Source organism: Polypterus senegalus, chromosome 10 (assembly GCF_016835505.1).
Source record: "Polypterus senegalus isolate Bchr_013 chromosome 10, ASM1683550v1, whole genome shotgun sequence".
NCBI classification, from domain to species: domain Eukaryota; kingdom Metazoa; phylum Chordata; class Cladistia; order Polypteriformes; family Polypteridae; genus Polypterus; species Polypterus senegalus.
Window position 1 is genome coordinate 76,997,860 of NC_053163.1, and position 144,179 is coordinate 77,142,038.

Genomic DNA, 144,179 nt, shown 5'->3' on the forward strand with positions numbered 1-144,179 from the left:
TTTCTCAAACTCCCCTTATCCACCTTATAGATTGGTTTGAGGATTTTTAGTTTCTTGAGCAGTCTGAAAAAGGGGGAGACACAAGAAGGGTGGCAATCTTTGTGTCTTTGTCTGCTTTGGAAATTTGTTCTTTAAAGCATTTTATTAATTCAGGCACATGGAAACTGTGATTTGATGGACCTGTTTGTGTGATAATGAACTGAACTTCAACTTTTGCTATTTTAATAAATATTTGATATTTTTGATGTTATTTAATAAAGAAGTGTCTAGTTTTGACCATCATCTCTGTGTCTGTCTCACTCACCACAGTTTACCTTGGTACAACTACTAAATGCCCCCTTTTTAGACTGCTGTGAGGTATGTGGTGGTTACGGGGCATCACAGTTACATTTATTTAAAAAATGTAAATGTCTTTCATTTGTTTAAAAAAAAAATACATATATTTTTCTTACATCTCCCTTCATAAGCTAGCACCATGCTTTCTAGGTTTATCCAAAAGAGAAAGAGAGAAAATAATTTTTACTTGGTGCTTTAATGTTCATATTTGCCTTATTATATGTTATTTCAATTTTCATAAATGCTGCTATATTGTTGATAGCAATGGCTAATGGTTATCACAAGAGCCTAAAGCCCCAAAAATGGGAAATTGCACAAAATGTGCTGCTGAGCACTTTTACTAGCAACAAATCAATAACATGCAGAAAAGAGCAAATGTTTGTTAAAGTACTGACATGCTCAGTGATCACCTTCAAAACAGAGAGCTAAATGGTTGATTTGCATAGACCATACGGGAGCTTGTTTTATCATGTGACTCTGATATCGGAACCTGTCTGCATTAACAAGTGCCAAAGTGAACATTAAACACCACAGTATTGAAAAAGCAAAAGTCAAGAGAGGCAAACTAAACAGTAGTAATAAATAAAAGGTTCTCAGAATACACGGAAAAATTATTGTGCTAAAGTGTATACACAGTCGGAGGAAACACTTCAAAAATACTATGGCAACTGAGCTTGAACTTATTGAATTCTGACTTCTACAACTAAGCATCCCAAAAAAGCTGTTGCAACCACGTAACTACCCTCCAAGTGTCACCTGTCAGTTCGTCTTGGTCATTAACTACTTCTCAGCATTGTTCACATCCCTTAAAACAAAGATACAGGAGTCTGCCTTTATTCATTAGTTGTTGAATAGTGTACTGTGTATCAACACACTGTGGAATTAGACAAGTACTAAAGGAAATAGTAATTACTAGAGTGCTAGAGAACATTCTAATTCCTGAACTTGAGAGTAATCAATTGACATATGCATGTTCCTTTTTTCCTGCAAATAGCCCTTTGAGCTTTTGCATATTAACTTTACATGAGTTCTTTTTTGGGTTTTTCAACCAGTATTTTTAGGAACTGAGAGCATAACTTAGCAAGAATAAGACTGATAAATATACATATTTTGCTTAGATCAATAAAATCATATTCACATGGTATAACCTCCAAAAATGTATGGTTCTCATTGCCCAAAACTCATACGAAAAACCCTGTATATAGTTCTTCAATATTTATAGCATTGCATTAGTCAGCTTTTATTAAAATAATACAGGCATCCTAGGTGGGACATGCACTTGTCTTGCTGCTTCCCAGGTTAAGTCAACTTCTGTAATTCTACATTGAATTAAGCAAGTGTGTAGTTTGTTACAGTTTATACATTTGAAGAAGTAAATGTAAATCATGCAACACACTTAGTCCATATAGTATTATAATGAAATGTCAGTGAACTGAAATGGCAAAATGAGATGACAGAGGTTTTATATACAGTGCTAAATATTCATTTAACTTGAAATAACTGCTAAGATTTTCAAAGCAAACTCTATGAAGAAGTCCATCTTATTTATGTAATTTACATAATACTGCCTTCAGCAAGTCAGCAGAATGTTGCATAAGATAATTCTGTACTGTTCCAAGTGATGAGGCACACTAACAAATGTTAAAGCAATATTTGGAAGATTAACTGTATGGCTTCTCTTTTTCTCTGTGTCTGTGTGTGTGTGTGTGTGTATAAATACAGTGCATCCGGAAAATATTCACAGCGCATCACTTTTTCCACATTTGTTATGTTACAGCCTTATTCCAAAATGGATTAAATTCATATTTTTCCTCAGAATTCTACACGCAACACCCCATAATGACAACATGAAACAAGTTTACTTGAGGTTTTTGCAAATTTATTAAAAATAAAAAAACTGAAAAATCACATGTACATAAGTATTCTCAGCCTTTGCTCAATACTTTGTCGATGCACCTTTGGCAGCAATTACAGCCTCAAGTCTTTTTGAATATGATGCCACAAGCTTGGCACACCTATCCTTGGCCAGTTTCGCCCATTCCTCTTTGCAGCACCTCTCAAACTCCATCAGGTTGGATGGGAAGCGTCGGTGCACAGCCATTTTAAAATCTCTCCAGAGATGATCAATCATAGATTCAAGTCTGAGCTCTGGCTGGGCCACTCAAGGACATTCACAGAGTTGTCCTGAAGCCACTCCTTTGATATCTTGGCTGTGTGCTTAGGGTAGTTGTCCTGCTGAAAGATGAACCGTCGCCCCAGTCTGAGGCCAAGAGCGCTATGGAGCAGGTTTTCATCCAGGATGTCTCTGTTCATTGCTGCAGTCATCTTTCCCTTTATCCTGACTAGTCTCCCAGTTCCTACCGCTGAAAAACATCCCCACAGCATGATGCTGCCACCACCATGCTTCACTGCAGGGATGGTATTGGCCTGGTGATGAGCGGTGCCTGGTTTCCTCCAAACGTGATGCCTGGCATTCACACCAAAGAGTTAAACTTTTGTCTCATCAGACCACAGAATTTTGTTTCTCATGGTCTAAGGCCCTTCAGGTGCCTTTTGACAAACTCCAGTCGGGCTGCCATGTGCCTTTTACTAAGGAGTGGCTTCTGTCTGGCCACTCTACCATACAGGCCTGATTGGTGGATTGCTGCAGAGATGGTTGTCCTTCTGGAAGGTTCTCCTCTCTCCAGTCTTGGAGGTGTACAGATAATTCCTTAGAACTACATGCTTGGTTTGTGCTCTGACATGGACTGTCAACTGTGGGACCTTATATAGACAGGTGTGTGCCTTTCCAAATCATGTCCAGTCAACTGAGTTTACCACAGGTGGACTCCAATTAAGCTATAGAAACATCTCAAGGATGATCAGGGGAAACAAGATGCACCTGAGCTCAATTTTGAGCTTCATGGCAAAGGCTGTGAATACTTATGTACATGTGCTTTCTCAATTTTTTTATTTTTAATAAATTTGCAAAAAATCTCAAGTAAACTTTTTTCACATTGTCATTATGGGGTGTCAATTCTGAGGAAAAAAATGAATTTAATCAATTTTGGAATAAGGCTGTAACATAACAAAATGTGTAAAAAGTGATGCGCTGGGGATACTTTCCGGATGAACTCTATATATATATATATATATATATATATATATATATATATATATATATGTATATGTATATTTGTATATATATATATATATATATACTGTGCTATGTATACACTATACACTGCATATTAATTAAAGAATAAGTGTTCATCCATTTACTATGTCTCTGTCATTCAATATGATTTAACACTGCTTTTACGAATTCCATGCCAAACTTTAAATAACAGAGACACATGCCTTGCATGGCGCAATGGAAAAAACATTGTGATTTACATCGATTACTTAGATATCAAACCATCTGAGACAGGCAGCACAACTAGTTTATATATATATATATATATATACAGTATATATGTATATACTTTGTGGCGGAAGTCTGCTGCCATTCTTTGGGCGTGCTAATTGATAATGTTCTTGACATACTAAATTCATCATTAGATACAGGGGTCTTCTCAGACTGTCTTAAGACTGTTGTAGTTAAACCCCTACTTAAGAAACATAATCTCGACCCCTCGGCTCTTGATACTTTTAGACCCATCTCTAACCTGCCTTTCTTAGGTAAAATTCTGGAGAAGGCAGTCATTATGCAGTTTAAATGACCACCTAAATAAACATGCTATTCTTAATAAATTTCAGTCGGGTTTTAAAACAAATCATAGCACAGAAACTGCACTATTTAAAGTAGTAAATGATTAGCGGGTGAATGCAGACAGAGGCCATTTATCTGTTCTCATCCTCTTAGATCTGAGTGCTGCATTTGACACCATTGATCATAATATTCTTAGAAATCGCCTTAGTCAATGGGTGGGCCTCTCTGGCAGTGTCTTAAATTGGCTTGATTCCTACCTGGCAGGGAGAAAATTCTTTGTTAGTTGTGGTAATTACAACTCAAAGACACATGATCTCCAATATGGTGTTCCACAAGGCTCTATCCTGGGTCCGCTGTTATTCTCAATCTACATGCTTCCGTTAGGTCAGATTATCTCAGAGCACGATGTGAGCTACCACAGCTATGCTGATGACACACAGCTGTACTTTTCAATAGCACCTGATGACCCTGATTCTATTGATTCACTAACACAATGTCTGACTTGTATCTCAGAATGGATGAATAGTAACTTTCTCAAGTTAAATAAAGAGAAAACTGAAATCTTAGTGATTGGCAATAATGGATACAATGAGGCTATTAGAAATAAACTGGATACATTAGGATTAAAAGTCAAGACAGAGGTAAAAAGCTTGTAGCAACCGCCAGATAAATGCATGCGATTCCTACACTTCACAACCCAAAGGGAAGTGGACGATAATAGAAGGGTAAAGCAGCATTACCATATTCGGTCCTCGGCCCCTCTTGTCTCCTATGCACGTCCTTATATAACTGGAAAAAAAAATCTCACGCAAAGGAAAGTGGGAATGAAAATATATTAACATTTACTATTTACATTTACGTGCCCGGTGCTTGAGTGCTCATTAGTGAATCCCTTTCCCAGACGCCCTCCCCAGCGCCCAAATCCGAATCCCCGGTTCGACGTAGACAATAAACAAAAGAAAATAATAATAATAATAATAATAATAAAAAAAAATGTTCTCCGAAAATCCCAAAAAAGAAAAATGTACTTAATCCACATATAAGGAAAATAAATCCTGCAGTTCAGTTCCTTCCGTAGGGCAGGAGGAAAACACAATAGTCCTCCGGTGGAAACGGCTTCTCCTCAGACTATCACGAAGAAAATGCAAATTCCGAATCTGACTCACCAGACGGGAGCACCCGGAGAACACCAACCTGGCCTCTTCTCGGGGATTCGTCACTGGATTATTTCTTCGGGGTGGCCACCCACAAATAGCAGACGTCCCTGGGTAAAGAAAGATCCAGAATGATCCTTTAAGCGTGGATAGTCTCTCCTTGCCTTCAGGCTTTTCCTTCCTTCTTGATTCTTTTTTTCCTCCTGCCTTGATCCGCCATTCCCCTTAAATAGAAAAAATTTCCCGCCGAAACATCCTTGCCCCTCTCAGTTGTTATGGTAACCTCACGCCGGCAACAGGCAGCTGGAATACTTACCGGGCGGGGTCCACCCAGACTGGAATGTCACCAAAGGTGCCTGAAGGGCTATTTACAAGCACCCTTCCCGCCAACATAATAAAGTGACAAACAGTCCAGGAGGCCAACTCGACTGTCAAGTTATGTAGCTTTGCTACAAGCTTAGGGGTAATTGTTGACTGTAATCTGAATTTTAAATCGCATATTAATCAGATCACTAGGACAGCATTTTTTCACTTAAGAAACATAGCTAAAGTTAGACTTCTTACATCACTGAAAGATGCTGAGAAATTAGTTCACGCGTTTGTTTTCAGTCGACTAGATTACTGTAACGCACTCCTCTCAGGACTACCCAAAAAAGACATAAATTGTTTGCAACTAGTGCAGAATGCAGGTGCTAGAATCCTAACTAGGAAAAGAAAATCCGAGCACATTTCTCCAATTCTGATGTCACTACACTGGTTGCCTGTGTCATTCAGAATTGACTTTAAAATACTGCTTATGGTTTATAAAGCCTTAAATAATCTCGCTCCATCTTATTTATCGGAATGCCTGACACGTTATATTCCAAATGGTAACCTAAGATCCTCAAATGAGTGTCTCCTTAGAATTCCAAGAACAAAACTTAAAAGTGGTGAGGCGGCCTTCTGCTGTTATGCACCTAAAATCTGGAATATCCTGCCAATGGGAATTCGCCGGGCTGATACGGTGGAGCACTTTAAAAAACTGCTGAAAACACATTATTTTAACATGGCCTTTTCATAACTTCACTGTAACCAAAATCCTGATACTCTGTATATCCAACTCATTATAATAACTATTCATGGTGGCTCTAAAATCTGTGCTAACCTCTACTCTCTCTTCTGTTTCGTTTTCCGGTATCCTTTTGGTGGTGGCGCATCTACTCAAAGTACCATGATGTTCCAACAATGATGGATGGATTAAAAGCCAGAAGTCTGTATGACCATCAACATCAAGTGACTCCGTGAGATCCCTAACTACAAAGAGGACTATTTCATTTATGTTAGGTAGAATGCCCAGAGGGGACTGGGCGGTATCATGGTCTGGAATCCCTACAGATGTTATTTTTTTTCTCCAGCTGTCTGGAGTTTTTTTTTCTGTTTTTTCTGTCCACCCTGGCCATCGGACCTTACTCCTTTTCTATGTTAACTAATGTTGTCTTATTTTAATTTCTTATTTTGTCTTTTATTTTTCTTTTCTTCATTATGTAAAGCACTTTGAGCTACTTTTTGTATGAAAATGTGCTATATAAATACATGTTGCTGTTGTTGTTGTTCTTATCACCCCTCTTTATGGACCCTAATGTCCCTAAAATATCCCTTTGGAATGGACACCAAGCTACATAAAGAGAGGGAGATTCAAATTATTTCACAAAGCCATGGGAGAACTCAAGTAGACCAAATAGGTAATTCTGGCATGCTGTATATACAGATTTTCTTCCAGCAAACTTACAGTATATTCTACATTTGGAAGATGATTTGGAATGTGACTAAAATGGCCAGAACAGTGTAGACCATGAGTCTTACATGGTTAAAAGTAATACTGTTTAGTGCTGTGTAAGCTAACCTACAGATTAATGAAAACTAACCTAGGGATGGGTGCAGGTCAAGGATTTTTTGAACATTTTCTTTATTTGTTCACATGTGTTTATTCCTCCCAATTGTGTCTCTTTCTTAATATACATTTTTCATATGTCAGGCAGGTAGTGTGGTGTAGTGATTAAGGCTTTAGGCTTCAAACCCTGAGGCTGTGGGTTCAAATGCTGCTATTGACACTGTGTGACCCTGAGTAGGTTACATGACCTGCCTGTGCTGCAACTGAAAAACAAAAAGAAATGTAACCAATTGTATCACAAATGTTGTAAGTTGCCTTGGATTAAGGTGTCAGCCAAATAGATAGAAGTAAATTTTCTGAGCTTTTATTATAGATTGGAATATTGTGTATGCAGTGGTATATTATGATTAAGTACTGTATGTACAATTATGTAGTATATAAATGCATACTACCTCATAATTATTAAATAATTTATTGTGTAGGATATTCACCATTTGTTCTCATTTAGTCTGATTTTATCTACAAGACTAGAAGAATACATTAATTTTAGAGTCCATACCTTACATTTAGGTCCATGATTATCCTATGACCCATTTAGAAATAACAGCCATTTTTTTACATGGTCCCCCCAATTTCAGGAGCTCAAAAGTACTTGGAAAATTGACTTACAAGCTGTTCCATAGGCAGGTGTGAGCAGGTCACTCATTATTTCATTAACTATTAAGCACTTAGAAGGCTTGGAGTTAATTCTATGTGTTGAATTTGCATTTGGAAGCTGTTGCTGTTAATTCTCAATATGAGGTCCAAAGAGCTGTCCATGCAAGTCAAAATAGTCCATCATTAGGATGAGAAAACAAAACAAATACATCTGAAAGACAGCTGAAACACAAACAGTGGTTGAATCAACCATATGGTACATTCTTAAATAGAAGGAACACACTGGTGAACTCCGCAACACCAAAAGGCCTGGGCAACCATAGAAAACAACTGTGCTGGATGATCATTGAATTCTTTCCTTGGTGAAGAAAAACACATTAACGACATTTAGCCAAACCAAGAGCACTCTCTGAAAGGAAGACCTTTCATTGCCAAAGTGTACAATCAAGAGAAGACTTCACTAAAGTAAACACAGAGGGTTTACCACAAGGTGCAAACTACTGGTAATCCTCAAGCAAAAGAAGGAAAAATGAACTTTGCCAGCAAATATTTTTTAAAAAAACTGTCCAGTTTTACACAGACAAATTCAATTGCAATATGTACCAGAATGATGGTTAGAGAAAAGTTTGGAGAAGAGAAGGAACAGTTGTGATCTGTAGCATACCACATCATCTTTAAAACATGATGGAGGCAGTGTTATGGCATGGACATGCGTGATTGCCAATGGAAGTGGGTCAAAGGTATTTTTTGATGATATGACTGCAGACAAAAGTTGTAGGATTATTTCTGTAGTATACAGGGCAATACGATCTGCTCTAATTCAGACAAATGCTGCAAAACTGATAGGGGGATGCTTTACAGTACAAATGGACAATGAGCCAAAACATACTGTCACAGCAAACCAAATGCTTTTCTAAGCAAAGAAGGGGAATATTCTTCAATGACCAAGTCAATCAACTGACCTCACTCCAATTGGACATGCATTTCACGTGCTGAAGACAAAACTGAAGGCAGAAATTCCAATGAACAAGCATCACCAGAAGACACATGCAGCAAAGGCTTGACAAAGCATCAGTAAGGTGAAATCCCAGCACTCGGAGAAGGCCATGGGTTCCAAACTTCAGGCAGTTATTGACGGCAAAGAATTTTTAACCAAGAATTGAAAATGATCGTTATATTCATGATTATGTTAGTTCGTCCAAATATGTTTGGGTCCCTGAAAATTGGGGGTGGGGGGGTCGGGGTGGGTTAGGATATGTATGTCCAGCCATCCATCCATCCTCTTCTGCTTATCTGAGATCGGGTCTCGGGGGCAGCAGCTTGAACAGAGATGCCCAGACTTTCCTCTCCCCGGCCACTTCTTCTAGCTCTTCCAGGAGAATCCCAAGGTGTTCCCAGGCCAGCCACGACATATAGTCCCTCCAACATGTCCTGGGTCTTTCCCGGGGCCTCCTCCCGGTTAGACGTGCTCAGAACACCTCACCAGGGAGATGTCCAGGAGGCATCCTGATCAGATGCCCAAGCCACCTCATCTGACTCCTCTTGATGCGGAGGAGCAGCGGCTCTACTCTGAATCCCTCCTGGATGACTGAGCTTCTCACCGTATCTTTAAGGGAAAGCCCAGACACCCTACGGAGGAAACCCATTTCAGCCGCTTGTATTTGCAATCTCGTTCTTTCGGTCACTACCCATAGCTCATGACCCTAGGTGAGGGTAGGAACGTATATCGACTGGTAAATTGAGAGCTTTGCCTTGCAGCTCAGCTCCTTTTTCACCACGACAGACCAATGCAGAGCCCGCATCACTGCGGATGCCGCACCGATCCGCCTGTTAATCTCACACTCCACTCTTCCCACACTCGTGAACAAGATCCTGAGATACTTGAACTCCTCCACTTGGGGCAGGATCTCACTCCCAACCCTGAGAGGGCATTCCACCCTTTTCCAGCTGAGGACCATGGTCTCGGATTTGGAGGTGCTGATTTCCATCCCAGCCGCTTCACACTCAGGTGCAAACCGATCCAGAGAGAGCTGAAGATCACGGCCTGATGAAGCAAACAGGACAACATCATCTGCAAAAAGCAGTGACCCAATCCTGAGTCCACCAAACCGGAACCCCTCAACACCCTGGCTGTGCCTAGAAATTCTGTCCATAAAAGTTATGAACAGAATCGATGACAAAGGGCAGCCCTGGCGGAGTCCAACTCTCACTGGAAATGGGTTCGACTTACTGCCAGCAATGCAGACCAAGCTCTGACACTGATCATACAGGGACCGAACAGCCCTTACCAGGGGGTCCGGTACCCCATACTCTCGGAGTACCCCCCACAGGATTCCCCAAGGGCCACGGTCAAACGCCTTTTCCAAGTCCACAAAACACATGTAGACTGGTTGGGCAAACTCCCATGCACCCTCCAGGACCCTGCTAAGGGTGTAGAGCTGGTACGCTGTTCCACGACCAGGATGAAAACCACACTGTTCCTCCTGAATCCGAGGTTCGACTCTCATCTCCAGGAACCCCAAATACAGTGTTGACACTGACTGCTTCCCCCTACTGAGACGCCGGATGGTGGACCAGAATCTCCTCAAAGCCATCCGAAAGTCGTTCTCCATGGCATCCCCAAACTCCTCCCATGCCCGAGTTTGTGCCTCAGCAACCACCAAAGCCGCATTCCACTTGGCCTGCCGGTACCTATCAGCTGCCTCCAGAGTCCCACAGGACAAAAAGGTCCTGTAGTACTCCTTCTTCAGCTTGACAGCATCCCTCACCGCCGGTGTCCACCAACGGGTTCGGGGATTGCCACCATGACAGGCACCAACCACCTTACGGCCACAGCTCTGGTCAGCCGCCTCAACAATAGAGGCACGGAACATGGCCCATTCGGACTCAATGTCCCAGAACTCCCTCGGGATGTGGTCGAAGTTCTCCCGGAGGTGGGAGTTGAAGCTACTTCTGACAGGGGACTCTGCCTGACGTTCCCAGCAGACCCTCACAACACGTTTGGGCCTACCAGGTCTGACTGGCATCCTCCCCACTATCAAAGCCTACTCACCACCAGGTGGTGATCAGTTGACAGCTCCGCCCCTCTCTTCACCCGAGTGTCCAAGACATGTGGCCACAGGTCCGACGACACAACCACAAAGTCGATCATCGAACTGAGGCCTAGGGTGTCCTGGTGCTAAGTGTATATATGAACACCCCTATGCTTGAACATGGTGTTCGTTATGGACAATCCGTGACGAGCACAGAAGTCCAATAACAAAACACCGCTCGGGTTCAGATCGGAGGGGCCATTCCTCCCAATCACGCCCTTCCAGGTCTCACTGTTGTTGCCCACGTGAGCATTGAAGTCTCCCAGCAGAACGAGGGAGTCCCCAGAAGGTATGCCCTGTAGCACCCCCTCCAGGGACTCCAAAAAGGGTGGATACTCCAAACTGCTGTTTGGCGCATATGCACAAACAAAAGTTATGACCCATCCCCCCACCCGAAGGCGGAGGGAGGCTACCCTCTTGTCCACCGGGGTAAACCCCAATGAACAGGCTCCAAGTCGGGGGGCAATAAGTATGCCCACACCCGCTCAGCACCTTTCACCGGGGGCAACTCCAGAGTGGTACAGAGTCCAGCCCCTCTCAAGGAGATTGGTTCAAGAGTCCAAGCTGTGCGTCGAGGTGAGTCCGACTATATCTAGCTGGAACCTCTCGACCTCACGCACTAGCTCAGGCTCCTTCCCCTTCAGAGAGGTGACATTCCACATCCCAAGAGCCAGTTTCTGTAGCCGAGGATCAGACTGCCAAGGTCCCCGCCTTCGGCTGCCACCCAACTCACACTGCACCCGACCTCCTTGGCCCCTAGGTGATGAGCACATGGGAAGGGGGACCCATGTTACCTCATTGGACTTTGCCTGGCCAAGCCCCATGGGTGCAGGCCCGGCAACCAGCCCCACCTCTAGGCTAGGCCCCGCTGAGGGGGGGAGGGCCGGTGACCCACGTCCGGGCAAGGGAAAACGTTGTCCAAAGTTTTGATTCATCATTAGAGGTTTGTTGAACCGCTCTTTGTCTCATCCCTCACCAAGGACCAGTTTGCCTTGGGTGGCCCTACCAGGGGCATAAAGCCCCGGACAACATAGCTCCTAGGATCATTGGGACACGCAAACCCCTCCACCATGATAAGGTGACGGTCCAAGGAGGGTTGATATGTATGTCTTTTGTTAAATTCCTTAAATTAAAACTGCAAGTCTACACTTCAATCACATCTTGAATTGCTTCATTTCAAATCCATAGTGGTGGCGCACAGAGCTAAAATTATGAAAACTGTTCCAAACCTTATAGACCTAACTGTATATACTTTATTTAGCCTGCAGAATGATAGTATAGCTTTCAGACATGGATTGGTTTCTCACTGCTGTTCACATGTTTAACAAATTAAGACTAAAATTGTCTAAAATGTATTATAAATGATTTCTGTTTTGAATTTAAATTAGCTCTGTTTTGAATTGCATCACTTATTAATCATGTGTGAAAATTCTTTTTGTCTTAATTAACTTTTAAGTAAAAGAGTGCAAAGAAATTTCTAAATGCATTGGTTAGTAAATAAAATCACCTTGATTAAAATCTAATAACGCATTTCAGTTCATTTTAATTCAGTTCAAGTTATACATATAATAACATTACAATACTGAATGGAGAACTGACATGTAAAAATTATGTATGTATACCACATTAGGTTTTAAAAGCTCCTAATAAAGTCAAGGAACGATAAAGTTTATAGAAAACACACCATCTTCTACTACACTAGGCTCCAGTCTTACGGCTGACATAGGTGTATAATCAAAACTAAAATCTGTTTTACATAAAAATTTGGTATTCACTTATAATTTTGGTAATCAGACAGATAATTGAATGCAGGTGGCACACAAATGACCTTCTCTCAAGTGACATTATTCAGTGTACGTTTAATTTGAGAAGAATTATTCAGCATAGGTTTAATTGGAGAAGACTTCTCTAGTCATTATTTATATATATATATATATATATATATATATATATATATATATATATATATATATATATAGCAAAATACCCACGCGCAGCGGAGAAGTAGTGTGTTAAAGAAGTTATGAAAAGAAAAGGAAACAACTTAAAAATAACGTAACATGATTGTCAATGTAATTGTTTTGTCACTGTTATGAGTGTTGCTGTCATATATATATATATATATATATATATATATATATAGCAAAATACCTGCGCTTCGCAGCGGCAAAGTACTGTATTAAAATTTTTATCAAGAAGAAAATTAAACCTTTTTAAACTGAGAGAAAATATGCCAATAATTATTTGTTGAGGATCTCTTTGTATACCATGTTGTCAGTTCGGCCCTCCGGTTGTAACATGACCAAGCTGTGCGCTGAGCTTACTCTTGAGCATGCAACTTACAGTTGGCCATGTGAACAGTAATCTTGTCTCAAATCTGACAGCTTGGATTGCTGCTGTCATAATCGGTTTGAGTTTCATGGTTTGTTTCAATTACGACAGTATTTGCAGGATTTGTTGTGTTGAAGTGACATTCGGCATCTGTCAAGCATTGTAAGCACACAACCGATTTCATCGATAAAATCACTTCCAGCTTTTGGGAGTTTAAACATTCATAAACATCAAAGTGTCCACTACTTAAATCGTCACCTGTGAGTCTAAGATGTTTAAGAGGCACTGGCGGTTGTCGAAAGGTGTAAAATATTTGGCCATTTCGGTACACTTGAAAGCGACAACCGAACAATTCAGTGGCAGCCATCAACTCACATGCAGAACCATAGGTGAAGGGCTTAAGCATTTCACTCTTCTAGTGCTGCTGTGTAGTATAATTATCTCCTGTACCGTCATCAGTCCACACCTTGACCCTGTCCCAGTCATTCAATACATAAGACACAATGTTCCTCCGGATATCAAGAGTGAGCCTGATATGGCCGTGCAATATGTAACAAAGAGAATGGAAAAGGTAGGTGCCATCTTCGGGCATCGAAACCACTCGGTAAGTGACAGTTTTTTGATCGATGGTGATCACCTCGATAGACATGGTAATGGGGGTTGTAATGATAAAGGAAATGTAAAGTAAGTCTAAAATACCTATACAATAACTATAATTGTAATAAACATACAATAAAACAGCGGAGAAGCAGTGGATTAAACAAAAAGGCTGTAGTTATCAGTAGGGAGACGTGAATCCCGTGACGAAGCAAGGAAGGGAATGTAGAGACCAGAGCGACGGACGGCCTTATATAGGCAGGCATCCAACAACATGGGAGGCGTTGGGATGGGAGACCCAACGCCACCTCACCCAGTGACCGAGCTGCAGGCTATGGACGTATATATGTACGTAAGCAGTATTCAGTTAGCGTTGGGAACCTGTGTACCAAGTTTCTTGAAGATGGGCCCATAGGTAACAAAGACTGTTGAAAAGTTCAATATGGCGGCCAACAGTGGCATCATACCACCGAAATAAGTACGTACATTGGTTTCGGTTAGTGCAGGGAAGCCGCCTACCAAATTTCAAGAAGATGGGGCCATAAATAAGAAAGTTCAACATGGCAGATGTTGTTGACCGTTATGACCATTACGTGTAGAATTTCGAAATGAAACCTGCATAACTTTTGTAAGTAAGCTGTAAGGAATGAGCCTGCCAAATTTCAGCCTTCTACCTACACGGGAAGTTGGAGAATTAGTGATGTTGGAAAGTTCAATATGGCAGCTGACAGTGGCATCATACCACCGAAATAAGTACGTACATTGGTTTCGGTTAGCTCAGGGAAGCCACCTACCAAATTTCGTGAAGATGGGGCCGTATATAAGAAAGTTCAACATGGCGGACGTTGTTGACCGTTATGACTGTTACGCGTAGAATTTCGAAATGAAACCTGCTAAACTTTTGTAAGTAAGCTGTAAGAAATGAGCCTGCCAAATTTCAGCCTTCTACCTACACGGGAAGTTGGAGAATTAGTGACGTTGGAAAGTTCAATATGGCGGCTGACAGTGGCATCATACCAACGAAATAAGTATGTACATTGGTTTCGGTTAGCGCAGGGAAGCCGCCTACCAAATTTCATGAAGATGAGGCCATGAATAAGAAAGTTCAATATGGCGGACGTTGTTGACCGTTATGACCGTTACGCGTAGAATTTCAAAATGAAACCTGCTTAACTTTTGTAAGTAAGCTGTAAGGAATGGGCCTCCCAAATTTCAGCCTTCTACCTACACAGGAGGTTGGAGAATTAGTGATGTTTGGAAAATTCAATATGGCATACCTCCGAAATAGGTATGTACATCGGTTTTGGTTAGCGCAGGGAAGCCACCTACCAAATTTCGTGAAGATGGGGTCAGCCTTCAACCTACACGGGAAGTTGGAAAATTGGTGACGTTGGAAAGTTCAATATAGCGGCCGACAGTGGCGCCATACCACGAAATAAGTATGTACATTGGTTTCGGTTAGCGCAGGGAAGCCGCCTACCAAATTTCATGAAGATGAGGCCATGAATAAGAAAGTTCAATATGGCGGACGTTGTTGACCGTTATGACCGTTACGCGTAGAATTTCAAAATGAAACCTGCTTAACTTTTGTAAGTAAGCTGTAAGGAATGGGCCTCCCAAATTTCAGCCTTCTACCTACACGGGAAGTTGGAGAATTAGTGACGTTGGAAAGTTCAATATGGCGGCTGACAGTGGCATCATACCACGAAATAAGTATGTACATTGGTTTGGTTAGCGCAGGGAAGCCGCCTACCAAATTTCATGAAGATGAGGCCATGAATAAGAAAGTTCAATATGGCGGACGTTGTTGACCGTTATGACCGTTACGCGTAGAATTTCAAAATGAAACCTGCTTAACTTTTGTAAGTAAGCTGTAAGGAATGGGCCTCCCAAATTTCAGCCTTCTACCTACACAGGAGGTTGGAGAATTAGTGATGTTTGGAAAATTCAATATGGCATACCTCCGAAATAGGTATGTACATCGGTTTCGGTTAGCGCAGGGAAGCCGTCTACCAAATTTCGTGAAGATGTGGCCATAAATAAGAAAGTTCAGCATGGAGGACATTGTCGACCGTTATCGAACGTTATGACCGTTACGTGTAGAATTTCTAAATGAAACCTGCTTAACTTTTGTAAGTAAGCTGTAAGGAATAAGCCTGCCAAATTTCAGCTTTCTACCTACATGGGAAGTTGGAGAATTAGTGATGAGTCAGTGAGTGAGTGAGTCAGTCAGTGAGTCCTTTGCCTTTTATTAGAATACTAGCAAAATACCCGCGCTTCGCAGCGGAGAAGTAGTGTGTTAAAGAAGTTATGAAAAAGAAAAGGAAATATTTTAAAAATAACATAACCTGATTGTGAATGTAATTGTTTTGTCACTGTTATGAGTGTTGCTATCACCAAGGATTTGATTATCATTATTTCTTTCAATCAGGTTTGTATTTGGAGGACGTGTTGTCTTGAAGTTACATTCCATGTTTGTCAACCGTTGTAAAGCTAACAGGTTTCATTCATCGAAGTGTTCACTACCCAAATCGCTACTCGTGAATGTAAGCTGTTTAACAGGCATTCCCGGTATTAACTTGTGGATTTTCCAGCGAATATTTAGCGGCAGCGTGTCTATGAACTTGTGGAATCTCTTGCGAATTTTTTGCGACAGCGCCTTGTAACGGTTGTCACAAAATTTTTTTACTGTGTGCCTTTAACTGTTTCTGCTGTGTGCTTCCTTTTAGAGATTATGTCCCAGTAATTAACCATCTATGAGATATCTGTTTAAGAAGAATTGGGGGCAAACTACGCCTGTGGGTCCTTGCTAAATGTACCATGGTGTGACGTAAGGGGAACTGACTGTAAAAAGGCAAGGAGCCGCATATTTTGAATGAAAAAGGGAGAAGACAGCGAAGGAACGGAAAAGTTAGAAGGAAAACTGTTTAAATAAAGAGCTAGGAAGGTGAATGGAAAGAAGCAGCCAGCGGTAAGGCAAGGAAGATTCCGTAATAAGGACAGTTGGGTGCACATAGAAGGTTTAACAATAAGATTGTTAAGCCTTATGATAATGTTCCCGCACGGAGGGTTTAGAGAGATGCACTGGGAGAAGTATAGAATAGGGAAGCCCGTGTGACTGTTCTGCTGTTCTCCTTCGACAGTTCTGTGGCTCTGCATATTTGTATTTACCTCTCTAAAGTCAGTCGGTCTTCTCTCAGTAATCTTTGTTGCAAACTTGCATCACTGGTCACTTATAAGGGAACTTTTAATCTCCCCGAAATTGCATGTGCCTGCTAACACTCTCAGATCTGTGATGTAGTTGTCTGTATTTTCACCCCTTGCCTGCTTTCTTGAAAAAAATCTGAACCTCTCTACAGTTTTGTTTATTTTTGGGTTGTAAGGTTCATCAAATTTACGTATCATCAAGCTCATAGTTAACTCATCAGGTCTTACATCACCGGTCAGCGCCTGACACAATTCTCTGCCGCTCTCTCCAATAAGATAACGGAATAATCTGACCTTAGTGTTTTTCTCTGCCTCCGGCATTGCAAGTTCTGTGTATAATCTGAACTCGTCCTTCCATGTTCTCCATGAGTTCGCCTGGACTTTATTATCGAGGCTTTATACCCTGCGTCTTCTCATTAAACTTGTATCTCACGAATATCTCGTACGATCTTGCGATGTCCACGGCTTTATTTAATTTTAGCTCAGACCCGGCACTTAAAAGTTTCTCTCGCACTTTCGCTGAGTTTGTGCCAAACACTATTCTATCCCTGACCATTTCATCTTCGTTTGCATAAGCACAGCCCTTCACCAGCAATTTTAACTCCGTTAGAAAGTGATCAAAAGTCTCGATTATACCCTGTGTCCTCTCAGTAAACTTGTATCTCGCGAATGTCGTATTCGTCTTAGGCATGACAAACGCCAGTGGCAGCGTGTCTATGAACTTAATTTAAACTTAAGGTTTACACCATGCTTTGTTTCCGCAGTAGCTGCACTTATGAATATGCTTGTATGTGTCACTCACTTCATATTCTTTTGCTGCCTTCTCAATTGTGTAATGCGTTTTTTGAACAGGTTTCATTCATTGAAGTGATCACTACCCAAATCGGTACTCGTGAATCTAAGATGTTTAATAGGCATTCCCGGTATTAAGCTGTGGATTTGCCTGCGAATATTTAGCGGCAGCGTGTCTATGAACGTAATTTAAACTTAAGCTTTACACCTTGCTTTCCTATTGATATATGTACAAAGGCTTGTTCAGCATACAGAGGGTTTCCGCAGTAGCTGCACTTATGAATATGCTAAGCACAGTCCTTCACCTGCGAATATTTACCTTATATGGGCAGGCACTCAATTACGTGGGAGGCGTGATGATGCGGGAAGCAACTCCGCCTCACACAGCGACCGAGCTGCAGGCTATGGCTGTATATATGGACGAAGTTAGGTTCCAGTTATGACCGTTACACGTAGAATTTCAAAATGAAACCTGCTTAACTTTTGTAAGTAAGCTGTAAGGAAAAAGCCTGCCAAATTTCAGCTTTCCACCTACATGAGAAGTTGGAGAATTAGTGATGAATCAGTGAGTGAGTGAGTCAGTGAGGGCTTTGCCTTTTATTAGTATAGATATATATTTCAGTCCAATTAAAAACTCAACAAACAGAAACTCATTAAACATTTGAATCTTATGGAATTATTACTACAATATACACACTTAAAAATAAATTAAAATTTACACACCAAGTTTTATTTTTTATTTTAAATTATGATAGGTGGAATACATGTACAGTACACAGTATTAGTGTCAATGTGTGTGTGGATTTTGCATGTCGTAATTTTTGCACAGCTTTTATACCATGGTAAAGTTGCACAGGCTAGATTGACTAATCATTGAACCTTTATCCTGTATAAATAACTTGCATGTTTTTTTTAATGCAATCCACTAGCAACTCATTCATGATAGATTCCTGCCTTTTGCCCAGTGCTGTCAGGATATTTTCTGGCTCTTCACAACCTTATAATGAACTAAGCACTTTCAAATTGTATGGAATGACACATGCATTAGATTTCTTCTTATCCAACACAGTGGAAACTCTGAATTAAGGGTCTCTACCACGTATCTCTTATGTCATTTTTTTATCCTGTCACTCTCAGGGCAGATTGTTTCATGTATTTTGGTTAAATCATTTGTTTGTTGTAATCTCTCACAAAGTCTTCTAAGCATTACTGGTGTGGTCTATCATCAGCGTCTTCATCTAAGTATTTGATTGCATCAGTAAAGGCACAAATAGAAATTCTAGCCTCTAGGCTCAAGCACCTTGACTGTATATCAATTTCTTTAACACATGTAAAACATAGAGCAACTATAAGTAACCAAGTTGCTCTTTCTATGAACTAAACAAAATACTTCATTATTTAATATTCAATACATTTTTATTATCAGATATTAAGGTAGCACATATAGAATTCTTTTGTCCAGACTCTTAAAAAGACTGGTTCTTTAATGGAATTTTAGGGTTCATTATTGGGTTATATGGGTTCCTCATAGAACTATTGTTTGATCAAGCACCATTTCATTCTGGAAGGGGTTCTTTGTATATGCAGTTGGCTCTTTCTGCTTTAATAAACTTCTTAATCTGCAGATAAAACACTGACATCTTTAATGTATGATAGGCTACCTAGCAGGATACTAACAGATTAATAAAATCTGAACTCAGCCTGAGTTACTATACGCATCCAGGAACAGTCCTTTTAAAATCATACCTTATTAGCATTTCACAAATTTGTTATCATCTATTCATGATCATTAACTATATGGAACCTGTTAAGGATCTAAATAAATAAAGTTTATTTTTTCCAGAACCTTCATGTGGATGGGTCTTTTGGGTACCAAAAATGGTTCCCCCTAGGGCATCGCTCTGAAGAGCCACTCTGAAACTTTATTTTTAAGAGTGCATGTTTCTGACTAGGAGATGTACATTTTGGAAATAGATGTAATAAAATAAAAAAATGCAAAGAAAAGTTACAATCAAATTAAAGTCAATAGAATGTGGCAGGATATAATCTAAGAATAAAAATATAAAGACTATTAAATTCAAAACAAAACTGTCCATTAGACGCTGTTTTTGTAAAAACAGAGATTACAAAAAAGGGACAATTAAACTATAAAGTCATCACTTTTAGGTGAGAGATGTTGATTCTAAGCAGCAGCTAACACTTTGGAAATATTAATTGATTTGGTTTACATAAATATAAAAATACAGAACATAGTGTACATACTGTTTCAAAAGTAGTTCAAAAGTGATTGTTATTATCTAAGAGTGGTATGGTTTGTAAGAAATTCAACCTGCTGCCTTACATATGAAATCCGAATTGGAGGCAGATCCTGAAGGAATAGTATTAGGTCTTAAGGAGCCCAATGGCATAGCAGCAGAGCTGGCTCCAGCTAACAAACAGTAAGCCCTGCAAGTGATCCTGCTTCACTGCCAGTGATTATTGTCTTGTCTATGCCCTCTGCTCCAACAGAATGCAATACAGAATGTAATACAAAGACTGCTTAGTTACCTATTTAGGTTTAGAGTGGAAATGAAGAGACATGACTAATTAAAGCTGAGTCCGCAACAAATAAAAATTGCATATTAAAAAGATGCATGGAAATAAAAGGACCAGGAGTAGGCAAGAGATTACAGAGTACACAGAGACTATACGGATAAATAGAATAAGTTAAATTAATAACAAATCAGATGTAAGAAATATATTAACATTTTGTATTAATCTACTGTATTCTAAAAAACCAGCAACTGAGACAAGCTACATAATCACAGGATAAAAATACAGATCTTAAAAGCTAAACCCAAAGAAAGAATTTCAAAATTATTAAGAGAGAATAGGAGATGGACATTTCACAAGATTCAGGTCAAGATTCTTTACCAAAGTCCAAGGTCATGCTAGTAAAACCTTGCAACCTGTCAGAAACGTTTCAATATTTAAAATGATAATTTAATTACTAATCAATGGTATTTTTATTTTGATTTGATGCCATAGTGTTGTTTAAAGTGGCCAAGGTTATTGGCAGTCATATAACTGACATCTTACAATATATGAAGTGTAAATGGACTGGTTTTAAACACATCCTAGTTTTGTTATAATCCTAAACATTCAAAGTTTCCTAACTTTTTGTTTAATTTTTCGTACTTCTATGCTTTTAATATTTTACTTTAATATTTACAACTCGTTATGACATTGATGCTGCTATTGCTGTTTTCACGGTTTTGACAAGCACTTTATTTCCAGGTCATTTTTTTCCGTCAGGACACAATGTTAACTGGAAACGCTTTCTGAGTATTTTCATCACTATGTTTTTTTGGTTCTAAGATAATTAAAATTGACTTCTCTGCACCAATAAGAATGCTATATAAGCTAATCAAATCAGTATTTTCCTGATTATACTGTAACTATGAAATCAAAGGGAAAAAATAGCATCCTGTAATGGGATTGAGTCATTAATAATTAAGTTAAGAATATGTTACAGTATTATGCATTCAAATGAACTGAAACATGATGGTTGGAAACTAAGCATGTCTATCTTATAAACTGTACCTATGAAAGCAATTTAAGAAGATCATGATAAGGTACCTTTAAGGATGCAAAAATAAAATATCAATAGGATAAGTCCTGGATATTATTTTCATGGCAGAGGATACATGGAAGATAAATTTAAATAAATTGTTTTTGTGTGCATGTATGTAAGTGTCTTGCTTTAATTGATTTTCTTTTTTTTATTACTATGATTAATAAAATAAAAAATTATGCTATTATAATTAATCCATCAATTCATTATCCAACCCGCTATATCCTAACTACAGGGTCATGGGGATCTGCTGGAGCCAATTCCAGCCAACACAGGGCGCAAGACAGGAAATAAACCCCGGGAAGGGTGCCAGCCCACCGCAGTATAATTAATCCTGTAGCTTTAATAAAATTACAGGTAATCATCCATATATAATAATTAAAAATATGATTTTATTGCTTCTATATTATTTGTTACTTTTAGCACCATATTATATTAAATTAATTGTCCTGTGTTATAAAGTTGGAAATATAGTACTGTTCCCACGGTCTGCTAAGGATATTATTAATAGCATTAATTTATAGATGGAAATTATAGAATTTAATTAGTTCAGTACTATTATGGCTAATAGTCTGACTGATATTATAAATTATATTATTACTCATGGCTACTATAATACACTTTTAATATTATTATATTTAATTACCCCTGTTACTATGGATTGGGAGTTAAGTGATAAGGAAGTTAATATTACTAGTAATAATGAACTGTACCAAGCTGCCATTTATCAAGAAACAGTAACCTGACTATTAGCATTTATGATTTAACCCCTTTTATTTTAAGATATTAACTAAATATGCACAAAAAAAAATATTGTTGTAAGAGAATCTCAAAGCATGCAACTGAAAGAAATAGTCAATATTTTTAGTACTGATAACTATGAAATGTAGAGAAATAAACTGGGTACCTGAGATGATTTATTAAACCCCATTAGTTGTATAACAATCAAGGTTGTGAAACAAATTGAAAAGAAAAAAGTACTGTCACATCTCAGTTCATGAAACACAGACACTGGATTTCGGTATAAGACAGATTTGAATGATGAGAATCAATTAAAATGAACAAAAGAATGGAAAGGGGCACATATTTAATTGTGATCATGACAGTAAAACTACAGAAATAGGAATAGATCCATAAAGCTATCCCCTATGTCACCTCTCAGGTCATCTCTGACAAAGGACACCATCGTCTTATTGTAGTAGGAAACCAGACTGAAAGTAGACTAATATTTATGTACCTTAGCATTATGAGAATGATTTTTTCTTTAGTTATGAATATTTAAAATTCCAAACTTTTATTCTCAAATGTGTATTATATCCTGTCTTAACAATTTAACCATCTTAACAATTTTACATTTCCTAAAGCAACATATTTCATCAGAACCATGGGTTTCTTCACCCATATTCATGACATTATTGTATTTTTTATTCACAGCATCATAGTTATCAACAGATTGACTATCATTTCGATAATAACTTGTTTATTACAATCGTATTTTGCAGTTATGTCTCCAAAATTAGTTCATAATATCAAACTTTATTAGTTCAATGCACAATTGGCAATTTAATCCACTAATATAACTGGATGAGCACTTTGTCATACTTACCAGTACAATATTTTTGTCAAAATTAATTTAACTCCTGAGACATTTGCAAGAAGTGTCTGGAACAATCTGAAAGCCTACTTGTGTGGCAAAATAACTTTTTCCTAAACCAGAAGACTAACAGAATTAATAGATAATATTTTGAAACTTGATAATGAATGTGCAAGATTTTTTACTGCTGATTTATACTAAAAAGGATTGCCTTTGCAAAGAGAGTTCAGTTTATTAAGCACAGGAGAAATGCGTTGGGAAGGATGAACAGGAGGACACTGGAAACAAATTTTGCTGTATGGCAGTAGAGGCTTTTTAAGGTCTTCCTTTCAGAAGTTGGCAAAGGAATAGCTGGCAAGGCTGGTATGAGGGTTTTTGATGAGGCAATGAGACAATCACCTCAGGTAGCACTTTGGAAAGTTGGACATTTTCATGTACCTATTTTTTATTATTATTATTATCAATGCAAAATAACAATACAGAAATTTAAGCATGGACCTTAAGAATTACATACATTTGTTGCCATATTTATATATTTCCATTTTAAAAGTTAAAATTTCACATAATACAGTTCACAATGTCTCAACACACTGTAAGCATCCAAAAAAGTGCATGTGCATTTCAAAAACCATCATTTTTGTAATGGCAGGAATAAGCTTTTATATAGTGAAGGACTGTGAGTGACTGTGTGAATTTTTTCAATGATTAGTGCTTTATTGCGCTAAACCAATAAAACACAAAATAAGCAATAAAAACAATACAAATGTATATTTTGTGTTTTATTGGTTTAGCGCAATAAAGCACTAATCATTGAAAAAATTCACACAGTCACTCACAGTCCTTCACTATATAAAAGCTTATTCCTGCCATTACAAAAATGATTGCATTATTTCACAAAGATTGTCTGCTGTCATCTGTATCATGATGTATGCATGTGCTTTGGTTGTCCAGTGATAGAAAGGTTTAGCACGCGTGTAGTGTGCAATGCAGTCACAAAACTGAGCAGACTTCTAGGTATACACTTAGTTTTAGTCAGGCTGAAGGTTAGTAAGTTTAGAACAGACATTTTAACATAAGCAGAGTGGTAGCACAGACCGGTCATTCCAGCCTCAAAGTGCCAGATTCTGCATGGAGTTTGCATGTTATTCCTGTGTATTTATAGGTTGATTGGTATTAGTGAGCGTCAGTGAGTTTACACACTCAAAAGCACTGTCCTCCATTCTTTTATTACCATATCGTCAGCAAGAGCAAGTTAGCATGCAGTTGCCAGTTTTCACATAGTTAAGTTGTATTATATACTTTCACAGTATTTTTATCATGCATCCATAGGACACATTGTGGAAGGTATATAATGTTGAATGATTAGCATTATGAATTTAGTACTGATGTGCAAGTGACTTGGCTTTTATAAAAATCCAATGCAGTGTAATCAGATCATATTTTTGTTCATATCATCATATCATTATTATGTTTACAAAGAACAATTAAACTCTTTTGTGCGGTCTTTATCACATGTGGCCACTCGGTGTGAATCTCCCTCTGTGGTCTGAACCAGAGTATTTGATGTCTGCTGCAACAGGCTGTCCATCTGCTACAAGGTTACAAGGGGAAGATCAGTCATTAACTAAGCAAGTGACATGGAAAAAGGGATTGTTAGGGGCTCCTTCTAAAAATAAGCTACACTGTGAAGGAGAGGCATTCTGTACAGCTAAAATCCAAGACCTTAATACCCACTGATCACAGGATAAAGTACGAACAGTGTAGGCTTCTCTGGGTGAGCCAAGACTTCCAAATAGCTGCTGCTTCTGTTTTGCTGGCCAATAACTTAAGTTTATGGGTGTTAGGCCCTTCTATACAAAACAAAACTTGAAACATGCCTTGTATTGAGGATTTACAATAAAGTAATGTAAAGTATGATGAGACTTTATATGGTAAACATGGGCACAGATAATGCAAGTATGTTATTTCCCTCACTAGGTTTTATATGACCAAGAATCAGGAGCTGGGTTGAACTTTTTTCTTCAGTTTTTGGATAACCAAGGCAGTGGTTAGAAGGAATTTATTATTTTTGTCTGTTTAGTTACTTTTGTCACATTTCAGTCACAATATCCATCTTGTTTCAAAATTTACACATATTTTTATTTAACAACTGGTTAAAATATGATCCATCACATACGTCATTCAACTGCTTCAGTAAGAAATTTTCAAGAATTTATAAAATAACCATGTAACACTTACTAAAATGGAAGCATCTCACTAAAACTTTGCTAGCAAATTACTGTAAACTCCATGCACAAACGTGAACACAGAACTTACATAAGCATTCTAAGGGCAGTATTTAGCATTACACTTAAGATTGATATGTTCTTGATTTGAGAGATCCTGTGCTGACTTTGTTGTCCTTTTTTATTTTGTTTTGCTGCTCAGCAGTTGCAATTTTGGAAATGTGCTGTGGTGTAGACTTTCAAGTTTTTATCTAAGGAATATTAGTAAAGATATGTTATACAAAAAGGACCTCACCAACATGCAGATGATAAATACCTAATAACCTGGATATTAGCCAGCCAGAGTGTGAAAAACAACTTTCATTTGAAAGTGATTGACTGATGGAGTTTGTATAAAACAGACTGACATACTTCTGGCAAGTTGAGACTTCCCTATGGCCAACTCAGGACTGTGCAGCCATTCTCTTCTCTGACCATATTAAATATCACTTTTATCATTTTTCTGTTTGGAATCGGTTTAGCTTTTTGAAACATTGTCAACTCACGTCTAGGTTTAGTAGCAACTTTTAAGCAAGAATTTTAAGCAACTAACAACATTCCAAACTTTAAAAACTTAAAATTCTAAAACGTTGATTCATTGTCATATTATAATTAATATAAAGGGTGTAGTTTAAAAAAAAGGAGTTACTTTAGAAAGACATTGTGGTTACAGGTTATGTGCATATGGGGATATGGATAGCTGTTTGCTCTAATTAAGGGTGAAAGAGAAGGAAGTAAATATTAGCTAAAATAGCACTTAGCTTCTTGTAAATTGTGTACATCTTCACAGGACACACATGATCTATTCAAACTTTGACGCTCATGCATTGCCAATGGTTAATTGTACAACTGCCAGGCCTATAAAAATGACTCAAATTCTTTTCTAGAGTATAGTTCTTGTTAATTGAGTTATAAACTGACAAGCTTGCTAAGCATTTCTTATCTTTTGTACCTTTTGTTATCTCTCTCTATGCTATTGGTATAGGAGAAGGAAGAAAAGAGATTTGTTGTTTCCTTCAGAAATGGGAGCCTTACTATAACATGTTCCAGGTTGTATGTATATTTACCCCTTAACAGATACACAAGATGATTAGGGAAATTAAATATATACATAAAGTATACATTGTGGGTGATACAATGATTATTACTGCTGCCGCACATCTCCAGGAGACTGTGTTTGAATCAATTTCCCAGGTACTCAAATTTTCTTTCTACATCCTAAAGGTGCAGTGCTTAGTGTTGTGTAAGGCTGGGTTTGTATCCTAGTTTCTGTCTGTATGGAGTATGCTCTTCCTATTTACATGTGGATTTTTCCTCAGGGTATACATGTTGTCATCCCAAAACCTTAATTAGGTTAACTGATCTTTCATGAGTGAGCGTGCCTATGTGGGGGACTGGTTCCTGCCTTGGGCCAAGTATAGCTGAGATAAATTATAACTAGACATAACTCTGAATTGATTTAGATATCTTTGAAAATTGAAGAGGTCCATATTGTCTGTTTCACTGCTCTGGTGACAACATTATGTATACAAATAATATAATCATATTTTGTATTTTGCTGACATTAAATTTGTTCAACAAAAATTTTTAAAATGAAGTAGAATCCTAACCAATATTAATTCATGTTAAAATTCCTTGGGATTATTTGTTAGTTCATTACCATTTCATAAATATTTTTCACACTCCCTGCCTTGACATTAGAATTTGTGAACAGTCATGGGTTTTAGTAACCAAGGAAAGCAGTATTTCACCCCGAAATACTTTCTTCTGGAAACCAATTTTTCCAATAAAATTGAAAAATAGCAAAGAGCCTAGTGAAATATGACAGACATGAAAAAATTGGAAATGAAGCTTAACTATTCAAATAAATTATGCTTTTGATGACAAAAACCACTGGGCTTATGGCGTTCAGTATAATTAACATGTGATTAAACTTTATGATCTATTCAATGGTGACATGTAGAAAGATTGCACAAGCTGTTGCATACTTCAGACTCTCATCAAGGCCTGTCAGTTTTAAAATGTTTTTCTGGGCTCCAGATGAGAGGAACTGTGTGCAATCTATTTGTCAGCTTTATAGCCAAGGATAATAAAGTTACTATAGTGAAATTTCAAACATATAAAATCAGACTGTAAGGTCAGTTTTCATCCTGGTCTAATTAAGTTGTGTATTCCCATTTCAAAATTCTCTTTTACTTGTGGGCTAGATCTTCAGAAAATATAAAAAAAATGCCATCGCTTGTGTTTTAAGACTTTTGATTTGATATAACCATGAAAGCATGGCTAAACTTTGCAACTAGACTATAAGTGTGTGTCAGTTTCTGCAGGTTTATCTTGGTGGGTTGTCTTTTTTAGAGAGGTCACTTGCTTACAATGAAATTTAATAAGAGGATTGGCCTACATGGAACAGACCACACAATGCATTGTTCAAGGGTGCATATAATTATTCTGCATATTATAAATGGAGAATGAAGAAAATAGCCTTTCCCCCATGAGGGCTGTCTCATTTTAATACTTTAATTTCTTGCAATTTCTTTCAAGACTGAAATGTTTGATCTTCTATGGCCTTACCCAATAAACTATTCTGCCATTAATATTTTGTTAAAGAACTGCAAAGAAAGAGAGACAGTTCTCATACATTTTCTTTAATTTTTGTTGAAGCAGAATTTAAGTGGATAATTTTGCAAGCTGCTGTATGTGTTGTAAATTGCTTTATATGCATTAAAAGTGCCATGTGAATAATTGAGTCAACCTTTAATGTGGATTTTATGGCAGGGGCAAATATGTAGTGTTCCTGCAATTACTCAATGACTTTCACTACTACAACAACTTTAATGTATTAAAGAATATTGTACAGACACTGATAATATTATCTACTGTGTATTATTGGTATGTGGTGGCAAGGAGACAGTATAATGATCTGTCAAAATTTTACACCGGATACCTTTCCTGGCATAACCCTCCCTTATTTATCCAGGTGTGGGACCAGTACGAAGAAACACACAATAATACTAATTTCCGTACTAGATCGGTCGAGGCCTGGATTAACAATGGCCACCACCAGTGCTGTTAGCCAAGAGGGTGCTGTCGGAAATTGGGCTACTGTTAGCTGATGTGATGGATAGAAGGAAGGTTGATATATTGTGCGTGCAACATACTAAATGGAGGTGGATTCAAATTATTGTATCAAGTTTGTTGATGGAGGAGAAATAGGGTAGGGGTTATCCTGAAGGAATAGTATGTCAAGAGTGTTTTGGAGGTGAAAGGAGTGTCAGACAGAGTAATGATTATGAAGCTTGAAATTAAAGGTGTGATGATGAATGTGGTTGCATAAGCCCTGCAAGTTGGGTGTGAATTGTATGAGAAAGAAGATTTCTGGAGTGAGCTGGATGAAGTGGTGGAGAGTGTACCCAAGGAAGAGAGAGTGGTGATTGGAGCAGATTTCAATGGACATGTTGGTGACGGGAACAGAGGAGATGAGGAGGTGATGGGTAGGTATGGTGTCAAGGAGAGGAATGCAGAAGTTCAGATGGTAGTGGATTTTGCACAAAGGATGGGCAGAACTGTGGTGAATGTGCATTTTAAGAAGAGGGAGGAACATATGGTGACATACAAGAGTGGAGGAAGATGCACACAGGTACATTATAAATTATGCAGGAGTCTAAAGGGGACTGTAGACTGCAAAGTGGTGGCAGGGGAAAGTGTAGTTAGGCTGCATAGGAAAGTGGTCTCTAAGGTGACTTTGGAGATCAAGAAGAGGAGGATGAGAGTGAAGGCAGTGCCAAGAATCCAATGGTGGAAATTCAAAAAGGAAGATTGCAGATTGAGTTCAGGGAGGAAATAAGACGAGCACTGGGTGGCAATGAAGAGTTACCAAACAGCTGAGCAACTACAGCACAAGTAGTAATAGTAACAGCAAGAAGGGTGCGTGGCATGACAGAGGAAGGAGGACAAGGGAACCTGGTGGTGGAATGGGGAAGAATAGGAGAGGTTGAACACTAAGGAGGGAGAAAAGGACCTGTAATGATTGGCTAAACAAAGGGACTGAGCTGGGAAAGATGAGCAGCTGGTTAGGGTGATAAAGGATAAAGATGGAAATGTACTCGCAAGCACGAAGAGTGTGTTGAACAGATGGAAAGAGTACTTTGAGAGGCTGATGAATGAAGAGAATGAGAGAGAGAGAAGGCTGGATGATGTGGAGATAGTGAATCAGGAAGTGCAACGGATTAGCAAGGAAGAAGTAAGGACAAAAATGAACAGGATGATGAATGGAAAGACCGTTGGTCCAGATGACATACCTATGGAAGCATGGAGGTGTTTAGGAGAGATGGCACTGGAGGTTTTTAACCAGATTGTTTAATGCAATCTTTGACAATGAGAGGTAGCCTGAGGAGTGGAGGAGAAGTGAACTGATACCAAATTTTAAGGGGGCAACACGGTGGCGCAGTGGTAGAACTGCTGCCTCGCAGTAAATTTTAAGAATAATGTGCAGAACTATAGTAATTACAGACCTCAGCATGAAGTTATGGGAAAGAGCAGTGGAAACTAGGTTTAGAAAGGAGGTGATGATTAGTGAGCAGCAGTATGGTTTCATGTCAGGAAACAGCACTACAGATGTGATGTTTTGCTCTGAGGGTGTTGATGGAGAAGTATAGAGAAGGCCAGAAGGAGTTGCATTGTGTGTTTGTGAACCTGGAGAAAGAATATGACAGGGTGCCTCGAGAGGAGTTGTGGTATTGTATGAGGAAGTTGGGAGTGGCAGAGAAGTATGTAAGAGTTGTACAGGTGAGGTCTGTTGTAGGAGTGATGGATTCATTCACGATGGAGGTAGGATTACATCAGGGATCGGCTCAGAGCCCTTTCTTGTTTGCAATGGTGATAGACAGGTTGACAGGTGAGATTAGACAGGAGTCGCTATGGACCATGGTGTTTGCTGAAGACTTTGTGATCTGTAGTGAGAATAGGAAGCAGGTTGAGGAGACCTTGGAGAGGTGAAAATATGCTCTATGAGGAGAGGAATGGAGGTCAGTAGGCCTCATTTTGATAGTCTTTTTTAAGAGCAACATACAGTACAAAAGGTAATTTTGAGTGTGGTTAGGAATAATTGGTAAAGAAGCAAGTGGTGACAAATCAAACAGTGGTTTCTGCATTCCCAAAAATGTAAAGATAGACTATAGCCTATCAGCCAGAATTCAGCAGGGAACAGAAAGTTAAAGTTAAATCATGATTTTAAGTTATGGAAATATGCAAGTCTAACTATGGCAAACTTTTAAAGCAGGGAAAATCCTAGAGCACAAGCATGAATATTTATCTTAAAATTAACATTACCTTTAATAGGTGATAAGGAAGAAAAAAATATGACTTATCAATTGGCTGCACAGAAACAAGGCAGCCTCCAACTTCACTGAACAGCCAACAAAATCACAACTTATGTGCTTTAGCTAGGCAGGAACTGGGCATGTGCATATTGTTGGATATCAGAACTGAACAAGACCAAAAACCAAAATAGCAAGCAGTTCACTGAACAAAGTTAATTGTTATTTTTAATTTACCACAAGATCATTTTGTGGCTTCATTACTAAGTACAACAAAAAGTCGCTAGGGGTGTTAGCCTGAAAGTAGCGAGTACTGTCCCCTTTCCTGCGACAGTAAAAAATGATTGCCATTTTGAGTGAAGCACTGAACAAGTTTGTGGATAATTTATAGAAAATTATAAAGCCTGGTTTAAAAATTTGCATGTCTTGCTACTTTGATTTGTCTTCTCCCTTTATTTTAGATGCTATCAACTTGCCTGTATTTTGTTGTGAGTATTCTGTTTATCATTGATTCCTAGACCTTCTCTTCTTTTCTCTGTGCACCTTGTGGTGTTATATTAAAATGCTAGACCTGAAAATGTATAACCCAGAAGCAAGCGGGATACCTAAAGTTGTCAGGGATGTGGAAAGGCAGCTAATTGACTTCATCATTGCCTTCAGTGATTTAGTTGATCAATTTAATAGAATTCACATGAAAGACAAGTTATATGTGCCAGACAAGAGTATGACTTCCAGGTGCTACAGGTGTTGATCTGGCCATTCGAGAGGGACCATAGGAAGTGTTGTCTGTTTTTAAATCAGTGTTAAATATGGCTCAAGCAGCAGCCACAATTGTACACTAGTGACTGCATTAAGACAGTCTATATCATATCCTTATTTGATGATAGGCCATAAGAATGGACTTTTACTTAGTATGGCACAGATTATCCTGCGTGTATTACCACAGGAAGAGTTCCATGGAATACTGAATGTTCAGAGCATGAAAATATCCATAAAAAGTTACTTACGTAACAGCAAAGGAATGCATCTGTGAGTGATTATGTTGTCTCCTTCAAAACCTGTGCAATGGATATAGCATGGTGTCCTTAATTAAAAACGATTGTCACTGGATGTTGAAGATAAGCTAACCTGCCAAAGGCCTTAGACAAGGCTATTAGGTGTAGTGCTTAGATTTGAAAAAAGTTTCTAGATGGCTTTATGAGGAAGAAATAGGTCTTATGACATCAATAAACAAGTCTGAAATCATACAGCAGGGAAATAAAAATGTTAAAACAAGATAAAAACAAAGAAGAACACAAGAACATTGTATTATTGTTGTCAAGAATGTGGATATCAGGAAGCTAATTGTCCCAAGCTACCAGACAACTAAAACATCCATTCTGTTTCAGGAATGGAAGGGTAGGTGTTTATAGTAAAACCCCAAATGATACACTATTAGTAGCAATGACTTCAAAGAATGACTTATTCTGTATTAATTGATTCCAGAGCAGCAGAAAATATTCAAAGTACTCAACTTCTTCGTGAAATAAAAGTGTGTACCGTTTCTCTATCCATTAAAACTAAACTTACATCAATTGACAGTACCTACATTAGTTTGGGTGTGTTAGAATCTTCCATATTTTTAGTAACAATTCTTTATTTGGAACAATTCCACTTTTTTGTTATGAGTGTAACAGTCCTATGACACAATATCATAATTGGTAATCTAATCATATAATAAAACAAAAATCAAAGTGTTCAGATCAATGCATTAAGATACACACTCTCCCTACTATTATATGTAATTCTGTTAATCTAGTTTTAACAAACAATTCCAGGATGTTTTTAACAAAAGTAAAAGCCTTGGACAGTAGTGAGACCAGCTGTTATATGGGTTGAGACAGAGCTGGAGGTGGCAGAGTTAAAGATGTTAAGATTTTCATTGTATATGATGAGGATGGATAGGATTAGAGGGTCAGCTCAGGTTGGACATTTGGGAGACAAAGTCAAAGAGGCAAGATTGCGTTGGTTTGAACATGTGCAGAGTAGAAGTTTTGAGTACAGGGTGGGCCATTTATATGGATACACCTTAATAAAATGGGAATGGTTGGTGATATTAACTTCCTGTTTGTGGCACATTAGTATATGTGAGGAGGGAAACTTTTCAAGATGGGTGGTGACCATGGTGGCCATTTTGAAGTTGGCCATTTTGGATCCAACTTTTGTTTTTTCAATAGGAAGAGGGTCATGTAAAACATCAAACTTATTGGGAAATTCACAAGAAAAACAATGGTGTGTTTGGTTTTAACATAACTATTCTTTCATTAGTTATTTACAAGTTTCTCTTTGTTTACAACCATTGACATGTCGCAGAGGTTAACACGTGAGGAGCAGATAGAAATTGTGTTGATGTCTGGTGACGCAGTAACCGGGTCATTGCAGCAGATTTCAATGCAAGACACCCTACGAGACCACCCATCTCCCATGCTACAGTTAGCAAACTGCTTGCTAAGTTTCGTGAAACTGGTTCAGTGTTGGATTTGCCAAAATGTGGACGCATGAAAACTGTCACTAATGAAGAAACATCAGTGGCTGTCCTAGCTTCATTCAGCAAGAGCCCACAGCGTAGCACTCGCCGCATGTCACTGGAGAGTGGCATTAGTCGAACATCCCTTCGGCGGATATTAGCTACTCACAAATGGCACCCTTACAAACTCCAGCTACTGCAGCATCTCAACGAGGATGACCCAGATCATCGCACTGAATTTGCAGAATGGGCAAAACAAAAATTGGAACAGGACCCTCAGTTTACGAAGAAGATTTTGTTCAGTGATGAGGCAAACTTTTATGTGAATGGTGAAGTTAACAAACAAAACTACCGCTATTGGTCTGACACTAACCCACATTGGATAGATCCTCCAAGACTGTTGGAACAAAAAAATTGATGGTATGGTGTGGTATATGGGGTACAAAGATAGTGGGGCCATTCTTCATCAATGGAAACCTCAAGGCCACTGGATATGCGAAATTGCTACATGATGATGTGTTTCCCTCTTTATGCACTGAAGCTGGCACGTTCCCTGAGTTTTTCCAGCAAGATGGTGCACCACCACATTATGGGTGTCAGGTCCGAGCATTCCTAGATGAACAGTTTCCTGGAAAGTGGATTGGTGGTCGTGGGCCAGTTGAATGGCCCCCAAGGTCTCCCGATCTGACCCCCTTAGACTTTTATCTTTGGGGTCATCTGAAGGCAATTGTCTATGCTGTGAAGATCCGAGATGTGCAGCACCTGAAACTACGAATACTGGAAGCCTGTGCTAGCATGTCTCCTGCGGTGTTGCTATCAGTGTGTGAAGAGTGAGAGAAGAGGGTTGCATTGACAATCCAACACAATGGGCAGCACATTGAACACATTTTATAAGTGGTCAGAAACTTGTAAATAACTCATGAAAGAATAAAGTTACGTTAAAACCAAGCACACCATTGTTTTTCTTGTGAAATTCCCAATAAGTTTGATGTGTCACATGACCCTCTTCCTATTGAAAAAACAAAAGTTGAATCCAAAATGGCTGACTTCCAAATGGCCACCATGGTCACCACCCATCTTGAAAAGTTTCCCCCCTCACATATACTAATGTGCCACAAACAGGAAGTTAATATCACCAACCATTCCCATTTTATTAAGGTGTATCCATATAAATGGCCCACCCTGTATATTGGGAGAAGGATGTTAAAGATAGAGCTGCCAGTCAAAAGGAAAAGTGAAAGGCCTAAGAGAAGGTTTATGGATGTGGTGAGAGAAGACATGCAGGTGATGGGTGTAACAGAGCAAGATGCAGAGGACAAGAAGATATGGAAGAAGATGATCCGCTGTGGCAACCCCTAATTGGAGCAGCCGAAAGAAGAACTACCACCTCATAGGTCATTTGACTATTGCTTCTTTACCTAAGGGTAAATTCTATGTGTTATTGAGAGCCATGACTTAAGCTCTAGCTGAACATATACAGGGTGTAACTACTGGCACTACATAAACACACTTTCAAATAGCAAAAGAAACTCACTTTCCAACAATTTTAAAGTCTACCCATGCGGGATTAACTGCAGACAGTTGTGTGTAAGCAAGGATTTAGTCAGCTTACTTAATGCAGTATTTTGCTCTCTGTCCTGTGTAGACCGTCTGCAGCTTGGCTCCTGACTTCCTTCAGCTGAACACTTCCAAGGAAGACACCCTCAATTTCTTTTAATCCAAAAGTGGAGCAAAACAACAAAAAAGCTATCAAGCTTTCTGTGTGTTTGAAAGCTTCAATACGGTTTCTTCATGTACAAGAATAAAATGTCTGTTAGCCAAGTTCTGTCCTTGCTGTTTTTTGTGCAACTCAAAAGCCCAAATGCAACAAGAAAGATTTAAAGAATGACTTCATAAAACCAGCCCGATTGGGCAAGTATTTTTTTCTCCAAAAGAAGGATGGGAGTCTCCACCACTGTATTAATTATAAGGAACTTACTATAAAACTACTATTAAGAACACTTACCCCTTGCCTTTGATGTTACTAATACTTAACCAGGTACTGAAGACCTCTATTTTTGTTAAACTCAGCCTGCACAGTGCATATAACCTTTTTTGGCCTCCACGACTGGAAAAAGTGGAAAACTGCTTTTAATACAACCTCTTAACATTATGTTTATTTAGTGATGCCATATGGATAGGCACCCTGGCCATTTTTCACAAAATCTTTTGTTATATTCTAGGCACCTATATCTTAGTTTATATCAACCATATATTGATATTTTCTAAAAGTAGGGCTGACCATGAGAAACATGTGAAGAAAGTCCTAGCTAGGCTTTAGAATAATCATCTTTATGCCAAATTAGAGAAGCTTGAGTTACATTAGACCACTGTGTTGTTTTTGGGGTATGAAATTTCTAAATTTGGGATATGCTTGGATTATAGCATTGTAGAATGAAAAACTCCAGAAAATTTAAAACAGGTGCAATGGCCTGTTGGGTCTTCATACTATTACAGACAGTTTACTAAATATTTCAGCATCGTGATCTATCCTTTAACATTATTAAAAATTAAATCTAATAAAAAATTTGTAGGAACCCTTGAAGCGCAGTTGGCATTTGAAAGCCTTAAAGTACCTATTTTGTGATACTTGGATCCCAATCTATAGTTTTTCATTGAGGTTGGCACATCTATCTATCTATTTATCACAGAAATTCCTTGATACAGGTAAAAACACCCATCTGCCCATTACTCTAAGAAAATATCACCTAAGAAAAAGGAGAAAAGATGTAGAGAGACATGAATTGTTTGTTATTAAACTGGCATTGGAAGAATGGTTGCACATTTACTTTCAAATTATTTGTGGATCATAACAATAAAATTTATTTAAAAACTGCTCATAGGTTTAATGCAATTAAGGGTCACTCAGCGGGTTAGGAAATGGATGGATGGATGGATGGTAGCTGTTCATAAGTTGGTTTAACTTTGTCATTTCTTATCAGCCAGAGCTTAAGAATAGAAAGGCTGACCCCCTCTCCTGTATTCAAGAACACAGGAAGACGTTGCTATGCCAGAGTCCATCTTTCCTTATGGAATTTTCTAGGAGCTATTGTACAAATGTAATCTATCTGGAATCTTTGTATGACATGATCAAAACTATTTCAGATCCTGCAAAAATAGATTCTCAGTGCAGGATTTTTTGTGCCCCTTCCCATTTTCTCAAAGGTATTCAGTCATTCGATTACTGCACAGACTACAAAGTTATTTTCCCACCAAAAATATCTATGAACTATTCACAGGGACATTTACAATTTTAATTTGGCATATCCTGTGTGTGAACTGTTTAAAGTCCCTAAAGTTTCTCCAGCAGGGTTGTTACAACCATTACTAGTCCCTTTGAGACCTTAGGAGTCACTGACTTTAGATTTCATTACTGATCTTCTTCCTTCTCAGGGATTTTCAGCTGTTTTGATAATAGGTTTTCGAAATATGAGCACTTCATTCCTCATGAGCTGGCCATGCTTCTAGGTAATTTTTATACTGGGCAAACAAGACTGTCAGGGTGTCACATAATTCCAGTGCCATCATACAGAAAAAATGCCTCAACATCCCACCTGTCTATGACATTATGGGATAATATCCACCTTGGACAAATGAAATAAGGGTACTTGTTCAATTATGCAAAATAATGTCTAAAATAAAATAATGTGTAGTGTTTTAAATCTAATAAATACATTTTAAAAATTACAAAAAACATGCACTCTAGGATACAAAAACTGACACTAACAATACTATTTAAAACGAGAAGAAAATCTCATTGCCCTGTCCAGGGTTTTGTTGTTGCCTTTCACACTTTGCATATTGGGATGGGTTCCAGCTTCCTTATGACGCTGTTCAAGATTAAGTGGGTTTGGAGGATGAATGGCTAGATGGACGGGCAAGGTCTCATTATTTTATCATAGATTAATCTGTTTACAGTTTCTTTACATATTATTCCAGCTGATGCAAGGTGAAGACATGAAGAGGTACACCATGAGAAGAACTTGGAGAAGATGAGTCCCAGAGGGAGGCCTAAGAAGATGTGTTTGATGGTGCTGCCTAGGTCCACAGAAAGTTGAGAGAAAAGGTTTGGGAACAACCAGCTAACTGGAGCAAACAGAGAAAATGACAAGTAATCCTGTGATAATGATGATCAGGCCACTAAAATGAAATCTGGACAAATCCTTAAATTGTTGTGTAAAAATAAGCCATATGCATGGTGAATGCCATAAGACAGTTCTACAAAACTGATCATATTCAAGCTGAGGTGTAAGATTAGTCATGGGAAATTAGATGTGCCTATTCACAATAATTTTGAAATCCAAGATGTTTTCAAAATCCTTCAATAAATTCGTACATTTGGAATTGATTAAGGTGAGTTAGCAGTATACTGTCAAACACAGAGAAATCACCACACAGCAACCTTTTTTGTTCTGTCCAATCCATTATAAATACCAGGGTCTTTGGGTATTTCATGCTAGTGAATATACAGAGTTTCAATGGTGATAACAGATAGAATTGGTGACAAAGGACAACTTTTTCTCATTCTGTATGCTAAAACAAAATGCTCAAAATTTATATTATTTACACATACTGAATTATTATATTTTAATGAATGTACCTACGTATATTGGGTTCAAACCTAAATTTGCGTTAATGAGAAGAATAAATAACACAATTTCACCACGGGGCATATTTAATATATATGTTGAAGCTTTATTACTAATTGCTTGACTTCGAAAAATCCACTGTGATATTTAAAAATAATATATAAAGTACAAATTTAATCTAAACCTGTAGCTTTTTTGCACTGTAGAGATTTAACAGCGTCAGGAGAATGTTAAAGGTTTACACAGCTCAATAATATTGTACAGTATCTCAGGAGCTGTGGCATTTCTGCCATAGTAAAAAAAGCTATTGTTAAAGTAAAACATTCAGTAAAATGTATACTATTCCTTAAATACAATGCTTAATGTTTAATGTTAAATTGCTCTGGTTTCATCTTTATTGTTTATTTCCATAATGATGTTTTGTAGTTCTTATGTTTTTGATGGGCTATTATCCTAATAGACTTTTCTCGATGTTAATTCTAAGAATGACATGATTTAAGTATTAGTTGCTCTATTTTTCTAGTGGCTAGTAAATCGAATTCTTTATTCAATGCCAACAGAGCTTAACAATGGGTGATCTTGCATGTTCATTATTGATTTCAGAGATGTTACTGATTAATTTTCTTGGCCTTTTGTTTTGCAATATTTTTTGTTTGTGAATGATTTGACCCCTTTATGTGCTTCATAGTGTATTGTGTCAATATCTTTGGGGATGCATTAGTATCAATGGAATTATGCGTTTTTGTGGAGATAAAGTTAATAAAGTCTTTATCTAATAATGATGAGTTAGGCTGCCTATTACATTAACTGTGACTGATATTCTTAAATTCTAAGATGAGAAGATCATGGTCAAAAATAAATGACTAGACAAAAGTTGGCAAATTACGCTTGATAAAAAATGATGAATAACTTTCACAGACTGGAGGGAAGAAAGAATAGTGGACCTCCATTGGAACTTTTTGAGGTAGTTTTAAAAAGTGTTACTGCATCTGAAATAGAATCATGTAAAGCAGGGTGTACTGTAAAGCTGAAATATGTTAATATTATCAGAATGTAAATGGACATGCTGGGGTTTGAAGAAAACAACATTAAATATAAGTTGATTATCAAATCCAGTTGGTTGCTCATGTGATATGAATTAATAAATTATTGATTTGAAGAATTTGTTTAGTTTCATTCACTTTTCCAGTGACTATAATATAGCATCATTCAGAGTGTTAAATTATTTACAAAGTTGAATGGGGGTTGCTTTGTGAATCACTGCTCCCGCCTGCCTAGTCTTATTGCAGATTCCCGTGTAACATAATCTTTTTTAACCTACAGCAAGTTGATCTTTAAATGGGTCTGCTATTTGAAGGCAATATCTGATATTATTGAACTAAGACATAATACTTTCTATTTTCAGTTTGTGGTCAAGGCCTTTGATATTTCAGCATATAAAGTTTAATAAATGGTCAAAGTCATCTACTTTTTCAGTACACATTCTGTGGTGCTTAAAACACTAAAGATGGGAGTTTTTTTAATATTAATAATCTTATTTGAAATTCAAAATTGGAAGGGGAGACATCTGGAAAAGCATCAATGCATAATTACACAGCAAACATTGCATTGGCTACTTACAACACAAAGCACTCTTGTCAAGCATCCAGGGCTCAGCAGAATTCAATGACGTCATCTGCAGAACCAGATTCAAGGATTCCCAGCAGCTGCTTTCACAGAGACTGCATTATCAGGAGTTTGGCTGTCTGGTGAGCAGCCTTGTGTTGCTTTGTTCAGCCTGTCCAGGCAAACCAAGCAAAAAGATCACCTTTTTGGTCACAGAGATCTGTCATCTTTTTTAGTTCTGTTGGGGTTTTCTAAGAAATGTGTATGATCTGTATTTGTATTAAACTATTCAAAACTTTCACAAGCCAAATTCTGCAACCAGTGATATCTTAAAATATGTACATAATAAATAAATTAAGAAACGACTGCCTCCCCAAACAGATCTAAGATCTAACACTTCAAGATCAAAACATCTCTCACATGTCACATAGCAAGGCACAGCAGAAACAAACAACTCTCCCTTCATTAATGTATTAATGCAAAGTTATTAGTATAACAATTGTAAATGATTTTTTCTGACAAACAAGGAAATGAGGAACAATTTTAGCTATAATATTAATAAAATGTAAGACAAACTAGTAAAAGTTATTTTTTATAGTGTGGCACTCATTATGTAGCTCCTTGAACAACACTAGTATGCAACTGCAGGTTTCTTCCTTTTGCTTTATTTTACTTTTGCCCTCTCAAAATAGGTTACTTTTTATCTCTGAGTGAAACAACCTTTTATTTTGACCTTTTTTTCAAAACAGAAATGCATTTTTAGCATAAGGGACCTATGTCTAAAGGCTGAAACCCCAGCATAATGTAATACATGACTTTTTATTTGTGATATTATTGTATCCTGTTACTGTAATGTCATTCCCTCCATGTTATGCTATCCGTCTCTCACCAATACTGGCTTTAACCCATTTCTGTTAACTCAGTCTTCCAAGAGGTAGTAGCTTTTGTTGTATTAGACCAGCTATAGTCCATTTTAGTGGCAGTGGTCTTGGCTGTGTTTCTGCATTCTTTGTAATATCTGGGCAGCTGCCAGACTCACAACCATAATTCCTGAGAGTATACCTCTGTCTGATCTGCGCCACCATCCAAATTCACTTTTAGCTAATTTACCGATCTGGAAGACTGTCTCATTTTCTATCCTGATTGCCTATTGGGCAGCAGGTGTTTGTTTACAGTATGTGGCCTACTGGCCAATTCTGATGGCTACACCAACCATGAATAATCATCTTTGACTTTCACACATCCTTCAATTGAGATGTAGGTTTCTTTTCTTTCTTCAAGATGGACTCATTTTTAATGTATATATTCCTGATTCTGACACTGGCCAGACCTTCTTTTGATAGAAAGCTTTTATCACACCCATTTAATTGTCTTCTTTTATGATTAAGTACACATTTCTGGTTATACTATCTTGATTAGTTTCTAACTGTGATATTGTATAGCGCTTAAGTGTTTCATTTCTACAGCACAAATATAACACTCCAACAGGCATAAAATCAAATACACTTTTATTTTTCATTGTTCAAGCTCAATCATGACAGATATGTTATTACCTGTCAGTTCTTTGGGCTTTTATATAGAAACAAATTTGTCATCTTACCAAAAACTATCATTGTTCTGCCACAGATGTAAACATTGATAAAGGAATGGGTAATGAAATTTTGGTCTTAAGAGAAGCAATGGTCAACGCCAGGAATTAAATTATTGTAAATCAAAGCCAAATACACAAAACAAAATCAAAATTTTTAGAGAACCTACTCTGGAATTCCTCAAACCAGAAAGAACAAACAAAAAAATGGACCACTAAAGGTTTTGCTTGTTTTTGGGGTTATTAAATATTATACAGAGTTAAAACATTTTTAAAACTATCAATCTTATTCTATTATGTTACTAATTTGTACCTAGACAAAAAAAAAACTGCTGGCACTACTCCATTGTGTGTGTTATAGAACATGTGTGTATTTTTTTACCCTAGTCTCAAGGTTCTTTTCCTATTATTTATTTCTTTTGTTGTTTTCTTACTGGTATTCTGTAAAATTTGTAATTAAGCATAATTCTTTTATACTATACCATACCATAAAACACCATTTGCAAAGCCTGGTTAATCCTGATCCAAAGCTAGGCAGAGGCTTGAATCTATCTTAGCAAGCATAGGGTGCAAAGAAAGAATAATCCCTCGGCCTGATGCCAGTCCATCGCAGAGGTGTTTTATATTGTATGTTAATTCTGTTAATTACTGTTTTTAGGATATTCCTTGTTTTTTGTATGTTGCTCTTAAAGGATCAGGCCCACTGATGCTGTAGCTATGTGACTACTCCTACTTTTATTTTAGGGACAAGCAGGTCATTAGCTGGCCACTGGGGCATTAGATTTCTTTTTCTTTTTTATCTTTCTCCTATTTTGATTTTAGTTTTAAATTTGTAAGTAATAGTTTTTAATTTTCCTGCTCTAAGATTTCTTGTTGTATAAAAGGGTTTTTAGATTGTGAAGTGAGTTTGATTTCCTTTGGTTTTCCTTTTCAAACAAATTCTTATCAAAAATAAAAGTTTGTATTATTCTCGTTTTGTTTTTGAATATTTGTGTTAATAAAATATTTAAATACTGAGAATCAATATTTCTGATATTTGAGGCCAGTGGTTTTAAGGTTCCCCTCTCCCTTCTGAGATGTATAACGTTTGGATACCTTTGCAGATGTGCAGACCTGAAAAAGCTTTTCTTCTTCAGTTTGGGAGCCAGGGTTATTTAAAGTTTTGTTACATACTTTTTGAAGTTAAGCTAGTTTGGTGTTTTCAATGGTATCTCAATGTGGTAATGTGTCTTACTGGCATTACCTGTAATTAAATAAAATTAGTTAAGTGTCCTCTGCATGGTGTTTAGAGAGGCATTTGTTTGAAAAAAAAAAGGTTAAAAAAGTATAAAGAAAGGAAACTTGTCGATTTTCCTTTTTATTTAATGCAGACAGACGTCTTCACTGACCATTTTAGCTCCTTTTTGGGAGTGTTGCGGTGGGTCTCATGTAGACTGGACAGACAGCCATGCCATTGACCGGCCGGGATGGCATTGTTGGTCCTCCACTCCTACACGTCTCCCGCGACCTCATAACACTAAAGGAATAAAAGAAAGTGTCGTAGTATTTGTTAACCGCGGTTTAGAAAAGGGATCCCGTGTTTGTAGTTGTCTGAGCTGTAGCTCAGGGAAGGAGGAAAAAATTAAAAAATGCTTGCTTTCACTCTTGGGAGAAGAGAAGTTCGCGTCTCAAAAGCCGGCACAGCTACGCACGTGTGCGCTGGCTGCTTGAACTTTTATAGTATTTTTGCAGGGCAGGAGACGGCACTTTTCGCAGACGCATTCACGTCATTGTGTGCTTGCAGAGGGATGACGTAGAGCAGTTTAATTGGTCAGTGCAGGGGCGCCGAATACAAAAGGGAATTATGGCCTCTAGAGGGGGTTCTTCTGACTAAATCTTGCTAGAGAAAGGTACTTGGTAGAACTCTGTTTTGAATTACCAAGCATTACAGCTTGTGCCTTGCTTATTGTAAATATTTTTTTCTTCTATATATATATATATATATTTGGATAAATATCTCTGGATTAACTTTGGTGGATGTATTTATTGGGTTGTGATTATTGGTGCACTGTTTATTTTTGTATATACATTTTTTCTGTATTTTGAATATTTTTGTTTTGGTAAATCCTGTATACACTGTTTGAAGGAGCAGCTTCCTGACTTGGAGCACTGTGGAGGATGACAGCTTCATTTTGGTTTGTGTATATATTGTTTTCACTAGTTTGTGTGTATTTTACTTTCCATTTGGGACTTTCTGGCAGCACTGTAAATACTGTATATAGTCATTTTTGGGTTCCATTTGATTACTGTTTTTGTGTGTCCTTTGCGTAATTGGACTGTGTATCAATATATAAATTCCGCAGGACATTATCTTTGTTTTCTTTAAGTGCACCTTTAAATAAAATCTCACTTTATTTTTCAAAAAACCCAACCCTTTTTGTGTCCATGTCTCCCTGTCTTACACCATCATCATGGTCACGTTCGGTCTTGCATACTAGACACCTAGAGTGTAGGCTGGTGAACTTATTCCCACTACATGGGGTGTCACATTTTGGTGGCAGTGGTGGGATCCGATCAGGTGTGGTAAAAGTGAGACAGTATTTTTGATTTTGGAGTACAGCCGAAGTTTTTGGAAGAATGGCTCCAAAGAAACCTCAAGGAGTTGGTACTCTAGACCGCAATACAGGAATGGCCTCAGGAGCAGCACAGGCAGGGGAAGAAATCCAAGTCACTGAGGATATTCGTGCAGTAGAGGCGCTTTTGCGACAATTCATCGCTGTGCAGGAAGACAAAGATCAACGGTTGGAACAGCGATTCAAAGGTTTGCAGCACCAGTTCAACCAGCTACAGGGAGAGGTGAATTTGGTGCAACAGTCGCAGTCCTCCAACCTGGATGAATCTGTAGGAAGAAGTAGAGAAGCCACAGCAAGAATATGGGAATACCCTCGTCTGATGTCCCTCCAGGAGCCCGAGGACATAGAACATTACATTTCAATCTTTGAAAGGGTGGCTACCATGTGTGACTAACCAAGAGCAGATTGGGCAATCCGTCTTGTTCCTTTACTTACAGGAGAGGCCAGGGTGGTATTTTTGGCCATGCCAGTAGAGGAGTCCCTGATATACGACTCATTAAAAGCTGCCATCCTTGAGAAGTACGAGATCAGCACCGAAACGTACAGGGTGAAGTTCCGTTCTCTCGAATGGGAGGAAGGTCAGTCTCCTAAAGAACTTCTGACACTGTTGAAAGAATTGTGCACTAAATGGTTACAACCCCAGAAACACTCAATAGACCAGATAATTGAATTAATTTTGTTAGAACAACTTTTGCAGGTATTTGATATTAAAATCCATACATGGGTAGAGGAGCATCAGCCAAAGACTTTCAAAGAAGCAGCGGAGCTGGCTGAGGATGTTCCTGGCTGCCCATCGTCCAAGGAACCTGCGGAAGGAAGATAAAGTCAGTCAGAGGCCCAGAACCACAGCTAAGCCCACAGGTATGTCTCAGGGTGAAATGGGCCGTGGTCCTACAAGGTTAGTCAACCCACCTGCAAAGCCAGATTATAGGGGAGGTTGGTTGTGTCATGGTTGTGGACAGAAAGGCCATCTAATTAAGTTTTGTCCAAACAAACGTAAGGAGGCAAAACTTTGTTTTGTTCCATGCCCCCTTACCTGAAAAGAAGACACCTTTTAAGAATAGGGAGAAGATTCTTATGGTTTCTATGGCAGATAAACTGTACCCTGTATTAATAGACACAGGAAGCACCCAGTCTCTGGTGAGGAAAGACTGTTTGGTCGACCAAGTGTTACAGTCAGGACAGCAGGTAGTACTGAGGTATGTCCATAGTGAAGAAGTCACCTATCCTCTGGACCGGGTGAGCCTGGAGATTCAAGGTTTGGGTTATGAGTTGCCCATGGGCGTATTAGACAACATGCCTTACCCGATTCTACTAGGGCTGGACATGCCAGGGATCAAAGATCTCTTACAGGGTACACTGCTGGCAGAGACTTTGATGGTCACAAGGGCCCAAGTGGAAAGGCAAAAACAAAATGCCCAGGATGGTTGGGATGCACTGCTGTTTGGGTAAGCTGACAAGAGAGGCACATTCCCTAAACCCAGTAGTCAGAGAAGGTGTGAGAAGCTGTGGGGCGTTCCCCAGAAGCAGGGCGAGCTCATATTGCCTTTGGATCTCACAGAAAACAGTAGCGACTTACCAAGTGATGTGGCTTCCGCTCAGCGGGACAACCACAGTCTGCGTGTCTGCTTTGACAAGGCCACAAAGGGTTCGCAGTCTAAGACGGGAGAGAAATTTATTATTAAAGACGACCTCTTGTATCATCAAGATGATTATGGGCAGAGACTGGTGTTGCCATCTAGTCTGAGCGAGAGCAGTCTTTTAGCCAAGTGGCAAGGGCCATACACTGTAGTGGCTCAAAAAGGTCCTGTCACTTATGAGATTGATATGCCTGACCACTCTAGGAAATGAATGCAAACTTTTCATATTAATATGCTGAAACCATGGCAGGAATATACTAACCCTTCCAGTCGGTTATTAATTCGTAGCGTTCCGGAGGAAGAGGAATCAGAGAAGCAGTACTTGCCATCATGCAGAGAAGTCCAAGAAGGACCATTATTGGAACATCTAGAAGAGACAAAAAGAGTAGAAGTACAACAGTTGATTCCAGAGGGTCTGTTTGGATCTTTGCCTGGTAAGACTCCTCTAATACATCATGATATTCACCTTACCTCCCCAGGTCCTGTGAGAACATCACACTGTAGGATTCCTGCATGCCTACAAGAGGTTTTCTGGGAGGAGTTGGAACAGATGAAAGGTTTAGGCATCATTGAACCTTCAGTGAGTGACAGGTGTAGTCCTGTGGTACTTGTTCCTGAAAAGAATGGAGAGATGAGGTTCTGTGTGGACTTTCGATACCTACCCAATGCCTAGAGTGGACGAGCTGGTACAGCAGCTAGGTCCTGCAAAATATTTAACAAAAATTGATCTTTGCAAAGGATATTGACAGGTCTCACTCACAGAAGAGGCAAAGCCACTTACTGCTTTCAGGGCTCTAGGAGGTTTGTACCAGTTCATGGTCATGCCATTTGGGTTTCATGGAACTGCAGCAAACTTCCAGCGCCTCATGGACAAAGTGCTGCAAGGAAAAAAGATGTACGCTACAGCGTACATAGATGAGGTTGTTGTGTACAGCAAGACCTGGGAGGAACATCTGCAACACCTGGCGGATGTGTTTGATAGGTTAAAAGCAGCTGGGCTTGTGATTAACCCTGAAAAAACAGTCATTGCCAAAGAGGACGTGCAATACCTCGGGTACACCACAGGGGGCGGTTTGATCCAACCCCGAATTGACAAAATGGCCGCTATAAAGGATCGTCCGTGTCCTGGAATAAAGAAGCAGGTCCAGTCGTTTTTTGGCTTGGTGGGGTGGTACAGAAGATTTATCCCAAATTTTTCTAAGATTGCAGTACCACTCACTGACCTGCTTAACCCTCAATGGGTCCTTGTTAGAAAGTTACGTTCCAGGTCCTTGGGGTTCAAATTGCACCCCTATTCGTTGGTATATATAATTCAATGGTACCAAGCTCAAATTCAATGAACTAAAGTTAAGATGCGTTTATTAGGTAAGTGCATGATGCATACACAGCTTATGCAGTGAAATAGTGCAGTTAATGGGGTTGCGGCAGTGGGGGGGGCAGCGGAGGGGACTGGTCATATAATGCACATTCCGTCTAGCCGACCCCTTCGCAATGTAAGTGCCATTTTAATTCCATGTTCTAATAAGATTGTAAAATATATATTATCACACCTTTTAGATGCAAACGTTTAAGATTTCTGCAAATGACATGTCTAAAGTTATATGCATTTGTCACAAAGTACATTTGATTTATTGACAGAATGTGCTGGACAAGCAGGCCTAGAGCACTTATCACAGAATTTGCGTGTCATCCTGTCAAACTCACGCGGGCAGAGGTGACAACGTCCCTGTGTCTTCTTCATTTTAGCTGGACTCTCAGTTCCTGCTTCTAGTTCTCCAGAGTCCAGCTCTAGAAGTTGGATTGCATCCATGATCGGTCTTCTGAGCTGGGCTGCATTGTCCAAACGTCTTTTAATCAGTGGCTCGACAAGAGACTCCCTGAGACTCACGATGAACTGGCGACGACGTATTGCTTTGGATGACTTGTTCCAATCAGGATTATTGCACATCCAGATCACGAAACTGGCAATGGCAGCTGTGTCAAGCATGTTGAAGAACAGGACCATGCAGGCCAAATGATCCATGTTATCTACGCCGCTCTTAGTAGCATTATAATGAAGGATGATCTCTGGTTTTTGTTTCATACCATCAACAGCCTTGTCGTGATGCATTGTCGACAAAAGGATGACCGACTTTCCTTTTTTGGGGACATATGATACCTAAGTTTTGTTGCCATCAAATGCAAAGATCGAAGAAAATTCGTCTCTGTTTTTTGCTATCATGCTCAGAGGAATGTCTCGTTTATTCTTGCATCGTTCCTACATAGGTCATACCCTGTGTAAGCAATTCTTCTGTCAGTGCAACGCTTGTAAACAGGTTATCTCCCACTACATTACGACCACTTTTGTACCAAGGTGATACCATTGCTTTCACAACACGTGCACCCTGATCATGATCTCTGACTTCATTCGGTTGCCGCTCAAGATAGACCTCTGCATTCAGTGGATAAGATGTGGCACTGTCACAGCACCACCACACCTTTATCCCATATTTGGCAGGCTTACTGGGAATGTACTGCCTAAATGGTCATCGTCCTCTGAATGGGACTAGTTGTTCAACTCTGTTCAACGACGGTCATTTATTTGAACCAGTCATCCTCCCAGCGTGAACGACTGTGGAACCGTCTGGGTAAAGCTGAAAGAACTGCATTGTAGGTCAGTGATAGATTATGTATAAGGCCACCGCCTCTGTTCAACGACAGTCGTTCATTTGAATCAGTTATCCTCCCAATCCACCTACAATACAGTTCTTTTAACTTTGCCAACCAATCAGTTAGAATTGAGAAAGCACTCTGGATGGAAACAAAGTCCAGCATAACTCTTTTTCAGGATAACCATGACCTGGATAGCTGAGAATCTCCACAGACTTCGGTCAAAAATTAAGTTTTTTGGGGGTGCATATTGCACCCCCGATGAAAATATGCCAGCGATAATTGACGTTAACACTTTTTCTATCATTTTATGCATGACCGTATGAAAAACTAGTGCACTTACAATGTCCTAGAGGATAACTGCTGAAATTTTAATAATAACATGGTAGTAGCCATAGAAATGGGCATGGGGTGCAGAACGCACCCCAAGGAACCATTGAGGGTTAAACACATGGCAATACAGCAAAAGAAAAATGTATCTACTCCAGTCAGTCAAAGCTGGGCCAGGAATTGAATTCAGATGTGTGAAATACAGTAGCGTTGGTAACTACCAAATCATGCTGCCAAGAATCTAGGTGAATATATTGTTTATTGAACTTTTTATATATTTATGTACTGTATTTTCAACTCACTGTAGCAAAGCAACAATAAACTGAAATGTGATTTTGTAGTGGCTCTGAAAATGAGAGATCTTATTTACAGGTATACAGGAACTGGGTAAAGATAAATTTAAAATGAATTTTCTCTGATTTTATGCACTTAAAATAATCTAAAAAGAAGTGACAACTCATTGGCAGATAAAATTATTCTATTAGTAGTTATGAAGGCTATATATAAAAAATGAATGCAATAATGTACTATTTTTTAAATGTTTTTCCCTTCTAAATTCACAGCAATTATTTTATAAATCTAAAAAATTGAAATTATTTACTTTTTTTAAACTCCCTTGGCATTACACATAAATGATAAATATTGAACTAGCCTCAGTTATCCGGCCAGCAGTTTGTTCAGTATAAGTAAGTTAGTTTCCTTCAGTTTCTATAATTTGTTGTTTATCTGTTTGGTCACTGTATAAGCAAATAAAATCTTTTTCGCAAATTTCTGTATAATTTAGTCTATGACTTTAATTTGTATAATTCTGTAATTCTTTACAATTGCTTACTTGCTCAAGTTACTACACATGACCTTGCAAAATAAAAAATAACTTAATTGCTCACATTTCATTGACTGCTTTCCTTGTAGCCCCAAAATGCAATTTGTTACTATTGTGGAAGCAGGTTTAAAATATTCAATCAGTAAAATTAAATTGACTTATTTACCATTTCTAATTATCTAAACAAAACTAACAGATGCTATGTATTTTTAATAGATAACAATAATTGAAAAGACTTTAACCAAATCAATATCTGTCTCTCAGGTAGACTTTTAAATAAAAAAAATATATATATCAGTAGTAATGTCTACTTCTCTAGAAAATGTACTCAGTCTTGCCAGCTTTATTTTTTTCATTTTATTTGAAGAAAATAATATTCTATACAATCACATCTAACGTATACTACAAAGAAAACAGCATTACATTCAGTGAAGTCAAACTTAACAAAAACATTTGACTGGACCAATCCACACCACACGTCTTAAATCCTGCCTTCATGACATAACCCTTACTGTTTCAACAATACTAAAGGCATCCCTTGACACTGACTTTGTGCCAACCACTTCTAAAATTCCTTCTGTAACCCCAATGTTGAAAAAGATTGGTCTTGATGCTGAGTGTCTTGACAATTGTCAGCCTACCACAATTACCTTTTTTCTTAAAAGTTCTTTGAGTGTGTGGTACCCTCCCAATTCACCAGTTACTTAACTTCTAATGAACTGATGGAACACTTTCAGTGTTGTTTCAGAGCACAGCACAGCTCCGCCTCCCACGTAATTTAGTACCTGCCCATATAAGGCTGTCCGTCAGCGGTAATCCAATAGAAACACTGCTGCTAAATATTCACGGGTGAAGGACTGTGCTTATGCAGAGGAAGATGAGATGGTCAGGGTGGTGTTTGGCACAAACTCAGCGAAACTGCGAGAGAAACTTTTAAGTGCCGGGTCTTAGCTAACATTAAATACAGCCGTGGGGTGGAAAAAGTCAATGTCCCGCTAAAGGAAGACAGTATAAAATAACCCGTGCATGCAGTGTGTCACGTCTCAGATAAAGAGGAAGACGAGCTGTTTATTGATGCAGTAAGAAACAAATCGATGAATGAAACCTGTTATCTTTACAACGATTGACAAACACAAAATGTAACTTGAACACAACACATCCTACAAATACGAACCCGATTGAAAGAAATAATGATAATCAAATCCTTGATGACAGCAACACTCATAACACTCACAAAACAATTACTGTATATTGACAATCATGTTACGTTATTTTTAAAATGTTCCCTTTTCTTTTTCATAACTTCTTTAACACACTACTTCTCCGCTACGAAACGCGGGTATATATATATATATGTATATATATACCCCGATCTACATACTCTCAAATAGACAAATCACCCGCCGTGGTGCAATGGTAGAGGCATCGCCTCTAGCGCCGAGGTTCGATTCCCGAGAGGGGGTGCACTGGTTATGTACGCGCACTTCCCGATTTATGTTACCCTCGCATCCGATTGGTTTGAGACGTATGAAAAAATATGCGGTTAACGCAGAAAGACAGATCACCAATTGAAGCTTTATGAATAATGGATACTTTATTCGCCATCAATGATTGTTTTGGTAAAGCCATACTCAGTGTATTCATTAGATAAACGGTAAAAAAGTAAGAGCGAGGGGAGGGTGACTTATTGAGGCACGCAGGCGAAACCACAATAGCATGCGGGCTCGATGAGTCGGTGCACGTCAACTTGATCTGAATTGCGCGATCACATTCGAAAAAATATATCTTTTCAGGTTCTATTTAGTCGACACAAATATCTTTGGTTGGAATGTAAGGCGAATTTACTCTTTACATTTCTATGGTGAAGAAAAATTTATGCAATGATGCCTACATTTAACTTACATTCCTACCAAAGATATTTCTGTCGATTAAATAAAAATTCCTTCTATTTAAAATTTAAATAGAACTTGAACAGATACGATAGTTCATAATATCCACGCAGACTTGCTAGTAAGAGCGGGAGGCATCCGTTTTAACAAGCAGCGTATTGCACTGATACGAAATAGCCTGCCCATTTAATTATTTAGGAATGGATAAATAAATTAAGATTTTCTACAAACAATGTTTTTCATTTTTCTTCCTTGATGGATTCTGGCACCCCCAGCAACAGTTGCTCGCACCCCAAAGAGTGTATATATATATATATATATATATGTATATATATATATATATGTGAGTGTGTATATGTATATATGTAGATATGTATGTATATGTATATATATGTTTATATATGTGTGTATATATATATATATGTATTTGTGTGTATATATGTGTGTGTGTATGTATATGTATGTGTGTATATGTAGATATGTATATATATGTGTGGATGTATGTTTATATATGTATATATATTGTCAGGGATGCCAGGGGCAACGACCCGGCCGGGACGCCGTGAGGGACCGGATGTGGGTCTGCGCCCACCCTGGATCACGTGGGGGCCGCCTTCCTGGTTGCTTTGGGGGCCCGAGTTGCGGGCAAGGAAGGCCCACCCTGCAGGGGCTCGTTGTCATTGCCAGTAGGTGCCCCAATGCCTTGGGGACCTGTTGCCTCAGCACTTCCGTCACACCAGGAAATGCTGGGAGGAAGAATTAGAAGGATACCCAGAGAGCTGCCGGGAGGACAGCCGGCACTTCCGCCACGCTGGGGCGTGGCCAAGAGGGAAATTCTGGGAACCACCTGGAGCTCATCCGGGAGAGAATAAAAGGGGCCGTGTCCCTTCATTCATGGCTGGAGTCGGGTGGAAGAAGGACGAGGCACAAGAGGAGTGTGGAGGCGGCCGGAGAAGAAGACATTGTGTGGCCAGGACTGTGTGTTGGGGTTTTGTGGTGCACGGAACTGAGTCTAAGTGACGAAACATTGTGAATATTTGTACATAATAAACGTGTGGTGGGGACAAACAACGTCCGCCTGTCTGTGTCCGGGTCGGCTCCACAATATATATATATATATATATATACATACATACATATATATATATATATATATATGTATATATGTGTGTGTATATATATATATATATGTATATATATATATATACTAGCAAAATACCCGCGCTTTGCAGCGAAGTACAGCATTAAAATTTTTATTAAGAAGAAAATTAAACCTTTTTAAACTGAGGGAAAATATGCCAATAATTATTTGTTAAGGATCTCTTTGTATACCATGTTGTCAGTTCAGCCCTCCGGTTGTAACATGACCAAGCTGTGCGCTGAGCTTACTCTTGAGCATGTAACTTACAGTTGGCCATGTGAACAGCAATCTTGTCTCAAATCTCACAGCTTGGATTGCTGCTGTCATAATCGGTTTGAGTTTCATGGTTTGTTTCAATTACGACAGTATTTGTAGGACTTGTGTTGAAGAGACATTTGGCATCTGTCAAGCGTAGTAAGCACACAACCGGTTTCATCGATAAAATCACATCCAGCGTTTGAGAGTTTAAACATTCACAAACATCAAAGTGTCCACTACTGAAATTGTCACCTGTCAATCTAAGATGTTTAAGAGGCATTGGCGGTTTCGAAAGGTGTAAAATATTTGGCCATTTCGGTACACTTGAAAGTGACAACCGAACAATTCAGCAGCAGCCATCAACTCACATGCAGAACCATAGGTGAAGGGCTTAAGCATTTTACTCTTCTAGTGCTCCTGTGTAGTATAATTATCTCCTGTACTGTCATCAGTCCACACCTTGAACCTGTCCCAGTCATTCAATACATAAGACAGACTGTTCCTCCGGATATCAAGAGTGAGCCTGATATGGCCGTGCAATATGTAACAAAGAAAATGGAAAAGGTAGGTGCCATCTCCGGGCATGTAAACCACTCTGTGACAGTTCTTTGATCGATAGTGATCATCTCGATAGACATGGTAATGGGGTTGGAACGATAAAGGAAATGGGTACCTGAGCAATGTAAAGTAAGTCTAAAATACCTACACAATAACTATAATTGTAATAAACAAACAATAAAACAGTGGAGAAGTTGTGGATTAAACAAAAAGGCTGTAGTTATCCCGTGGCGAATCAAGGAAGGAAATGTACAGACCGGAGCGACAGACGGCCTTATATAGGCAGGCAACCAACAACATTGGAGGCGTTGGGATGGGGGACCTAATGCCACCTCACACGGTGACCGAGGTGCAGACTATGGACGTATATATGTACGTAAGTAGGATTCAGTTAGCGTTGGGAACCTGTGTACCAAATTTCTTGAAGATGGGCCCATAAGTAACAAAGACTGTTGAAAAGTTCAATATGGCGGCCGACAGTGGCATCATACCACCGAAACAAGTACGTATATTGATTTTGGTTAGTTCAGGGAAGCCGCCTACCAAATTTCGAGAAGATGGGGCCATAAATAAGAAAGTTTAACATGGCGGATGTTGTTGACCGTTATGACCATTACGCGCAGAATTTCTAAATGAAACCTGCTTAACTTTTGTAAGTAAGCTGTAAGGAATGAGCCTGCCAAATTTCAGCCTTCTACCTACACGGGAAGTTGGAGAATTAGTGATGTTGGAAAGTTCAATATGGCGGCTGACAGTGGCGTCATACCACCGAAATAAGTACGTACATTGGTTTCGGTTAGCGCAGGGAAGCCACATTCCAAATTTCGTGAAGATGGGGCCGTAAATAAGAAAGTTCAACATGGCAGACGTTGTTGACCGTTATGACCGTTACGCGTAGAATTTCAAATTGAAACCTGCTTACCTGTTGTAAGTAAGATGTAAGGAATGAGCCTGCCAAATTTCAGCCTTCTACCTACACGGGAAGTTGGAGAATTAGTGACGTTGGAAAGTTCAATATGGCGGCCAACAGTGGCATCATACCACCCAAATAAGTACAAAATTTCAGCCTTCTACCTACACAGAAAGTTGGAGAATTAGTGACGTTGGAAAGTTCAATATGGCGGCTGACAGTGGCGTCATACCATCGAAATAAGTAAATATATCGGTTTCGGTTAGCGCAAGGAAGCCGCCTACCAAATTTCGTGAAGATGGGGCCATAAATAAGAAAGTTCAACATGGCGGACGTTGTTGACCGTTATGACCGTTACGTGTAGAATTTCGAAATGAAACCTGCTTAACTTTTGTTAGTAAGCTGTAAGGAATAAGCCTGCCAAATTTCAGCCTTCTACCTACATGGGAAGTTGGAGAATTAGTGATGAGTCAGTGTGTGAGTGAGTGAGTCAGTCAGTCAGTCAGTGAGGGCTTTGCCTTTTATTATTATATATATATATATATATATATATATATATATATATATATATATATATATATATATATATATATATATGACAGCATCACTCACAACAGTGACAAAACAATTACATTGACAATCATGTTATGTTATTTTCAAAATGTTTCCTTTTCTTTTTCATTACTTCTTTAACACACTACTTCTCCGCTGCGAAGCACAGGTATTTTGCTAGTATAATATATATACTTTACTGCATTTTATCTTAAAAATGATACCAAGAGCTCCAAGAAGATAGCGTCTAGAAATCTAAATCAGCTTAGAAGCCAGTTGTCATCATCTGTAAATATGCGCTCTCTTCTGTTGAATCAAATTCCTTTATTGTTATTGTATGGTACAATGTAATTCAAAATGCAAATCCTCCATAAACTTATTTTTCTACAAAATGGTAAAATTACAACAACAACAATACAGCTAATAATAATACGATAAAAAAATGAAAAATATACAATATGAAAGCATAAGTGGCTCAGGTTGTGCAATATTACATTTGTAATGCAAGTTTACAGTGAAGTAATTGTACTTAAAAGTACAAACAGTTCTGCTGGGAGCACTTGATTTACTGATTGAGTGTGTTTAGAGCTCTTGGGTTGAAACAGTTTCTGAACCGCAAGGTTCGAGCAGGAAATGCTCTGAAGCGTCTGCTGAATGGGAGAGGTTCAAATAGACTGTGTCCATGGCTGACGCAGTGTGCTAGATGCTGTACCCTGATAAGTCTTCCCACACTTGACACAATCTGCCATAGAGCTTTCCGATCAGCTGCTGTATAGCACCACTCAGATACAATGGGTTAAAATACTGGTGCACTGAGCTGCTAAAACAGCTATGGTATTTGGAATAGTTCAGCCATTCCATTTATCATTATATTGTTACTAGTTAATTTCAGTGTATTTGATAAAGCTGTGACAGGGAAGTAAAACTAATAAATAAAGGGAAACCACACATGAACACTGCTTTGATGCTGGGTGCTACCAGTTTGCAAAACTGAGCCAAAAACATGCATACACAACGGCTTGACCTGGCGTGAGAATGTGTGTGGCTTTACAGCAAGTTTAGTTTTTATACATCGCGATGTGAACGTGAAAACGGGTGTATGCAACATTTTTGTGCGTATGCACCATTTATACATGAGGCCCCAGGTCCTGACCTGGATTTAAAACACAAAATCTTCAGCCATTTTAATTTTATAAATGTTCATATTGGGAATAGATGCAAATACATTTTGGATAAAATCTCTTTGAATAAATTACCCATCTCCATGACATATCGCCCTTTAGGATAAGATTCTAATTCTGATACTACAAATGAGATTGTTTTATGTATTAAGATTCCCACACCTCTAGTTTTCTTTGTCTGTAAACAGGTCCTTGCTTGTTAAATGTCTCCTGTAAAAATACTATCTTAGCATTTAGGCCTTTTAGGTGGGAGAATACTTTTTTTCTCTTTAGATTGTGAGTGACACCTTTGACATTTCAGCTTAGAAGGTTCACCGTTTGGTCAGAAAGACGCTACTTCTGAGCTTTTCAGAATATTTTGTAATCTTCAGTAAAAGCAGTGTGTTGTTTCATAAATTAGGTTTAACCATGATTTCATATTATTGCTAGGTATTATGCTCAATGAGTTTATTATTATGTTGGCACTTAACAGTTGTAGGGGAAGAAAAGATAGATAAGAAGCAACCTACTCTCTTTGTCTTATGCCCTCACCCATTTTGCCTCCTCAAGTGAGGCTAGACCACAGCTCACAGAGTCCTCTGACATGTCAATAGACAGGGCACATCCAAAATAATACAAACCCCCAGCAGCAGTGCGGTAAGGATTAAAACTGAGACATCAGCTTGATTTTTTTTACTGCACGGATGTTTAGAAAATTAAGAGACACCTAATACCTTTACTACTCAAACATAATGTGATGACCTGGAAGATGCTGGGTTACAGGACCCAAAAGAGCAGAGTGTTGCTGTGCCATGGGCTTGTATGGAATGCAGAGCAGACTGAGCGAAACTGGGATGAGATGCTGGGACACAGGGCATCCAATCAGGTTTTAGAACACGGTTGGGATAGGAGCTACTCCTTGCTTGCTGAGAGGGTTTGCACCTCAGAGCAGCTGGAGTCACAATCCTGCAAGCTCAGAGGAGCTGTGGAGTTAGCTGAAGCAGTTTTGTGCCAGAGGAACAGTCAAATTGCTTAGAACTATTGGTTGGCATAATCCAGAACCACTAAAATCATTGGAGGTACAAGTACTGGAACACATGTTCTGGAGCACAACCCATGAATATACAGGTATATAGTTTCAAAGCATTTGTTAAGAGTTTATGTTGACAGGACTGCAGCTTAAATACAACTCAAAACAAGGTTGTGGAGGATGCAACAGCAACACTTCTGAATTTTCTGTATGAGCACTTGGAAGGATCAAAAAACCATGCAAGATTGCTGTTTATAGATTTTTTGTCAGCTTCTAACATGATACAGTCCCACATTTGAGTTGACAAACTGAGGATTAATTCTGTTTGGATCATAACAAACAGAACATCAGTGTTAATGGCTGTTTCTCTAGTAGCCTAATTATATCTGTTGTTCTCCGCAATGGTGATGCTTATCTCCTATTTTGCTTATCTTATATAGAAATGACTGCAGGATTTTATATGATAGATATACCCAGAAATTTGCAGAAAACTGTCATTGCGAGTCTTTTATAAGATGAGAAAGATAGCCATAGACCTATTAATGATGAGTTTCTACAATGGTGTTTTCGCTCCTATTTACAATTGAAAATTTCTCAGACAAAAAATATGGTTGTAGATTTCAGGTGTTCCCCACCATCCACTTTCTCAACTTTAATTAAAAAGGAGAGAGACAGTGGAGATGGTGGAACAAAATAAAAATATCTTACTAACTAAAGTTTGATTTTAACAGATCAAATTTGTAAAAAGGGGCAGTCCTGACTCTTCTTTCTCTGGAAACTCAACTTTTTTAAAGTGGATGAAACAATAATGTCATTTTTTATAAGTCCTTTATTGAATCCATTGTTACATTTGCATTTATCTGTTGGTTTGGCAACCTCAGCAATAAGAATACAAACCATCTTAACAATATTATAAAATTAGCCATAAAATTATCAGTTCATAGCAGACCTCCATCACTGAAGTGTATTACAAACAGGTTAGAAAGAAAGCCAGTTCAGTTTTGTCAGATAGTACCAATCCTCTTTTCTCTAAATTCCAGTTGTTACCATCAGTCTGCAGATTTAGGTTTCCAAAGGTAAATAGCACTAGAACACTTTTATTCCTAGAGCTATAAGCATTTTAAATTCTGTTACTTGTAGGGGTACTGCTTAATGTTAAATTCTGTATTACTGTTTTGTGTACTGTTGAAAGTAATTATTCTTGTAGTAATCTTGAGTGTGTGTTTATACAATAACATTGGTTGTCAAATTTTGTGTTTTTGCTTATCAGTTGGATTTGTGTAACAATGTCTTCTGCTTTTTCTACTTTCCTGCTGCAAACAAATTTCGCTCTGGGATAATAAATTCTACCTAAACTTAAAAAACCTAAAGGAGGTGTGACAATGTTAACTTTTAAGGGCTACAGTAGAGTCATTTGCCTTTTATCTGTAATGGTTGTGTCATTTTTTTAATTAATAGCAGTATTGTTTAGCTGTGATGGTTGTGTAGATTTTTCATGAATTATTATTATTGTTCCAACACTAATTGATCCTATATGAGTGAGTCAATTACAGTTTTTCTCATTTGCTTTGGTGCATTTTGCATAACAGCAAGTGTATTTCTCAAAACACTTAATGCAAATGGCAAAACATCATGGATGACCAGCAAAAGCAGGTAACCTCTTCAAAATCCTTAATCCATGCCTCAAAAGCAAGTATTTACATCATCAAAATGCCAAGTCCATGAATCATCGTCCATGGACATGACAGCCAAAATGTAAAGTCATGTTATCAATATAAAATTGGCACAATCTAAACATTTTCTGATGCAAAAAACATCTGAGCGACAAGGGCAGGAAACATAAAAATACAAAACACAGATTGCGGGAGTTTGATTCAAGAAGAATATTTTATTGATTGCACAGGTATATGGTGACATACCATGCACTGCACTTGGAGTCTAGCAAAAAAATTAATTTCAATACTTTATGCATAACATATGAACTGAACGAAAAAAAATTACAATATCAAAAACAATATATACATACTGTAATGTGTTTTGTATTTTCATGTTGTTTGCCATTGATGATGTTTTGCCATTTGCACTAAGTGTTTTGAGAAATGCACTCGCTGTTATGCAAATGTTAAGTCTGTTGTGAGAAATGCACCAAAGCAACTGAAACTGATTGATCTAAGATCTCACACCTGCCCCGAATAATGTGTCACGTGAGAGCAATTTAAGGTGGTGCAGGAATCATTAGTATTGTGAAAACAAAACAACAAAAAAAGTTTTGTAAAAACCTATAAAATACCCTTGACAGCCAATGATATCTTGTTGAACAACAATCCATCAAGCGGTGCGGCTTCATGGCTTACCAAAGTCATTCTAAAATATTTTGACTGATTTTTGAGCATTGTGTACCACATAAAATCGGTTCGAGGTCAGTAAGCACAACCAGAATTAATACATAAGGTTCACCGGATTATAAGGCGAAATGTAGATTTTTGATAAAATTAAAGGACTTTAAGTGCGCCTTATGGTCCGAAAAATACTGTAGCCTGTTGTTTTGCCTTCTTTGGCAAGTTTGTGTTTTTCAGCGTTTAGCAGCCCTTAAACTGCTTTCATAAAAATGAGTTTTATTTGTAGGATGTTTTCCTTTTAATTGAGCCCCACAAACCAGCTTGCCAACATCTATTATGAACTTGCAGTTGTTACTCTCTGAACCATATTTATAAAGCTCCTAGATAACACTTGTGTTCTCATCCGGTTTTATGTCCATGTTCAGAAATTTGTTTTTTCTTACCAGCTGACTACCTCTTTGCTTATTAGGGCACATGTCCACGTAGAGCAAAGCCAATTTATAAAAAATGGACGGTCAACAGTAGGCTGTAGGGAACTGATGTATTTTAAAAAATGCAAAGAGAATATTATTGTTTCCACCCATTTTTGTTGTATTCCAGCTAGTTTCCATTAATGCAATTTTAATTTCAGTTTATTTTTCACTCAGCATTAAGTTTCATTATTGTTTTGATTAACAAAATGTGTTTTTAGACAATTTAGTTATAGTTTTCATTAATAATAAGCCCTAGATGGGATTCTAGTCAAGATATTTCGTGGTCAGGACAGGCTAAGATCTCTGGGACTCCAAAAAGTCTTCAGCAGTCTTTACAATAGATGGATGAACAATAATTCCCAGGCTACATAGAGGAATGGGGTAAAAGAACTCGAAAAGTAATGTAGTGATAAAAAGCTTGACTTGAATATCACCATGAAGAAATAACTCAAAATGGACTTCAGTCCCCATAGAGCATTAGTGGAATGCACTGTGTGTTTCAAATTCTTAAGGGCATACTGGAAAATCACAAAACCTTTTGTACTTTATACGGTAGTTCACAATATTATTTCTTTTCACCTGTACAATGCTTAAAATGCTGAGTTCATTCCATGAGTCACGTAAATGTGCAGCCTTTAAACGTCAATGCTATATTTAGTGAATTAAAGGAATCCCTGATACAGTGTAGATTGCTTTTGATCTAAGCCCTCCTAAACTTTCTAACATTACAAGACCACACATAAAAACATTACAATCAAATCAGACTGAAGCTACCACTTTTCCAGGATCTACTAGTACAGGGTAAACATATATTTATATCATAAATTATGATTTTTCCTGCTAATTACCTGTTTGAATTCAAAATTGTGTTTTGCAATAACCATCAAAAAAAGCCTAGTCACAAGGAAAAGGAAGAATTGATTTTATGGCAGGAATGTTTTGCTTGTATGCAACTCTATGTAGCATGTTCAAGAGTAAGGAGCTCTAGTAAACTAATAATAATTGTCCATGGGAAAAACACAGAAACCAATCTTGCATACAGAAAAGTACTCAGTTACTTACATAGTACTTCCAATATCCAGTTAACCCTCAGCACTATAACCGAGGGCCATTGTCTTAGTAAATTTCCCAGGTGAAGCCAGCTAACAGTTAGTCTTTCAGTAGTTAACAATCAGCTGTTATAATTAAATAATTGCTACCAGATTTGTTATTTTTTGGTGATATGGAATCCATTCGGGATATTGGCTACTGGTAGCTGATTTAGTACAGGACAAGACTCAGGATATAAGAGTAGTCAGACTAGAAGACCACAAGACTCGATGACAGGAGAAACGAGTCACCACAAACAAGGGAGTGTTATGCCACACAGTTATGCAGTGTACCCCATAAAAAGTTAGTAATTGGAGTGCCAACAAAAAAAAAGCATAATTTGGAAAAACTGCTCCATTCCCCCAGAACACTAGAGGGCAGTCAGCCCAGAATTTAACATGCTTGGCTGACCCTCTGCTAAGTAAAAGGATGTTAATAGTTGGAGATTATCATAATAATCTCAGAGGCTATGAATGGCGTTTGGAGCAACAAATGCCCTTGCAGTCCTAGGCACCAGCTCCCAATTAAATACTAAGGACAATCTTCAGGTTGCCTTCTTGCTATTATGGTAGCAACGAGCCATGCATTAAAATGAGATACTTTTGGCACAAAAACTTTGGTCCTCCACTGTCCTTCCCTTCATGTCTGTGCTCCAGGAGCGTCCAATTGTAGCTTCTAAGCAGCAGCATCCTACTAAATGCTAGCACATTTGCTTTACAAAGGTACTTACAGTAGATTAACTTTGTTTTTATGTCTAGTGTAATGTGAAACTAAAATGAACTTTTTTTCTTCATGAAATTGAAAGATTTACAGCAGAATCTTGATTTCTGTGAAATATGAATTACTGAGTTACTCTGCCAATCAGTTAATTTCAATAACGGTAAGTGGCTGAAAGTCAAGAGTCTCAAGTATTATGAAAATGTCTGCAGAAGAACTGACTACTGATAAACTTGTAAATACAGTAATCCCTCCTCGATCGCGGGGGTTGCGTTCCAGACCCCCCCGCGATAGGTGAAAATCCGCGAAGTAGAAACCATATGTTTGTATAGTTATTTTTATATATTTTAAGCCCTTATAAACTCTCCCACCCTGTTAACATTATTAGAGCCCTCTAGACATGAAATAGCACCCTTTAGTCAAACGTTTAAACTGTGCTCCATGACAAGACAGAGATGACAGTTCTTTCTCACAATTAAAAGAAAGCAAACATATCTTATCTTCAAAGGAGCGCCGTCAGGAGCAGAGAATGTCAGAGAGAGCGCTCGCAAAGAAAAGCAAACAATCAAAAAATCAATACGTACTTTTAAGTATACATAAGCACCGCGATAAAGCGGCATTTTGTAGAGGAGCATCCGTGTCCTCTGTGCAAACAGCCCCTCTGCTCACACCCCCTCCGTCAGGCAGAGAGAGTGAGAAAAATAGAGAGAAGCAAACAAGCACCGCCCGGGAAGCATATCTTATAGCATTGAGGAGTTTTAGTTAATATGTAATACATGCTCTGATTGGGTAGCTTCTAAGCCAACCGCCAATAGCATCCCTTGTATGAAATCAACTGGGCAATCAAACTGAGGAAGCATGTAACCTAAATTAAAAGACCCATTGTCCGCAGAAAGCGGCGAACCAGCCAAAATCTGTGATATATATTTAGATGTGCTTACATTTAAAATCCGCGATAGAGTGAAGCCGCGAAAGTCGAAGCGCGATATAGCGAGGAATTAATGTACTCTCCATTTTAGGTTGGGCGATAAACAAAATATCTAGTGGAGTGTGTTCTATACTCCAATCTGCCAGTTGTCCAAATAAACAATATTCCTACCTTGGGACTGAGAGTACAAAATAGCTCTCCTCTTGACCCACTACTACCAGGTTATTCAGAAGGAAGTCTGGGCTCAGCAGTGGGCTGTTCAGTTGTTTCCACAAATACTGCTGTTAACGTGTCAATACTTGGCTGTGTCTGAATCCTTATCCTCAAGTTCAAAATTAGAACAAAAATCTAAAACGTTTGGAAATACATGAGTATATACAGCATGCTGCTGCTTTCTATGGTACATCAGAGTCGTAGACGCATCTAACTTTATATTTTTTTCATCCACTTAGAGGGACTACAGACTTCTGACTATAGCTCTAATGCTTTTGGACAAAAGGCACATGCTGCCCTAGGAGCTGAATAACTGCTATATAATAATCAGTAGAGGGCATTAAAATTGGTCTCTTGTACTTGTGACAACTAAAAAGGCCATATATATATGCCCCTCATGATCAAAGTGACAATAAATATTTAATATTTTTAGGTTCAGCTTCCTCAGTATTGCAAGCCTTCAGTCCTTACATCAACATCTACCTCAACATAGATCCATCTAATGGTACTGTGATATTATCTAGATCTTTTCAAGAAAAGCCGTTTAAAAGATGCTATTTACATATGATGTCAATGTTGGCACAAGTGAATATGCCTGGAACCCTTAATGAAAATGGACAGAATGCTCACCTGAGTGTGACAGGCTTAGGCACTCTCTGATGTTGATGTAAAGTAACAATCTGCTTAAGTAAGACCAGGCTATCCCTTTGTTATTGTTTTACTGCAAGCATGAATTATTCAGTGATGCTGCTGTTCTGCTCGCTAAGACAATTTTGTAAATGAGAAGCTTCTTTTCTGAGGATTTGTAACTGCTAAACAGCTTCATTAGGTGGCATTTTGCATTTCATTAGGCCAGGCCATAGAGATAGTCCTTCTAATTCTGATTTTTGGCATTTAATCAATTTAATAAAACAAGTAAATGCAATAGCTGTCAGATAAAGAACAATGGTTACTGCTTTTTTCTAGGTTTTGGTATTCAGCACTACATTCCATGTATCTACCCAGATCTTTTATGCTGCGGTCAAAAGGAAAAAAATTAATTATTTCCCCTGGCATTCCTATAACCTATATTTTGTCCAAATGGCTTTTGGCCATTTGCTTGAAACTCAGACTGTCTTTCGTTTAATAATATCTCTTGATTCATTTCAGTCAATTAAATTAACTTTTGTGATGCTTTTATTTCTTGTCTGAGCTATTACTTAATTTTTATTTATCTTCTTTTATTGATTTGGAAATAACTTTCTCTGGTTTAGAGCTAAATAGCATAATTGTACTTTTAGCTTATATACACAAGATTTATCAGACTTTGGTCTTATCAGTTAACCCTTATACATATACTGAAAGATGTAAGAGGAAACCAAAATAAAATATAAAAGAAAACTTTTACACAGTAAAACAAAATGACACTAGTATCAGCCCTGACTTTGAAATAATATTTGCTGGTTTAAGTGTGGACCTTCCATCCAAAAAGCAACGTTTTCACCCCAAATGTCTTGTCCAGTGAGGCTAACATCAAGATTACCCCTCTTAGCTATACTATTGATCTTTTCTAGTGAGAAACAGACAATGCTTTGGCTAAGCAAACAAGTCTGTCTTTAATTGAATATATCAGAATGTATGCTGTTGTCATAGGAATAGAACATAGTCATCTTTTAGTATAATCTGCCAGTGCCCACTGCATAAACTGTTATTAACAGTTATAATATGTGACACTACAACACAACCTGTACTGCTAAGAATAAAAAATGACATTATCACATTAAAGCACGGGTGTCAAACTCCAGGCCTGGAGGGCCACAGTGGCTGCAGGTTTTCATTCTAACCAATATTTTCATTAGTGACCAGGTTTTGCTGCTAATTAACTTCTTTTGTCTTCATTTTAATTAACTTGACTCAGGGCACTTAGTTGTCTCTTTTTCCTTAGGCCCTGACCCTGCAATTGCTGAGCGCTTTGAGTAGTGAGAAAAGCGCTATAAAAATGCAAAGAATTATTATTATTAATTAGTAGCGAAACAATAATGAGACACAAAACAAGCTGCCACATGACCAGCTCACCTGTGCCCATCACACAATATCTGCAAATTAAGAAAAGTGATGGTCTCAGTAAGGTTAATCTCTTAGGTCACCAGATGGTGTTCTTAGAAAAAAAAAAAACAGAAAATCAACAGTCTGCTGTGGCAGGATGAGAGCAGCAACAAGCCATGGAATTAAATAATGAGTTCAATTAACAACAAGAATCGGCTTCTCATTAAGATTTGGTTGGAGTTTGAAATGGCTTGTTTCACATCTCATTTCTATTTAGCTGTCATTTAATTAAGAAAGGAATCAATTTAGAGGACTGAATCCTTAAAAACAAGGCTATTAAAATGAAGGGAAAAGAAGTTAATTAGCAGTGAAAGCTGGAGTTCGACACCCCTGCATGAAAGTATGGAGACCCTTGATATTATTAAGTCTGTAAATATTGCAGTAAAAAATAGTCCATTGCCAACATTGGCACACAAGAATATCAGGTATCACAATTTTATACATTTAACAAAAGTTACTGGGTAGTACAGAGCTGGGTGAGTGAACACTGTCAAGATCTTCTATACTTAAACTTTCTCTGTAGATAACATAGAAAACATCATGGATCAAAGTATAGTTACACTAACTTAAACTCTACTATCACTAATTGGGAAAATAATTTTAAAAATGTACTTAAAAAAGTTATATCCTAGATGTATTTAAATTTTGTTATGAGATTCAATACTGAAAATAAAAAGATCTCTTGCATCACATTGTCTTGTTTCTGCATTGCAGAATTCATTTGTTTGTCAGTTTGCTAAAGCTGATGTCACATTACATGAATTTTTGTAGTGGAGTATGTCAGGTTTGCCGTTCACAGTTACGATGTATGAAATGCTAACGACTACAGCGGGTTCAGCAGCAATCTCTGCCCTTTATTTCTTTTTTACATTCTGTTATGGTATGTAAAATATGAGACATCAAACAGATGAGCTTTTCTTCTGTTTGTGAGGCCCACAGCCCCCGTGCTGCCAGACAGAGCCAGTGCTGTACCTGTGCGTTAATTGCTGTGTTTTATTCAGCTGACATCTCAACCTATTTCTCTGTTTTCCATTTTGTTTTCATTTGTAAAACACAAGACTTCAGACAAGCTTCTTCTCTTTTTGTGACTTTCAAAACATGCATGTTCCTTTTTGTTCATTGCTACATTATGTGCTCCGTACTGAATGCTCATTTGTTTTCAACAGTCACATGTAAAAAGCCTCCCTCCAAGACCCAAAAGAAAATCAAACCTACCACATATACTCCCTTTAAGTTCTCCCGCAGATAAGTCAGGGCTTGATTTTACCATATAGTTTACTGTATTTTATATTGTCAGTTGCATAAGTCGAATGCGGAAAACTCATGCTATTGATCCAAGAGATTATAATATGGCAATGCCCACCTCAGAGAGTAACCATGGAGCGCACTGCCCTTTTTTTTTCTATGTATTTTGCCTACGTGACCACACGGTAATACCTGAACTATTCCGAGGTGCTGCTTGCATTGTTTTGTGTTTTTTGTATCTCACACTTTCATACACCTTTATTGTAAGAGCATCCTTTAATGTAAGGTGGAGCGTTCGATCAGAAGAAAATATGAAGCTGGTTTTAAATTAAAAGTCATTGAAGTGGCGAAAGAAACTGGTAACTGCGCTGCTGCAACAAAATTTGATGTGTCTGAGAAACTATGCAAGATTGGTGGAAGCAAGAAGATGTAAAAAAATAAAATTAAATGTATTTTTGAACGGGTGTATAAGTCAGGGTCTGATTTTATGATCAATTTTTCAGGTTTCAAGACCAGTTGCGGACTAGTTGGCCTCAGTCATTAGGTATGTTACATTAGATGATTCATGGGAACATGCCACAGATTGCCTCCGACTGGATTATGTAAATGAAGATCAAGACTAAAAATAGCTGGAAAAATAATCTAATGTGACACAGACTAAAGGCATGATTTTTATTGTAAAAAGGTGAGTAGGACCTTTAAGGATTTGCTCAGGACAAGATCTAAATATAGCAGTTCCACACACATTTGTTAATTTGTTCAGCACATATGACTGTGCATGTTGCTTTAATAATTAGTGGTTTTATGTCTGTTTGAACTAAATGTCCCATAAATTAATTAGACTATAATTTGGCTGTTATTTGACACTTAGAAATTTCCAACCTACTTTATAAAAATAACCTAACATGGACTTTATGAAACAGATAATAAGCCAGTTTCCTCCTGATATATAGTAAGTTTACAAGACATTGCGAAAATTATTTCTTAACATTGTTTTAACAAAAGGATCAATCAGATTTAAAACATTTATATTTTTTTCTGTAGGTGTATTGTCATAAATTACCAAAGACTGAAACAATGGCCATGTTAGCATTTTACAAAGATATTCATACACTATAAGAATATCTCAAATCCTGGGGTGGAAGGAACAGGATGTTTTTTTTTATATACAAAATCTGATTTGTAATTAAAGGGGACAGAAATTATAATGAGTTACTGTGTGGATAACAAGTTAGATCAAAGTTGTTGACTACTTAATGGTGAAGCACAAAACAGAGCTCCCATATTTTTAAATAATGAATCTTAATAATATCCCTTGTAATACGAAACAGGACACAATGTGAAAGTTTGGGGATTCCACCCCATATAGTGTTGGGTTTGCACAAATATAACTCAAACAACAAGTAGCCATAAAGCACTGAGTCATAACATAGACTGAAATTTAAAACAAATGGTCTGGCTTTATAGTTGAGGGAGAGTAAGAGGTGTGTCTTCGGGCAAAAGTGAGGTCAACAGGGTTATGAAATGTTGCTGGAAGTTGGAGGAGATTTAGGCAGGTCTGTCTTCTGGAGGAGAGGGAGAAGAGGCATTAGTACAATGAATTAACCCTACACTCTGTATTTTACTCCCACTTAAGCCCTTAGACTGTTTCTCATGCGCATATGTGAACAGTATATTTATTAAACAAGGTCTAGTTCAATACTTAGAATGTACTTAAGGGTGCTTTCACACCTATAGTTCAATTGCTTTAGTCCGCACCAGTCAGAAAAATGTTACAATGTAGTAAACAGACGTGGGTACGGTTTGCTTTCACATATGCCGAGTTCTAAACGAACCAAAATAGACCGCGAAGCCCATCGGCACCAGGGAAACTTGTCTTTCTCTTTTCCAGAACTTCCCGTCTTGCTAAGTGCATCACGCACTTCTATATACTTCGCCCAAAGTTTTTTTGTCTTAATACAGCATTGTTCAACTGTCCGAGGATAGCTTTTCTCCCTTAGCTGCTTACTGAACAGCGCGTAAATGCAGCTGTTTTTATGTGTCGTGGACAGTTGCTTTTGGATATGCTCATCCGACCATATATCTATGAGGCACTTAATTTCTTCGGCACTCCACGTTTCTCCGCGGTTTGATTTCATCTCGAGTCGATAGCTTGAAAAATTTAATGGAGTCAACAGGAAGTGAAAAGAATTTTACCCACAACCCCGTATCTCTTATACCTAAAGTGCATTAAACTATACCATTTCATCAGATTTGGTTTGGTTGCTTTCACACCAGACGAACCGTACCAAACTAGACGGATAAAGCGGTCCGAGACCACCCCTTCAGGCAGGTCTCGGATCGATTGATTTGGTGCGCACCAAAGTACCGAGATTGCATTCACATCAACGCAAACGAACCGAACCAAGGGACCAAACACGTTTGGTGCGCACCAAATGCTGTAGGTGTGAAAGCACCCTAAATTGATGGATGCTTGCAGATTTTTCTGTAAAGTCCAACGAATGCCAATAAACCTTTACACTTACATAGAAAAAGCTTCATGTTTTAATAATGAATTATTTACTTTATTTATTTATTGACCATAGATAGATAAATAATGTAGCTGAACGAGTTTGAAAGTGGATCATTTTAAATAATGAATGGAAGAACCTAATTTACTGAGAGTTGGCTTGTGAAGTACGTCAGATTTCGGAAAATGCAACGAAAGATTAATTATACAGGGAAAACAAATTTCATCACAATTCAACACAAAGTACTATTGTTACTGAATAATAAATGGAAATTATATTGTGCATGTATTGTAAGATAGCAGAACTGTTTTCATTAGTTGGTTGTTAAAAATGATCTCCTGTACATTATGTCCTTTGATCTTTTTATTGTATTAATAAATAGTATGGAACCATGTGGCAGCCAATGCCAGTAAGATAACAGTTCACCACAGTGGGCGCTTTCCAGTTTCTCTGATAAACAATTCATATTTTAAGTCTGTATGTAAATATTGGTTAGCATACGTATTCATTAATGAATAATACAATATGTGAAGTATAGGTCGTTATGGCTTATGCATATTTATGCACAACGTTGTGCATGAATATTGTACGTATGAACACCCTAGTTTTCTTTCGATTATTTTTCTTCCCCAGTCTGCTATCCATAGGAGTTCAGAATTCACTTAGAAACATATCCTGTATATAAAAATGCATTTAAACCAATAAAGTTGAATCTTACTATGATTCAGATAAAAAGTATGGTACTGGCATTAAAATGAGTATTTATACAAAAGTTTTGTTGGTTTTACAGTGTAATTATGACAAATGCATAATAATCAGAGAGGATGAACTATTTTTAATGAAGATTTCACTCAAAAAACATATTTTCTCTTCTAGCTGAATTTAACAAATGGAGTAAAGTTTTAGCCTTAAAAAGAGGGAACAGCATTTCCCTCCATTTATTAATTTCCTGAGATGTTCAGTTTTGCAGCAGCACAAACTGCAACTTTTGCTTTCTGCAAATTCATTTTTTCCTCAGCACTTTTCTACAGACTGAGTTACTCATAAACAGCAGGTGCGGTAGTCTGTTTAGATTTACGTTTCATCGAGTTTGTCTCAAGAGTGTGACTCATGCAGTACTCGCTTTCCAAGATCTTAACTGATTAAAGCAATCAATAGTTGTAGAGGCCATGATTAACATTGTCACCTTCAGTTTATATTCCACACACATTACACTGTATCTTCTAACAGTTCAGTCCTCTAATAAAATGTTAATTTGAGATGGATGTAAGTTTGACCTACATAAAGAAAATTTACTGAATTATTAAAAAATATTACTGTTATGATTAATGCCAATTTCTAAATTGGCAATTAATACATTTCTTGCAATAAATAAAATGTGCATGTAAAACCAATGTTTTGGATTGGTCTGATTTCTTTCATATAGCAAGAATCTTTTCACTACATTAGGAAGACATATTGCTAGTGGAGCATTAGCAGAAATATCACCTGCCATAATGTGGCCTGCCTGTTATTTTCTAAAACACTGTGATGAAGGTAAATTAATGTTTTTATTCTTGTAAAGCATGCAGATGCACGAAAGGATCCGTGATAGATTATAGTAAATGCACCCTCTAAATCAGACCACATTAAACAAATTGAAATTGGGAGGTCATTTGTGTGCTCAAGAAGATGACATGACATACTACAAGATGATTTCTCCTGTTCAAAGATCTAGCCTGTATTTCATAATGCTAAATGGTTTAAATTCCGTCTGACTTCACAGTGCTGTCTGTTACGCTTTTGTTCTTTGTTAATAAAAAAGTGATCCAACAAACTAGATATTTTTTTCTTGGAAGCATTACACAGTTGTTGGTCACAATATGGCACACAATATGGGTGTCTGTAAGACATTTTTCCGGCACTCAAAAAGGTGAAAAATACTGTTTAGCCTCAATCCTGGGACATGCTGAACTTTGCTAAATGCCTCCTTCACTACTCCCGGTCTATTTTGTACCAAAGAGAGGAAGCAAGGAAAACCACCATGCATAAAATATGAGTGCATATAAAACTGATGAATAACAAATATTATACTGTCTACCTACCATGTTTTACTGTATGTCAAAGCAATTTACAAGAATTGTGATTCATACAAAATGCATAGCAGTGATAAGATAACTAAATCCAGAAAATGTGGAGGAACAAGAAAACAGGGCATTGCACCAGTCTATTTTGTAATGCCATTACACCATGTTTGAAAAGCTCATTTCAGTGGTCAAAAACTTTCTCCATCACTCTTGCCCTACTGTTATTGTAGTGTGCTAAACTTAAAGTTAATTGATTTAAATGTTTTTCATGAAGGTAGGTATTTCTTGGCACCTACATTAAATCTTATATGAAGTAATGATTAGAATATGCACAGAAAATGTTTAAAAGAGAGTGCCTTGACAATAATTAACTAAGAAGCCTGGTCAAAATGCCCAGAGACATTATTTTTGTAATAGCATTATTGAAGTTAGCTTATGTTTATGGTTATGAGGATGTGCAGAACTGACTTGAGCAAGAGTACCAAAATAACATTGTGTTTGAGATCAGATCATCTAAAGACTACGGTGATTAAAGTTTGCACACACAATGGTCAGCAACATAGCTGATGTTCTTCTGCTTGTGTGTTGTTTTTAGTTACTGTTGCACACTGCTTCAGCTATGATAGTTTCAGTTTAATTATTTACAATTACCAATATAAACTGTCAGTATTATATGTACAATAGTTCAAAGTAAACCAAAATTAATACTCATAAATTCAATTTTGTCAAAGAGTAAAAAGCATTTCCTCATATGGAGATGAACTAGCTATTCTTCCTCTAAATGTTTCTCAGACTTGGCTAATATTGTTATTAATCTAAAGTCCACAATGTGTTCCTCAGATATTTTCCCCTCACATTTCTTTAAGGAGGTTTTTTAACACCATTATGCATTGTGTGGCTCTGTGCCTTCTTATTGTAAACATGCTGTTGTACGTCCCCTCCTTAAAAACTTTTCGGTCTGGCTTTAGACCATACCATAGTACTGAGACAGCACTTTTAAAAGTTTTTAATGATGTGTTGTTAACTGTTAACGCTGGGGTTTCTGTTGCACTTCTGCTCCTTGATTTATCTGATGCTTTTGATACAGTAGACCACATTATCCTTTTATCCCGATTGGAAAAGGTTGTTGGCATTAGAGGCTCTGTGCTTGACTGGTTTAAATCTTATCTTAATGATAGGACCTTTTCTGTTTGTATAGGCGAATTTTCGGCCTCCAGGGCCAATTCCATTCTTGGGCCTATGTTATTTTCACTCTATATGCTTCCTTTAGGTTCTGTTTTTAAAAAGCATGGTCCGTCGTTCCACTGCTTTGCCATTGACACCCACATTTATTTACTACTTAAAAACAACCCTGTAAAGTCTCTATTGGAATGTTTGAATGTCACAGAGAGCTGGGTATCCTTAAATTTTCTGGATTTTAACCATAACAAAACTGATTTTTGGTCCCTTCGAGGTTTCTGGTATGACAGCTGGTAGTCTTGGTCCACTGTAACAGTATTGTGCATCATTCAGCTAGGAATTTGGGTGTCATTTTTGACAGCAGTCTTAAATTGGATAAATAGATAAATCCCATTGGAGACTGTTGGCAAAGGTAAATTCTTTTCTTTGTTTTTCTGACTTTGAGAAGGTCATATATGTTTTTATTTCATCCCGCTGGATTACTGCAATTCTCTATACACAGGGGTCAGGCAGTCCCTTCTGTATCGCCTACATCACATTCAAAATGCAGCTGACTAGGCTTTTGACAAAAACTCGGAAGTGAGTACACATTACTCTGATATTGGCCTCTCTTCATTGGTTAGTTTTAGAATTGATTTTAAGCTTTTATTGCTTGTTTAAATGGTTTGGCACCAGTATATCTCACCAATCTTCTTAAACCATATGCTTTGTTTCTGTCTTTAAGACTGTCTGACCAGTTACTACTGGTGGTAGTTCAGACAAAGCTGAAGCATTTGTGTGATCTTGCATTTACGGTGGCTGTCCCATGGTTCTGGAACAATCTGCCACTGCAGATTAGATCTGCTCTGAATTTTAACATTTTGAAATCCAGATTGAAAACATTTTTCTTCACTGGTTTTTAATTCATATTAAAAGGGGTTGTTGGTTTGCATTTTATGTATTGGATAACCACTGTACTTTATACATATTCACTGTAATTATGGAATGCTTTTCTGTTATGCTTTGTGTTATTTACTGTCTTTCTAGCATTAATATTATTCACTGTACAGCACTTTGATAAACATATTTGTGTTTTTTATATACAGTAGGTGATTTATAAATAAAGTGGACTTCATTTGAAGTAATTTTTGGAAGGAATTAGAAAGTTGTATTTTGTGCATGTTTTACGAAGAACTAATAAGTTCATTTCAGTTGATGAAAGATTAAAAAAATATGTTATCTGCTAAATTGTTTTCAAAGGACACAACTAGCATTTCTGTAAAAATAATTTTCTATTCTCAATTTTCATAACCATTTAACTAACTTTATACAGTCATAATGACCTTCATTTTAACTTTTTTTGTATTAAGTTTAAAGAAATTGGCATGGCTGACCCATTCAATTCACCATTTTTATTCACCTCAATTAAATCTACCCTTCAACTTCTCATTTCACAACTGAAAAGATTAATGTTCATAAGCTTCTCTTCAGAGCTCAGGTCTGTGTTGCCCTTGTTGCACTTTTTATACTTTATCTATTGTTGCCTTGTCCTTGTTTCACTAATTCAGAGCAATCTTACTGAATAACTAGACACAATGTTGTGAAGCGATATTGTGTCAGGTGTATGATCCTATACTATTATGTAGTGAACTCTGCCATCATACCTTTTAAACCTGCACATTTGTTAGACAAATTTGCTTTAAAAATAGAGACACAGGAAAGCTTCAGATGAAATCTCTGTGAAGTGACAATAAAGCTGTGTGATCTTACGCTATTTCTAAATAATTGCTAATTGCATTAGTAGCATTCAAAAAATGCATCTGTTCACAGCATCTCTGTCTTGCATAACTGAAAATGAACACTATTACACTTCACTTGCCATGAAGGAATACACTGTGCCAGGCAATTGACTCATGTGCACCTGTTATCAAGTATGAAAATGATTGTTTATGTGAAATAATAATAGCACAATTTAAAATATGCAGTACAAACAGATGTTTGAATGTTTATAAAGTCATGCTATAGTGCTTTAGTAGTTAGACTGTTGAAGTATGCATTTGTACTAGATTTTCTGGGTAATATGTTTTAGGCAATTGCTATTTTTCATTATTCTGTTTCTAAACCCGTTGTGATTCGTAATGTGTGTTTAAATTTCTTAATCTGATGGTATCAGGCTCAATGACTGCTTATGACTATATGTAGTTTCATTGGTTTATTTTGTACTCTTCAATGTTACATTATTCAGACATTTTGCTGAATGAAATACTAATTTATTGACTATTTGAAATTTAAGTGATAGCTCAGTCCTACAGTAGTGTAAGGTGAGGCGTCAGTGATAAAAACACCTCTTAATGAGTTTTTACCCCTTGTGCCTACAATATTTGTGAAAACAGACAAGTCAGCCAAACATGGTTTATCTCTCATAAATACCTATTTCCCTAACTTTTTCAAAATTTCATTCAGTCTAGTATTAATTTTATCTACCATACTTCAACTAAAAGTTTTCTAACATTTATTCAAAATTTTAAAGAATTTTTTTAGCACAACAGTTGGAATCCCCTGTGCCGATTCCTTTTGTAAATTTAAACACTTAGTCATGTCTCCTTTTAACAAATGCTTAAAATGAAAAGATTCAATACTTTTAGTTTTTCCTCATAGGTCATACACTATACTCATAGAATCACTTTAGTTCTCTGGATCTTCTCTAATGCTACTATATCTTATTTACAATATAAAGATGAGAACTGCACCCATTTTTCCAGATTTTACTAGTCTGTTGTATTGCTTAGGAGTAGCTTCTATTCATTTATACTAAACATTTTATTGTTGTGAATCCAGCAAAATAAAAAATAGTAAAAATCGGTATAGGAGTTAAAATGACCAAAAAAGGCCAGTAAACCAGCAGGGCCAGACCCAAAAGCAGGTCTCACCCAACTCAGCTTGACCCCCAAACTCAAATAGCAGTCTTCCTGCTTACACAGGCCCAAAAATGGGGCAAGTGCCTTTTAAAACTGTAAGCCTCAAATATGTTCATAAGAAACTTCTTTTATAATTAAAGTCTGTTTGATTAAATAATCAAAAAAAAAGTAGAAGAACAGATGGGCAAGGAAGGAAAAAAGAGGAAATATATAGGGACAAAGAGGTTTGCTTAAAAGTCAACCTAGAGTAAACAAAGCTAACTATAAACCAAATTTGTCAACAACAAAACTAAAGTGAACGATAAAAAAAGCTGAAAAATCGAATACTTACAAAGAAGATCCCTGTAACAAATGCAGTGTCCTGTAACAAATGCAGTGTCAATTTGGAGAACCTGACCTTTTGCACCCCTCCTAGAAAGTAGTGATAAGATCAACAGAATGATCTGCAAACACCCCTCATAAGGAAGTAGCGTTCAGAATAATGGGAGAGTCGATATGAGTCTGAAATTAATTGTGGTTTTGGTTGATTGCACTGGGTGTCAGATAACATGATGTATTAGATTAGATGATGGTAACAGAAAAGTATAAAAGATGATGAATTGTTGATTTGATTGAAGAATGTTTCTGCATTCTCATCTAAGTTCCATAACTGGCTTCTTTAAAGATGGAGAAAAGTTTTTCCAACCACACCCTGCCCACTGGAACTCTATATAAAAAGAACGGGGCACATAACTAAAAATATAACATATTACATACATGATAAATAAAACATATACTCAAACAATACTCAAAACAAAACATACAAAAAGATAAAAACATTATACACACAATAATAATATTTAAAAGCTAGTAAAAAGATCTCATTAAACTACATTTAAGCTGTCATGGCTAAAATATGACAGATATGTGGCATAATAGTTTTTTGGCCTTTTTAACACTAGAATCCCTGAAGCCTATGAAAAAATTTGTAATCCTTAAATTCCTTTACACCTCTTCTGATCATTGCCTTTTGTTTTGCAAATGTGTAGATCAGCATAAGCAGAAAGCAGCATACTATCCCATCCCTCACCCCTGACAGAGCTGAGTTTAGTCACAAAATTCTCAGAGCTCAAGTGTTTTTATCTGGGTGTGAGAAGCCTGGAATTATATAAGGTAAATAATATATTGTTATTCAGAATACATGCATTTCATATGTATTCCGTGTCTACAACGATCTGGGTAAATGTACGATGACAGGAAATGCGAGGCAAGAACTGCTGAACACATACCTAAAGCAGAAATGTTCTCCATGTTATAGTAATAATGACGTAAAATGTAAAGTGTGCGAAGACTTTAGTCTAAATATTAAATAAACATGTGTGCTTTTATTCATGAATATAACCAGAGAAAAAAAAATCATTCAGTTTACATGTTGTTGTCAATGAGTTAAAAACCCAAGTTCAAATGTCCAATCGACAGAAAGTTGAAATGCATTCTTGGTTGTTGCTGAGGTAAGAACTTCAGCCTTATAACCAAAAGGTTCCGAGTTCAAGTCCGGGCGCTCCACGTTAGAAAATAATTTTTAATTCAGTTATTTTGCATTCTTAATTTTAGCACACTGAAAAATGAAAGCCAAGAAACAAGGGAATAAATCACTAATATAAGTGGGAAATTCTTAATACCAGTGGAGAATTAAAGTCTTGTCACTTGAAACAAATTAGCTTATCTTGAAATAGACAGTCTAATATTTAATCCCCAAGCATATATCTTAAAACAGGAAAATTATTTTATAAAATCTTAGAATAAGAAAAAAAATATGATTATTAAGAAATAAATGCTTGAAATAAGCAAAATCATATGCCAATGGGGCGAGATATATTGAGTTGTATTTTTAAAAAATCCTGAAATTAGTTAATTTCAACACGTACTAAGCTATATTTGCATGATATATACAACAAATTTCAATCCACCTACAAAAGAATAAGTTAAAAGTAGCACAGTGCTTTCAATTTAGGATGGTCTTCATTTCAAATTGAAACCAAATATTTTAGCAGAGGTTTGAATTAAGAATTCATTGCTACATTCATGACACATAATTAAGATATAATTTCCTGATATATGTTGGCTTCCTAACTACATAAAATAACTTACAATAAAGACATAATCATTAGTACTACTCTTTATTTAAGTATTACATCAGTATCCAACAGCACTACTGCTGTATTTATAATACAGAAACAGAGAAAAACATAAGCACATGAAAATTAGTTGACACAGGAAGATTACCTTGTATATAACACAAAAGTCATATCCATATCATTATTGTACATTGTAGTTCAGGGCTGTCTCATCTTGTCACAACTCACAGTCAGAAATGCATAATGTAAACTTGCAAAATTTTAACAGTGGTAACTTTGCCAAAAAACAGGACAAAGAAAATACAACCTAACATCCACAAAAAATCTAATTATTTATAATTAATTTATCTAATTGGTTTTCAAATATTATGGTAATTATATACAGTACATCATAGACATGCATTTCCTGTTCTACATTGGCTCAATTTTTCTTCTAGCATATTTGTATTTTCCCTTCAAATTATTTTGAATGTATATACAATTTCTATTAATGGTTTCTAAATCACAATTTACCTAATTTACAGTTACACTTAACCAATCATTTTGCTTATCTTGTATCAAGTTAATTTTGTTGGCCAGGCTTAAGTAGTGCCTCAGTGATTACTGTCAATAAACTGTTTCCAATCAGCTAAGGCTTTCTTGTATGACATAGTTATATCCTTCTCATAAATTGTGTCCAGTAATATTTCAGTTTGAATTGCAGAGAGGACAGGGGCAATGCACTTAGGATATGTTAGATGTAGTGCATAATAGTACGCCATAAGGTACATGATACCTTTCTGCAACATTTCATGAGGGAAGTTGTCACAGGCTCACTTCCAATAGCCAGCATGCAGTTATCTTGGTCCACAATAAGGGCAGCACTAGTCAGTGGTCGGTCTTTGCTGCAGAAAGGCATCAGGATTCTCGGAGGTCTTCAAGACAAACAAAAATCAACAAACAAAATATGCTGAATTTATTTTATCCTCTGTAATCCTATACAGATTTATCATACATTTACCTATTTATAATACTGAATTAATGTTCTAATTTTAACAGAAGCAGTTATAAACAGCTTTTAATTGAAATAGCAAAGAAATCACTAAAAATTGAAAATTGTTATATTCTATTGAGCCCTTTTATTCAAATTATTTAATGTATAATGAAATTCCTGTAGCTAACAATAAAAACAACCCTGAAAATTGCTGCAATTCACAGATGAATAGAATTTCAGTAACTATCTTTATTTTTCCTTTAAAAAATGTCAAAATGCAAAGTTTTACCTTAAGGACATGAACTAATCCCTCATATTTTGTTTCCCAACTTTTTTGGGGAAAGAGAAAGTAAAGGAAACATGGATGGCACGGCTATATATATGGCAATGGCATTTTATACTAATTAAAAAAAAAGAATATAATTCTTATTAAATATCTTTCGCATTGTGTTCTAATATAACTGAAACATTCTCCTTTTAATGAAGACAACAACATACAGCAAGCTTTAAATTAAGAATGATTTATACCAAAAATTATATGATGTCTGGTATTGTTTTTACCTACTAATATGCTAGAACATAAATGAACAATTGAAAAGAACCTTAAATAAACCAGGTTTCCATCCAAGGAGTTTTTGCGAAAAAATATTTAGCGCTTCAAATTTTAGCTGATGGAAATGCTAATTATCGATAAACTGTTGTACATGTCGACATAATATTTTTCCGTTTAACTTTAGCGCATAAATTCTATATCGATACTTCAGATGTCGCAAAAACTACATTGGAAACACTTTTTGTCGGTAAAAAAGGGCTTTAACGCAAATAAATGTGTCACATGATACATTTTCATCACGTGCAATCAAAACGAGAATAGCGGAGCGGTTCGCATGGTCTGATGAAGAGACTCGTTATTTCTCGTGATGAGCCAATGCAGTAGCGGATAGGCTGGGTCTCCTGCTACTAAAAGGGGTACCTGAACTCCCTCCACATCAACTGTAGCCTGGGGGTGTCTCTCAGGATGTCTAAATAATTCAAAAACCGCAAAGGTAATTTACTGTGCCAGTCAAAATATTGAATAAACCGTGTGTTTCATTGTCTAAAAATTTTTTTCTTATTATTAAATGGCAGATGTTTTAGCATATATGAGAAATTCATTAATATTAACTTTAGTTTTTTTTTTTTGATTAAACGTTATTTTGTATTAATTAAAATTTCAGTTTTAATTAAAAACCTTAAGGGAAGCAGGTTACAGTACTAATTCAGTTGTTATCGCACTGAGAAGGGATGTTGAAAGGTAGGCTCACCTGTACGGATCCGATGCTGCAAACACAGCTGCATCATGGGCACGTCCAGGAGTGCCAACGCAAATGTCTCGTATCATGCACCTGTCACCAACAAGGGCCTGGAGAACAATAGATGGCCATCCTTTGCAATTAATGTAATCACGGTAGCCTTCCGTCGGGGGAAGAATAGGCACATGCGTGCCATCCAGCGCACCGTAAATCTGTGGCACAAGATGCACCAAGGAATTGCGGTATGCAATTTTATTGGCCTCCGCTACAGTCGGAAGTCTGATATAACGGCGCATTAATTTTTCTTTAATAGCAGTGCACACAGTATACACATCGATGGACGGTAGTTTTACTAACCCCGAAAGTTTCTCCAACTACTCTATACTCGGCGCAGGTTGCCAGCTTGTAAAGGGCGATAGCAATCCGCTTTTGGGTTGGAACCAGTGGTCTGTGGCAACCTGTGATGGGCGCAACATCAGGACTGATGAATCCACACAACATCTCAGATGTCGGCCGTGTCATTCTAAAATGTTGCAGCCAGAGATTTTCTGTGAAGTGTCTCTCCACCACCTCCTCCCAGAAGGTCTTATTCTGTTGTCTCTCCCATACCCGTGGGTTTCATTGCACAGGGGTACTTTCTTCGAGCTCAAGGGCTATCGGACAAGCAACTGCTTCATTCTGCTGTCGTCTTCGGATATTATGTACAATTCGAATTATTTGTGAAACTGAAATAACAGTAAGCTGGCAAATTTCAAAAAACTGTCTGAATAATCTCTCCATTTCTTTGTTTTTTTTGTTTAGTGGAGGGGGTGTAACATGGAAAACCAAAAGGTAGATAATTTGCGACATACACAAAATTATGTATAGAAACGGCTCAAGGGCAGATTTTTTTTCGCAATACAACAAAACTTGTGCGACAGTTTGTTTCGGGGTGGATGATGTCATCACGCACACCATTTTATCGATAAAAAGCCAGTTGGATGGAAACAGGCTGCAGACAGCAAATTTCGCACATTATTTTGATGTATATTCTGTTTGTCGATAACAAACAGTCACAAAACACTGGATGGAAACTTGGCTATAGATCATATTTAAACTTTTAAGTATTCTTTAAAATATTCCTTCATTATTTACACCTAATAAAGGATAGTGTCAGTCAGTTTATTATTCTGTTGTGTCTTAAAAAGACAAAACTTTTTACAATACTAATAAATGGCTTTTTAAAAACATAATTAAAGGCAAAAATTTACTTCAGAATAACATGGTACAATTTTCTAATACAATGAAGAAACGGGAATATGGAATTCATAAACCAACAGTTACTGACAAAGAGAGCAGCAATAATATTTTGCATGACAATTTCTCAAAGTTTGGCTTACTATAATATAGACTAGGTCTTTATAGAAAAAATGGCATAAAACAGTGCAATCCTTTGAGCATCAACTGCAAAATATAACTTTAAACAACTTCAATTTGTCTTTCATTTAGGTCTGTCATGCTGCAACACTGAGTAAAGTGCATAACTATAAAATGAGTTTGAATAAAATATGCATGACAAATTTTACCCTCTTCTTGTATATGTGGAGGCTTCAGGATCTTCTTCATTACACCATAAAACAGTGCTTTTCCATAAAAACTGGTCCATCTGCTCTTAACTTCTGTGATGTAGTTTAGATATTCCAACTAAGAATACAACGCATTTCATCCATTATCTATAAAATAAGCACACTCTTCAAAGTCAGCACATATTTTGTTTTAAGAAGCCATTTTCAAAAATATTTCAGTCAAATGTCTGTGTTTTATGTACTTACATGATCCAGTTGTTTAAAGCATGTTTAAGCCTCCCATAGAATCTATAAATGACCTCTGTGCATTAAATTCATGATCAAGGAGCTGGGTAACTGCAAATTTATTTGGCTTTTCCTTCTTGTAAAGGTCCTGTAGTGTTTTGTAGTGCCTGGCCTGTATTTGGTGGCTGTCAACTATTGTGTCAACAGCTGCAAAAACATGTAAATGAATAATCAGATCACTTGTGTTTTCTAAACAGTCTGAACTAAGATGGGATATGACCATCTCTATTGTGCACTTACCAGATGGTTCACATTCTCTCTGCTGTAACTTCGTGGGTACGACTAGAAGGTGACACATTAACAAGCATCGCTGAAGCAATAGAATTCCCCGATGATGCAATGGAATCGGCCTCGCCTGAATTCTTGACTTCAGCAGCATCAGGCTTGTCAGTGGTGACGCCGAGACATCTCTTTATTTATTTGAGGCATACAGCCCTGTCGCTTCTGAGGTGCGCGGATATTCTGCAGCCTTTTCAGGAGTTGTTTAAACACAGGTTACTGTAATGAGATTACACTCTTTTAAAAAGTGTGACTGCTCAGTCTAAAACCCCTATAAAAACTACTTACTTACACTCCCCCTTGAATTTTGATCTTCAGCTGCACGTAGCATTGGATAATACTTGACTATATGTTTTGCCATTGAAGAAACCTCATGTTTGGAGGTATATTTGTTTTCCCTTGTTGTTGTCCTCAGTATGGGCACTATGTTGGTCACTGTATTTCTAATTAATCTACAGCGAAGATCCTTTGAAAGAATACAATGCACCTCTTTCCCTATGTGCTGAATTTCAAAGTAATGTTTTCTGACCTGCTAAAGCTCACTGTCACTATGAAGTATGTATTTGATTTTAGAGGGGCTGGCTTCACTTAAAAGTTTTCTTTAACATCCTTGCTCACTGGATTGAGGGGTAGGTGAAAGACTGGCATTTTTTACAGTATTGCATTCAGAAAAGGAGGGGGATGTACAGCTGTCTGGTAAGTTACCTTGCTGCACAGAAAACTTCAGCTCCTGTTAAAAAAAATACAGGAAAAGGACATTTAAAATAGTCACCAGTTATCAATTAACTGTTTATGAATTATGAACTTTGATGAAGCCTGACATAAATGGAAATATTTACTTGTATTTAACATAAATGAAATTAGTAATCAAAAGCAGTATTGCTCAAATATGACCACTTATATTTTCATTGTTAAATTTTTAGGTAACTAAAAACAAGATAGCAGTCATCTTCTTTACTTCCTGATAAAACACAGAAACAATATGTGCTCAGTTATCTATTGATACAGAGTATTTTCACACTGTTGTATTTAACTAAATAAGTGCTACATGAGTACTGTGAAATTCTTACTTGTGTGTGCTAATTAACATGTAACACACTATCATTCTCTGGCATCATGATAAAGACGTTTATCAAAATATTTGTAAATTAATAAAGACTTTGTATAAATTACAAACATACATAAATATGTGTTTACACAAAGATTCACATGGTGAGTTGAACATGTTGGCGCAACAGCCTTGATGGAAGCATGAGCTGTCCTGTGCTCAGGTGTGACATTTCAAACTGCTTTTATTGAGTTATGGAAAATTTTAATTGAGAAGGACCGAGCCCAAGTTTCTACTCTTAAAATTTCCACATCTATAAAGATATATTTATGCTGTCACTTTCATATCAGAAACGTCCTCCTTTTCTCTATTATCATTTCTATTTCTTCCCTGCTTGATTTCAAATATTATCAGGACATGGAGACTTGTGACATAAAAGTTGCTACAGGAGTCTTTAATCTCAACTAAAAGAACAAAGCAAAAGTGATAATAACTACATTATTTGCTCAACAATATTTCTTAAAAAAAATTAAATAATGCTGACCTCTTGATGTACTGCTGGCCATGAGGTTTTTCTTCGAAGAAAATTTTCAGATCTTCACGTGAAAGAGATCCTAGGAGATCTTTTATAACCTTTGCAACTTGAAAGCAACAGAGAAGACCAGTAATTAATTCATATTTGGATGTCATCTGCACAATTACCGGCAATCATTTACAACTCAGGTTTTAGGCTTTAAGTGCTAAATTGACATATTTTAGTAAGTTTAGGAGTTTATTGAAAGATGGTACAAGTGCAAATCATGATACCTTTTTAAAAATGTTTTATATTTTGTTTCTTTTCTGAACAAGTATATCATACTGACATTTTAGGCAAGTATAGAGACACCTGTGAGTGTATAAAATTAGCAGGGCGTTAACATTTCACTCAGCCTGGGGCCTTCACCTATGCCATTACAGTAATAAAGCACACTGTCTCACTCAGTGCTGGCTCTAGAATATAGGCGAAGTCGCTCCCAAACCTTCGGTTTTTTTATAGAAAATTTAAGTGTGAGTGGAGAACTCTTGGAGGTCCACATTTGTGCTTCTGATGCGCTCATGTATGGTATTGATATCGAAGTTAAGGGGGATGGATGCCCCCCTTGCAGTTTCAAGTGCAGCGATCTTTTTATATTCGAGCAATGAGCTTACAATTGTGGATACCTCAAAATCGATAATAATTTTAAAATACTGGCCTCTGAATTTAAGTTTTTCTTTAAAGGTATCTCTAATAGAAGCGACTTGGGTCATGTGCAAATGTGTAATAGTGTGAGGCGCTTGCAATGCAGTTAGAACTTACCACGTTTTAAAAAGATAGATTTCAATTTATTTTTAAGCAAGCAGAAGTCTGTATCAGAACGTCTTTAACAACTTTTTTCATAAATCACTGTAACAAATTGATAAATCAATGACATTTAACCAACATTTATTTCATAATAACTCTCTGTATATATGAAATCTAACAATGAATGTGCTCGATAAAAAGAGCCTTTTGTTGCTGTGCAGCCTCAAATCATTAATTAATGCCTAAAATGGCAAAAGAAGAGCTAAATGTACCAATATGTTTGAATGCAAAAACTGAGTGCAGTTGAAGTTTAAATTCAGGCCAGTGTTTGCTGGATAGATTGCACAGGTGAAAACCAGAAATGAAAAAATAAATATTTATAACATAAACACCTACATTTATTTATAAAATTTTATGTAATGGTGTTACACAAAACTAGCCCCACTACTTCTGATTTGTGTCATAATGATTATACATATCAACGTGGACAGGTGAATTCTTGTGGATTCATAAAAACAGAATGCACTGCTGCAACAGTAAATGTCAATTAGGAACTTACATTTTAATATTTCCAGTGTGACTTCGTCAAGTGAATCCATTGGTTTATATGCGGAAATATGTTACTTATTAACTGCAAAGAGCAAAGCAGTATTTTAGCTATCTATGTAACGATTTTAACGTTGTTAATAACCTTACGGTGAGAACATTTCGAAATGTAATAGCTGATGTGCGGGAAAGCTAAGGACACTTCACAGGGAACACGTTTTATGCATGCTTAAAGAAAGGTCTTTTCATTAGATCCAAAGAAAGGGTCAAAAACAGCGCTGGATATTATATTGGAAAAAAAGTACTTGTAAAAAAATAAAATAATAATTGAAAATTAAAAATTAAAATTAAAAGAAACCGTTAGTTTTTCATATACTCAACAATGTCATTGACGTAAATAAATTCTTTTGCTAAAATAATGGAACGATCCTGTATATTACACCACATAACGGCTACAGTCGCTCAGCAATCGTGCTTTTGCTGTTTAAATACCAAAAATGATTTGCCATTGTTTTATTTGCTGCTCGTTTGTAGCTTTGAGTTTAAAACAACTTTTGAGCCTTATCAACACTACACATTATATTGTTTGGAGTTTCAAGTTCGTGATGCTGTGTTCTTTGATAGAGATGTTTTGTCATTTGAAATGAAAATCCCTAACCTGGATAAGTCCATCCGTTTTGTTGATGCTATGAAGCTGGTTAATTTTAATTCCAGTGAGACTATATGACTGAAAAACAAAATATATATTCTTGTGAAGTACTACTATGGGGATATCATTGAACTATATAAAACTTTTAAAGATTCCTACATTCTTGAACTTTTCTTTTTATGTAAATAAATTCCAGCAACACTGTTTGGATTAAGCCATTTATTTGACACAGTGACAAAACTCTTGCATCAAACCACCAGACACGTTTTTTATACAAGGGTTATTTATTTTAAAATGTGGAAACTATTTTGATTTGAAAATAATAAAGTACTGCCCTTTGCAGGGAATCCAGCTGTTAAATCATACTAGTTACAGAGAAAGGTCAAGTGTTAATCTCAAATGTCGTTGTTATTAAGAAAATCAAGGTTGTATTCTAAAACCTTTCTGGAATAAAAAGAGTTTAATTTAAGTCTTGAGGTTGTGTCTTACTCATTTCTTAAAACAAGATAAGCCTAGAAAGTTTTGTATCTTGAAATAAGAATATATGTCCTTCTACACTCATCACTGTAGTTGATAACAGGTTTTACTCTCATAGTTGTGCTTTTTTAAGTCAAAATTTTCATGGAATTACACTTTATATCTTAAATCAGATAGCTTAAGTTGAATTGAGTAAAATAGTCTAGCAAGTACATTGAAACATGAGATATTTAATCTCTTGGGGGCAAAATATTAGATATATTACCTTAAAATAAGAAATTTTTATTTGTTAAGAAAAAATGTTTTGCAGTGCAAGACATAAAACATGAATTTCAACCCCAGTCAGGGGAGGAACCCTGGCTAAGACATAAAACCATTGCTCTCCGAAAAATGTTTGCTAATAATTTTATATATAATCATTAACTTCTTTAACTAATCTAGGATAAATATTTTCCATTCCAGGCAATTTATTTGATTTCAGCTTTTTTAATCCTAGTACCCCTATGAGGTTACAAACGTCTTTACACATGAAAACCATAGCGAAAACCTAGCACTTATGTCTGACAGTGACCCACCTATTTCTAAATCTACCTAAGTAAGTTCCTCCATTTCACTATTACAATGCAGGCTACCTAACTCCATCTCAAATTCACTGACCCTGTACTCAAGGTGCTTGTATCTCATACATGTATTGGACTCCTGGACACCAGTTTTTCACCATCATACAAGGCTAACATCGTACTGGCCTCATTACTACATTTGCTGGCTGACAACTTTTAACCCTTTTTTTTAGTTTAAAAATAAGTTTAAAGCAACTAACCGTAGCTGTTTTACGCCTGCTGACCTCCTGTATGTCATTACAAGCTTTCACCTTTCTACTGCTCACGTTTCTGCTGTCTGACTCTAACCACAGTAAAACAACTTTCAGATGCATCTAGGCATCCACCAACTAGACTACCCTTTTTCATTTCTAAGGTTTTCTTTCCTATGTGGGTATGTCTCAATGCCAAGCTGCCACTTTGCTTCATATACAGTAAGTGTTCACTCTTACTTTCTGGAACAAATGCCTTCACCTACAATGGATGCCTGAATGTGAGCTTTGCTATCTTTTGCTAGCACAGATGCTCAATGGTTTGACTGTGATGTGACTACATCATACAGTATTCCATTGCCACCTTCTTTTCTTGTTTCTATACATTTATACTTTTTAAATATATAGCACATATCTTTATATATACTGTACTTAGCAGATGTAGTGTTCTTTTTGGAATCATAAACGTAATTCCATAGCATGTGCAATAAAGAGTGTTTAAAACTAACCGTACAACAACTGGATGTTAATATTCAACAGCTCCTGGTTTTTAGATTATGATTCACCGCTTTCTTTTTTCACATTTACCCATTTGTAGCATTTTTTATACATCCCCCCTTCTTTGGTTGTTTGTTGACAGTATGTGATAGGGGGATTTGTTAGGTATGCATGTATTGTATACTTGTAGAAGGTTGAGTTTTCAAAGAATAACATTAAATTTTACTTGTGCAAATGGTAAAAAAATCACTGACTTACTGCCATTTAATGTAGTTTTTCTGATCTTTTAATTCTGCTTTCGGGATATCACTGCCCTTGAAAGATTGAGAAAATTGGAAGGAGTCATAGAATAATTTGGACAGTCATGAATATTTATGCTGTCTTTTGATGTTCTACTACTGTGCAATACAGGTAAAGAAGCATGTGATACCCTAAAGGGTAATAGAATATCTATGAAACTAACTGGCCCTAAAAATGTGAAAATCTTGACATTATTAAACAGCTCATGGTCATAGGTGCAATAAAATTTACAGTCTGCCAGGTGCTGGTCATGGCAAACTACATTTTTGTGTTGCTATTTTAATGTGTTTGTTTGCTTTCATATTGTCATTAAAATATATGTGCTTTGGTTTAAATAGAGAAAGCTCAGTTCACATATATTATTCAACTAAATTGACATTCTACTACTCCAGGTTTATTGGACATTTTCATTTTAAACACTTTTAAATTTAATCAGAGAATATCATCTAAAATTAGTTGATTAATTTAAGATAGATCAAAATATTGAGAAAAAAACAATATAAAATTTAATTCACAGTTTTACTTTCTCAATACCACTGCATAGGGAGATTGTTTAGTAGATGGATGTACTTGAGTCAGATACTGCTACTTCCAGTTTAAGAAAGTTTTGCCACCTCGTGATGCTCACGAGAACAATTGGTGTTTTGGCTAGAATTTTTCAAGTACAAAGTTCAGAAAATGATAAGATTCTTTAAGAAGGGTTTTTTGTTTTGAGTATTTTGTGCACTGGTCCTATTATGGTCCCAAGAATCAGCCAAAGACTTCCCACTTTACTACAAAATTTCTCAGTTTTCATAAACCTAAACACTTGATGAGCATAGCTCTGTCAGAATCTGGTCATAGGTAACCATGCCTTGCTGCATTTATATTTTGTTTATAACATTATTTATCGAAACTGTACAACAGGTCATTGCTTTTGCCAAACATATTTGATACTTGATGCAACCACATATATCTTATTTAAGGGTTCACTTCACATACTTAAATATCACCATTTCTTAATAATTATCAATTTTGACTCTGTCTGTTCTAGGATTTGTGACTTGGTTATCTGACACACGCAGAGACACAAAATACACTGAACAAGGACTGTTCATTCCATAGTCAGATCAATTTATCCAAAACACAATTCTTCTTTCATCATGAATGTTTTTATTAGTCAGATCTTAACAGATATAATTTCATTTACTTCTATTGTGTGAAGTAACACTTTCACCCATCCATTTTCTAACCCGCTGAATCTGAATACAGGGTCACGGGGGTCTGCTGGAGCCAATCCCAGCCAACACAGGGCAGGAACCAATCCTGGGCAGGGTGCCAACCCACCGCAGGACACACACCCACACACCAAACACACACTAGGGCCAATTTAGAATCGCCAATCCACCTAACCTGCATGTCTTTGGATTGTGGGAGGAAACCCACGCAGACAGCGCTACCACTGCGCCACCGTGCCGCCCTTAACACTTTCACTATCTACTTTATTTATTTCACCTTCACATTATTAATTTAGGCAATATAAATATTCACTTCAAATTTCTGCAATAAAATCTGCATTATTATAATGAAATGGGTCATGAACTTCCTGACCAACAGACAACAGTGTGTAAAGTGCAAGGAATGTGTATCAGAATTGGTCGTGTATAATAATACTGAATCACCACTGCGAATTTTCATGTCTACCTTCCTGTATAATACCAAAACTTGCAAACTACAGAAATTTTCAGAAAACCCCTCCATCATAGGCTGCATTAATAATGTAGTCAAGTTGGAGTATAGGAGGCTTGTGAAAGACTTTCTTGTGGTGCCAGGAGAACCAATATCAACTCAGCATCAGCAAGACAAAATAGCTGATGGCAGACCTCTAGCATACCAAAGATCTTCTGTGACCAGTCACAATTCATGGGGAGGATGTTGAAGTACTTGGGGGAATCACATAAACAGCAAACTGGATTGGTCTGACAAAACAATGGTACTGTAACATGAAGGACAATGCATCCTGGGGAGACACCAGTTTTTTCATGTTTGTAGCAAGCTGCTGAAAATGTTCTACCAGTCCATAGCAGTCAGTGTGTTGTTCAATGCTGAAGTGCCCTGAGGAAGAAACTTAAGTTTAAATGATGCACTATGTCTCAGCAAACTCCATCACAGAGGCTAAGAATATCAGCTATCTATCTGTATAAAATAAAGAAGAATTTATGTAGCCCAGGAGGTTAGAATGTTCAACAGAGCTAAAAAAAATGGCTGGCCCCTTTTTTGGTGCCAAAATTATATCACAGCAAACTGAATAATTGAGCACTGTCAGAAATTCCTTGTTTTCTTTATCTTCCTGTTAAGGGATCACATTTCTAAAATCATTGTACTGTAATAATTACAGTAGTAATTAATTAATATTCTTTATCTCCTTTACTTTTCAGAGATATAGCCTCTGTGTCACCAGCATTATCAAGAAATCATCAAACCTCAACTCTCTGCTGAAGAAACTCATTTGCATTGTCACCGGCAGTTTACATTTCCTACCCCAATTCTCAGTGGCAATGCCCTTTGATTCAGCCTTCTTCCAGTGGCACCCAAACCTGCTGTCACTTACATTAACGTTGAGTGCATGCTGCCTGTCCTGGCACAGTCTCCCACACAAACCTGCTTACTCCACCCTTACCACTCTGAACATTCAAATAATCACAGTGTGCTCATGAACACTCCTAGACCACCACCTGAGTAATGCTGGCAGTAAGAGAACAGGAGCGCAGCACAAACTCTATCAATGCAGCCATCAGTGCCTCCTTTCTTCATTCTTCTCATAAAGCACTACTGCCCAGCACCACACACCCTTAATAAGAAATGACAAGCATCAATATTGTAACAACTGGTAGTTGAGTATTGAAGTTCTCGGAGCTGAACTTTGCTGCGCACTTCCCCCAAGCTATCGGCTAGCGGAATGCCAGCGCCATACACGCAGCTGTACCTAGCTCATTAAGTAGGCGAACACTCGTGTCCCATACACCGCACGACCCCGAGTGTCTCCGTAAATAATTGCATAGATGGAATATCTAGCAAGACACAGCTCTGTCCTTTATTACCTCTTTAATAGAGCAGAGAGTCAAAAACAAAGCTTAATACATGCAAGGCCATAGCCAAAGTCATTCATCAACACATCTTTCTCCATAATGGTAACTGTAACACTTTTATATACCTGGGCTGCAAATGACCCAAGCTCACCCAACTAACTGAAACATAAACACATATAACATTTATAGTGCAAAAGAAATCGATTGCCTTACTTAATTAACACAAAAAGTAAACTCTAACGAAATACCCATAATGCACCATGCTGTTAACGCTGACTGCCGGGTCATTACAATATACTAAACAGATGCTCCTGTCCATAAGACAATGAACAATAACCAACTTAGGGAAAGGTAAAACCAACAAACAAGTGACGTGCTCCTTTACAGTCATTAACTTAATGTAATTTAAGTGACAACCATTGTTAATAACCTTAACAGCACTTCTTCATCTGGAAGAAGTATCCCTGAAAAGAACTAGTGGTACAATTCATGCAAAGTATTTGCAATGGAAATAAGTCATCTGCCCAAATTCCCAGTGAAACAATGGCACCATGAGCCATGAGAGTCTACTCCTGCTAAAGATTCTTTATTTCACAGTTATGTAGTTTGATGGCATGGGTACCAACAATGCACTTCCAGCATTACCACTGCAATTGTGTTGCACAGCTTATAATTGATTGAAGGCTGTTCCTGGATGATCTGCAGGCTCAAAACCTGCATTCAATGATTCAGCACAAAGACCATTTCAAATTTGATGACTTAGCGAATACATAAGCTTATTTAGCTTTGTCATGAAAGCACAACTCTTTATTAACAAAAATGAAAGATGTGCTTTGCTTTAATGAAATGGATAAGCTTCTCAAAGTTTATTTTTTGGTGAAATTAAAGTAAAAAAATATTTATACCAAGAGAGAGTTAAGGAACTATTTTATATACAGTATTACGATATGTGAGTTTTTAATTGCTATATCTGTTTAAAACACAGATAAACTGGTATTTAATTATAATAATATATAATATAAAATATTATATGGTGAATTTGATCAGTGAAAAATAAGCTAATTTTAATTTCATCATTTCCTAAAATATTGTGACATTGTGTGCAGTGAAATGGGGTAGGGATCTTGGTGTTACAACTTGTGGGATTCAGAACTCTGGGACACATTACTTTGTGAGCTGGGAATAACTGCATGTAAAAGTAACAGTGGCACATATTAAAGAAAGCCACTTGGAATTGCATTGTTTGCTTCCATTGACTTACTTTTCTTCCTAAAATAAATGGTCCTCCGTTCATCTTTATTTCACACTTTTCATTTGCTTTCCAATTAATTTTTCATTCTCTGGCTATATATAGTGTGATATTCTGCTCATGCTGTCTACCTTCCCCACTTGTTCTTAACACACATGCATTTGTAAAACCCAAGGCTTATGCTGTGTACTCACAAAACATCCTTTGACTCACTTTCACTAGTCATTCTTTATACTTTGACACAGACAGGTATGCCACAAATAGTATGACATTTCAGTGGGACTTACTATTCAACCAAGGCTTAAACAATAATGTCTTGTCCAATTAGGGACTCCCTAGTAACACTGTCTCCAGAATTGTTATTTTGGCCATGGTCAACACAACTTTCTTTTAATAACACTAACCAGTTGTTAGCAGTTTTTAAATTCTTAAATTATTTTTTGTTTTCCTAAACACTTTTTGTTTATACTTTTTAAAATAATTTAGGATCTTTTATTGGCTTTATGTTGCATTTACAGCTACAAATGCACAGAGTATTTATTTCATATTTTAAGTCTTGCAATCCCATATACAAAATGGGAATATATTTCAGTTAACATCAGTTTTAAATTCAGATGTTTTAAAAGTCTTTGTTGTAAATAAATAAATTAATACAGCCATTGTCTTCAAGGTATGTGTGGTATGCTTACTGTTTCCTTAACCCTGGAGCTCATCTTCCCAACAGAAATCACAACCAAAGGAAATAAACTAAACCTTCTAGACACTGTGAAATTCTACCACATACAGTTCATAGGGTCATTACTTTATTCTGAACAGGGTACAGTGAAGTTTTCCTGCCAAGAAGAATGGGATAAACTGTCCAGGTCCAGGCGTGCAAAGCTTGTGAAGACTTATTGAAGAAGATTTGAAGCTGTTATTATTGCAAAAAAGGGTTTTCTATAAAGTACTCAATTTAAGGTCTGAATACTTGAATAAATGAGAGATTTCAGTTTTGTATTTTCAATAGATTTGCAAACCTCTCTGAAAACACTGTCATTATGGGTTATTGGGTATAGACTGATTGGCAAAAATGGTAATCCGTTTAAAATTAAAACTACAAACACAAACACGCAGAACGTGGAGGTGTCTGAATACTTTCTGAATCCACTGTAAATATTACTTACAAAATTGCACTCAAACTATATGTTTGCTTTTCTATCCATGTTATACAGTATAGATTAGGTTCACATCCGTATATTTCCGTTTACCTAGTCCTGACTAGAGGAGGCTATGCTGTTGTTTTCTCTCCTAATTTCTTCCAGCTACATGCTAACTTATTGGGAGTTTAGGCGCATAAATCTGTGAAGATACTGTATGACAATGCCCATTGTACACTATAAAAACACTATACAAATTCATAAAAATGAGGTAAAATGATTATGTATTGAAATTGTTTAGCAGAATAGTAGTTAAAATGCTATCATTTTGTATTTCTACCAATTTTTGAAAATAGAATAATCTATAAAATGTAAATGCACTTACAACCTGCAGTATAAATATGAAGTCATATGGTATAATAGGAAAATGAGGATTGATCTTGTGAATGAACAACTGTCAATAATTTGTTTTATTACCTACTTTTATCTAGGGTGGTGGAGCTTAATAGAATTATTTAATCTAAACTCACTTTATCATTAGCCTTGAATATTTTCCTAACATTGCAAATGTACTGAGCAGCACACATCCTGCAACACTTGTAAGAAGCCATATTGGCTATGGTGTATGTTCAGCATTTGTATTTTGATGGCTTTTAAATGGGATTACATAGACACAATAGTAGCTTTTAAAGAGATGATGCATTTATTGTAAGAAATTACATTTTACAATTAATATCTCTAATCATATACTTTACTAATAAAGATTTCCTCACGATAAAGTGAGTTATATTTAACAAGTAATGGCACACTGCACGATAACGTGCAGTGAATACACGTGACTTGAGCATTTATAGTTTTCATCCTCTTTCTCTGTATGTTTAGCATTCGTTTGCTCAGAGGTTGATGTGCTTGCAGCTTCCAGAGCAGCTCTTCTTTTCTCCACCCTAGTGGCCCACTTCTTCTCTTCTTTCGCCAGTATCTTTTCGTGTTAAAACTAATTAAGTCAGTGTTTGTGTTGAAATTACTTAGAACGTGTTCCTTAATTTTTCACTTAAGTTGGCATTTAAGACTTCAATCTGCCCCAAGAATGATTTAAGATATGAAGAGGTAGGGGAAGTGGTGGCGAAGGTGGTAGGGATAAGAATGGCGCCCGTACTCATGCGTTGCACGGCTGCCCTGCTGACCGCTAAAGAGTTGATTCTACAATAAAATAAAAATAAAAAGAGGAATAATCTTGGAGGTCAATCATCACCCCGAAAAGCGGATAGTAGACGTCACGTAGTATATGTGTACCAAATTTCAGGTCAATAAGTCAAACGGTTTATGAGCTACAGGTGATTTAAAATCCTGGACAGACAAATGAACAGCCATGGTAGCGTATTATATAAGAAGATGGTACATGTCATTAGTGTTATCAAATGAATGTGACATTTAACTCCTTCATCTATAAGTGAAAAGAAATGCATCGATTGTAAAAAATCTTTTAGGGAAATTCACAGATTGTATTGTTTCTTTTAAATTAAGTTATGACAAAATATTAATGAAACATACTGTATTTTGAATTTACTTTTCAATTAATAAAATCCACCATTATTGATAATCCTTATATTTCTGGAATACTAGAAAAAAGGACATGATAAAAAAAAATACAAATTTCATCTTATTTTAATCAGAGGAGCAGTTTTACCAAAATTTTAGTCATGGTGCACTGCAAACTGCTGCCTCTGTATCCTCTTTATTTTAAATGCACATACAATTTCTGTGCAATTGGCTGCATGGCTGTTGTTCTATAAAAGATAACCACTCAGTTTCATTTATCTTTTGGATTAATCATCTTGATATATTCCAGGAATGACTAATTTAGTGAGTGAGAATTACAGTTATCATTCTTATTTATTATTTATATTTCATCATTAACTTTAATTTGAATTGAATATAATTCATTTTAGAATGAACTGTTGTTATATTAAATGATTATTAAGTAGAAGAATATCACCTTGTGAAAATTAAATTACCTTTGCTACATGTTTCATTAGATTGTCCCAGTTTCAGTATTCCCAAAAATTAAAATGTGACAGTTATCACATTTATATAGTAAATTTATACTTTGCCTATTAATAATAAACTTTAAAGTTAAGTTAAATATACAGAAACAAAATTGATTTTAACATACAATACTTAAAACGTGTTCAATTCAAAGGCACTGCTAATCTTTTATCTGTTTAAAATACTGTTTAGCTATTCATAAACTGCAGATCTTTTTTTATTTCTTTTGGCTGCTCTTGTTAGGGGGTCACCACAGAGGATCATACCCTAGGTAAACTGTGAAACAGAGATTTCTTAGTAATTGTCAGTTATTTCTGAACAGTTTCTGAAACCTATACATACTGTATCCTTCAGTGTTTAAAATCATCATAATCATAGCCAGCACTTTGCTCAATTACCTTTACATCTACAATTATTTGCTTAGGAGGGACTTTCATCCAAAATGACTTGCAAAAGAGGTCAATATAATCGAGTAAATACCAGTCTGGGGGACCTTACTGGTCAAGAAGACCATAGGAGCTCAGAAGTGTCTTCATATATATGGGTGCTGGCCCTCTTGACTACTCTGTAAGCGAACTTCAAGATTTTTGAACTTAACACATGCCACAACAAGTAGTTTTGTAACACAAAACAACGAAATACTGATTAGTAGACAGACATTTTTGATTTTATTGTTAATATCTATCCATCCACCTATTCATTTTAGGAACCCCTTTAATATATTTTAGCAACAGGAAAAAAGCAAGAATCCAATAAGAATCAGATGCCAGTCCATTACACAATGTGAACTAGTGACGCTGTTATCCAAATTATACGACATTCTCATTATCAAGGGATAAAATATCAATCTGTACTGATCATGAATGTTCTCACCCCCTCAAGTTTTGAACAGAGCTTTTGAACAGTTGAATTCATATGGTTCTCATCATGTCTGCAGATGAAAACTATACAATGGGTTCTTAAAACATTTCTTAACAAAAGAAAAAAAAAGGCGTATTTAAAATAACTGTTGATCAAGCACCATAACAGATGTTCTCCACATTTGATTCTTGAGGTTGTTTAAATATCACAAGTGTGCATAATCATAGATTGCCTAAGCCTGTCTTGAGTGTCACTCATGTGGATCTGAGGTAAGCACTACCACTCTGGACACAAGAGGACACAGTCACTGATGGTAATATCTCCTTTTTCTCCCGCATTCCTGAGAAACCGCCCACCGGGGAAAACTGACTCCACCACCCTGCAGTCCCTTTGCTATAAATTGAGGCATTCTTGGTACGGTGCGCCTCATTCTGAAGAGAGCAGACCGATGACTGGAGTTCCTACCTGAACTTGACATGCCCAAAAGAACACTAAAAATCCTTGTTTTTAATTCTTTAGTTAATCTTCTTTTCGTTGTGCCTTATTTGACACACCATTGAGTGCCTGATCCAGTTCAAGTACTAAGAGGTAACCCAGTTGGTGCACCAACACTTCCTCCATGATCGGTGTATTCCAGTGTATTCCCTCGGTCGATGAGTTAATGAGAATCACTGCATTAGTAGAAATGATTGTGCCTTGACTGTAAGAGTGTTGATTTCTTAAACTTGCTTCATGAAATGTACACTCCAGATAACATAGACATAGCCAGCTAATTTGCCACAATAACATAGATATAAATTCTTTCAGTTGATTCTATTTATTTAATTTCTTGAAGCACTTTCACTTTTAGGTCGGCACAGTGGTACTTCATTTCTGGAGTACTTAATATTAATTAATTTACATAAGTGAAATCATACCTCCTTGAATCCATGAATAAGCAGTCTCTAGCTTTAGAGTCAAACTATTGCAATGTTATGACTGTCATAGCCAAGCAAAACTTTCTTTGGCATTTATAGAGCAAGCTTAAAGATGGACTGGAAAAGTCAGTAACAATATAAAGGGAATAAAACTTCAGTAAACAGTTTGGACTGAGCATGACTGTAGTCAATGTTGACAAATGCACAGCATTCATTTTTTAACATCAAGACACAGTTACCAATCAGAACCAGAAAACTCTTGATTTGCACCACTGGACTATGAACAAGGAGGCACAGTGGTGGAGTATTAGGAGACCCAGGTTCGCTTCCCGGGTCCTCCCTGTGTGTGGAGTTTGCATGTTCTCCTCGTGTCTCCATGGGTTTCCTCCCTCAGTCCAAAGACATGCAGGTTAGGTGCATTGTCGATCCTAAATTGTCCCTTGGTGTGTGTGTGTGCCCTGCGGTGGGCTGGCGCCCTGCCCAGGATTTGTTCCTGCCTTGTGCCCTGTGTTGGCTGGGATTGGCTCCAGCAGACCCCCGTGACCCTGTGTTCGGATTCAGCGGGTTGGATAATGGATGGATGGATGATTAATGACTTTCAATTTCTTAATAAGAGGGAGAAAAAGTGGATTTTAATCTTGTTAATAACTTTAAATATAGTGCTTTAAATGCTGCACCCAATGAAAGGTACTATGAAAAACAAAGATTGGGCTGTAGTCATTACTAAATAAATTCATTCTTAGACAAAAATTATTTAAATATCTTCATTTTAGATTTTCTATATAATAAGTATTATTATTAACCAGCTGAAGCCCGCTGTAGCATACGGCGGTGAAAGAATAGGAACGGAAAACGGTAAGAAAGGAAGTATAACAAAGGCTTAGGAAACCACTGTAGCAGTATAACGAAAATAGCAAGGCGCGAAACCAATGCCAATGGTCGAGACAGTACCCTCCTGTAGCAGGCTACGGAAAACATAGACATACAGTATATAGATAGACGTGTGTTGCCCACTGTGTTGCCCAGTCGACACGATAAGACAGCGCGTCCGCCCTATTGCGAGTGGTAAAAGTGCCATTTAAACTAATACAGGTAGACGTGGAAACTGGGTTTTCTGATGAAAAACCATCAACGTTTTAAACAGTATCGTTTACATACAACAGATTTTGGCAAATCGTTTACATTCAATTATTTATATCCATTTATGCACTAATAATGGCAATTATTAAATAATAATAAAAATTATTATTATTATTATTAAATAATTCCTCCCGTATAAGTAACATTTCTCGGACTGCTTTCTTCCATTTTCGAAACATTTCTAGACTTCGTCCTGTTCTTACGCAACACAGTACTAAAGTATTGGTTAATGCCTGAGTCACCTCACGGATAGATTACTGTAATGGTATTCAATCTGTCATTCCACAAAAACGTATCCATCACTTACAATTTATTCAAAATTCTGCTGCCAGGATAATAACCTGCTGTTCTAAATCCACTGAACATGCTACACCTATTCTCTCTCAACTTCACTGGCTCCTTGTTAACTACAGAATACAATACTAAATACCGCTCTTAACATTTAAAGCTCTCCACAACCTCACTGATCTCCTACAGACTGACACTCCTCTGGCTCACTCAGCTTCTCCTCTGCAGCTGTACTTTCTGTACCAAACAACAAACTCTGTGCTATCGGAGCTCGAGCGTCTCTCATAGTGCTTCTCAACTCGGGAATTCTCTTCTTTCTCAAATGCATCAGCTCGATTCAATAACACATTTTAAAACTACCCTCAAAACTTATCTTTTTAAACTGGCATACCAATTGTGAATTTTTCACTGTTACTGCCAGTTATCTTTGTTTGTTTGCTAATTATTGCTGTTTGATCGAGAGTGACTGTAGACGCAGAAGTAGGATTAGAGATGGCAGGGAGGGCTCTGTTGTGCGTATCCCATGGTCTTAGAGTAGGTGGGCGGGGCTCTGTGAGTTGGTGGGCGTGTCTTTCTATCTTGCGTGCGCTCACTGTCCTGCATGCCCTTAGTTAGAGTTGGCGGGCAGGCTTTGGCGGGCGTGGGTCTCTGTCTTGCGTGCGCTCTCTGTCTTGCTTGCACTCACTGTCTTGCTTGCACTCACTGTCTTGCATGCCCTTAGTGAATTATATATATAGATAATAAACTTTCTTTATGACCAGACTCTGAAGTTGAAAAGCCAACCTCACTGTAGGAGTTGCCAAGGGCAGGCCCAGCTCTTTGATTGGTGTTTCCTTTTGTGTTCATTTGGAAAGCGGGTAGGGTGAGAGGCAGCTGGCTTTCTATATACAGTATGTCAAGTTTGTTCTTTTGGCAAATGCCACTGATAGGACAACAAAATGGGGCAATGCCTACTTAGTAACGTATGCAGGCAGGCATGACATTAGTCATCACAGTGACATAAGTGATCAACAGGAGATCACTGGAAAAAAAAATATTTAAAAAGCAGCCAAAACAGCATAAGTAGTACAATGATGCTGCTATAAATACTGTATTGTTACCTTTAAAGTCCATGGAACCACAGTCATGTGCATTCTCTAGGTGCTCTGCTTTTCCTTTGAAGGCATCTGATTTAGGACAATCCTTCTGTGAGTATGCTAGAGTATGTGATGGACTTGATATTTTAGGGATTGGTTTTGTCTACTCTCTATCCCTTTCTCTTTATTATAGAATACTAGAAAAATGGCTAGGAAAGTAAATGAACAAATGGATTTACTTTTAAAGGGGTGTGTTATTATGCCCTGACATGAATTGCACAAAAAAAACCAAGATTACCATCTGGAACTAACAGTGTATTTTTTTTTTATTGCTTAAATGAGGAGGATATTATCGTTACTATAGCTTGTCCAAAAGTCAAAGTATGGCTTGAGAAAGAATATCACTATCACCATAAACAGTTCTGGGGCATGACAGTTGAGAATAGAAATTGAGCAGAGTGGAATAAACATCATCAAGAAATAAATTGTCATGGCCTGGCCTTTTATTTTACCCAACTGTCATTACTTAGCACTTAAAGAATGACAAGCAGACTTTGAACATTTCAGAAGCTTTAATCTCAAAAATGAACCCATTTTAAGTACACGAGAACAACGATTATCCACAGATAGTTAAGAATATTGACAGCTCTGTGTTCCTTTCATTTTATTCTATTTCAAGTCCACTTTGCTTGATGATGCATTACACCAAATAAAGGGGTTTAAATTCTGAACCGTAACATGGAATTCAAACAGATTCATTTAAATTGTGATTGAGGAGCCCTTGATACAGGAAGAATTTTTGAGTTAAACAACAACTCAGTAATACTTCTTAACGTGCAATACATGCTTAAAAATATGGGGTGTTTAGCATTGCCATCAATGAAATATATGAATAATACATGCTGAAATAATGCAAAGACAATTAAGAGTATCCATTTAAAATAACAACAAAAAAATTCGTAAGGTCGGGGTGCCCATGTTGTAGGCTTCATTAGAGCTAATACGAATCCCATTAAAAACAGTTTGGTAGACGTATTCTCTCTGTTTGGTGTATTTCAAAACAGTCAACAATTCCTGCACTCTCAAATAACACAATTCTGTTTTCTGACTAGTAAAAATCTTTCTGTTAATACGCTTTTGTCTTCACACACTGGAAAACATATGGAGTGCAACAAAATTGCTGTTTTAGTGTTGTTTAAGTGAACGAAAATTTAAAGTCAGTGTGAGTAGTGCGGCAATGCAACTAATGTCTTATTTTAATTTCTTATTTTGTCTTTTATTTTTCTTTTCTTTATTATGTAAAGCACTTTGAGCTACCTTTTGTATGAAAATGTGCTATATAAATAAATGTTGTTGTTGTTATATCAGTGCATGTTCACAAACTCCTCTCCTCCTCCTCCTCTACTCTTGAAATACAAGCCTAAATTATGGTGGACGTGAAACCACTTTAACAAGTGTCTCATTGTCATAGTATTAAACAACTAGATCTATCCTGCCTGTCAGACATGTTGTTTAGCCTTAAATGGTAACTTACATTTAGCAGTTGACACTGGCTGACTACAGTTCATCAAATATCTGGCATAGATATTCAAAGTTTGATATTGACATGACCAAAGGCTTGGTTGGACATTTGAACATCTTGAGTCTTAAAAAAACTACTTTAAACTATGATGAGATATGACACTACTTTACTTTACAAGGGCAGTTTCATTGATTTTTAAAATGGCGAAGTACATACTAATAAAACATCAATAAAAGCATACAATATATAAGACAACTACAATCATGACTCCTCTCAATGCACATTTATTGTAGAAGAATCTTAAAATCAAGTTGTTATGTTCATGGATTTCTCAGCTTGTGTATATGTACAATTCTGGTAGTTCTGATCTTAATTGACTTGTTTTGCAGTCATATGAAAAAGTTTGGGAACCCCTCTTAATTCTTTGGATTTTTGTTTATCATCGGCTGAGATTTCAAAGTAGCAGCTTCCTTTTAATATATGACATGCCTTATTGAAACAGTAGTATTTCAGCAGTGACATTAAATTTATTGGATTAACAGAAAATATGTAATATCCATCATAACAAAATTAGACAGGAGCATAAATTTGGGCACCCCAACAGAGATATTACATCAATATTTTATTGAGCCTCCTTTTGCAAATATAACAGCCTCTAGACGCCTCCTATAGCCTTTGATGAGTGTCTGGATTCTGGATGGAGGTATTTTTGACCATTCCTCCAAACAAAATCTCTCCAGTTCAGTTAAATTTGATGGCTGCCGAGCATGGACAGCCTGCTTCAAATCATCCCATAGATTTTCAATGATATTCAAGTCGGGGGACTGTGACGGCCATTCCAGAACATTGTATTTTTCCCTCTGCATGAATGCCTTTGTAGATTCCGAACTGTGTTTTAGGTCATTGTCTTGTTGGAATATCCAACCCCTGCGTAACTTCAACTTTGTAACTGATGCTTGAACATTTTCCTGAACAATTTGATGATATTGGGTTGAATTCATCCGACCCTCAACTTTAACAAGGGCCCCAGTCCCTAAACTAGCCACACAGACCCCACAGCATGATGGAAACGCCACCAAATTTGACAGTAGGTAGCAGGTGTTTTTCTTGGAATGCGGTGTTCTTCTTCTTCCACCATGCAAAGTGCATTTTGTTATGACCAGATAACTACATTTTTGTCTCATCAGTCCAAAGCACTTTGTTCTAAAATTAATCTGGCTTGTCTAAATGAGCATTTGCATACTACAGGTCTGACATTGTGGTCAGCAACACAGGAGCACCGCAGGGGACTCTACTTTCTCCGATCCTGGTCAGCCTATATACATCGGACTTCCAATACAACTTGGAGTTCTGCCACATGCAAAAGTTCACTGACGACACAGCTATCATGGGCTGCATCAGGAGTGGGCAGGAGGACGAGTATAGGAACCTAATCAAGGACTTTGTTAAATGGTGCGACTCAAACCACCTACACCTGAACACCAGCAAAACCAAGGAGCTGGTGGTGGATTTTAGGAGGACCAGGCCCCTCATGGACCCCGTGATCATCAGAGGTGACTGTGTGCAGAGAATGCAGACCTATAAATACCTGGGAGTGCAGCTGGATGATAAATTGGACTTGACTGCCAATACTGATGCTCTGTGCAAGAGAGGACAGAGCCGACTATACTTCCTTAGAAGACTGGTATCTTTTAACATCTGCAATACGATGCTGCAGATGTACTATCAGACAGTTGTGGCAAGTGCCCTCTTCTACACGGTGGTGTGCTGGGGAGGCAGCATAAAGAAGTGGGACGCCTCACTCCTGGACAAACTGGTGAGGAAGGCAGGCTCTATTGTAGACATGGAGCTGGACAGTTTGCCTTACGTGGCAGAGCAACGGGCGCTGAGCAGGCTCCTGTCAATCATGGAGAATCCACTGCATCCACTAAACAGTATCATCTCCAGAAGCTTCAGCAACAGACTGTTGTCACTGTTCTGCTCCACTGACAGACTGAGGAGATCGTTCATCCCCCACACTATGTGACTCTTCAATTGCACCCATTGGGGGGTTTGTAAATGTTAACATTATACAAAGTTATTGTCTGTTATACCTGCATTTTTATCACTCTTTAATTTAATATTGTTTTAATCAGTATGCTGCTGCTAGAGTATGTGAATTTCCCCTTGGGATTAATAAAGTATCTATCTATCTATCTAACAATCAACTCTGTTTGTGGCCTGAGTGCAGAAAGGGCTTCTTTCTCATCACCCTGCCATACAGATGTTCTTTGTGCAAATTAGGGTTAGGGTTAGCTGAATTGTAGCACGATGTACAGATTTACTATCTGCAGCAAGATGTTCTTGCAGGTCTTTGAAGGTGATCTGTAGGTTGTCTGTAACCATTCTCACAATCCTGCGCATATGCCTCTCTTGTATTTTTCTTGGCCTGCCAGACATGGGTTTATCAGCAACTGTGCCTGTGGCCTTCCATTTCCTGATTACATTCCTTATAGTTGAAACTGGCAGTTTAAACCTCTGAGATAGCTTTTTGTAGCCTTTCCCTAAACCATGATACTGAACAATCTTTTGAGAGTTGCTTTGAGAATCTCATGCTGTCATTCTTCAGAGGAGAGTCAAAGAGAAGCACAACTTGCGATTAAATACATTAAATACCTTTTCTCATGATTGGACACACCTGTCTATGATGTTCAAAGCTTAACAAGCTAATCCAACCAATTTGGTGTTGCAAGTAATAAGTTTGAGCAATTACATGCATTCAAATTAGCAAAATTACAAGGGTACCCAAATTTTTGCACAGCCAGTTTTTCACATTTGATTTAATTTCATACAACTAAATACTGTTTCACTAAAAATCTTTGTTCAGAAAACACCCCAGTACTCAGATGTTCCTAGGAAATGAAAGGCTGAGAGGGGTTACCAAACTTTTAATATGACTGTTTATAATTAAAAGATCTATCCGTTAAAAAGCTAAAATAAAAAAAGCAAAATCATCTTCATTATAGTAATATAGTTCATTACAATGATAAGTTGCTTCAAGGCTAACACTTAGCACTAGTCAAGTAAAAAAATAGATATCTCCTTTCATACTAGATGACCTACTCATGACTAGAAAAAGTGTAATTGCACTTATTGTTTTAGCTATTAGTTAACAAATGCATAAATGAAAATTGTATTTTGTACAAAGAGCTCTAGTCTTGTCTCACTTTTAAGCTATTAACAGTAAACATTTTGATTTGTTGACTGAACAGACCATCATCAGTATACAGTGTTTATTACCCTGAGAGCTGCTAATTTGAAAAACTGACAACAAAGTACACATCAGATGTTCTCTCTTGTGATGTAAAATTAACATATGGAGTTTTACAACTTAGAGGGATTGGGAACATTGTTGTTTCTGTGTAACAGGTGTCAACAGTTACATGGGATAGTCTGTTCAAACTGGAATTCTAACCCCTCTGGAGTCTGAAAATTCATTCACTCAGTACTAATAAATTGATAATATTTTGGTGCGCATAGAAAGAAAAATCAGTTTCATAACATTTTAAACCAATAGCTTTACATCATTTTATTCAGTCTGAATATTGACCAATTGGTAGTATACTACAGATCTAAAGGTGAGAAAAAAAGCAGTACAAGCACTTTGTTGGAAAGAAAATTAAAAAAAGCAAAAAGAAATGCCTCAAAAACGAAAAATAAGAAAACACTCAGCTTCTTTCCCCTACACACAGCATACCACTATATGACAAAAAATGTGATTTCTCCCATACATAAAGCATATATATTAAAACAACACCAAAAATGAAGACATGACAGGTAGTTTTACAGTAACATTAATAAATTCCTGTCAAATTATAAATACTTATGGAACTATTTTTTAACTTAATATAATACAAGACATGACTTTCCCATTGACTTATAAGAGGTGGAACAGGCTTGTGCCTGTTAGGCAAGATGAGTCTTCATTGACAAGTGCACCACAGTAGATTTTTACTTACATGGTTTATCCCATCTGGGTTACTCTTTATATTACTGTTAAAGGATTGGGAGTGATATTAAAGTAGAGTAAAACAGAAAAATATATCAAATAGTTTTTATCAAAATTGTCTGAATGAATGACCTAAAGAAGCAGGCACCTGTTGATAGCATTCACATTTCAAATCTTTCCCTGGATCAATTATTGAGAGTTCAAAAACAAGATACATGTGCAAAGTGTACAAATTGAGGTTGAATTATCGTATGCTTTGTACAAATTGAAGAACAGTATATTCGTGAAATTGTAGTGGTCTCTTCTGAGATCTTCTAGGGCGATTTCCTTTAAAGGTGTTAATGAAACCTAGAAATACCATCCAGACCTTCATTAAAACTGTCCAGTATTGCTTCAGTAATAGAGGATGGTGGAAGGTGAGAAAAATCGGACATTTTATTTCTTGCAAAATTTCTGACTTGCATATAGAAAAAATAATGTGTTACCACAATATAGCAACCACCAGCTAGTATAACATCCAAACTTGAAAAGTTTCTTAAAGAGTAAGTGTCAGGATATAAATTAGCAAAAAAAAAAAAAATATATTAAGGACAAAGAATTGTTTATTTAAAAGAAACAAAACCAAATATGTTTCATTATAATTGGGTTCAGACATTATTTAAGAGATTTATATGATATTGCTTTAATCTAACCCGGGTTCGCTTCCCGGGTCCTGTGGTGTTATGGGTCCACAGCTCGTTGAGAAAAGGCCATTCATTTTAAATAAATAATCACCGCACCAGGCGGCCGTGAGGCGTTGTTGTAGCGAGCAGCGGGGCAGTCGTCGATGTGGGCGTTTCTCACCGTGTGCACAGGTGAGGAACCACCCACATTCGTGATTGCTCCCGTGGCTAATGCTACAGCTGTGATGGCCCCTCACGTTTTAAAAAGAAGCGCGAGTCGGTTGTGGGAGGAAAAAATGGAGAGAAAGGAAAGGAGAGGCGGAGGTTACGGGAGCAGGAGAGGAAGCAGGTCGGTGAAAGAGAGAGCGAGCCGCGAAGAGTGAGCGGACGGGCGAGCGAATGAGTGCTCATGGACAGCTGCGTGGAAGCTGGGTATTAGGCCGACACCCAGGTGTTTGTGTTGATGTCGCTCCCGCTGAGCGATCAGGTAGCGGGAGTGACCAAGGGAAGGCGACTGGCCTCAGAGAGGCCATGGAAAGGCAGCGGAAGTCGGGAGACTTGGTGCTGGAATCCCCAACGTGGGCGACCTGGCGTTGTGGGAAACCAAGTTCTCGGGGACTGGGATGAGTGCCATACCGGAGCCAGGGTTCGGGAGGTCTCCAGTCTCGTGTGTGTGTGTAGAGGAGGGCAGCTGCAGAGAGCGTCTTGCCCGCTGCTTGGCCCAAACGGGATAAGCAGGTGAGACGCTACCAGAAAAGCACCGGATTTGTTATTGTTTTAAAGACTGCTTCCTAAAGAAGATTTTAACCTCTCGTTTTAAAGGATTGTTTGTTTCTATTTATTGTTATATTAACCTCCACGTTCTTATATTGGATTATTTAATGAAGAACTTTTGGAGCACTGCACTTTACATGAACACTGTTTATTTTGTTGACTGTTTTTTAATAAAAGCACTGTTTTCACTTTTAACCATCCCCTTGTTCAGATGCTCAATTATTGCCTTCACTGACTAGCTCTCTCGGTAACATTATCGACGGTGTTGGGTTCAAGTGCTTCCAACAGCCATGGGAGTGTGGAGCCTGAACCCACATCGTCACAGGTCCTCCCTGCGTGGAGTTTGCATGTTCTCCCCATGTCTGCGTGGGTTTTCTCCGGGTGGTCCAGTTTCCTTCCACAGTCCAAAGACATGCAGGTTAAGTGCATTGGCGATCCTAAATTGGCCCTAGTATGTGCTTGGTGTGTGTGTGTGTGCATCCTGCGGTGGGCTGGCGCCCTGCCTGGGGTTTGTTTCCTGCCTTGTGCCCTGTGTTGGCTGGGATTGACCCTGGTTTGAGTTTGGATATAGCGGGTTGGATAATGCATGGATGGATGGATGCTTCAATCTAAATGAAATAGCCACGATTATAAGCAGAATGATACAGAAAGAATGAAAAGAGCTTCACTGTGTAGGTAATGAAAACACACTGTGCAGTGTGAAAACAACCACAACAACAACAACAGTTTTATTTCTATAGCACATTTTCATATAAGAAGTATGCTTCAAATTGCTTTACACAGTATAAAAGAAGAGTTACAAGAGAAAAAAAAGCTAATTAGAAATAGTTATCCATCCATCCATCCATCATTTAACCCGCTATATCCTAACACAGGGTCAAGGGGGTCTGCTGGAGCCAATCCCAGCAACACAGGGCACAAGATAGGAACAAATCCCTGGGCAGGGCACACACACACACAGGATAATTTAGGATCACCAATGCACCTAACCTGTATGTCTTTGGACTGTGGGAGGAAACCAGAGCACCCAGAGGAAACCCAAGCAGACACAGGGAGAACATGCAAAGTCTACACAGGGAGGACCCGGGAAGCAAACCCAGGTCTCCCCACTATGAGGCAGCAGCGCTACCATCATGCCACCATGCTGCCCTTATAATTAAACAAATATTATAAAATATATGTTATAAAGAATCAATATGTACTTAAGTAACAAAGATATACAAGTCAGAGAATCCTAATTTGATGATAAAAAAATGAAGTCCTGTAAGATGAGTCTAATCTTATGGTGAGATGACCAAGGAAGACACAAAAGAAAATAAAGCATCCAAGTTCTTGACTTCCACTTTGATTTTGAATGCCAAGGAGTCAAGTTTATTTAAAGATGTTCATTATTTCCATTTTTCTCAACAAATAAAATTTCTGTTATCTTGTTTAGCTAGAGAAAACTACTATTTCCCCTTGGGATTAATAAAGTATCTATCTATCTATCTATCTATCTATCCACTAATTCACAAATACAAGACAAACATTGGATCAAACGACACAGAAAGACAGGTCAGTCATCTGCAAGTTTGGTAGCTCCCCTTGTGTTTTTAGATAATCTGGCTTAATGGGAACATGTAAATTGAACATAATAGCGGACCCAGAATAGTTTCTTGTGCTACCCCATATAAAATATCATGGATCCCTGAGCTACAATCACCATAACTAACAATACATTTCTGGTGAGTTAAATAAGACCGAAACCAATTAAGGACATTACCAGAGAGACCCAACCATTGACTAAAATGATTAATAAGAATGCTGTTGTCTATGGAGTTGAATGCTACGTTCAAGTCTAAACAAATTAGATCAAATGTATTGTCTGCATCAGCATTAACTCACAGGCCATTAACTACTTTATCCAATGTATGTTCTGTGCTGCGGTTTGTCTAAAACCTGACTAAAAATGATCAAGAATGGCATGTTTATTCAAGTAATTATTTAATTGGTTAAAAACTGCTTTTTCTAGAATTGTACTTAAAAAGGGCAGATTAGAAATAGGTCTAAAAATGTTAAAGACAGAGGCAGATGCCCCCACATCCCCTAAAACTGTAGTTTTGTTGACTATCCTTTGCCCCATATAAAGGCCTGCTAAAGAATTCATTTTTCCCAATATTGTAATTTGGCTCATATTTGGATTTTCTAATTTTGTAAATGTTCTTATTTTTGATTTTTTTTTTTTTTAACTTTTGCGTTTGTTCGGTAGATTCTAGTTTTTGGATTATGGACTTGACTTTGATCTATTTTGATTTGCCTTTGGCAACCTTTTTCTTACATGTTTCGCTTATTTTTCACTTTTGGCAAACTTCTTAATTGTTAAACAACATTTTCTGTTGTGTAGGCCAAGGATTTCACAGTGTTCCTCACTTTTGTGTGTTTTATAGGCTTTTGAAGTGTAGGCTACACAGATTGCTCTTTAAGTCGGCTTACCTTGTACTCGTAAGTCCTACTGATATTTGTCAGCCATCTCAGGGTTCAGGCTGGTTTTTGAGATTGAGGTCTGCCTTTTTGAGTTTTGAAATCCCTACAATTCATAACACATGGGCACTATTGATAGTGTGCTGCCATCTCATATAGTCAGGAAATGGTGATACAAATCACTGTGTGACTTCATTAACACATGACCAGGACGAAATATAGCCACCATGCACAATATGGCTACAAATGGTGGCAACAAAGAGGACACAAAATGGTGTGTCCAGCATAATATAAAAATAAAACAAGTCACAGCAAAACAAAATATGAATGCACAAAACATGTGGAAAATGCATTCTATACCTTCTGAAAGTCAGATGCAAACACATTGATAATTTAATAAAAATATTAGATTAATATTAATATAATCTCTATAATTGCTAATCTCTTTAATATATACATTGTATATTTTATATGCCATAACACATTCATATATCCCATTTTGTGATTAGAATACAGTTGCAACAAGAAATAAAAAACATGTTCAATTCCTAATACTCCATACTACTGTCTCTTTTTGATTTAGTAGCAACCAGGAGACTGAACAAAGTGTGTAGCATGTTTTGTAAAAATATTCTTCCTGGCTCTGATATTAATCTGGGCAACAAAATAATGGAAGTTTTAGGCCTCTGTTTATAATTGCTTCCTTTGGTCATCTAACCCAGAGTAGTTAGTATGAGTGTCTGCCTAAACAGACTAGCTTGTAATTAATATACTAACACCACTGTGCCGGAAACAAATCCAAAAAGGCTCAAAAAGAGAATGTGTTCAAAAAAATTAAAGCACAGATAAGTAAGTTGCTGATTTTAAGAAACATGTTGAACTGACATAATATTACATTTCATTTCATTTCAGAAAAGCAACTGATTTTATCATAATTCTAGCCCACCTTTTATAGGGATATTTAGTGCTGCTGACCTAATTGGATATTCCCCTTTCTCACCCTCTACACATCGTCTACAACTCAATTTATATATGGCACAGGATCTCTTATTCCTTTGAATTATGTAACTTATAGATATGATTAGAAAATCTTTTAACAACTTAGACAACCAATACCAATTAAGTTGTTAATAGTTATAGCAAACATGAAATGGAATGTCAACAGAAGCTTTCTTTATCTGGTTTGATAGTAAGATCCACTACTGTGTGGAACAGCTAGAGAAGGCACCTTACCTCATTGAAAACAGTCTGTAATTTTGAAGTCCAAAACATTTGCTCAGAGTATCATGGGAATTTTTAGAATAATAAAGTATGTCATATAATTTAAAACATTACTTTCTTATAGATCTTCAAAGAAATGAGTTTATACTGTTACAGACGTACAAAGAGAATCTTTTGACTGAAGTAAGACTAATCATCTCGGTTACATCTCATTAAAGCAAGTAAACTTTTTGGAGTAATGAACTCCTGTTTGGCTTTCTTAACTATACTAGGGAACCAAAGCAGAGGCATGGTACAGAATGTCAAAGGTGTTTTTTCACAAATCTGTTTAAGATTTGGAATTTTTATCATTTGAAACCCTATTCTGTACAATTCATGATAAAAATTCTTTCTGAAATGTAAATGACCTTTAACATAAATTCAATTGTACACACAATTAAATGTGTAAATATTGTAAAAGGAAGCACTTTTGGTCTACTCTTGTCCTGTCTGAAAACTATCATCCACATTCGTTGGTTCTTTTACCTAGAGCTTAGACAATGATTTTGGCAGGAAAAGAGTTGTATGCATAGACAGCCTATGAGTAGTGACTTGGACTGTTACGGTTTAAAATACTTGGGTTTTAAAGGACATCATTAATCAATACCTTTTCAAGTATTATGTCCAAAAATGTGTACAAAGTTCTATACTTAAAAATTGCTTTGATTTGGTATAAATCATTTTTTTGCATTGCAACAATAATCTGATAAGCTAAACATATTGTCTTCATCAAAGGTACAATACGATTTTGGTTTAAATCTTAATTTAATTTTTGTGTTCAAATTGTATTTACTTGTGTAGATTTAGAGTGTTTACAAGTCTGCCTGGCTGGTAAGTAAAGACGGTAGTTCAGTATTGGTTTATGTAGAGGACATAGTCAAAATACAAGGTATGTGACCAAGAGAAGTGGGTGCTTGAAAGTATTTCTTGCAAGTGAGGTCTCCTGTAGTATAAAATACATTTTGATAGTCTAAGTGTGTGCAATTTAATGGTGAAATAAGTTGTGCCTCAATGCTACACAGTAAAGCCCTGATAAAAAGAGGGAGATTTGAAAAGAGACAAATGTTATTTTTAGTGACATTTCTGAATTGCATATAATAGATAGGATATTTGGATGATAAATTACGCTTACAATACAATACAATACAGTTTATTTTTGTATAGCCCAAAATCACACAGGAAGTGCCACAATGGGCTTTAACAGGCCCTGCCTTTTGACAGCCCCCCAGCCTTGACTCTCTGAGAAGACAAGGAAAAACTCCCAATAAAAACCTTGTAGGGAAAAATGGAAGAAACCTCGGGAAAGGCAGTTCAAAGAGAGACCCCTTTCCAGGTAGGTTGGGCGTGCAGTGGGAGTCAAAAGTAGGGGTTCAATACAATACAATACACAAAACAGAACAATTCCTTAAGACAGCATAATAATAAAAATTTTAGAAGTACGATTTAACAGTAGATGATATGACATAATTAGGTTTGGATATTTTTAGAGTCCTGGAGACCTCATCCATCTAGCTGCCTCCCCATTTGGCCATGCCACGGATGAAACGTTGCTCCAATGAAAGGACCCCTCTTTCCCATGATTCCTGTGATCCTCCATCAGGGATGACTTTACCATAGGCAGGCAAACAACTTGGCAGGCGGGCCGTGGCACCAATTGCCACATTTGGGTACCGAGAAAAGAAACAGAATAGGTGAGGGTTAGTATTCAAATATAATTATCTTTATTATTATTTATAATTATCGCTTGTGTTGAAGTTGTTCAAAAGGATATGAAAATATATTATTATTATTATAGTAGGGTGTAAGAGTTATGCATGTTCTTTTTTTTTTTAAATTATATGTGCTGATATGTGGGGGAAAAGCATGAGTGTGTGATAGTGCAGTTGATAGTAACACATCTACCGTCAGATATCACATGAAAATATAACAGCTTTTCCAGTATGGGTTGGAGCATTATGTTTCTGTCTGTCTGGTAACAGCAGGGAATAGAACTTTAAAAAGAAGAACTAGTACCAGATTTCCTTTCCTTAGCTAGTCTTGTATATGTGGTAAAACATATACACTTTTACATAGGTTGTTCATTTTAATTACATTAATTTTTCTAGCCAATTTTAGTTGAAGCTGAGACATTCTAGTAAGGTTTTGCTTAACTTACTTCAGAAGAATATTAAAGTTTAGTTTAAACTGAACTTTAAGCAAGTGTGTGATTAAAAATCTGAAGATTTTTGAACCGGACTTAAACAGTCCATGGAAAAATGCTCAGTATTAGCCTTGCATGCTGAAGCATTAATGGAAATCCTATTCTCTGGCTTTATTTGAAACCTAATGATATTATGGAACTCATCTGTTGCGTTTGACACTTATCAAAGTGATGAACACTTTTCTTGTAATTTATCCTGATTTCCTGAGCAGCCAGTTGATTGTGCAAGTGACTTGATTGCATCAGTGAAATGAATTAGTGATAGAAGGTACTTTTGACAGGGGCTACATCTTTAAAGATTAAATAAATCAGACTTTATATTGTTTATTTTAGAAGATGCTTCAGAGCTAATGTATAACATTTTTATCAAAACAAATATACTTGTTGCAACTTAAATTTATGTGCTAAGTAGGAAATGCTAACAAACTCTTTTAAATGACTTTTTGATATCTTGAGATAGTAATTCTTTAGAGAAATCATAATTTGATGAGACATATTGAGGTAGGGATCCCTTCTCTATCTCTCCCTTTGAGAGGTATTGGTAACATTAATAGTAATAATTTAGATTTTTACAGCCTCCAGCTTTTCCATTTTCTTAAGATTCAAAAGCTTCTGGGATTTCCTAGAGTGCTGAAAAGCATGTTTATGCTTGACATCTGAAGTTATGGCATATCTAAGTTGTTAAGAAATCTATTTATTTAAGTTTTGTTTTTGTCTGAGTATAACATCTTGTGGCTTATTATTTACAGTATCTCTGTTTCTTGAGTATGTTTTGAGCCCACATGAATATATATTTCAGTGATAACATTCCTGTTTTTTTGTTAAGATATTTAATGTACTAACATTTTATTACCTTTTTATTCATTTTCACAGTATGAATTTGTAACTATTTTCAGATACACAACATGCAATTTTGCATTTTTGATGCAAATTATAGAGTGATTACTCTGAATATATGATGGAATTTGGATTTGTCACAGATTATGTGCATGAAAGAAACATTTGTTGACATTATTCATTTTTGTTCTTCATTAGATTCACTGCAATATTAAATGTTGGGACTGTATTTGACATGGATGTGTAAATCATTGGATTGTACTGCATAAGCACAAAAGACCTGAACAATGGCTAGAAAAAAAACATAAGGAAATTGTTAAGAGGAGAATGACACTAAAAGCCCTTGTGGTGTATGGCCGGCCGTTCATCCTGGCCAATATCCCTAAGCTGCCAGGTGGAGCCCTCCCTGCAGTATGGAAGTGCCCCGAAGACCAGCAGGGCATCCTGGACATTGGAGTTTTTTATACACAGCCCTGCTGGATACCATGAGGGCCACTAGGTGACGCTGCAGGGAGGAAGGATGGTTATTTGCCTTACGCTGCAGAAGTACATCCGCGTCACTTGGACAACGGAAATGATGTGCTTCCGGGGTGAAGAAAAGGACTTTTTATCTTACCCGGAAGTGATAAAGAATCACATGGACTGGGGATTGGGAACACTTCTGGGTCAGGGTATATAAAAGGATTGTGGGAGCTCCCAGACGGAGAGCTGAGCTGGGTGGAAGGGTGGCAACATGTCTGGGAGGATTGTTTATTGTAGAGTATTGTGTTTATTAATGAGTATTGTGGAGAGGAGGGTGCTTGGTGAACTGTTGTTAATAAATAAAGTCAACATTTGGACTTTTATCTGGTGTCTGGCGTATTGGACAAGGGTTAAAAGGAGCTATAGCGCCTCCTATCTGTCACACCCTGTAGTTCTATTTAATTTCTAAAAAGTACATAACATGCTCCAGTTAAAATAACTACTTCTGGCTCTGCAACATTGTAACTTTTGCCATTGGTCCATGATTCTAAGTAATTATTTTCTAACATTTTTTTAAAAATGTACTAATTTGCCATTTAACAAGTTCCATCTGTGCACCTGTGATCTTGTTAAAAGCCTCACTTTAATACATTTGTCCTGCTTACTCCCTTTCTAATTCAAAACACTTCAGTCATGTTGTTTCTTAACCTTTAATATATTATTGAATTGAATTTAATATATAGATTGAATTCCTTCACCCTTCCTGTATTGGTCAATCTCCACAGTCTTGAAATCAGTTTTTGCTCTTTCTGCAATGCACAGTACACCATATGTGGTCCTGCAAGTTGCACTACACATTGTAAGAATAACCTCTTGTGACTTAAACTTCACAAAGTGAGCTATGTAACACAACAAATTACATTAACCCTCTCAGTAATTTTTAGCAACAACAACAGCATTCATTGCTATAGCACATTTTCAAAGAATGTAGCTCGAAGTGCTTTACAAAATGTCAAAGAGAAAGTTACAAAAAAGAAAAAAACATATAAGATTAGGTAAGAATAATAATTTTTTCTTTTTTTTTCTTTTAAAGACTATATTGGTAACAGATATCTCTATCTTTTAACCTAAAGCGCCACTGCATGGGGCTTGATGTGCTTTGGGCGTGCTCTGTCTCTGGGTATGTCAGAGGACTGGGACTGCATGAAGTGGGTTTTAGCCTCACCTGGGGAGGCAAAAGGGAGGGTGGGGGTTAAGGGGAAGAGAAGAGAGCAGGCTTGATCTATACCTAATCTATCATCTCAATCTTTATAATTATAACTATCAACGTAATAATAAGCTGCATGGCAACAACTCTTGGGGAAATAGGAAATTAAGACCTAAACTATTTCACTTCCAGTTAAGACTATAAATGACATCAAAAACTCAGAATCAGTGTCTCCATGATGGGACAGTTAACTTCGTAAGCTGGAATGTTAAAGGCCTGAATCACGAATTAAAGAGAAAGAAAGTACTTTCTCACCTAACAGGTCTAAATGCTAAAATAGTATTTTTACAGGAAACCCACTTACTAAGCAAGGATCAGTTCCGGCTGCAAAAGACTGGACTGTCCATTCTAGTTTTACAAAGAAAACTAGAGGTGTGGGAATTCTCATACATAGAACAGTACCATTTGTAGCATCAGATGTAGTATTGGATCCTGAAGGGAGATATGTGATGGTCATGGGAGACTTATCTAACTGTAAAATGATTTTGATAAATGTTTATGCACCTAATGTTGATGATAAGGAATTTATACAAAATTTATTTGCATCCATTCCCAATCTGAACACTCATAAACTTATAATGGCTGGGGACTTTAATTGTGTTTAAATCCACTTTTAGATAAGACTTCCTCCACAGGAGCGGCAACTAACACCGCAAAGATAATTACAAAGTTTATAACTGATCACAACTTATCAGATCCCTGGAGGTTTTAAACCCAAATTCAAGAACATATTCTTTCTACTCACCAGTACATCATTGCTACTCAAGGATTGATTACTTCTTTATAGATAATAACTTCTTGCCTAAGATTAAATCTTGTAAATACGATGCTATTGTTATTTCAGACCATGCTCCGATGATCTTGGAGCTGAAATTACTAAGCCCCATACACTCACCCCGTAGATGGCGCCTCAATCCGCTTCTATTAGCTGGCGAGAATTGTACTGAATTTATATCCAAACAAATCAAATTCTTTCTAGAGACAAATACATCCCCTGAGATCTCTGCAGGAATACTCTGGGAAACTCTTAAGGCCTTCTTAAGAGGACAGATTATCTCATATCTTTCCCACAGAAATAAATCCGAAGCGAAGAAAGTAGCAGAGATAAAAGCGAAATTACTAAAATAGATGAAGAACATGCCAGACTACCAAGCGAGACTCTACATAAGAGGAGGCAGGCTCTACATTCAGAATTAAACCTCTTGACAACTAAAGAAACTGAACATCTAATTTACAAATCCAGACATCATTATTATGAACATGGAGAAAGCTAATAAGCTTTTAGCGCAACAAATTCACAAGCAAGATAGCATAGCAATCTCGGTAATTACTAACACGAACGGAGATAAAATCATCGAACACAAAAATATAATGTACACTTTTAGAGACTACTATAAATCCCTATATACTACTGAGTTTAAAGAAGACAATATACAATCTAATGCATTTCTGGATACATTACAGATACCACAAATTGGCGCTTTTGTGTGGAGGAACTTGACAAACCTCTGTCATTATCAGAATTACTGGATGCTATAAAGTCACTCCAAGGTGGAAAAGCAGCAGGCCCTGATGGCTACCCTGCAGAGTTTTACAAGAAATTCTCCGCTCAGCTAGCTCCCTCCTATTAGCAACATTTACAGAAGCCAGAGATAACCAATCTCTTCCACAAACCTTTAGCCAAGCACTAATCACTGTCTTTCCAAAACAAAATAAGGACTTATTACAATGTGCATCATACAGACCAATTTCACTTCTGAATAACGACGTTAAAATACTCTCTAAAATCATAGCTAGAAGGATGGAGAAAGTGCTCCCCTCGTAATATCACAAGACCAAACTACATTTATTAGGGGCAGACACTTATCTTCAAATCTTGACGCCTGTTTAATGTAATATACTCACCAACTAAATCAAACACCCCAGAAATATTATTATCATTGGATGCAGAAAAAGCATTGACATGATTGAATGGAAATACCTTTTACTATTTTGGAGAAGTTTGGGTTTGGCCCGAACATTTGTGCATGGATTAAATTACTGTATACTAACCCAGAAGCTTCAGTTTGCATCAATAACATTTGCTCAGACTACTTTAAACTAGAGCGTGGCACAAGACAAGGATGCCCTTTGTCACCACTGCTGTTTGCAATTGCCATTGAACCACTGGCAATACATTGTCGAAATACTGATCAGATAAAGGGGATTAGCAGAGAAGGACTGGAACAGAAAATCTCATTATATGCAGATGACATGGTACTGTATATATCGGACCCAGAAAATTCTGTGCCTGCAGTCTTAGCAGCACTCACAGAATTTCAAAAGCTCTCTGGTCTCAGAATTAATCTGAATAAAAGTGTACTCTTTCCGTGAATTCTCAAGCATATAATATTAGATTAGACACCCTACCTTTTATCATTGCAGAACAGTTTAAATACCTCGGGGTAAACATCACAAGTAAACATAAAGCTCTTTATCAACAAAATTTATCGTCTGCATGGAAAAAATTAAACAAGACTTGCATAGATGGTCAACCCTTCATCTCACACTAGCTGGAAGAATTAACACTGTTAAGATGAATATTCTTCCTAAGCTCCTTTTTATTTCAAAACATACCAATATACATTAATAAATCATTCTTTAAGCAATTAGATTCAACAATAACCTCATTTATTTGGAATTCTAAACATCCACGCATCAAAAGAGCGACCCTACAAAGACAAAAGGCAGAAGCGGCATGGCTCTACCTAACTTCCAGTTTTATTACTGGGCGCAAATATACAGTCGATAAGAACCTGGACACAAATAGAAGAACATACACAGGCATGGACGCAATAGAAGTAAAATCCTGCAGTACTTCTTTGTATTCCTTGCTCTGTGCTCCAATAAACACACGTTATCGGCAATACACTAATAACCCAATTGTGCTCCACTCACTTAGAATCTGGAACCAATGTAGAAAGCATTTTAAGGCGGAGAAGCTTCTTTCTGTGGCACCTGCAAAGAACCACCTCTTTCAACCTCACAAACATATGCAGTTTTAATATCTGGAAAAATTTGGAATTAACTTGCTTAGAGATCTTTATATAGACAAGCGTCTTTGCATCCTATGAACAATTACATTCCAAATTTAACATTCCAGCTACAAATTTCTTTCACTATCTTCAAATCAGGAACTTTGTTAAACAGAACCTTCCAGATTTTCCTCATCTTGCACCCTCATCCACGCTGGAAAAATATTGCTCAATTTCAAGGAGTTAGACTCCATCTCTACAATATATAAAATCATTTTACAATCCCTTCCTTTCAAAGATCCAAGAGGACACTGGGAAAATGACCTCTCAATTAATATATCAGAAAAGGAGTGGAAAGTAGCAATGCAGAGAATTCACTCAAGCTCCATATGCATAAAGCATACAATTATACAACTCAAAATTATATATGAGCACATCTGTCTCGACTAAAACTCTCAAAATGTTTCCAGGGCATGATCCAACCTGCGAGCGTTGCAACCAAGCCCCAGCCTCACTGGTCACATGTTCTGGGCCTGCACCAAATTAACATTATTCTGGACAAAATTTTTAATTACCTCTCAGACAGCCTTGGACTCACAATCCCTCCTAACCCATTAACAGCTGTGTTTGGGGTTCTTCCAGAGGGTCTTAAAGTGGAGAAAGACAAACAAATTGTGATTGCATTCACTACACTGTTGTACGCAGACTTATTCTGATAAACTGGAAGAACCCAAACTCTCCTCTTTTAAGTCAGTGGGAAACCGATGTGTTATATTATTTGAAATTGGAAAAGTCAAATACTCAGTTAGAGGATCTGTACAGACTTTTTTCAAAACATGGCAGGATCTAATCAGTAATATTTTAAAAAAAGTTTATAAAGCACAGAGAATTTGTTATTTAGGTATTTTACAAACCTTAAATTTTACACGTTTGGCTTGCTCTCTCTCTCAGGGTGGGGATCGATCTGTTCTTAGCATAATTTTTTTTTTTGTAAAAACTTGATTGCTATGTATGAATTGTAATAAAATTAATAAAATAAATAAAAAAAGAATAATAATATATGAGTAACAAAGAAAAAACATCCATATGAGCTTATACAGCAAAGATTAATTATTAGTAGGAGAGTAGCATCCTTATATACAATATCATATTGTAAGACTCTAAAGATTAATCTGGTGATAAGGTCAGATTGGTGGAAGGATAGAAAAAAACAAACAAAAATCTAAAACTAAAAAAAAAACAAAGCTGCAGAGATTCCAAGGCCAATAGACTGCCTAACCCCCACTGGCCATTGAACGTAACATAAATGTGTTTAAATAATACCTCATTGTTTCCAAGCTTTGTTTGACAGGATGCAGTGGGTCTCGTGAACTGCTGGGACACCCATCTTCATCACAGGTGCCTGCATATTACCTCAAATGGGTGGTTATACGAAAAAACGGCCCCACAAAAGAAACCATAGAAAAGCAGAGATTTGTAAAGATTGCAAGTCCCTAAAGAATAATTTTTTTGCCTATATAGTCTATTTAGACCACAGCTAAAATGTAGCTATGAAAGAGCGAAATACAAAAGTGGGTTTTTGGCAGTTTTTTAAAATGTTTCACAGTATTAGCCTGGCATATCTACAGTATATTAATAAAGTATTCCAGATTTTGGGTGCATGACAGCAGAAGACTACTGCACCACTTCTGTTAAGCTTGGCTCTTTGAATTATAAGCAGACAACTAAGGTTACGACTTAGAGTGCAGAACAACAATTAACAGTTTTTCTAAATCAATTCTAAATGACACAGGTAATGAATAATAACAACATCAACACTGGTGAGATGTGCTCAGATTTTCTTTTTCTAGTTAAGATTGTTCTTGATGCATTCTGAACTAATTGCAACTGATTGCAATGTTCCTTAAAGTGAAAAAATGCAGTCCTAATAATTTGATTAATGTGCAAATAAAAGTTTAAGTCAGACTCCATGGTTACACCTAAATTCTTTACCTCCACTTTGACTTTTAATGCTAAGTTTATCAAGTTTATTTCCAATACCCTAACTATTTCCATTTTTGCCAACCACTAAGATTTGTTTTTTCCTTATTTAATTTGAAAAAGTAACTACTAATCCATTCAGAAATATAAGTACAGTGTTTCCCTGAAAATAAGACTGGGTCTTATATTAATTTTTGCTCTAAAAGATGCACTAGGGCTAATTTTCAGGGGATATCTTATATTTATTCATGTACAACAATACTTCATTGTTATCACTCTTTAATGTAATATTGTTCTTTATCAGTATGCTGCTGCTGGATTATGTGAATTTCCCCTTGGGATTAATAAACTATCTATCTATCTATACATTTATCCAAACACTGTACAGTCATGTCATCTTCTTCTGGAATATTGTCATAACTCTCCACATTGAAACCTTGAATTCCAGCTTCGATGTTTGATGAATGGTTTGATGTGGTGAAGCAAAATGCCGACATACAAATGCATTTGTGGTTCTTTTTATATTCAAGCGTTGCATATTCCCCAAGGTAATGACACGTTTAAAGTCTCACATTCCATCTTCTGTGCTGTCTTTTTTTTGTACCTTACAATACTATCAGAATGTATGGTGGTGTATTTGAACCACAGAGAAAAAATAAAGGACATAATGAAAATGCCAATTTTGTGATTAAAGTTGAAATTTGACTTTAAACTCGAAATGGCAACTTTAACCTCATAGTTTACTTTTTAATTAAAGTCATCCCAGTTATTAAATCAGTTGTTAAATCACTACGTGCTGCTGTGGCTTTCTCCTGAGCTGACAGCAGCAGCAAGCAGCAATAGATTGCCACTCAGAACACATTACATTTATGATATTCCAGCACTCTGCACATTTAGAATTCTTAGATTTATACTTGATATCACTTTAATGATGAAATGCATTAAAATATGTATGTTACATTTACAGATAAATCATTATCCCTGTTTAAATAATGAATACTGTTAACAGTTACACATATGGGTTGGCATGGTGGCAGAGAGGTAGCGCTGCTGTCTCGCAGTAGGGAGTCATGTCCCTTGTGATCCCTGCCTGGAGTTTACATGTTTTTTCTGGTGGGTTTCCACAGTGGGCTCAGTTTTCCATACAAAGACATGAACGTTTGGGGACTTGATGGTGCTAAAATGACACCAGTGTGTGTGAGTGCTTGTGTTCACCTGATGCCTTGTCCAGGGATTTCGTTTCTGTTTTTCGCCGATGCTGCTGGAATGGGCACATCCCCTAATTGATGGGTGTAATCATTAAACATCATGTTCAGACATATTGTGGGAAGGTGTTCTTGGAATTTAATGGATGTTTCAGGCACAGTATAAAGTATAAACCTGGCCTTAGGCGCATTACTTTTCAGCTGACGATCCTGACTAGGGCTTATTTTTTGGGTAGTGCTTATATTACTGAGCAGCCTGAAAATCATGCTAGGGCTTATTTTCGGAGTAGGTCTTATTTTCAGGGAAACACGGTAAGATGTTGGATCAGAGAACCAAGAGGATCAGGGACATCATCCACTATCAATAAATAAAGCTGTGTGTCATCTGCAACAACAACAACAACATTTATTTATATAGCACATTTTCATACAAAAAGTAGCTCAAGGTGCTTTACATAAGGAAGAATAGAAAAATAAAAGACACAGTAAGAAAATAAAATAAGTCAACATTAATTAACATAGAATAAGAGTAAGGTCCAGTGGCCAGGGTAGACAGAAAAAACAAAAAAAAACTCCAGATGGCTGGAGAAAAAAATAAAATCTGTAGGGGTTCCAGACCATTAGACTGCCCAGTCCCCTCTGTGGTAGTTTATATCATATATATTATATACATTTTGAGATAATCTTACCTAATAGAAGCATGTAGATTGAAAATAACAACCAGCCCAGAATAGGTCCTTCTGGTACACCATATACAATATTATGGACCACCAAATTACACCACAATTCACAATTAATTTTCTTTTGCAAACATGGGGGCGCTGCCATCTCATGTCCCAAGGGAGGTATTTCCTCTGTCCTGGTCGTTCCAACTTCCAGGCGTCCCGGCTGGGCAAGAGCCCCAGCCATCTGCCACAATATATACAGTATATATACCAAGTGAATACACTTGACTTGAGCATTCATAGTTTTCATACTCTTTCTCTGTACACTTAGCATTTGTTTTTATCAGAGGCAGATGCGCTTGCTGCTCCCTGAGCAGCTATTCTTTTCCCAAACCTAGCGGCCCGTTTCTTCTCTTCTTTCGCTGGCATCTTTTTGCGTTAAAACTGATTAAGTCAGTGTTTGTGTTGCAATTACTTAGTATGTTTTCTTTCATTTTTCACTTAAGCTGGCACTTAGGTCTTCAATCTGTCTCAAGAATGATTTAAGATAAGAAGAGGTAGGGGAAGTGACGGTGAAGGTGGTAGGGATGAGAATGGCGCTCGTACACATGCACAGCTCGGCCGCCCTGCTGGCCGCTGCCGAAGGTTGATTCTACAATAAAATTAAATAAAAATTAAAAAAGTAATAACCTTGGAGGTCAATCGTCACCCCGAAAGTGGATAGTAGACGTCTTGTAGTATATGTGTACCAAATTTTGGGTCAATAGGTCAAATAGTTTGCGAGCTACAGGTGATTTAAAATCTTGGACAGAGAAATGGACTGCCACGCTAGTGATTTATATAAGAAGATATATATATATATATATATATATATATATATATATATATATATTGTGATGAGGATTCTTCTTTAAAGAATGTTACACAAACAAAATAAAGTTTGGGGACCGTCCCCATATATTGTCGTCCAGACAATCAAAGAAAACACGATTCAAAGTCTCAAAATAAAACAATGAACAATTTTCCTGAGTCAAAATGGCGACTTTATAGAGGGAAGGATTATGGGACAGGAAATGGTTGGCAGGACATGACGTTGAAAACAGGAACCGGAAACAACGTCATCAGGATGGGACGGAAGTGAGGTGAATTGATGAAGCTGGAAGTGACGTCATCATGGTGGACGGAGTGGCGTCGTCGCGGCCATTTTGGAATCGGAAGTGGAGGAATTATTTTTCTTCCAGTTTTCTGTTGGGCAAAGAGATTCAGGTAAGTACCCGTGACAACCCTCTATCTCACGATGTTTCACTCACCTTTAGGCTCTTTGACTGCCTCCTAATCGCACATGTGTGATAATATATATATATATATATATATATATATATATATATATATATATATATATATATATATATATATATATATGTACACAGAAAGAGAGAGAAAGATCATTTATAAATTAAAAACAGAGGCAGCCCCAGCCATGATCTTTTTAATAAGTTTCCTTGCACCATAATATGTTATTTTCATTGTTTCATCCAATACTACACACTGAATCTTCAATTTCTTATTACAGTATACACATGAGGACATTTCTGCAACAATCTACCCTTTTTTTTACTCTTAGTCAGTCAGTCAGAATTTAATGGGCCCAAGTGCAAAAAAACAGATTAGTCCCCCTATGTGAAATTCAGTCGGTCAGTCATTATCCAACCTGCTATATCCTAACTACAGGGTCATGGGGGTCTGCTGGAGCCAATCCCAGCCAGCACAGGGTACATGGCAGGAAACAAACCCTGGGCATGACGCCAGCCCAATGCAGAGCACGCACAGCCACACACCAAGCACACCCTAGGGACAATTTAGGATCACCAATGCACCTAACCTGCATGTCTTTGGACTGTGGGAGGAAACCCACGCAGACACAGGGAGATCATGCAAACTCCACACATGGAGGACACGGGAAGCGAACCTGGGTCTCCTAATACTCCACCTCTGTGCCTCCTTGTTCATAGTCCAGTGGTGCAAATCAAGAGTTTTCTGGTTCTGATTGGTAACTGTGTCTTGATGTTAAAAAATGAATGCTGTGCATTTGTAAACATTGACTACAGTCGTGCTCAGTCCAAACTGTTTACTGAAGTTTTATTCCCCTTATATTGTTACTGACTTTTCCAGTCCATCTTTAAGCTTGCTCTATAAATGCCAAAGAAAGTTTTGCTTGGCTATGACAGTCATAACATTGCAATAGTTTGAAACTAAAGCTAGAGACTGCTTATTCATGGATTCAAGGAGGTATGATTTCACTTATGTAAATTAATTAATATTAAGTACTCCAGAAAGGAACTCCAGTTTTCAGTAAACTTTATATTATTGCCGCAGTAGTATTTGCCTGTACTGACCAAGTGGATTCTTTCTGATTAATGGCTCGTTTAGGTAGCTCACTGTCCTTCTAAGAATGACTCCCTGTTGATGTGCTGGTTGGAATTTGTACAACTAAGGTAGGCTACCCATTTTAATAGGCCCTCTGTAGGTTACTATGAAGCTGCTCATTTGCATGATGAAATACCAGCTCATACTTTTGTTGACTCTTCTTCTGGCTGACTCAACTTGCCAGTGCCATTACATAGCCCTGCCTTCAAAGTCACCGTCTTCAGTAACCACTTTCACCTCCTTGCAACAATGTGCAAACTTTTCAAAAGGCAGGGTGGGTGTCTCTTCCTCTGTGGTCATGTAGCCGGTGTTGAGGACACATCAGTAAGAAATTTGAGAGCTGTGTTGGTAGATTGTGTAGCAAGAATGTTGAGTGCTTTGTTGTTTTGTGGTACAGCAAAGGTGTTAAACACTGCACTTCTGTGTGGTGATTTGTCCATAATATGCGGGCTGGAAATCCATCATGGTTAGAGTGGAAAATGTACTGATCTCTTATGTGTCTTCCTTGCCTAAACTGATGCAGTAATCAGTGTTCCAGGTCTGGATCTTAGCTTTGGGACTCTCCCTACTTAGGTCCTCTGTAACATCCGTACAATCTGTCTTTTTCTATGCCTCACACTGCTCACATTGGGTCAGTCACATCATGATCGGCCACACTTTCTCCAGCTTAATGAACCAATCCAAACTGATCCTTTCCTAAGCGCTGCCAGGTGCTGCACACTCAGGCCAATGGACCTTAAGCGATAGTCAAACAGAGGTTGAGCTGCAGAGAGAACAGTCTCTTAGCTGTCTTCCTTCCTGTTCTGATCCTGTAGCTAGACTTCCAGATTCCATATGGCAGCTTCAAAACTCTCCAGCAACTCCCCGGAAAAGAAACAGCAAGTTTATTTTGGGTCTTCATAACACTTGGTGCTTTGCTGAGAAGGACTGGAGGGCTTCTCCTCATTCTGTTTCAGACACCAATGTAACTCTGCACTGGTGCTTGGTGGAGCTGATCCATATTGATTCTTCCTCTTTACATTGCTCTTTTAGCGAACTTTCTCTCTTTAAAAGGATGGTTCACTGTTTCTGCACTGACTAAAAGTTTTGTGACTATGGCCGACTTGCCGTTTTTGTAGGTGTTTCTGCATTTAGCTCTGAAGTTGCTCTTTTCAGTAATGGAATGCCAGCACATACTGTTGCTGACTCTTTACTAATGTCATCCCCAGAGTGATGAAAGTTGTCAGTGCCATTACAATATATTTCTCCTTTCTAGCTAATTAACAGATACAAACCATAAATGAGTAAGTTTAATCAATTTATTTCACACAAAGAATAGTACAATAGCCACAGGATCCATTCCTTGGTGGCCACAACCAAATTTATAATTACTTCCAAAAGATGTAGTTCGTCCAGGTACCAATATTTACAAAAAAAAAGATTAAAAAATAATCTGAATTCACCATACCCATCGCTATACAAACTATTAACACCAGAGCCTTAAACCTCTAAAGTCCATCAGCAATAAAAGAGGTAATATTAACATTACTAAACATAAACTAATTACATATTTATCACTGGTGGTAGATGAAAGTCAAAATATATTAATAAACAAAACAATTTTTAATAAATGAAAAAAGAATGCTGTCCTTAAATGAAACTTTTTTTGATTTTATCAGGAAAGCAAATATGTTTTGATTTATCCTGTTAAGATATTCCTTATACAAAGATGATATTCTGGCTACCATTATATTCAAGGACAAACATTTAAATGCTATATTCTGAAGCACAGCTTAATGTGTGTTACATGAAACTCAGCAATGCCTTTCTAGAGTAACACATTGACCCAACCTTGGCCTGGCGAGACAGTGCCAAATCTGCCTTCCTTTTCTGAAAACAGGCAGGAGAAATATTTAACTATCTGTCATCGGCCTGATTGATTGTAACTAATCCATGCTGAACTTCATTACTCACTAACTGCTTTATCCCAAGTAGCAATGATTCTCACTTGTAATGTATCACATGTAATCTGTTGCAGGACTAACAAAGACAAATGGGCAACACCTCACCTTGGTGAATATTTATCTGTTCGAGTTCAGCTCTGTCAGACGCTGGTAATGCAAAAAGATACTGCACATATTACTGACAGTAATGTAATTCAGATATTTGATTCTTAGACCGCACACAAGCAGGAAAAGTGCCGCCTTTCTAAGAGAAAAGTCTACATTATGTGTAGACGTTTAGATTTATACTAAATCCTTCATAACCACATGCCATGCTTAAAATTTAATAACATTTTCAGTAACATTAATTCATCATAACATTATAAATACATTATTTAATACCATCCATCCATTTTCCAAAGTAAGCAATTGCAAAGAACCAGAATCTACAGCATCATTATTAGGCATAACCCACTTAACCTTTCTGGATAGGATGCCAGTCTGCTGCATGGCAGCCTTGTGCACAAATAATTGATTCAGATTCACAAACTCATCTAATGGAGAACATTCAGACTCTGCACTACATGCTGTGCCACCACAATACAATAAGAAAAAACATTTAAAGTGGTCAGTCCTCAAATCATTGATTTGAACCCTGATTTGTCAAGTTTGACTTTCTTGTATGGGATGTTACTTGCTTTTAATAAGTTCAATAAAATGATTAAAAAATAATTAAAATGGTCAGTCCTGCTTGCGACTACAGTGCTTTTCTTTTTCCCAACTGAACTGTAAACTTTTAGATGCTGATCCAAGCATCAGTTCTGTGGTGTCAAAACAGTTGTTTAATCATGTATGACTGGGATGCCAACTTTTTTCAAAGCTGTGACATGACCCTTGATGCATGAGCTTGTGGTCTATTAATGTAAGACAGAAGGAGACAGAGGTAACAGTCAATGTAACCACAGACGAGTTTTAATTAAACAACTAAAGCAAGCATTCAAGCTTGAAAACTACTTTTGACAACAGTAAAATATATTAAAGAGGCAGGACCAAATTAGGGCATCAATAAATAAGAATTCATATTGGAAATTAAAAATAGCTTTATCTACTAAGCTTTTTTTTAAGTTGGATAGAAACTTTTTCTACATTACACTTGAGAAAATGCACATTTACAGTATACTATATAATAAAGCACATAGAATTGGCTGCATTGCTAACTATATAACAATATCATACAATTTTCCCACTTGTGTCTTAGGTACATGGTTAGAGAGTAAGTGATGAACCATCAAAGACAGAACACCATCAATGTTTGGAAGATCGTGAGTCTACACTAAAGCTGATTGCCAGGGAAAGGCTTACTTGTGCACTCCTCAGCATTGTTCAGGCATGGATACTCGCCAGTTTTTTGTTTTCTTTTTTATAGTTCCTAGCCACTTGCAAATATCTCGTTATCTATCTATAGGATGGTTAGGAGGTTAAAAGTATTAAAATATTAACCCCACAATTAAACACACAACAGACAGATAGATAGTTTTTCCCAATTTATTTTCATCTCTTCCCTTTTCTGAGAAATATATGGGTCCCTAATGAGTGTATGGTTTTGCCAAACCCTTAAGGAGCAATGTTTCCTTCTTTCAAACCTATAAAAAAACTTCAAAAACTCCTAATATCCTTTTTACCGAGTTTCACGGTTGTGAAATTGCATGTAAAACTATGCAAAAGGAAACTTGGATGTTTAGTTATCTATCTATATCTATCTATCTATCTATCTATCTATTTGTCTACAGATGCAGGTCATAAAATTAGAATATCATGACAAAGTTGATTTATTTCAATAATTCCATTCAAAAAGTGAAACTTGTATATTAGATTCATTCATTACACACAGACCGATGTATTTCAAATGTTTATTTATTTTAGTTTTGATGATTATAACTGACAACTAATGAAAGTCCCAAATTCAGCATCTCGGAAAATTAGAATATCAATTAAGACCAATGCAAAAAAAGGATTTTTAGAAATGTTGGCCAACTGAAAGGTATGAACATGAAAAGTATGAGCATGTACAGCACTCAATATTTAGTTGGGGCTCCTTTGGCCTGGATTACTGCAGCAATGTGGCGTGGCATGGAGTCAATCAGTCTGTGGTACTGCTCAGGTGTTATGAGAGCTCATGTTGCTCTGATAGTGGCCTTCAGCTCTTCTGAATTGTTGGGTCTGGCATATTGCATCTTCCTCTTCACAATACCCCATAGATTTTCTATGGGGTTAAGGTCAGTCGAGTTTAGTGGGTAATCAAGAATAGGGATACCATGGTCTTTAAAGAAGGTACTGGTAGCTTTGGCACTTTGTGCAGGTGCCAGGTCCTGCTGGAAAATTAAATCTGCATCTCCATAAAGTTCATCAGCAGCAGGAAGCATGAAGTGTTCTAAAACTTCCTGGTAGACGGCTGCGTTGACCTTGGACCTCAGAAAACACAATGGACCAACACCAGCAGATGACATTGGCACCCCAAATTATCACTGACTGTGGAGACTTTACACTGGACCTCAAGCAACGTGGATTCTGTGCCTCTCCTCTCTTCCTCCAGACTCTGGGACCTTGATTTCCAAAGGAAATACAAAATTTACTCTCATCAGAGAACATAACTTTGGACCACTCAGCAGCAGTTTTGTCTTTAGCCCAGGCGAGACGCTTCTGATGCTGTCTCTTGTTCAAGAGTGACTTGACACAAGGAATGCGACCAGCTGAAACCCATGTCTTGCATACGTCTGTGCGTGGTGGTTCTTGAAGCACTGACTCCAGCTGCAGTCCACTCTTTGTGAATCTCCCCCACAGTTTTGAATGGGTTTTGTTTCACAATCCTCTCCAGGGTGCGGTTATCCCTATTGCTTGTAAACTTTTTTCTACCACATCTTGTCCTTCCCTTCGCCTCAAAATTAATGTGCTTGGACACAGAGCTCTGTGAACAGCCAGCCTCTTTAGCAATGACCTTTTGTGCAAGGTGTCAATGTCGTCTTTTGGACAACTGTCAAGTCAGCAGTCTTCCCCATGATTGTGTAGCCTACAGAACTAGACTGAGAGACCATTTAAAGGCTTTTGCAGGTGTTTTGAGTTAATTAGCGGATTAGATTGTGGCACCAGGTGTCTTCAATATTGAACCTTTTCACAATATTCTAATTTTCCGAGATACTGAATTTGGGACTTTCATTGACTGCAGCTGGCATACTCTTCTTGAACCTTGACATCAATGGTCATATACCTAGATGGACTAGGGCACAAGAGTACACATTAACAACAAGAGTAGGTGCAAAGTGAACTGAACTTTTATTCTCTAAAAAACAGTTTGCAAAAACAAAGTGCAGTGCAGTCTATTTGGTGGTAAATACATAAATAATCCACAATAAAAACACGGCTCCTGGTGGAGGTGACAGTAGTAGGTTGTTGTGCCGTGTTAGCCATTATGGATGCAATGAGAAGTCAAGCAAAATTACACCTTTTATTAGTTAACTAAAAAGATTACAATACGCAGCCCAGGCCCCTTCTTCAGGCAAGATGTAAAATCAATCATTAAGTGATCCACAGCTTGGTTAAAATACAGTCAGGATCTGTCCATTTAAAACAAATCATTAGTCTCTGTGACTCCTCTCATCACTATGCCAACTCTGATCACCTTTCAAGACCTGCTCAGCAGTAGGAGATGTTCTCCAGCAAATGCGGTCAACCATTAACTGACTCGTCTCCCCTTTGCCATCCGTGGGGATCCTGCAAACTCTGCTCCCAGCATCAGCAAGACCCCCCTGAATGGTTCAGAACATTAAGCATTCATAAAGCAGGAGCAACCCTACCTCTGGAGTGCCACTGATCCTCATGGGACATAGTCCCTGACTGACATGCCTGCTCTCAACATCACTAGCTCTACCTTTATCCTGCCATTCCCCTTTTCTTTCCTCTCCTTAGACTTTACTTCCAACTTTCGTTCTTGCTTTTCTTGAATCTTTTCTCATTCACTTTCCCGGGCTCCTTTTAACTGTTGTGGTTAAAGGTGCCTTAATTACGACCCACAGATTGCAAATAAGGAAACTGGCTGAAATGATCGCATCTGTGTGTGAATTTGTGATCAGCCAATTTCCCCATCAATGCTCTTTTGGCTTCACTGCCACTTGCACCTACACACATACACCCCACCTCATCCAAGCCTGAGCAGACTCTTTTTAATTAAAAAGCTCACAATGCCATGGACCTCTAAATGTGCTTTGCCACAGGTCTATTTTTTGATGAGGAATTCAGAATTTTAGGCTTTGATGCTAACACAGCCTTGTGATTTGCAGCAGTTTTGAATCAATGTTGAATAAAGCAACTTTGAATCATCTTTGACTGAATACCGCTACTGGTGATGTTACCTGTAATGAAATTGAAACCTGTTGCAAAGTCTGTGAACCCCAATCCTCCCTGGTCTCCCCTACTATAGATGCTTTTCACTGTACATGGATTCAATTATTCAACAAGTGTGAGATTAAACATCTATTCATGAAACCACGTTAAACATGAAATACAAAGAAGTATTGTACATGGTTCCAGACCAGCAAGGAGTTACTACAATTATGGTATCCAATCATACACAAAAAGAACAAACTCTCGATTCATGATAGCTGAGATTTTCATAGTTATCAGAAACATAATTAATGAAAGGGTAAACTGCCAGAATTCAGATAAAAAGATCAACATTTTAAAAACAAATAATTGCTTTCTTACATATAAATACACAGTACAGTGGCAATGTTGGGTATTTTGGCTGGTATTGCTATATTAAGACTAAGTGGCCTGTGGTCTACAGTTTTAATCTAAATAGATAGATAGATATTAATCAACTTGTTAGTTATACAGCAATCATACAATACAAAACACGGCACATAAAAATTAAAAAAATTAATTGCTGAATCATACCACTACTGCCTTTTAAAATAAAATGTCATTGGAATCTTTGTCAAATAAGTCAATATTCATTAGTACTAATCTCTAATATAATATAAACTTCAACCCATCTGATGATTTAACCGGTTTTATTACAGTATTTAAATGTAATTAATATGATGTACTTTATGTAAGTTAAAAAGTCATACACTCCATAAGTATAATTTTCAGATTTCATCAAATGACTCTTCTTATCCATCTTTAACAAATCTGAAGTGTACTAACATTCATAAGACCTCTTTACTCTCACGGTTAAATAATTAGCTGCTTAACATCTGACATTATACTAATTACTCAGACTCTTCTAATATTATTGTTGTTAAATTATATTTATTTACCTAGAAGGTAGTGTTCATTAGAATAACATGTAATGTACTTCCCAAAAAAACTTGCATGTAGATGACCCCCGGCATCTGAGCATTTTAAAATGCTTAAAGATAGAAATCACATTTTGGAGAATAATTTTAAATAGAGGTTCACCTACAAAGGAAACGCTGAAATTGTTTTTAAACGTGTCTTAGTACTGAATTGGAAACTCACAACAAAAAACGGCACAAAGCACAGTAAAGTCCAGCATTGGACACGTAATCTAACAAGATGATAGCAACTTGGTATTCCAAGGTGAGAGGCCAGGAGCCACTACAAGGCAATTGTGCCTGTGCATTTACTAGTACTAAGCTTAAGTAGGAAAATGTACTGGTACCTCAGAGGTTACGAGGCAATTGAGCCAGTCAGTTCCAGGTATCTTGACTATTTGTCCAGAGAGGGGATGAGGCCAAAAAGCATGGCATGAAACTGCACAGATCTTCATGGCCTGAGAGTTGATTTAAGAAACTAGTATCAAGAGTCAGAACAAGATTGAAAAATACAAGCCAACGTCATAACTAGGTGTTAAAGAATCTAATAAACAAGGCTTGGGATGTGAAAAAATAATCATGGTCAAAAAAACTTATTGGTATATTCTACGTGTGCATATGCTGACCATGGCGGTGGCACATGTGCATCACAACACCCTGCGTCTCCCCAGTTTTGTGAATTAGTAGTAATAGGGTTACTATTTTCATTTATTTTTCCCCATTACAGTCATGCAAAACAATCATATAGCCAACTAGAACTTTTGAACTTTGTCTCCCTTTATAAAAACGCACTACTGGAAAACATTCAACTTCCACCGGCAATAGCCAGAACACCATGGTCTAGCAAATCAGCTCTACTGATAGGAAGAGTTGATTTTAGCTCAGCATTTAACACCATCATCCCCTCCAATCTGGTAAATAAACTTAGCAACCACGGCATCAGCACCTCTCTTTGTAATTGGACACTAGACTTTCTAACCAGCAGATCTCATTCTATCAGGTTAAACAACCACACATCCTCTACCTGTGACACCCCGTGTAGTGGCAAGGTTAGCACCAAACCACACAGTGGGCATCTTGTAGAGCTCGGACCAACTGGGATCAGATTTGTGATAAATCAGACATGGAGACACAGACACAAAGAGGTGGTATTTCCAAAGAAGAGTGGGTTTATTTACAGGTGCAACAAAACAACAAAAATAATGTCCCAATCAAAAATATTGAGCAATATAAATACAGTACAATATAAATTTCCAGTCTGCAAAAATGAAAAATACATATAAAAATGTATATACACAAAAAAATGGTAGTCTTCCTAAATGAAGAAAATAAGTTCAGGAAGAAACTACACATAAAGTCCAAAGAATGGCAAAAATATTTCCAAAAAAAAACAGTGTATATAAAAGAACAAAAAAAAAAAAACAAAATGCACAAAAACCCAAAATCTATATAAATACCTCCACAAATATAAAGCTAAACTAGGAGATATCTATAATATATACAAGAAATATAAAAAAATAAAGCACAAGCCACTGTTTGGTATACTTATTGAAAAAAGCTATATCAACCATGCCATCCAAACCACCAAGTCTAAAGACAACTCTTACGAGGCAGAAAGTGCCTCTTATAGTCTGGGCATAAATCTTTATCCAGTCCCGCAAGATGTTCCTTCCTTTCACCAATGGCGACTGACACAGGTGCTTTCTGTACAGGGGCTCCTCTCAACCTTTGCAAGGCATGTAATAAATAGGGATAGTGGCCTCGCATGTGCGAATACGAGTGCAAACCGGAGAGCATCCAGACATGCTCCCTTGGAAGAGCCGATATGCACTACAAAAGTAAGTACTTCTTCAGGAATTCCCTCCTCACACTAATGCATGCATGCACATTCTTAACTAAAAACTCTTCACACGTTTCTTTGCCAATGGCAGGACTAAAGAGATGCTCGCCTTTATGACTGTGTACATGCAACATCCTTCAGCTGCCATGACCTGGAAACGCGCCTGACTCGTCGCCAGTGTCCTGCTGCATTAACCCGTTGAAGACAAAGTTAAAATGACCGTGAAAGCACACCCTGCCCTTAATGACTTAAACAGGTAAGTGCTTTAATGTTTATTTTGAAGTCGACTTTACCCTATTCATAGGACTTTCCGTTAAAGTTGTAATGCCTGGTAGTAGGATTACCACACTACTCTGATCCTGAATACTGGTGTTCCACAGGGCTGTGTACTCGGCCCCCTCTTCCATTCCCTCTTCACCCATGACTGGCTCCAACTCCATCATAAAGTTCACAGACAATACCATGGTAATAGGACTGATCAGTGACAATGAGTCAAGCTACAGAGAGGAGGTTCAACACCTATTAACATGGTGTGCTAACAATAATGTTGCCCTCAGCACTAAGAAGATCATTGTGGATTACTGGAAAACTAAAAGCAGCAGACACGCATCCATCCTTATAAATGAGCCTGAGATGGAGTGCATTTCCAGCTTCAAACTCCAGGGCATCCAAACCTCTGAATACCTTTCTTGGATGATAAACAAAAATAGTAATAGCAATTTAAATTTCTGTGGAGGCTAAAGAAAGCCTGTCTATCTCCTTAGATTCTGTTGGAACATTTACTTCTGCACTGTCAAGACCTTATTGACTAACTGCATTATGGTGTGGTATGGCAACTGTTCCATAATTGACAGGAAGGTCCTGCAATGGGTGGTAAAAACTCCCCAACACATCATCATCATCCTCCCGCTGTGGCTATCGCTCACTCCCTAGCCATGGACTGTTTACCCTCCTTCCATCAGGGAGGCACTATAGGAGCTTTCAGTCCCACAGCAGCTGCCTCCTAAACAGTTATAACACCATCACCATTCTCAACTCGCAAACCTTACCACTCAATAGCTGACCTTTCTAAATATCAAAAATGTCTGACTGTACTCTATGTATATTTTCAAATTTTTACATATATCTATTCTGTTTATAAAAATATTTCATATTTCTATCGTATATACAGTGGTACCTCAGTATACATCCTTAATCCGTTCCAGATCCTTTGACTTAATACAAATTTTTCCCATAAGAAATAAAGAGAAAATGATTAATCTGTTCCCATGAAAAAAAATCCTATTGTTATTGGCGTATTATACATTGATGGGGTTGTATAAAATAATTTAAACACTGCTTAATACTAAAATACATAAATACAAAAGCAATTAGATGAAATAAATGAAACTTTAACCTCACTTTACTTTTTAATAATGTCTTTGTTTTTCACAATCGTAGATACCGTCGTTCTCTGCCTACGGTATGCAGCAGCCATGTCCCGGATACTCATGCAACATTCATACTTTTCAACAATCAATTCAAATTTACACAAAAAAAACCACAAAAATCACGTGAAAATCCACAGAGTTATAGTGCGGGTTGTTCACTGAATGCTAGCAACTGGCGTACTGATGCTCGTGGGCACTCGTGGCTTTATCTCGAGATAGGTAAACAAGGGTAGCGTGCGGTGTTCTAGCACGCGAGTCGTATTCCAAACAAAGGTTGTATGCCAAGCAAAATTTTTCGTGTCCAAACAGGACGTATAAGTTGGACTTATTCCAAAGCGGACGTATACTGAGGTACCACTATATATATATTGTAAGCTGGAGGACTGATCACACCCTCAGAGGACACAGACGCCCCTGGGAAAACCCCAGAAAGAGATGCTTGCTTACCTGCGGCCAAAAACACAAAAACAGGTACGCGCTTTTCTGGGGCCTGCTGGTTACTACAGAAGATTCATCCCTAACTTTGCACATAGGGGTGCTCCTCTTTCAGAACTTACTAGAGGCAGGAGAAACCACCCTATTTTATGGAGAGAAATTTCTGAACATTCCGTGATTTGAAAACTGCTTTGTCTTCTTATCCGGTTCTGCGGAATCCCGATTTCTCAAAGGATTTTGTCTTACAAACAGATGCAAGTGCGTTTGGTGTAGGCGCAGTCCTGTCACAGATTTTTGATGGAGAAGAGCACCCTATCACATATTTGAGTAGGAAATTATTTCCTAGGGAATGCAATTATTCAACAATTGAGAAGGAATGCTTGGTGATTAGATGGGCTGTCGAAGCGCTTCCTTATTACTTATGGGGTCGATATTTCACTTTAGTAACTGATCATGCTCCACTTCAATGTTTTTACCGTCAGAAAGATACAAGCTCTCATCTCATGAGATGGTTTCTGGGCTTACAACCTTACAGTTTTACGGTAAAGCATTGACCAGGCTCTCAGCACGTCAACGCAGACGTATTATCACGGCTGTATGAACCTGGTACAGAGAGTCGCTTGATTCACGAGAAAGTGAATAAAGCTGAGAAGGGGGAGTGTAAGCTGGAGGACTCATCGCACCCTCAGAGGATCACCCCTGGGAAAACCCCTGAAACAGCTGACAGTCTACCTTCACATTGCCCCTTACCCTTCTTACTTGCGCTATAACGCGTGATAAACCTCTCGCACGGTACTGCGCTTACTTAAAAGCCTTGTATAGCGCCTGTCAGCTTTGGAATTGATTGTTTTGCTTTCTCTCTCAGACATTTCCTACTCCTGATGCGTACTCCTTTGAAGAACGTGTGTATACCTTAAATTGAGAGACGGAACTGTCATCTCTGTCAAGGAGCAAGTTTTAAAATCTTTAAAAGAGACAAATGTTTTGTTTGCAGTGTTTGAATAAAATTCTTCCTGTCTCTACAACCTCCTGTGTCTCTTTGCATATTTGTCACCAAAGGGTGACAAGATATATACACTGTGTATATATATATATATATATTGTCACAGGTGCCTGGGTGCGGTCGGCAATTAGCCGCCTATTTAAGGAGGCGCCACCCTGCAATCAAGGCTGGAGTCGGGTGAGGAGGAGGACAAGGTCGTGGCAGAGCAGGCGAAGAGAGGCCCGAGTGTTTATGTGAAGAAGAATGTGCTTATTGACTTTGGGGAACTGGGAGTTTGGTGGCAGTGCGCTTTGTAAGATACTGTAAATAAACGTGAGTGATGATTGGAACGGTGTCCACCTGTGTGTGTCCGGGCCGTCATATTTCACTATATATATATATATATACAGTGGTGTGAAAAACTATTGGCCCCCTTCCTGATTTCTTATTCTTTTGCATGTTTGTCACACAAAATGTTTCTGATCATCAAACACATTTAACCATTAGTCAAATATAACACAAGTAAACACAAAATGCAGTTTTTAAATGATGGTTTTTATTATTTAGGGAGAAAAAACATCCAAACCTACATGGCCCTGTGTGAAAAGTAATTGCCCCTTGTTCAAAAATAACCTAACTGTGGTGTATCACACCTGAGTTCAATTTCCGTAGCCACCCCCAGGCCTGATTACTGCCACACCTGTTTCAATCAAGAAATCACTTAAATAGGAGCTGCCTGACACAGAGAAGTAGAACAAAAGCACCTCAAAAGCTAGACATCATGCCAAGATCCAAAGAAATTCAGGAACAAATGAGAACAGAAGTAATTGAGATCTATCAGTCTGGTAAAGGTTATAAAGCCATTTCTAAAGCTTTGGGACTCCAGCGAACCACAGTGAGAGCCATTATCCACAAATGGTAAAAACATGGAACAGTGGTAAACCTTCCCAGGAGTGGCAGGCCGACCAAAATTACCCCAAGGCGCAGAGGCGACTCATCCGAGAGGTCACAAAGACCCCAGGACAACGTCTAAGAACTGCAGGCCTCACTTGCCTCAATTAAGGCAGTGTTCACGACTCCACCATAAGAAAGAGACTGGGCAAAAACGGCCTGCATGGCAGATTTCCAAGGCGCAAACCACTGTTAAGCAAAAAGAACATTAGGGCTCGTCTCAATTTTGCTAAGAAACATCTCAATGATTGCCAAGACTTTTGGGAAAATACCTTGTGGACTGATGAGACAAAAGTTGAACTTTTTGGAAGGCTAATGTCCCGTTACATCTGTCGTAAAAGGAACACAGCATTTCATAAAAAGAACATCATACCGACAGTAAAATATGGTGGTGATAGTGTGATGGTCTGGGGTTGTTTTGCTGCTTCAGGACCTGGAAGGCTTGCTGTGATAGATGGAACCATGAATTCTACTGTCTACCAAAAAATCCTGAAGGAGAATGTCCGCCATCTGTTCGTCAACTCAAGCTGAAGCAATCTTGGGTGCTGCAACAGGACAATGACCCAAAACACACCAGCAAATCCACCTCTGAATGGCTGAAGAAAAACAAAATGAAGACTTGAGTGGCCTAGTCAAAATCCTGACCTGAATCCAAATGAGATGCTATGGCATGACCTTAAAAAGGTGGTTCATGCTAGAAAACCCCCGAATAAAGCTGAATTACAACAATTCTGCAAAGATGAGTGGGCCAAAATTCCTCCAGAGTGCTGTAAAAGACTCATTGCAAGTTATGCAAAGCGCTTAATTGCAATTATTGCTGCTAAGGGTGGCCCAACCAGTTATTAGGTTCAGGGGCAATTACTTTTTCACACAGGGCCATGTAGGTTTGGATTTTTCTCCCTAAATAATAAAAACCATCATTTAAAAACTGCATTTTGTGTTTACTTGTGTTATATTTGACTAATGTTTAAATGTGTTTGATGATCAGAAACATTTTGTGTGACAAACATGCAAAAAAATAAGAAATCAGGAAGGGGGCCAATAGTTTTTCACACCACTGTACTTTTTCACACAGGGCCATGTAGGTTTGGATTTTTTTTCTCCCTAAATAATAAAAACTATCATTTAAAAACTGCATTTTGTGTTTACTTGTGTTATATTTGACTAATGATTAAATGTGTTTGATGATCAGAAACATTTTGTGTGACAAACATGCAAAAGAATAAGAAATCAGGAAGGGGGCAAATAGTTTTTCACACCACTGTATATATATATATATATATATATATATATACATATATATATATATTGTGGAGGCTGGCATGGACACAGACAGGCAGACACGTACATTTCACCCAACACACGTTTATTTACACTATTAACTCTTTGAGGGCTGAATATTTTTTCCAAAAAACTCAGTTTTCTGAAAAACACGAAATGCACTGGTTTCACACATAAATCAACATAAAACATTTGTTGCTGCGTGCTGTGGTTGCTGTTGGCACCTGTTTTGCATCTCTCGCAGCAGTGGCTGTGCAGGGGTGGCTCGATGGCCAGCAGGACGCCGGCTACCTCTTTGTTTTCGCACAGCAGGTGGGTGATGGTGGTAGTCGCAATGTGACGCAATATGGTTTGTACCTCATAAGTGGTGGTCCTCCTTGGCGAATGCTGCTGTAGGCGTATCAGCTACACGAAAGTGTTCAGCACCACGATCAGCTGGGAACCGACAGGCTGATGCTGGTCCCTCACTTTCGTTTTCGATATCCATTTTCCAGAACACTCAGAGTCCGAAAAGCCAGAGTCTGATTCAGAGATAATATGTAAAATGTCCGTGGAGTATTTTGCTTTACAAATTTGTTTTAGTCTCTCACCAGATGGCAGTGCCATTTTACAGGCGGTTTGCTTTTCACTACTCATGCGTGCATAGGAAATCAAGGTCAAATCAACAAAGCTACATAGCTTTCCTTCAACCAAAGATAGTCAAACTAAAACATAAGGGTGAGTTTTGTCACAGTTAACACCCCATTACTGTCCTCTACCATGAATTTTGACAAAAGTCAACATCAGCCCTGAAAGAGTTAAAGTATATACAAGTCCTTAAATGCCACACAAATCCCACAAGTCCCTAAAGTCCTGGCCACACAATGCCTTCACTCTCCTCTTTAAGCTGCTTCCTTGCCTCCTCCAGCAAGCTCAGTCCCCTTCCACCCGACTCTCTCCTTGAATGAAGGGAGGCGGCCCCTTTTATTCACACCCGGAAGTGCTCCAGGTGCTTCCCCGCAATCTCCCACCGACACGCCCCCGTGTGGCGGAAATGCTGACTCAATCCCTGGAAGCACTCCGGGTGTCCTTGCTCCTCTTCCCCCCAGCACTTCTTGGTGTGGCGGAAGTGCTGAGGTCCAGGGCTCCAAAGGCATAGGGGCACCCCCTGGCGGTAACCACGGGCCCCTACAGGTTGGAGCTTCAAAGCCCTGTACCCGTGGCCCCCAAAGGAACCAGGGCGGTCGCCCCCAGATGGTCTGGGGAAGGCGCAAGCCCTCCTCCAGTCCTCCTGGGCGTCCCGGGCAGTTCGCCACCCCAGCCACCTCTGACAATATATATATATATATATATATATACAGTAATCCCTCCTCGATCGCGGGGGTTGCGTTCCAGAACCCACAGTGATAGGTGAAAATCCGCGAAGTAGAGACCATATGTTTGTATGGTTATTTTTATATATTTTAAGCTCTTAGAAACTCTCCCACACTGTTTATAAATATTCTCCGCACAGTTATACAGTAAACCCTTGTTTATAGCGGTTGATCCGCTCCAGACAGATAAATGGATTTCCAAGAAGTAGGATTCTTTATTTATAAATGTAATATTTTCGCAGTTAGAGCATTGAAAACCTGTTTATGACCTCCTAAATGCGTTTTTTAACATTATTAGAGCCCTCTAGACATGAAGTAACACCCTTTAGTCAAAAGTTTAAACTGTGCTCTATGACAAGACAGAGATGACAGTTCTTTCTCACAATTAAAAGAATACAAACATATCTTCCTCTTCAAGGTGCGCGTCAGGAGCAGAGAATGTCAGAGAGAGTAAAGTAAACAATCAAAAATCAATAGGGCTGTTGCGCTTTTAAGTAAGCAAGCACCGCGATAAAGCGGCACAATGAAGGGATCAATGTGAAGGTAGCCTTTCAGCAATTTTTTACAGGCGCGTCTGTATCTTCTAAGCAAACTGTGCACACAGCCCCTCTGCTCACACCCCCTCCGTCAGGAGCAGATAATGGGGCTAATCATACATCTCCCTGATAGTATTGCATAATGGATAAGTATCTGCCTGTATTTCTCAGAGAGAGTGAGACACAGAGAAAAGCAAACAATGAAAAATCAATACGGGCTGTTAGAGCTTTTTAAGTGTGAAGCAGCGCGCGGGAAGCATATCGTATATCATTGAGGAGTTTTATTTAATATGTAATACGTGCTCTGACTGGGTAGCTCCTCAGCCATCCGCCAATAGCGTCCCTTGTATGAAATCAACTGGGCAAACAAACTGAGGAAGCATGTACCATAAATTAAAACACCCATTGTCCACAGAAATCTGCGAACCAGCGAAAAATCCGTGATATATATTTAGATATACTTACATTTAAAATCCGCGATGGAGTGAAGCTGCGAAAGTCGAAGCGCGATATAGTGAGGGATTACTGTACTAGCAAAATATCCGCGCTTCCCAGCAGAGAAGTAGTGTGTTAAAGAAGTTATGAAAAAGAAAAAGAAACATTTTTAAAAAAAATGTAACATGATTGTCAATGTAATTGTTTTGTCACTGTTATGAGTGTTGCTGTCATCAAGGATTTGATTATAATTATTTCTTTCAATCAGGTTCGTATTTGGAGGACGTGTTGTGTTCAAGTTACATTCCGTGTTTGTCAACCGTTGTAAAGATAACAGGTTTCATTCATCAAAGTGTTCACTACCCAAATCGCTACTCGTGAAACTAAGATGTTTAACAGGCATTCCTGGTATTAACTTGTGGATTTACCTGCGAATATTTAGCGGCAGCATGTCTATGAACTTGTGGAATCGCCTGCGAGTATTTAGCGACAGCATCTCTATGAAGTTGCGGATTTGCCTGCGAGTATTTAGCGACAGCGTCTCTATGAACTTGTGGATTTGCCTGCAAGTATTTAACGACAGCGTGTCTATTAACTTGTGGATTTTTCTGTGAGTATTTGGCGGCATCGTCACAAAGTTGTTTTCTAGCTGCATCAGAAAATGTACCACGAAGTCTGGCACGCCTCCTTTTTACTGTTTTCTCACAGCTTGGATTGCTGCTGTCATAATCGGTTTGAGTTTCATGGTTTGTTTCAATTATGTTAGTATTTGCAGGACTTGTGTTGAAGTGACATTCATCATCTGTCAAGAATTGTAAGCATACAACCAGCTTCAGTTGTTTTGGTCTAGCTGCATCAGAAAATGTACCATGATGTCTGACACACCTCTTTTTTACTGTTTTCTTAGCTTGGGTTGCTGCTGACAGACGGCCTTATATGGGCAGGCAGTCAATAACATGGAAGGCGTGGGGATGGGGGACGCAATATAGGCAGGCAGCCAACTACGTGGGAGGTGTGGTGATGGGGGACGCAACTCCGCCTCGCACGGCAACCGAGCTGCAGGCCATGGACGTATATATGTACGTAAGTAGGATTCAGTTATGACCGTTACACATAGAATTTTGAAATGAAACCTGCTTAACTTTTGTAAGTAACTTGTAAGGAATGAGCCTGCCAAAATGAGCCTTCTACCTACACGGAAAGTTGGAGAATTAGTGAGTGAGTGAGTGAGTCAGTCAGTCAGTCAGTGAGGGCTTTGCCTTTTATTAGTATAGATATATTGTCATATACATGCACATGGGAGGAAGCTAAAGGGCTTGAATGAGTGTAATTCTGAGCCACACCGGGATGTGGCGGAGTGCACTAACTCTTTTTCGTCTTTAACAATCTTACTGACCTGCAAAAGACAGAACTGTTACCTTTGATAGAACGGAACACTGATGTCTTTTCAGACTTACCAGGCAAGACTAACATTACAAAACATAAAATCACCACTGAACCTGATGTTCGCGTACAGATGCAGGCATTCCAAAGAGGTAAAAAAGATGCTGACATTGGGTGTAATTCGTGAAAGTAAAAGTGACTGGTACAGCCCAGTCGTATTAGTCCCAAAGCAAGACGGTTCGGTTTGATTCTGTATCGATTTCAGACGCTTGAATAAGGTCTCTAAATTCGATGCTTATCTGATGCCCTGTGTCGATGAACTGTTGGAAAAATTGGGTCAGGCAAGCTATATCTCCACGCTAGATCTCACGAAAGGCTATTGGCAGGTGCCTTTAGAGGCTAGCAGTTGTGAGAAAACAGCATTCGCGACTCCTGACGGACTCTATGAATTTACAAGACTCCCGTTTGGTCTTCACGAGGCACCTCTAAGTTTTCAGCGTATGATGGATCAGATCCCGCGTCCTCATTCTGAAAATTCCGGGGCATACCTTGACAATGTCGTGATTTTCAACAATGTTTGGCAAACACAATTAGAGCGGTTTCAAGCTGTTCTTGAAAGCTTGAGACAGGCTGGCCTTACTGCTAACCCTAAGAAATGTAAATTGGGCATGTCCGAGACTCATTGCTTAGGTTATTCTATTCGCAAGGGTTTACTTAGGCCACTTTAAGGAAAATAGCTTGCTTGCTTACCCAAGACCAAAAACACAGAAACAGGAACGCGCTTTTCTGGGGCTTACTGGTTACTACAGAAGGTTAATTCTAAATTTTGCACATAGAGCTGCTCCTCTTACAGAACTTACTAGAGACAGGAAAAATTGACCTATCTTATGGACAGAAAATTGTGAACGTTCTTTCAGCGATTTAAAAAAAGCATTGTCTTCTTATTCGGTTCTAAGGAACCCGGATTTCACAAAGGATTTTGTCTTACAAACAGACGCAAGTGCATTTGACGTAGGCGCAGTCCTGTCACAGATTTTTGATGGAGAAGAACATCCAATCACATATTTGAGTAGGAAATTACTTCCTAGGGAACATAATTATTCTACAATTGAGAAAGAATGCTTGGCAATTAGATGGACTGTGGAAGCGCTTCGCTCTTACTTGTGGGGACGAAACTTCACTTTGGTAACTGATCATGCTCCACTTCAATGGTTATACCGACAGAAAGATACAAACTCTCGCCTCATGAGATGGTTTCTGGGCTTACAACCTTACAGTTTCACAGTTAAACATCGACCAGGCTCTGAACACGTCAACGCAGATGCATTATCATGACTACATGAACCTGAACCTGGTAAAGAGAGTCGCTTGATTCACGAGAATGTGAATAAAGCTTTGGGGGAGGGTGTAAGCTGGAGGGGTGATCACACCCCAAGAGGACACATACGCCCCTAGGAATACCCCTGAAACACAATCTACCTTCACGTTGCTCCTTACTCTTTTCACTTGCGCTATAACGCGTAAGAAAGACCTTGTGCAGAACTCCACTTAAAAGCCTTGTTCAGCGCCTGTCAGTTTTGGAATTGATTGTTTTGCTTTTATCTCTCTCTCTCTCTCTGACATTCTCTGCTCCTAGCAGAACTGTCATCTCTGACTTGTTATGGAGCACGTTTAAGCTTTTGAAAAAGAAACAAATGTTTGTTTGCAGTGTTTCCTGTTTTTCTACAACCTTCTGTGTCTCTGTGCAAATCTGTGACCCAAGCGTGACAATATATATATATATATATATATATATATATATATATATATATATATATATATATATATATATATATATATATATATTTGCAGCTGGAGATCCACAAAGGGAGAAAATGAATAATGTATCAAAAGTACTTTTTTATTCCTGAGCTTCCAACCCCTGGCAGGGCTCTTCATCAGAGGATAATGCTTAGACTTACAAGAATCAAAGGCAATATATAGCCAAAAACTACGTGGAGTTAAGTCAATGTGGTGGGGGGGTATTGGGTGTATCGTCTTGTTTATTATGAATATAATCTTCTTAAGTTTGCATATGCTGGATTTATGTCCAAGTGTCTGTTGATGGCGTTCCATACAGGAAAAGAGAGATTCAACAGACATCCAACAGAAGACTAAGGCCTTCTTAGGAGTGATTGTTGTCAGTGCTAATATCCTTTGATGAAGGGGAGGACAAAAGAAAGAGTAGTCCAGGAGGAGAAGATTTTCAGAATATAAAGGAATTTTAAAAGATTAAAAGGAAATGAGAAATGAAACTACAGAGAGCCAGAAAGTAGAGACTAAAAGACAGAATATATCTAAAAAGGTGCCTAGGGTCTTTAATGAACACGGGAGATAATAAGGATCATTAACTATGCTCATAGCAAAGCACTTCCTCGGGCTACTGTATAAACAAGGTACAAGCTGTACAAACTGACTTTTTAGAGGAAGCAGGAATATTTTATAAATATCTTTCCTTATAAAAAGAGGTAATTTTGCCACAATTAAATAGATGATGGGGGCCATAGGAGGGCTGATATATGACTGAATATAGTGCAGCTACTGTTTTCAAAACTGTAGAAATTGAGCAGGAAATATTATAAAGAACATAACAAGAAGTTTAAAGGACAAGGAGACTCACAGATGACTTAAGAATTGATCATCACTGGAGATAAAAGTAGAAGATGATGATGATGGGAAAGAGATGGGCTTGCCACCAATGCATAAAGCCAGATTATGGAGGTTTTGGGGTGTGCAGATGCCAGGCAGTTCAAGAGCCTAGCCATTTATCAACTTTAAGTCAGGCTTCCAAAGTGCAGCTTAATAAGGTCCTTAGAAATATGTGTCCGATATAATTTTTATTAGTGGACTTGACACAGTATTAAAATTAACATCAAATACTTTACAGGGTCATTCTACAATTTAAGATGATAAATCTGAAAAGCTACTAAAACCAATGCATGCATCTTAACCAATGCAATTAACATAAAGTAACACACCCTAAATGACATACAGAGCAACAGCAGTATCCCCATGCCTTGACCTGCATCATGAATCATAGTTGTACTGTCAGAAAATGTGCAAAAGATGTGCTTACAGGAATGAAAACTCCAACATGATATTTAAAAAAAAGCACACCCCAAGACATATTTTAAGGTATTAAATTACATAAATCCATGATGATTATAGAATTTTCTAAAATAGTGTTTTGTCTCCATGGTTTGAAAATGAATAAAAAAATAAAATGCAGTTAAGTGACATCTTTTCACAAAGGTGAACATCTGCTTTGCAAATCTGGTTAAGTATTTAATTAGCATACATTTTCAACTAGTTGTTTGCATCTCTCTGACTCACTATTATTATTTTGCAATTTTTTTTGGAACTTGATTCTTCAGTTTATGGTCTTGGGTGGGTGGAATTATTTATGGCCGCACTAGGAGAAAAGCTGCTTCTAACCTGAAGTAAGACACTGCTCTGTCACAG